Genomic DNA, 144,179 nt, shown 5'->3' on the forward strand with positions numbered 1-144,179 from the left:
AAAAATCAGTTTATACAAATGCAAGTGCAGTTTGACAAGTTTATACACTCATTAAATATAGACATTGTTTGATTTGTACTGGCGAGCAGCTAAGATATATTTCAGCTGTACCAGCAGGGACATTGAAATAATCATTTCACTATTTGAGCTTAGTGCTATAATGCTTTAAATTAGGGATGCACCGATACCGATACCGATACCAGTATCGGTATGGGGCCCGATACCAAGCTCATGTACTCGTAAAAATACCCCCGATACCAAAGACCGATACCTCACGTGACGTAACTGACAGAATTTTCCGTGTACAGAGACACTGGCGGCAGCAGCAGAAACAATGTCAGCCTCAGAGGTGTGGAAATACTTCAAATTAATGATGACAACACACACATTGCGAACTGCATGCTTTCAATCACAATTCGTTATTGATTAGTGAAGGCGGGATAGGCAGAATCGCGCTGAATGACACAGACCAGAAGCGCTCCCTCTCGCGCGCTCTCCCTCTCTCTCTTTCTTGCGCACGATCCCAGTTCTCTCAGACAGCGCGCGATCAGTTCTCCTCGCGCCTGAATGGTCATATACACACATAGTTGTCAAAATGTCCATCGTGTGGAGTATCTCACGTAAATACAGTCGGTTATGGCTTAAGTGGACGAAACATTTGGGTGAAAACAGGATATGTGTCAGTATCCATGGATTCTGTCTTAAAGGGACCGTAGCCTATATTTGTCATTAATGTTAATAAAACAAAAGATGTTAAATAAATGTATACATGGTAAATAAACCTACTGTATCTGAAAAACAAGTTTATTTAATTTGTATCTATATAGTATTTGTTGTATTGTTTGTAATTTGTTTGTAAATTTGTTTTTATATAACAACAATTATATATATTGTTAATTATGCCCTTTGAAGGTTATTGGACACTGTGAAATTTTTGTTCTTTAAGTTTGTGACAAGCACATAAAAATTATTACTTTTTCAATTGGAGCAATAATAAAGAAGCTGTCCTACATTCATTAGTCTCACTGTGTTGTGCTTGGAAAACTGCAACATCACCAAAAAAAAAAAAAAAGAGAGAGAAATTAATAAATGTATAGGCATCGGTATTGGTATCGGCGAGTACTAGAAAAAGTATCGATACTCGTACTCGGTCCTTAAAAAATGGTATCGGTGCATCCCTACTGTAAATAGTTTTTCCAAAACAAATGCTTCATAAAAAGAATTATAATTCTAAATGAGATGAGTACGGTTTCCCATGATGCTTTGCAGACCTTGATAATAATAAGGCCGTTCATATCAAATGCTTGTCCTTTTATGATCCCCTCGTGCTAATCCATATAGTCCATTTAAAATTCCAAAGCCAACACTTTGAAGTTGACCTCCTCGATCTTGGAGGTGTTGGAAGCTTGCATGCACAGGCCTGTAACCGAGTATCATTTCTTTTGCTCTGCAGGAAAAACAGGTGCTACAGAGGCTAAACACAATATGGCGGGCAGTTACTGGGCAAGAGAGAAGACTTCATTGCCACAATGATTGTCATCTGTTTTGATATGTCACTGAGGACACACCTGTAAATTCAACAGAACAGATGGGAGAACAAAACAAGTAGAAATTAAAGCTGCAAGCAGCGATGAAAGGGCCCTCACACCCAGATCCACCACCACCCGTTGGCTTTAGGAAAACAGTGAATAGTGGGTGACATGCATGTAAGCGAGTAAATACAGGAGAAATATGGCAAAGTCATTTCGACGTGCCACACTTTCTGCTGCCAACAGGTGGCGCTTTGACTATTATTGAATATTGCCATTTAGATGTCTTCAGGCCAGGACTATTATCAAACATGAAGTTTGGAGCAGATCGGACATTGTTTGCCTGAGTAACTTCCTGTTTCGTGGCGTTAATCGCATACATTTGCACTTAGCCAAGTGTTGCATGATTTAACGTGTTTCTAGCATGTTTGATACTTCATGGCATATACAAATTTGTTTCTGGGAGTGAATTACAGTGCAAAGCATGCCATTTCCTGTTGCCAGCAGGTGGCGCTATATGACTAACTGAATATTGGCATATAGATGTCTTTAGGCCAGGACTCTTATCACACATGTGAAGTTTGGGGCAGAACGGACATTGTATGCCTGAGTTACAACAGCTTCCTCCTTCATGGGGAAAAATCAGATTTTGTCAGGCTGCCACGGACACGCCCTTTAGCGAAAACTTTGCAATTTAACATCACTAAGGCCTTATGATTAGACTGACCAAATATGATGTTGATCTGGTTAAATCTCTATGAAGAGTTAATCACAGTGTAAAACATATAATTTCCTGTTTTCCACAGGTGGCGCTATGACTGTAACTGAATATTGCCATGTAAACGTGAAGTTTGGGGCAGATCGGGCATTGTATGCCTGAGTTACAACAACTTCCTGTTTCATGGCAAAACATTGAATTTTGTCAGGCCACCACGGACACGCCCTTCAGCGAAAACTTTTAACGTTGCAAAGGCCTTTAGATTAGACTGACCAAACATGATGTTGATCTGATAAAATCTCTAGGAGGAGTTTGATAAAGTACAATGTCTGGAAATGGCAAAAACTGCAAACATTTTGCAGAGAAAATTCAAAATATCTCACTTCCTGTTGGGTTTTCAGATTTTGCACCCAGGGACTTTTTTGTAGGTATTGGGCTGTTACACGTGTCTACCAAATTTCATACCTGTACGTGAAACGTAGCGCGAAGGGCGTTTAATTGAAATTTTGTAGGTGGCGCTATCAAGCCATTTTGCCACACCTAATTCTGAAACCCATATCAGATGTAAATTTTCACCACTTCTGACACGTGTACAAAGTTTCATGAGTTTTCGAGCATGTTTAGGCCCTCAAAAATGCGATTTATTTTGGAGAAGAAAAATAATTGACTGAACAATTACAAAAGGGTCCTCACACCATCGGTGCTTGGGCCCTAAATATGCTTCAGTGTTTGTTTATTATTAGTAGTATTGGTAGCACTTTATTTTACAGTCTTGTTCCTCAAGTACATACTATGTACTATAGTAATTGCAATAACTGAACTAACCCTGAACCTACCCCTAAACCTAACTTTAACCCATGTAGTTACCTTATATTACCCAGTACTTTCATAGGGAAGTACACTGTAAGTACAAGTGCACGTACTGTAAAATAAAGTGCAACCGTAGTATTATTATATGGTTTCCTTATGGTCACCTTTAACATTAACCATAAACACCTCCAAATTGTTCATGGTTTCATAGCACATGGTGTATATAGCGCATATATTCACATGGAACATTACTTGATACTTTTATGGTGCTTTTGCTTTTTTTTTTAAGCTTGACAGTTTCAGTCCCTGTTTATTATAGCTGCATGGAAAACAGCATGCAAAATAGTTGCAGTTTAGCTGAACTACCAAACCGTGAACTATACAAAACAGTGTTCAAATGATATGATTTTCATTAAGCAAGCCATGAAAGCCCATATTTTCCATGGGTAAAGCAAAATGCGGCTCCAAGAAATCTCTCTTCACAGTTTCATCTGGTTGGACTAAAACCAGAAGAACAGAAGAAGCCTATAATCTCGTTCCAGAACTCCTTGTTGGCATAATATCGATTGCCATAATATTCTGTGTTACATAACTGCTTGACATCCACCATTTTATTGTGGTGATATTTTTCTCTACATCTCTATACTGTGTGAAATGCCTTTCACCCCATACATTACTTTTTGTGGTGTTGCATAATCGTAGCTGTATCTTAAGTTACCATTTTGGATCATACCAATGTCCTCTTTCCAAAAATCTCTTAAGTCTGACAAAAGACGCCTCTGAGACAGAGAATAACACTAAATCTTGTCAGATGCATGAAGAACTGTTCCAGTTTGTCCCTAACATGCATCTTTATTATGCATTGATATCATACTGTTTCTCTCAAGCAAATTCTCAAAGTAAATGTAGACAAGCAAACATTTAATTATTCAGCAAAACCACAAGCCAATCAACAGTTCATGTGCTCTGAAGCCAATACTTTCACAGACACAGACCCATTTTGTGCATTTGTGAGTGAAGACGCATAACAAAACACAATGGGACCTTGTGTATTTCTGTGTTGGCTATCACACCAACCTGATGTAACAGTTAACAGATGGTCAGAAATGCTATAAAAGCCACAGTCATGAAAACACTGGCGAAGGAAGACTGTAGCAAATCAAAATGTGCTGGGAAAACAAAGCTGGCAAAAAAAGCTCTCTTCCTCCCAAAATGCTTTGTCCATTGAGGTGTTGTAAAATATCTCTGCTGGTCATTGTTAAAGACAGTATTGAATCACACAGATGTAATAGCTATCATATGTGTCAGACAGCTGAACTATATTCTGAGTGGTAAAGAGGAAGTGAAATCAATTGGTTTTGACCTCTGCTGAGTCAGAGGCTGTGTAAATAACCCATTCAGGTTTTATAATATAGGGTATTAGTTAAACCAATAAGTCCTTTGGCTTAAAGATTCAGTAAAAGCTGTGAAATTGGCGGCTCAGAGTGAGTCTCCATTTGTAAATTTTGTGTGCACCCACTAATATTTTAGCACTAGATCAGACTCAATATATTTTTGGGCTGTCACCACAACTGTCAAAACCACATGAACATCCATGAACTTAATCAAACACTATCTGTTTGTATAGTAAAAAGAATTTGCCTAATGTGATAATATACGATCATCTGTTTATATATACAAAGTAGGTGTCAGTGAGGGAGTATTCCCTTTCCATCTTAAATAAAGAGAGCTGATGCGCTTCATATGTCTAGTTCACACCCAGCACACTCCCTTAAATGTGGGAGGCTAAAGAGGTTAAAAATGAGGAGAAAACTGGGCTAAACTTTAAGGGGTGGTTCACTGGTTTTTTTCTAGGCTTGATTGTGTTTATGGGGCGCAGTTTAACATTGGTTAGCTGGCCCTGTGTATTGTGATTCGCTGTCCGGAATACGTTGTCACGATTCACGTTGTCCGGAAACGCCACGCCCCTTACCATTACGGGCAAACGTTGCATGCGCTTCAGTCAAAGTCCAGTCTTTGCTTCGGTGGAAATGTAAATAATGGCGTCAATATTGCCGTATCAATTTGAGCCAGAATCAGACACAGACAGCAGTAATGATGAAGAGGGTCAAGCAGAACCTCTGCAAGCACGGCTTTTAATGGACATTTATGAATGTTAAGTATTTTTGTTTGTATTTGTGTCAGTGTCTAGATGATGCTGCTGCTCCATAGTGTTCTGATTAAAGCTTTACTGTAGCTGAATTCATGACTGAGTATTAGCATTTTTGTAAAGATATTGTTTCATTTATAGCATGAACTAGCATGTGGGTAAACACAACATAAAAGCCGTAATGAAACAATGCTGTACACTGATAACAGAAACGCCAACAAACACCAACAGAAGTTCGCAGGTGTGATTACATAGAAGTTTGTTGGTGTTTGTAGGCGTTTGTCGGAGAAGTATGAAATAGAATTTAGCTAACTGGCTAGCGAAGCCGCGTTGGTCTTTGTTTACATCCCAGAAACTATATAACTTTATAAAAAAATAAAACATACTTACAGGTTGCGGCCCATAAACAGCAGCTTCCGCTTTTAAAGTGGGAACCGCTCAATCTTTCAGTAATAGCCTTTGTGCAAATCCAGCATTGAACTCGTGTAGATTCTGGAAGCTGTCTTTCGTAAAATGTGCAGCACAGACAGCTAAATTAGCTTTATAATTGCCAGGAACAGAATTAAACATACATTTTAAACATTGTTCCCAAAGTCCAGCGTCCCTATGAAGAAGACTTGTATGCGCGCGACATGGCCTCACCCACTTTTTTGCGTGTTCCCGGGGGCAGTGTTTATGTTAAAGGGTTAGTTCACCCAAAAATGAAAATTCTGTCATTTATTACTCACGCTCAAGCCGTTCCACACCTGTAAGACCTTCGTTAATCTTCGGAACGCAAATTGAGATATTTTTATTTAAATCCGATGGCTCCGTAAGGCCTACATAGGGAGCAATGACATTTCCTCTCTCAAGATCCATTAATGTACTAAAAACATATTTAAATCAGTTCATGTGAGTACAGTGGTTCAATATTAATATTATAAAGCGACGAAAATATTTTTGGTGAGCCAAAAAAAAAAAAAAAATAACGAATTATTTAGTGATGGCCGATTTCAAAACACTGCTTCAGGAAGCTTCGGAGCATAATGAATCAGCGTGTCGAATCCGCAGTTCGGATCATGATTCGAATCATGATTCGACGCTCTGATTTCATTACGCTCCGAATCTTCCTGAAGCAGTGTTTTGAAATCGGCCATCACTAAATAAGTCATTATTTTGTTTTTTTTGGCGCACTAAAAATATGCTTTATACGCTTTATAATATTAATATTGAACCACTGTACTCACATTAACTGATTTAAATATGTTTTAGTACCTTTATGGATCTTGAGAGAGGAAATGTCATTGCTCCCTATGTAGGCCTCACGGAGCCATCGGATTTAAACAAAAATATCTTAATTTGTGTTCCGAAGATCAACGAAGGTCTTACGGGTGTAAAACGGCACGAGGGTGAGTAATTAATGATTTTCATTTTTGGGTGAACTAACCCTTTAATTGCAGGGTTTATGATGTCACCAACCCGGGAAGAAGCTCGTTGTAGTCCAAACCGGTCGTTTTTGTAGGCATTAAACTGCCGTAACTTTAAAAGACAATATCTCTGTTCAAATTCAGCCCATTTAAAGAATTATGCATACGTTTTGTTCACACTTTCGGCATATGTTTTCAGAGAAGGCAAATGTTTATTAACATACCGCAGTCTATTTGAAAGCTACTACAGATACTGTTTTAACTTTGGTCTTGCTGTTTATATATGTCAGCTGTATGGATGGGTTTGGCAGACTTTCCATTTGACAAAAGAGAATTTGCAGGAACAAATTTGCTGCTTTTGTTAAGGCTGTTAATGTTTTTCAAGTTTAAGTCTTGAATCGATTCCTACTGCATATTCTTTCCACATGTTAAGGACAAGACAGACACAATTGATCCTAATAATATTCGTTTCATCAGTTGTTTCATTTTTAAATTCATGGTGAAACGTAAAATAGATTTGGTCATCTCTTACAAACCACAGAATAACCATTGCACACATTGTCATAATGCTGCTGTCAACAAGTATCTCACAATTTGCGCATCCATTCTTTTGCTTTGGGTATAGTCAATTCAGTATAAGCTCATCAGCTGACCTTTTAATCATGAACAAACAAATAACACTTTTTTGGAGTTTTCGCTTTCGATTAAATGTATCTGTTGAAAATTAAGGACCACACATCATGGTTTGATTTGATTTACTCCTCCAAACACACATGGCTAAATATTTACTTTGCAAAAGTAAACATAGAAGTAGGAGGATTTGGCACAACCATTGAGCTGCTTTGCATAATTTTTATTTCCTCTTTTTTATTTTTAATTTCCTTAATTTACTGGTCTAGTGTCAAGATGAATGTCGCAGAATTCTAATGAGAAGAAAAGTGAAGTTAATAATAAGAATAAATAATGCACTTCATGGCTGGCACTGTTATTTCTTGTTTTTTGAGTTGTTCAGTCATGACATCAATTCATCATGATTTCTCTCAGAAATTTCCTATGTAGGTGGGAGGGAGTGTATAAACGGTAAGTAACTGGATTAATATTATGTTATACTTTCAGGTCAAATGTTTAGAAATGGCAGGTCCAACAGCTATTGCCAACCATGACATGATGCAAGACTATCTATATCTATAGTCAAATAATCGCTGCACCACTCTTTCATGAGACCAAAACATTTTCATTTTATCTTGTTACAGATCTTTTTTTCTTTTCTTTCTTTTTTTTTTTCTTCTCTTTTGCATTGAATTGCATTGCATTTCAAGCGTCCTGGTAAAAAGTGTGCAACAATATTTTACTGTAAATTGTTAGACATTTAATTTAGGCAATTCAATTTAAACAAGCATTTTTTTCTGTTCATTTTACACTGCATTTCTACATTGTCTAAATTTCTATATTAAAATTTCAACGATGACATATTGTTGGTCAAATATCTGTTTTTTAACATCACACCATGCCTGTGGTTAGCCAGTGGCGTGCAGTGGTGTTCTGAAATGAGACAAGTCCTGTCTTGTTTTCTATAAATCAAATGTAAATTCATGTCCCAGTTACACTTAATGTTGTCCTGGTTAAGTAAACATTACATCAAAAAAGCTAAACCAAAACAATTCTATTTTGTATTCATTAACTATAGTATGCAATGAATGCTCTTTTATTAAAACCAAGTATAAATCTCATCAAGTTAGTGTTTTTAAGCATTTATACATTTATTCCAAAATAATAACTAAATAACTAAACAATTTAAACAATATATTTTATTTGTGAACTGATGTTCAGCTGTTCTTTTTGATAGTTAACATATTTTCATCAGTCATCAAGCTCGGTAAACACTGATAACAGACATGAAAATGTAGGCCTATACCTTTAATTTCACCAAGCTGATTGCTCACTAAAAAAAAAACCTCACAGTCATCATGTTTTCAAGCCATTTAAAGAAATAGTTCACTTTCAAATAAAAATTTCCTGATAATTTACTCACCCCCATGTCATCCAAGATGTCCATGTCCTGCTTTCTTCAGTCCAAAAGAAATTAAGGTTTTTTCAACCAAACGGTTGAAGGTCAAAATTACAGTTTCAGTGCAGCTTCAAAGGGCTTTAAACGATACCAGACGAGGAATAAGGGTCTTATCTAGCGAAACGATCGGTCATTTTCTAAAAAAAAAAAAAAGAAAATGTATATGCTTTATAGGCACAAATGATCGCATCACAAGTGCTTCCACCAGAACGCGATTCCGTATTCTTCAAAAAGCTTACGCTAAATGTCCTACGCCTTCCCTATTCAACTTACGGAAAAAACGGAACTGGCGCCACGTTCGTTACGTAAGTTGAATAGGGAAGGCGTAGGACATACAGCGTAAGCTTTTTGAAGAATACGGAATCGCGTTCTGGTGGAAGCACTTGTGATGCGATCATTTGTGCCTATAAAGCATATACATTTTGATTTTTTTTAGAAAATGACCGATCGTTTCGCTAGATAAGACCCTTATTCCTCGTCGGGATTTATCGCATGAACCAATCTTAACCAATCATAGCCTGATGGAGGCATCTCAGGTGACTTTCGCTATATAGTCTTTGCCACCGCAGGCTTCTAATGTTTGTTGTTTTATATTTGTAATATGGATTATTTTCTCCTTCAAATTTTTGAGGAGGCGCCTCTCTTGTCTCCTCAGAGATAACTTGAAGACACTTTCATATTTTGTTCCGCAATATAAAACAGTTAAAAATGTATTCAAAAGTGAATTCTGAAGCTGCTGTGTTTTTCTTAAATAATGTTAATAATAACAATAAGATCTTACTATGTGTACACATAATCTCAAAAAGCGCGCCTGTTCCTTTAACTTAGGGGCGTGGCTAACTGTCAGCGTTAATTTGATTGACAGGAGAATGCCGGAGAGAAATTTGACCCGCGCAGCCTGTAGTATCCACGCTGCATCGCACACTCTCGTGTCACACCCCCAGACTGTGTCTGAGCACATAAAGCTGCTTTACATCATTTGACTTGAATAGTTCACCGTATGCACGTGTGACGAGACAGTTTGGTTATGACTTAAAATGACACGTTTGTCATTTGGAATAAAAATATAGTCATAACGTTTGTTAACATACGAGTAACAACGTTTTGAATGCAGATACTTCAGATGACGCGAACTGGATATTGCCGTCTTTGATGTTTGATTTTTTCTTTCTACCCAAAACGAAAGGAAACCATTTCACTGACCTGCAACATTTGACAGTAGCTGAACCTTCCCATCCTGGACTAAATCGAATTACAGGTAAGTGTTAGAATAGAATAGAATAAAAACTTGGCAACAAAATTTGCCCTGGTTATTAGTTACTTCAACATGTAAGCACCTATCAGGCACATCACTACAGTGGTTGTTAATGCCAAGTTACCACAGTATGGTTGTTGTAAAAATCACTAGAAAAGTTTAAAAGATTATCATGGTAAATCAAACTTTGATAATATTTTGATAATATTTTTGCATCACAGTTAGATTATTTATTATAAAATACTATTCAAAGATATAAAGCTTTTGTTGTTTAATAATAAACAGATAAACTATACTATATAACTATATAAGAATTTAAAGAGATACTTATAATAAAAAACAATAGGTCCACATATTATGTTCTAAATTACAAAATATAAATTGAAACCACCAGTTTACAGTCAGCTGCATTACTTTATCAATATTTCATCTCTGCTATTAATGGTTGTCCGTTTGTCTTCTTTTTGTATGACACATGCTAATTGTTTTGAGTGTGTGTTATTATATTGCATACTTGGACAGTTTATGTGCATCATCCATTATTTGGGAAAGGGGGAAATGGGTTTGTTTTAAATGAATGATGAATGAGTGATTGATGTGTGACCATTCATTTTGCCAGTCAGATCTTACATTTAGTGCCATACCATGTGTTACACATTTCTTTGACGAATCTAAAATCTTTTCAACCACAACTTGTGTTTGGGTTTGTACATTGTGTAAGACTATCCAGTTACATTTGGCTGCGTGAAGCATGCTTTTGGAATAATAACAGTTCAACCTTTTGCCTTTTCAGTAGCTTACTATATTTCATTTGGAAAGTTTGGTCAGCCCATTTTTTTAAATAATTTGTCAAACATACTACAGAAAGATCTGAGACATAAGATATATTTCACGGCATTCTCATAAGACTAAAATAGAGAAGACCTTCAACTGATGAGTTCCCTTGTGAAATCAACAGATGCAGTGATGACAGCAAGATGATACACAAGTCCACACAAAATGAGGGAGGGCCCAGCATTGGACCCTGTGTATTAAAGACTCAGCATTAATGAAAAACTTAAAAAGGTTTCTTATATATATATATATATATATATATATATATATATATATATATATATATATATATATATAGTCAAACCTAAATTTATTCAGACACCTTGAACATTCCATTCATTTTTACAGTTTATTCACTATAGTTTAAAAAAAAAATGGTAATAAAATATGACAAGAGTTTCTGTGTCAGAAAGAAAAAAATAATCTTAATTATGTCAGGTAACACTTAAGCAAAACATGGTCAGGTCAAAGTGTCTGAATAATTTTTGGTCCCAAATTTTTATCAATTTTACTGGTAGTCCACTGTATGAAGAATGTTTAGGTATAATATGTCACAGTTTATTTTGCTATCCATATAAATGAACTATAGTGTCCTGCACCTACTAGAAAAAAATAAATAAATTATATCTAGTATCTGAATAATTTTTGGTTTGACTGGCCAGTGACTTAAGAAAATTTACCAGCCAAAAATACTTTTTACCAGCCATGACACCAAAATTTTAGATTGTGCCTTGGTGTTTGGTTAACATTAAAAACGCAGACAGTAGCAGGATTATTAGGATGCTGTCACTTTAAGACCAAATGCACACAAGGATCATGCGTTTTGTGTTTGCGTTCACTTAAGACATAACTGACTATGTTTACTAGGATACTCGCCGAGTGAATTTGTCCATTGAAGCGCAGGAAGGCATGAAAGAGATCAACTTCGCGCGCTGCCTGAGAGGTGTGGCTTTCGTATTGCGCGTGTCAGATGTTAAACTTCCCACACAGAAAGGGTTTGCCAGTTTCCCCGGTAAAAATCGTGTTCCGGGGGGTAAAATCCGTGTTTTTAGCGGGGTTCCCCTGGTGAAAATCGCATTCCAGGGCCTAAATATCATGTTATTTGGGATTGCTTCAACCCAAGGACATGAAAAACAGTGGCAACAGTGTAAAAGTAGCCCAATTCCGCGGGAAAACCACGGACTTGGCAACACTAAACACACAGCGCGTGAGTAACAAATTCCCTTTCCTTGTTCCAGCACTTGAATATTTACATTGGAAAGTCTGAAACTTTTGTGATGATGAAGCAGTGACCCGTCAACTGTACAGAGCGTAGTTCACGTTTGTTCACATTCATGTTGTCACAACATGTCAATTTTTACTCGCATTTTGCGATTGGCGAGTGTTAATTTAGGCCCTGTATAAATATATGTATACATATATACACACACACACATCACATACCCTCATATCTTCTTTGAAAAGTTTAGCAGAATGTTCACGCTGCTCTTTTCTTTTGAATGGTGAGGTAACTTTTTACAACCAAGTCATTCCTGACACAAAGCTATCATTGGACTTTACAAAACATAAAATAGAGTGCTCAAATTGATGAACTACTGTTATGATACTTTAATGGTGCTTTTTGACATTTTTGGAGCTTGGCAGCCTCTAGGTTGCTTTCTTTGTATGGAAAACAGTGTGAACATTTTGACCTACAGAAGAACGAAAACCATGTCGACATTATGATGGCAAGTAAATGATGACAAGATTTTTGGAGCAACTATCCATTTGAGCTTTGAGAAGCCACAACTCATTGCAAGCAAAAAGTATAGAGCCTCTCAAGTTCAAATAATCTCATGCAACAGACCTGTATTTCATTTATTAATAGAGTTGCTGAAGAGATTGATTCGAAACTCCACAATCAATCAATTGTTTACCTCAAAAGCTGTAGGCTCCAAAAGTCATGCATCTGCAAACTTCAAAGAGGTTTTTCCCCACATATGTGAGAGTCTCTGGAAGAATGTGGCAGTTGCTGTGGCTGTTGATAAGTAGCTCTTTTGCTTCATTGGATGCAGATAACAAATGGGATTTTGGTGCTGCTGGTGTCGCTTCTGTGGTCTCACTGATAGAGCGGCTGATTGAGTGTTGGGAGCATATTGTGGTCGTGTCGGGTTGCACCATTGTTTAAATCAACTTTTCCCTCTTAATCGAACAGGTGATATGGTCCAAGTGCAGCTGTCACTGTTGGGAGGCATCTAGATGTGTGTGCATATATGTGGTTGTAATGACAGCACAAGGGTATGACCATCAGAGATGTTTGACACAAACATTTTTAGCCATCAAATCCTTTTGATTAGGCTGGACCACACTCCACTCCCAGATAGATGAGTAGACACGTAGATACTTTATTGATCTTCTCAGGAAAATTGAGGATAAGCTAAATGAGGATTGAGAAACAGCTGCTCTATGATACTATGCTTTGAAATTAATCCCACAAACTTTCTTAACCCCTGCGAAGATGCCTTCATTATCATAAATGTGTCATGATCAGACTCCTTCACCCTCATTCCAGGTGAAAAAAGTACACTTCTACATTTTTTAAATACAGAGATAGTATATTAAAAGCACATTGTAGTTCATATTTCATGGTGTCTCAAAATAGCACAGTTGAGTACACTTAGACGTTCTTGAGATTATCTTAAGCGCTAAAGAAGAATTTTTAGTATATAAGTACAAAATTAGTGCACGAAAATAGAGCACTTTAAGTACATTATAGAAATGTACTTTTTTTCACCTGGGATGAGTCAATTAGATAGACCCTATTTGCAGAAGGGAAGCATAATGTTTACAGATGAAAGTGTCAGGTGACATGTTATTTTATTGTGATCTCTATTTTAAGCATCTGAAACTAACTTTACTAATATCTACAGACAGGTGCTGAGAGTGAGAAACTGTTCCTGTTGGGCTGTTGAACACCAAATGTATTAGTTGACATGCTTCACTACTAGTCAAAAGTTTAAGGTTGTTTTTTTTTTTTTTTTATGTTTTTAAAAGAAGTCTCTTATGCTCACCAAAGTGGCATTTATTTGATTAAAAATACAGTAAAAACAGTAATATTGTGAAATGTTATTACAATTTAAAATAACTGTTTTTTTCTATTTTTCTGTTTTAAAATTTAATTTATTCCTGTGATGGCAAAGCTGAATTTTTGGTAGCCATTACTTCAGTCTTCAGTGTCACATCAAGAAACATTTCTTTTTATTATCAATGTTGAAAACTTTTCTTGTTTTTTGCTGCTTTATATTTTTGTGGAAACCGGGATACACTACCATTCAAATGTAAGATTTAAAAAAATAAATTAATACTATATATACAAATAAATTATTTCTGAAGGATCATGTGACACTGAAGACTGGAGTAATGATGCTGAAAATTCAGCTTTACCATCACAGGAATAAATTATTAGACTTTAAAATGTATTGAAATAGAAAGTAGTTATTTCAAAATGTAATAATATCTCACAAAATTACTGTTTTTACTGTGTTTTTGATCAAATAAATGCAGACTTGTTGAGCATAAGAGATGTCTTTCAAAAACATTAAAAAAAATAAAGCTATATGAATACTTTTGACATTCATTTAATGGTTAAACTTTGGAGTATGTTCCCATTGTTCTTCAATATAAAGTAGAAGTAAAATAGTTTAGAAACTTTGCACAGTAAGCCAAATGTCTGGATGTCTGGAGGCTGCAGGAAATTATGAACTGTTTGCCAAAACCAACAAGCAGTCAAAGGAATAAAAAAAGAGGCTTTAGGTTAATTTTGGTCTGTGTTTACTAAAACAGCAGCACAGATTTACTCAGACTAGCTTGCTGTACACAAAGATACCACAATGAATTGTAGCTTAAGCATTCAGTCTGCAATTTCCTGTGCACAAAGCTTTTGATGATCCTCAAAAAAGAAAAGCTCACAGATAACTTTTGGGAGTGCCGGACTGAATTGCATGTCATACATAGGATTACTGTTAAAAAAAAAAGTAAATCTCGACGCTTGTTTATTTGCTAGCAGAGCCAAGAAAAAGTCTAAGATGTCATGGAACGCAAAAAGGGCCATTCACACCAAGAACACATACTATAATTATAACCATAAAGTTTTAAAAAATCACTCCAACTCTAAGAGAATTGTGCAATCCACACCACAGCTTTAACAATAACAACATAAAGTAAATGATATTGTCAGTTGGAATCATTTCCATTGTGAATTTTTTCCAGCTGATGAACAATAAAAACATTGACAGCCAATCAGAGTCCAGCTGGCTTTAAAGAGCTTGAGCGGTTAAAGCAGCAAATGATGTAAGCTCATCATTCACTTAGAGAATGTTATCATCCATTGCTATTATCATTATAGTTATCCTTCTTGGTGTGAACTGACCTTTTTTATGCATCTGTTTGAAATCCTTATGTCAACAGTCCTAATGGATCAGTTAACTGGCAACTATTTGTTTGCAATGCGTCACTGGCTGCTTTCTGTGCCACGACACAGTAAATGAATAGTTTATGCTGTCATACTTAGTTATGAGTGCAAAGTTGGCAAACAAATTTAGACTGGATTTGAATCTATGTTTAGTAACTTTAATTAATAGTACTACCTTAACATTCAAACAGTTCCTTCTTTTATTGTTGTTGTTCCAACACAGATTTGTCTTAATGTGCATTTGTGCGTCCATGATTAAGGTCATGACAGGTATGATGACATGGAGTCAAGCTCCAGCTTATAATATGGATATTTGCAGCCATCTCAGTATACACAAAAGCTCTCTCTTTATCTCTGGTGCAAGTCTATTTTGAGCCACAGTGTTGTCTCTCTTTGATCACCAGTGTTCCCTATGGTAAAAAACCAAAGTGTGTGTCCAGCTAACCAGTTGAGGGCATTTGTGGAGGGTAAAGATGACAGACAATAGACAGAATCACCTTTCAACACCTCTTTAAATACATTGGGGATAACATTAAAGAGCCAGTAAATCACTCTCGCCTTCATGCTAATGTGGCGTCACTTTACATCCGTCCTGCCAAACCTGTAGCGTTTCCTCACACTTGTCCATGTCAGTATACTCAATGCATATGGTGTGTATTTAAATCTCTTTGACTTGAAGAATGTCAGGTTAATTAAAGTTGAAGTGTGTATATTTTTTCAGTGTTGATTGTTGAAATACTTTCTCCTATCCCATAAGTAAGTTTTTTGTTAGTCGATTGCCCCAGTCATTGTTTTCGCCATTCCCTTTGGTACAGAAATTACATAAACTGTTTTAGCGCTCTAAAATACTTGATTCTTATTGGTCAATTGCGACATTCAGCATTTTGTGCAACAGTGCCCGACCGTCCATTCTTTCAGAGGCCTTGGTTTTGGAATTGTTTTTCCTATTTCATTTTTCCCATAGGGATTTTTAAAAAGTCTATAAGCCATGATTCCAACCAACCATTATTTGAAAACCAGAAAAAAAACACAAAGGTACAAGAGTGTGTACTTAAAGTCGGCTTGAAAAGGAAGTTTCGATATAATATTGCAATATAATTGTTGTGTTGTTCATCTTGTTGCTAGACAAGCAACTTTTGCATGTTGTAATGACTATTTATTTCTGGGTGGAAGATTTAAGATAATATATGGGTAGGATGATTGATTCAGATCAGTAATGTCCAAGTATTTCTTTATTTATTTGATGAGTAGCTGTGCAATAAGCAGGATAATGTACAGTTAGCCAGTATTATTGCGAAATAAACCGAACTGACTGTAAATTATTCTTAACAATAATGACTGAGTATTGTTGATTGACACAAACTTCAAGACTGACGTTTGCTCCTTATTCCTCAATTAATTCCTGCTGTTCCTTTAAACAAACCTTTAGTGCTTTTGCCTGACAAACTGTGATTTAGAGATATGGAAACTTTAATACTGCCCAGCCAAGCCTTAATATCCCGGAGAGAAACCTTTCAGTGTAGATGGATGAGTGGTGATTTACATACAATTTTTAAAGTTCAGCCCTTGTAACACTATATAAACACTATTTTTCCTAGCTTTTTTGCTAAAAGAATAATTGATTTAAAAAATAAAAAGTGCCCTTTATATTAGTAGTTTTCATTACATTGCTGGTCTGAATACTTTTCGTTTTGTTACAGGCACACATGAGAGAGACCACAAACGACAATGTCTAAGAGACAGAAATCCGAGTCCAGGTCTCGCTCTCGGTCGGCCTCCAGATCAAGATCCCATTCTTATTCCCGCTCCCGCTCCAGCTCCAGATCTAGGTCAAGAAAGCGCAGATATAAGTAAGTGTCCATTATGATAATTAAATAGCGTCTACTGGTTTTGTTCATCATAATGGCATGCAAAATATACTGTAAATTAAAAAATGACTTTACTGTACAGTACAAAGCTGGTATGTGCAGATGTGGGATGAAGAGGAGTTGGTTTCAATCTTTAGTTTCAGTTTTGAGTCCGATTTTGTACTTTCGAGTTGCAGTCATCACTATCATTGACGTGTTGTGTATTTAAATACATAACAGAATGAATAGGAAAGAAGGGACATTTTGTCATTTAATTTAGGAAAAACTAATGAAATTATCACTTAAAAACTGATCAGCTGTAATCATTTCCATTTTACTGGCTATTGAGTCATTCGTGCTGATTCATTTAGGCTCTTTTTCACTCTTACAATCAGGCCCAGATGGACAATTCTACATAAATTAACCCAGAAAATGTGGGGAAAAAGTTCAGATTCCATCTGTTTCTGCTTTCAATCTTGTGCTTGATGAACAATGATCTTTAACTACTCATTCTGACCATACTACAATGCACAAATCTGTGTCTTGACAGATGTGCTTAAGGATTGAATTGGTTGAAAAACTGTTATCTTCTCACTTTGTACGTAAACACACAATGGAACTTCATTGGAAACACTCACCATGTGACTCATGCTCAGTTTCCCATCCATGACTCATTTTAAATTAAAATCAATGTCAGTGCCAATGTCAGCCTTCTAACCGCAGCTGCCAGGCCAAAGTTATGTAAGGTACACCTCTGTACATAAATAAAAGTACCCTGTATTTTATAATGCCTTTACTCTGGCTTCCACTCTTGTTGAAAAGGGGCTGCTCAGTCACTGTGATTTTACTCTCCATGCATTCGTCAGCATTGCATAAAGTCTGATATTTGGGAAGGGCTGTGGCTTTGGAAAGGCTCACCACACTTTCTTATTTCTCAAGCTAAAATTGTACTTCCCTGCACATTCTGTTAGGAGTGCTGGTTTTGTGCTTACAGCACAGTAGAGGCCCTTAGGTAGCCAAATGTAAAAGGTCCCTGCCAAAAAAACTGCTGCACTGTTTTAGACAAAAACGGATACATACAGTACTTGTGGTACTCTGGTTTTTTTGTTTTAATATTTTTGAGGATACATAATTCTACCCCCCCCCACCCCCCACCCCAGCCAACCAAGCATGGATCCTTTTTCCTGTGTGGTTGACAGTGTACTTTAAGCCTAGTCTGAGAGAAGTACAATGTTGATTTTTCATGCAAATGGAATCCATAAAGGGCAAAATCTGATGTCCCTTATTTGCAAGGGAAATCTTGTGAGCCTGGCCTCTCATTGCTGACCACAGTTTCAGAGCAGAGATGCCACAACTGGAAAAAGCTTGACGCACGCATGTCATGCGAACGAAACATAGCTGCATGGTTCTGAATGAAGTCAAAGTGTCCAAATAAAACTCAAGGGCATCTGGTCATGAGAGTCGGGATGTGAAATTCCATTAATAAAAAAAAAGAAATGTGGGTTTTCAAGCTTTAAAAATCACTATAAAAGTCATCAATATGAATTTTGCACTATATTTTTCTAGTCATATAATAGGTTTGTGTGACAAACAGACCAAAATTTCAGTGAGAGTCTTGTGAGATGCTGCCTTTGACCGGATCATTGAGTCAGTGAGTTGACATGAGAACTGAATCAGTCTGATTCATAAATGTATCATTCAGACCAGTTTTGAGAACCGTTTCCACATACTCACTGAAAAGATCTGACTCAAAATTTTCAGAAATTTTCACAAATCAGATATATCTTCTTGTCTTACGAACATCAAGGAGAGCTATAGGATATCAAGATAATAATGACTTAAATTTGGTTTGTTTCTCACACAAAGCTATCGTATGACTTCAGAAGATTTGACGCTCAGTGCAAACGATTTATGGGTCAATAACATATTTTCGACAGGCCAATTTTAAAATACAAAAAATAACAATATCTGTTGCAATTGTTCGAACATTAAGAATGTTGTGTACACAAAATTCATATTAAAATGTTCAATTAAGTGATTTTAGTGTGTTTTTATCTAGATGAATTGGCCATAACCTTAAAAAAATGTCATGTGGTGCGACCGTGATTTATCATAAAATTAATTCATTTCCTTAACATGCTTAACATTTTTTAACATAGTTCTCAGTAATTAAAGTGTTTGGAAACAAAGTATTTGCAGTTCATTTGAGATTCTGTAAAGAATGACCTTATATTTTTGTTTTATAACAGAGTTGCCTTCTTAAATGTAGTTAACAGACTTATTTTTCCTGTAAATCGCATAAAACTGATAAAAATGTTTTAAAAATACCATTCACTTAAGCATACTGTATCAGTGATTCATATTTCAGCCACAGAAATTAGATATTTTATTTTTTTAATTTAATACTGCTATTGGTATTTTTGGTTGTACCACATGATATTAGGGGGCACCACATGATACTGTATTTTCAAATTCACTCAAAATTTACAGGCACAGAATTGGCCACCTAAACAAAACAAGCTAGCTTCCCACAAAAGGTCACTATGAAATTTGTAATAAAAGTATATATTTGCAGAAATAACTTAATATTTATTGTTTTTTTGAGGTCATACCACATGATATCCAAATACCAGCCATTAAAAAGGTTATTTTTTTCCCAACTTAAGACAGAGTTACAAACCTGCTTGCTGCTTCCATGGGTTCTTCGCAAATTGGTATATAATGCAACTTACTGTCTTTGAATGGATTTCAACATGAAAGTCCCAAAGTGGTCATTTTTTGATGGTCGCACCACATGATATTTCATAAAATGGACATCATCGGACAACGTTTGTTTGCATATTATGATGGAAATATAAATACAAATGCTTTGCAATTTTGTACAGGATTACAAAACACGTTGGAAATCATGCCAAATAGTGCAGAAAATGAATTTGAATAAATTTAGAGTAATTTCCAAGACATTTCCAAAACAGAAGTTATGGCCGGACGGTCGCACCACATGATATTTTGACACTTTAAGTAACAGAAAATTACAAATTACAGTAAAAATGAGTACATGCACGGGCGAGGTACTACATATATATGGTATCTTTTTATGCATTTAAACCAAATTTTAACTGGAAAAAAAAATGCAACTGGACAGAAAATTTAGGCGTCACATCATTGACCCTTATATGGACCACGTTTATGCTGCTTTTGTGCCCTTTTTGAAGATTAAATGCCTCCATTCATTGTAATAACAGTGAAAAGTGCAACCAGTACAATTCAGATGTCTGCTTTTGTATTTCTCAGAAGAAAGAAAATAATATGGGTTTGAAACAGCATTAGAGTGACTAAATAATTATAGAATTTTCATTTAAACTTCAGTTAAACTAGTGGATAAATAGCTTTTCAAATGAGGGAGCTGTTGTAATTGTTACCTTCAGTTAGAGTCTACTGTCTGTGCAGAGCTAATGTGTTGTAACTGGCAGGCTGAGAACCTCCTCTTTGCTTCGTAGAAACAGAGTAGAAATCTTTCCCATATGACCCATGTGACTGACTCTTTCCATCCGCGCTCACTTGAGGAGATGCAAAGTCCCTCTTGCTCACTGTGAGAGTATCATGTTGCTCTGTGCACTACCTTCTTACTCTGTATTCCAATGAAAAAACGCACCAGGTGAGTAGAAAACCAGCCGAAACTGTAGATAAAAGTAGATTGGTGTTACTGTCATTTTGTTTGGAGTTTTTTGTTGGATTGTAAATTGGCTGCAGGGTGCTTTAGTTGGATAATCATTTGCGAGGCTTTGTTTCACTTTCCAAATGATGAAGAATTCCACTGTACTAGAATGGCAGGTTTTAATGCAATGCTAGACATAATTGCATGATTTCTATGATTTTATTGTCTAATACAGTTGCCGTGTGCATAAAATTCATTTTCCAATGACATTATATTCAAAATTCCTTAGAACGGAGTGAAATGCACTGAATGAAGCGCTTGCATGTGCAAGTTGTTTAGTTGATTATCAGTGTTTGTGATATGTTGAGACATGTTAAAAGGGACTGGCTTACAAAGAGACTAGAACTACTTAGATGTGTTCATAAATAGAAAAACAGGGCCACCGTGTGGCTAAAGTTGACCTTGCACCAAGAGCTTTCTTCAGAATTCTTTGACATACTGTTACACAAATTATTGATCTTAAATAGTTGATAGTTTTAATTTTATGGCTCTATTGATTGTCATTTTAGCTTTGGCTTTTTTTGTGAGGAAGAGACCCTTTGAAGTCATTATTTCGTGTTAGAATTATGACAGGTTGGACATTATTAACATCAAACTTTATTCATTCTCATGTGTCTCATAACCAAATATCTTGACATCATAACCAAATTACATTTGAATGACATTTGATTTGAGATCCACAGCGGAGGTGAAGATTACTAGTGAATCATCTTTGGTCTGTTGTTCCTCACGCAGAGGTATAAGACAATATAAGTTATTTTATGGACTATGTTTAGATTTTATGTGCTTTTTGCCCTCTTTGGAGTTTTAAAGCCCATGATCACCATGACCTCTAGTTGTATGAAAAAAATCTATGTAAAAATGTATTTAAAATTTGTTTTATTGTGTTCCTTGAATAATAGGCAAGGCAAGTTTATTTATATAGTACATTTCATACACAGTGGTATTTCAAAGTGCTTTACATAGAAAAGTAATTAAAATAATCATAAAATAATCACAACATATGCATAAGAAATAAAAATATCATGCCTGACTACCCGAATCACTAAATTCAGGGCCAATAATTGCATATGTGATGTCTCTTTGTGTCATTTTCTATATCCCAAGGAGTTTTGTTGGCTCAATCCTTCCTCTTGTTGTCTTCAAGCTCTAGGTCTCGCTCTCGGTCAAGATCCCATTCCCCGCCCCACAACCGTGAACGGAACCACACACGGGAGTACCAGAACCAACGGGAGTTTCGAGGCAACCACAGAGGCTTCCGGAGGCCATATTACTTCCGGGGCAGAGGTCAGGGCTTTTTCCGTGGACGCTTTCAGCGTGGTGGAAGGGGTGGATATAATAATAACTACCGTCACAAAAACTGGCAAAATTTCCGGCAGTACCCTCAGCAGCAACAGAAGCAGTACCACTCCAACAGCCCCAAGAGGGGCCGTTCACGCTCTCCCAAGAAGCAGTTGAGCAGCCCGCAGTCCCGCAGCCATTCCCGCCGCTCTGACAGGTCATCCTCAGGGAGATCGCCACAGTCGCACCATTCTTCCTCTTCCACCTCTGGGTCTGCCAAACGCAGTTGCAAAGATGTAAGAGAGGACGTCTCAGTGCCCGAAGAAATTCAAGGAGGGGGAGATGGGGCTCTGGCAGAGCAGGTGGGAGGTTCTTCTTTGGCCGAAGGGAATGCTGATGGAGACAGGACTTTGGAGAGCTCTCAGGTTTTGACAAACAGTGACACTAGTCCTAAAAGGACAAGTCCAAAGGTTTGCTCCTCTGTCACTAATGATGAACCGATTGACTCTGCAACCAACGAGACAAGTCCTGCTCATAAGAATTCAAATGCTCCGAATAAAGGTGCCACCACCTGGCAGAATGTTACAACTGCACCTTCAAACAACAGCCCCATAAAGAAAAGCCTTAGCCCAGTTTTCAATGGTTTTGGGCTCTTTACAAATATTGACCAACAAACAGAGGATACAGTTTCTATCTCCGCTGCATTTTTGAAGTAAGTCTTTTAATGAAAAAGAATTATGATGTTCATTTATCCATTTTTACACTACTTGTCAAAAGTGCTGTCAGATTGATTAATCGCGATTAATCACATCTAACATAAAAGTTTGTTAACATAATATATGTGTGTATATAAATTATTATATTTATATATATTATATATATGTGTGTCTGTGTGTATGTACATACACACACATACACAGACATATATATATATATATATATATACATATATATATATATATATATATATATACATATTATGTAAACACAAACTTTTATGTTAGATGCAATTAATCGATTTGACAGTACTACAATGTTTTTGAAAGGAGTCTCTTATGCTCACCAAGGCTTCATTAATTTGATCAAAAATACAGTAAAACAGTAATATTGTGAAATATTACAATTTAAAAGAACTGTTTTCTATTTGAATATACTTTCAAATGTAATTTATTATTTTTATGGCAAAGTTGAAGTCTTCAATGTCACATCAAAATCATAATAATATGCTGATTTTGTGCTCAAGAATATTTATATAATTATCAATGTTGAAAACATTTTTGTGGAAACTGTGATACACTACCATTCAAAAGTTAGAAAGAAAGAAAGATTAAAAAAAAGAGAAAAGAAATGAATACTTTTATTCAGCAAGGATGCATTAAATCAATCAAAATTGACAGTAAAGACATTCATAATGTCTTTATGAAAGATTTATATTTCAAATAAATGCTGTTCCTTTGAAATTTGTATTCAACAAAGAAAAAATGTACAACAGTTTCCACAAAAATATTAAGTAGCAAAAACTGTTTTCAACATTGATAATAATGAGAAACATTATTAATAATTGATAAAATTGAGCAACAATTCCGCATATTAAAATGATTTCTGATGGATCTTGTAACCCTGAAGACTGGAGTAATGATGCTGATAATTCAGCTTTGCCATCACAGGAATTAATTACATTTTAAAATATATAATAAGAAAATAGTTATTTTAAATTCTAATAATATTTCACAATATTACTGTTTTATTTGTAGTTTTGGTTAAATAAATGCAGCCTTGACTTCTTTCAAAAACATAAATGAATCTTAATTATTCCAAACTTGACTGGTAGTGTATATTATTTTACTTGTTTGTCCTTTAGGTCTGGGTATTGTTCTCAAGCCTTTCAAGCTACAGGTGCTGGTCATATAATTAGAATATCATCAAAAAGTTGATTTATTTCACTAATTCCATTCAAAAAGTGAAACTTGTATATTATATTCATTCATTACACACAGACTGATATATTTCAAATGTTTATTTCTTTTAATTTTGATGATTATATCTGACAACTAAGGAAAATCCCAAATTCAGTATCTCAGAAAATTAGAATATTGTGAAAAGGTTCAATACTGAAGACACCTGGTGCCACACTCTAATCAGCTAATTAACTCAAAACACCTGCAAAGGCCTTTAAATGGTCTCTCAGTCTAGTTCTGTAGGCTACACAATCATGGGGAAGACTGCTGACTTGACAGTTGTCCAAAAGACGACCACTGACACCTTGCACAAGGAGGGCAAGACACAAAAGGTCATTGCAAAAGAGGCTGGCTGTTCACAGAGCTCTGTGTCCAAGCACATTAATAGAGAGGCAAAGGGAAGGAAAAGATGTGGTAGAAAAAAGTGTACAAGCAATAGGGATAACCGCACCCTGGAGAGGATTGTGAAACAAAACCCATTCAAAAATGTGTGGGAGGTTCACAAAGAGTGGACTGCAGCTGGAGTCAGTGCTTCAAGAACCACTACACACAGACGTATGCAAGACATGGGTTTCAGCTGTCGCATTCCTTGTGTCAAGCCACTCTTGAACAACAGACAGCGTCAGAAGCGTCTCGCCTGGGCTAAAGACAAAAAGGACTGGACTGCTGCTGAGTGGTCCAAAGTTATGTTCTCTGATGAAAGTAAATTTTGCATTTCCTTTGGAAATCAGGGTCCCAGAGTCTGGAGGAAGAGAGGAGAGGCACACAATCCACGTTGCTTGAGGTCCAGTGTAAAGTTTCCACAGTCAGTGATGGTTTGGGGTGCCATGTCATCTGCTGGTGTTGGTCCACTGTGTTTTCTGAGGTCTAAGATCAACGCAGCCATATACCAGGAAGTTTTAGAGCACTTCATGCTTCCTGCTGCTGACCGACTTTATGGAGATGCAGATTTCATTTTCCAACAGGACTTGGCACCTGCACACAGTGCCAAAGCTACCAGTACCTGGTTTATGGACCATGGTATCCCTGTTCTAAATTGGCCAGCAAACTCGCCTGACCTTAACCCCATAGAAAATTTACGGGGTATTGTGAAGAGGAAGATGCGATATGCCAGACCCAACAATCAGAGCAACCTGGGCTCTTATAACACCTGAGCAGTGCCACAGACTGATCGACTCCATGCCACGCCACATTGCTGCAGTAATTCAGGCAAAAGGAGCCCCAACTAAGTATTGAGTGCTGTACATGCTCATACTTTTTATGTCCATACTTTTCAGTTGGCCAAGATTTCTAAAAATCCTTTCTTTGTATTGGTCTTAAGTAATATTCTAATTTTCTGAGAGACTGAATTTGGGATTTTCCTTAGTTGTCAGTTATAATCATCAAAATTAAAAGAAATAAACATTTGAAATATATCAGTCTGTGTGTAATGAATGAATATAATATACAAGTTTCACTTTTTGAATGGAATTAGTGAAATAAATCAACTTTTTGATGATATTCTAATTATATGACCAGCACCTGTATATTGATGACAGATGTTTATAATATTGATGGACTATATGCATTTGAATATTGCTTTCTATTTTCTTTTTCTTTTTTTACCTTTATTTTAGTCAGTATAAGAGTGGAAGTAACACAATAACTCCTGTGTGCGTGCCAGACAAAAAGTAAGATTGCACATTTGGTTTGCAGTCTGCCCTTCAAATGCCTCAAAAGATCTGTTGGAAGAAAGAGCCAACACATGAAGAGCTAGATAAGCCTTGTTTACAATTGTCAGCTCACAGTCTGTAATTTAGATGTGCTAAAAAGGTCTAAAAGGTTTATATTTGCACTTTGCAAATGGAAGAAGTAAAATATATTCCCAGCTGCACACAAACTTGTTTACCTGTTTCAGAGTGGAAGCCATTCATTTGTGCACGGTAAAATGAACCCAATCCATTACAGTTCATGCATAGCTCTGTCAAATTGACATGAAGCAGCAGTCCTTGGTCACGTCAAAATGACAACAGATGCATCTGAGCCCATTATTGTAAATAATAATGAACTGCAAATCTCTTTCTCTCATTGATTAGATTCCTGGAGGAGCAAAACGTTAAAAAACAGGCCTCTGCATGGGAGAACAACACACACAAAAGGAAAAGTAACGGAGAATTAGTATGTGATAAAGAAAATGGAGGAGTCATTGAAAAGGGCATTGAGTTGTCTCCCACTGTAGATCATGACAATGCAGGAGAGAAGGAGAAATGCAAATCTGCAAAGAGTGGTGATGGTAACAAGTTATCCATAAGCACCCCTAAAATGGGTCCACGAAACGGCCCAACATTTCTGTGCGAGGATGGTGAGGACGATGATGAAGAAAGGGAGATCTCTGATAGGGTGAGGGATATGGAAAACAATCCCTCCAAAAGCAAAAGCAAAGTCACGCTGTCCGCTCAAGAAATGTTCGAGAAGCGAATCAGGAGGATGCAGGACATGGCATGGGATGATGAGCTGGAAGCTCTCCTGCTCTGTCATAAACAGGAAAGAGCAGCGAATATCTTAGCTGCTCTCTCTAAGAGAGACCAGCTGAGTAGCATGCTTAAGGATCCCTCCCCTGAAAAGCTCTCAAATGTGAAGCGAAAGGAGAAAACTGCACTAAGTTCCTTATCTAAACCCACACTGCTGCCCAGGAGAAGTTCTGAAAGCCGTGAGCAAGAGATGTTTGTGGTTATGAACGAGGAATCCCCACCAAGAGCTTCCATGAAAAGAGGAAGTGAATTCGGTGTAAGGATGGATTCTCTCAGTGATGACCTCGCAAGGTAAATGATTTTCATGAACTTGCATCTTCACAAAACATTGCATTGTTGTGCATATGACTATTTCTGGCTATCACATATTAAATATATATTTCATTTTGTCTTTTGTCACCATTTGACAGAACATCTGTTTTGACCAACGAAAGAAGGAATCTTCTGGATTTTGTGCATCTTGATAAAAAGGACTGGGAGTTTCAATCTGTCCTTCAGCATCTTCAGGCTCAGCAAACACCTAGAAGCCCATCTGAGCTGTTTGCCCAACACATAGTCTCAATTGTCCATCACATTAAAGGTGACTGAAACCTCTCGGTCTTGTACAGCTAAGGTTGTGAGAGGGTCGTTACACTGGCCTTAATATTTGTATTGTTCCATCACCCCTCTGTAAAATTACAAAAATGATAGGACCATAATTTAATTTCTGCAGACATTTTTTTTGTCTAGATATCTTTGAATTTTATTCATTAATATTTATTTATTTAATCTAGCAATTCATAAGGGGACAAATGTGTTAAAATAATTTATATCTTAGTGTACGTTTACATGACAACAATGTACTAAAAACAGAAATGTTTTTACTTTGTGTTTTTGAAAAGTTCTGCGCACAGACAACAGCGTTGTCAAAAGAACCCCCGTTCACACTGATCCGCAAAAACGACTAAAAACACTGTATTCTGCTGCCAGGCCAGTAGTTGGCGATGTCACTTTGTAAAGAAACACTACATTTTTTTTCTACACTTTGCTGGAGAAGCATTAATAAACTCAGTATTTTTAGCAGCACAAACACAGTCCTGTAGTCCGACATTGTTGTTATGGTTATCAAGTACTCGCGCATACCTATAAACTGAACGCGTATGCGCATGACACCACCATGCGCATGACACCACCACCATTCACATTTTTTGTAGTTTACACGAAGATGATAACAGCATCGTTTTCAAAAACTTGCACATTAAAACCCATTTTTAACCTGTGCCCCAAAACTGCATTGTCGTGTAAATGAATGGCCAAAAGGCACGAAAACGTTTCCGTTTTTAGTTTAAAACAGTGATGTGTAAACACTCCCTTAAATCTTTTTACTTTTTTTTTTGTATTTGTGTTCTATATTATCAAGATTTTATTACTTATTTCACTTGATAAAATGCTTAATTTATTTTTTATACTATTTTTTTTTTTTTGTCCACAGCTCAATATTTTCCTTCTTCTGGATTGACCCTAAATGACCGCTTTGCCATGTACCAGAGAAGAGCTGCTGAGAAAGAATTCATTAAGCAGAGAAAGAGTCCAGAGATACACAGGTATAAAAATTTAGGGACAACTTCCCACGCTGGTTTCTCATGCACATATGAGCAATTTATTTGTTTTGGTAATTTCTAAGACTCTTATGAAAGAAGGATCAAAATATATCAAAATCTTCCTCTCTTTACCTCTTTTTTTTTTCACAGGAGAATTGATGTTTCTCCCAGTGCTTTTAAGAGGCACTCTCTTCTGTTTGATGAGATGAAAAGCACCATGGAAAACAGCTTCAAGGTGACCAAAAATTTTGAAATATGACGTGTTTTGGAAAAGAATGCTGCGCGAGTGATGCGGCCAGAGCATTCTTAGGCTTCCTTCTCTCCCTAAACTCTTGTTTCTGATGAGAGAGGCATAAAGTCCAAAAAGTGAGATGCAAAAAGAGGTGCATTCAGGTTGTTGTGTTGTAAATGCCCCCTCAACGTTTGATGGTAACCTTTTACAAGCCTTCCTAAGGCAGTTGAGGCAAGAAATCTGAGGTCAGAAATGGAAGTGACCAGTTGTTCCCATGTCAAATCCATTCAAAGGACACTAAACAAAAGTCATAGTAAGTATTTCTCTTCAAAGCCTGCAAAGAACAAGTGAGGTGTTTAGGCCAAGTAAAAACAACATACTTTCATGAGCACCAATGAAAGTATTTCTGCTGTGGTCCTATAATGTTGTCTTTTGTACTATTTTGTTGTACTTTTTTGAGCAAGTGAGAGGAAATCAAAACGTTATTATGCAGCCTGTTGCCATTTCTGAGAAATACTGCTTAATAAGCCTGTTTAAAGACTTTAAGAAGCCAAAATGCTACATAAAATTATATTAGAGAAGGCCTCTTCCTCTCATCCATTTGCATGATTGTTTCAAGTCAGCTGTTGCCGTGTTTTTCGTTTTGGTCCCGCCCCATACAATGCTGCATGAAGCTAATAGATCACACCGCTAACCCTCATCTGGCCACAACATCTCTCTTTCTCCTCACGGCAGGTCGATGGTAAAAAATCTAAAGGTGATTCAATGGACCTTCGGCTGGATATTGAGCGCAGAAAGAAATACTCGAGTGGAGAGAGAGAGCACAGAGAGGAAGAGTACGGAGGAAGAGTATCGGGGGAACCTCCCGAATCAAGAAAGGAAACATCCACAGAGAAAACCTCAAAGAACCACAAAAAAACAAAGTAAGCTGCATGGGAAAAGATGCTCCATAGACATGTCAGAGTGATCGCGAATAGAGAGGTTCAGTTGTGATTTTATAAAACTAATAAGCTATCAATTATATTTTTGTTTGGGCTTGTTGTAACCCCTCAAGTGAAAAATGGCCTTGGTGATAACTTTTTAGCTTTGTCAGCCATTAAACAATTTGCAAAATCAGATCAAATTTACTTGCTTTAGCATTCAAAGAATCTGGTTGAGTCATTTAAAGATTAAACAAAATGAAACCATCAAGAGGTCCAAAATCTTGAGCCTCTTAGTAAGCCTTCAGAATAATTTTCTAAAAAGGCCTGAAGATGCGTTCACACTGTCAGCAGTCTGCAGCAACAAGAAGTCAATCATTTTCAATGAGAGTTGGTGATGTGAGGTGACATGAGTGACAGAAAGCATTGGGCGGAGCGAATGTTGAGCAACTGAACATGCTCATGAGATGAACTACCAATGAGAGCAGAGCTCAAATGATTGACCCTCTGATACAGTTGTGTACAGTATTCAAGTAGGAATGCCTGCTTGTGGCCAATAGAACAGCAACTTGGTCACCTTCAGCTGTTACATCATCACTGTCAGTGTGAACGCACCTTTATGTCTTTCTGGTCAGTTGGATATTTTGAATATGCTGAATAAATGCTGTCAAGAGCTTGAAAATGTCCTGATTTCCTTTGACTTCAGGTACAAGTAAAGATTAATTTTTGGTTAGTGGACAAGGAAATTACCTGAAAAAGTCATGATGAACATGTTCAAAAAACATGATGAAGGACAACAAAAGTTATATCTAGTCGATTTTTGAGACCTCTTTACATTGATCAACAATGTCTGAATGAAATGTTTTTTCATTCCTAAGGAAAAGCAAGAAGAAACGGGAGCGTTCTCAGTCATCTTCCTCATCTTCCTCTGTTTGCCATGAAGAAGAGGCTGAGATCAAGCCAGAAGGCTTATCCAGAGACCAGATGGGGTTTAGGGAGTATGGAGAGCCTGCGGAGAGAGGAAGGGCACGAGGAGGCTTTGTAAGTTGGGTGGTATTGAAGAACTGAAGATAGATATTTGTTTATTGCTTTAATAGTTACGGTTACCATTTGCTATTTTTTAGCAGCTTAGCATCCGTGGTAGAAGTTGGAACCGAGGAAATTTCCATGGAAACAGCAACGGTGATTCACAGATGAACATGTCAGCAAAGAATGAAGACTGGGTTCAAGAATACACTCCCAAGAGCAAGAAATACTTCCTAGTATGTTGTGATCTTTGTAAACACCCATTCTGCATCACCTTTCTAATGCAGTTTCTCAACAACCCCCTACCCCCAAAAAAAAAAAACTACACACACAAAAAAGATTAATATATATGCATCCTATCTGATACATTCAGTCTGTACATGTAATATTATGACAACGTACAATCAAACATAACACGGGTGATTATGCTTAAACTGAGTAATCTTTCCTTAGATGTTTGTGTTCATTATGTACTAAGTCTCCAACAAGGTATACAACTATATATGTTATATAATAAGCCCTTCTTTTGTCTTTGCAGCACAGTGAAAGAGATGGTGAAGGTGAGAGAAAGCTGATGAACACACGGGGATGTGGCCGCGGTAATATTGTTCGCACAAAGGGACGTTTCATCCTCCGGAGGGCCACAAATACCAACACCACCAATAATACGAGTCCTAAATGGGCCCATGATAAATTCCAGGCCACTGATGATGAGGGCGAACAGCAAGGAGATGATGTAGAACAGGACCAGTGAGAATGAAGCAGTAAAGACTTTGACAGGACCTTTGAGAACAAGGAGATCATGCTTTAAACCCTGGGATAAGACTTGCCGGCCTTCACACTGTCATGAATGGATATAATATCTGCATCCAAATCTTTTTTTATTGTATTGCTTTTTTATTTCCTATTTTCTTGATGGTTGTGTCAGCTTGGTGGTGATTTTGTTGTTTTTTGTACATGCAAATTAGCACACCTTCATAGAAAAACATATATTATGGAGTTTAAATGAAATTTTTATAGGAGCATGTTCATCTAATCATGACAGTCACTGATAAAACTGTTCCAACTTCACACTTATTTTCTATCCCTAAATCTCTGAAAGAATTGGCGCTCAAGCGCCTCTATTGAGAATCCTGTCTCTTTTTTTGCACAAGACTTTTGAAACATGCAAACATAAAATACACAGAATATATTATGCAAGTTTTGAAGTAGTGATAGACCAATATATAGGCTAGATACTTGGCCATTTTGAGGCTATTATTATAACCATATCAACTTAATTAATGGAAGTTTTTCAAATTCTACTGACAGCTTTGTCTATGGACAGTAAGAAATTTCATTTTTTGTGTGTGTGAATTGTGATTTAATGTTACAAATACAGTACAGCTCATTATATCGTCCGATGACCATATATACCTGTCATCGGACACTCTAATTTCTAGATGTTGATATCGGCTATCAAAAAACCTGTTTTAGTCGATCACTAGTTTGGTATGTGCCTAAAGCCGGGTGCACACTGTAAGATTTATAATAGTCCTTTACGACTGTTGCTTCTCAGACTGTTTGAATATGTTCCCTGCTGTAAGCCATGTCAAACTGTAGGATCCTAGTTGTCATAAATGTCAGACTGTACAGCAATCAAGACGCGTTAAAAATGGACGCACACAAGAAGACTCATCCAGAGTTTTACCTCATCAATCCGTGACACATTCAATGACGTGAGCTGCGTTTACATGCGGGATATAAATGGGGGGCTAGCAAACAAAAACAATTTTTAGCATTGCTCATGGCTTCTTTTGAAAAGAAAACGGGGAAAAAAATGAAGACGATGTGTGTGGAGCAAGTGGTGGTTCGTGGTGGTTGTTTTCTCACTAATTGCCTCATCAGGTTTGGCGCTTCTTTTGTTTTTTGATTTGAACCTTGTCGTAGGAGAAGTCATACTACATGACTGTGCTTCAAAACGTTTGACACTGCCAGAATTTCATCTGAGGTAAAATTTGTTGGTGAACATGTCAAAATAACAATTAAAGACTTCAGATTTTGACCTAGGATCTGAGGAATCATTTAGGATTCACAAAATTTGTGTCCGACTGCCAAAATCGTACAGTGTGAACCCGACTTAAGATGTGCCATAGTGCCTATAGAACTATAGCTGGTTATGTTCTCTGTTTTTGCCTTAAGAAAGGACATTATTGCTGTTAAAAAAAAAAATATAGATGTACATATTGACATTTTGTGGGCTTAAATGAAACTCTTTGAGACCCTTGTGTGTCTGCCTATAGAAACAAAGATCATAATTTAATGACTTATATGAATGACCCAGTCTCTCTATGGGACCAAACTACAGCAGGTAAACATGTGAATTCCCAGTGAATGACATGTGGGGAAAAAAAGACTTACATTTATCCAACTGCTAGTCAAAGTTGTCAACTTTAAAACTGGACACACAGCATACAAAAAAGTTAAAAATACATGTACTTACAAATGTTTTGAAGACTGTTAGCAAATCTTTGATTTCTCGAGGTGCAAGGTTTTGACAATATGTGTGTGCATATTTTATTATGGGTTTTCTAATGTGTCTTGTCTTCAAATTGTATGCCTTTTTTCTATTGGCTAAGCACCTTCTTTAGATGGAGTAATCAATTTGGCATTTAGATATTTTAATAAAAAGGTTTATGTTGTGGGGAATTTGTTTTTGAAGAGTTAAAAATATGGGGGGACATGAATAATTTACATTCATACTTAACATTAGATCTTAGTTGTCTGGGTTCTGATTTGCACTGTGTCTGATATATACATTTGACATGCATTTATATACTCACAATCAGAAAGAATAAAAAAAAGAAACAATTTTGCATTTGAGTGTTTTTTTGTGTCAAGATGAAACTAGAAGTAGTGTTGGTAAATTGTCATATTGTGAACTACACCTATTTGAATGGTCTCTTAAAAAATGCTTTATTATGTGTAAACTGGCCTGACAGGCTCCTAAATAAAAGCACTACATTCTCGGTACAATCATATATCTGCTATCTATTCAATAAAAGTGCAATAAAAAAAAATGTCAACACACTTATTATAAAGATTACACATATGAAATCAGTTATATTTAAACATCAGGTTTTTCCTTGAATTCCTTCCAAGTGACAACATCTACTGTAATTTTTGCTGTGACACATGACACCAGGAAGCTCATACCAACACAAACCTGTCTCACCTGTTAGACTCTCTGTCTTTCTCTCTCTCTCAGGGTATAACGTGTCTTGACTAGGTGGGAATTTTTTTCTTTTCAACAATGCTAATGTTTGACTAGAAAGGAGGAGGTCCGAAAAAGCCTTCGTAGTCTTTGGATTGAGTAATTCACAGGGATTCCATGACACTTTGAGAACTGAACCGAATCTATATTGTCTGATTTGGTGCTCTGAGCACAGCTTTAAAGGAGCCATGGGTGAGTTTTTAAGCCTTGCTTCAAAATAATGGCGTGTTATGATTTGGCAAGTTGTAGTGTTTCTGATATTTGGGTTATGTATACACCTACATTCATGGGAAATGTAATATAAGTGTAATATAATTTTGATAAGATTGCGGTGTTACAAATAAGTGGCAGATGGTTTAAAATGAGCTGCTTTTCGTAGTATATGTTTAATATTTTAATATTATTAAAATATTATGGATGTATGTACTTATGTATGTACAACATAAGTATGTATTTTCATATTACCCTGTAATATATTAAGAAAAAAAATATATATTTCAGACATTAAGTCTTAATCGACCCTCCATATTTGGTAAATAAACTTGAGATGGCAGTTTATGTCATCAAATGTGCAGACACTAATCTCATTTTAACACTGTTTTATGAGTTTACCATAAACTACCTGTCATTGAGACTTTTAGATCATTCAATAAAAGGGTGAATCATGCAATCAATGGGTTTCTTACTGGAAATCAAATGTATGCAATTCCGCTGTGAATCATGCGCAGTGCTCTTTGTACTGATGTACATTCTTGAGTTCAAGTCACTCACGTTCAACTCACATACCTGTAGACCTGTTGAAACACATTGCTCATGGCTGTTATGCACTTGAGAGGCACATAAATCTTACCACTTCTATCTCTTTGGCATGTTTTTTCATGCCTTTCACATAATTAGATGCATTTATCTGTAGGGTAAGTATTTCATAAAAAAAAAGGTTTACTGGTGATTTACAAAGTGCAACTGAGTAACGTCTTATCTGGCCCTGATGAAACCTGCATTGATTTCAAGGGAAAATCTGTGGAATGGATGTTAAAACATGTTTTAGATACTTTATGGGTAGCTGAAAACATAATTTACAAGCTGAAATATTTAATAAAACACTCCAATTTACTAACCCCGAATGGGTTTACCTTTCTTTTGTCCATTCTAGAGGTGCTTGTGCTTCTAGACTTTGAGGCGACGATGCCAGATGAGTTAACAGTGTGTGTAGGGGATGTGGTAAAGAACGTCTCAAAGGCCAAAGAAGAAGGATGGCTGGAGGGAGATCTGAGAGGAAAAAGAGGCATATTCCCTGGCAACTTCGCCAAGGTCTGGATCTGTTAGAGCACTCTATTGCCATGTTTACATCTTGACATGGCTCCCCTAGTTCCTATACTGGTCATTTTCAAAATGGCTCTTCTCTACCCACAGGAAGTGCCGGTTTACTTAATAGGGGACAGCAACAGAGAGCCAAGAAGCATGAGGACATGTAAGTCTACATTATAAGTTAAGATAAACAGAAAAAACTACCATGGTGGTATTTATGAATTAATTGTATGAATGAATTTTTAAAAAAGTGAACAAATCAATCATTTGCACGTCAAGTCCCATTTTGAAGCGCGTGACTTTTGCTGCGTTCACGCCATGTCGTAATGACCATACCTTATTTCTAGCCGGTGTGCATCCTATGCTCTCCAACCGCTCTCGCGGTACTTTGTCATATGCATCTCGGACAAGCCTACTACTGATCAAAAGCACGATGGGAAACAACTTGCTGACGACACAGCTTAATGCTTATTGGTTTAAACAACCGTGATGTACTGTTCTCTTATAAATGTTTGATTTTGAAGCTGTGATATCATGTTTTAATGTGTATAAATTGTGTGAATATTCCCAAACTCCCATACAGTGCCATCTCTCTATATGACAGGGGTCTCCAAAATCGGTCCTGGAGGGCCACTGTCCTGCAGAGTTTAGCTCCAACTTGCCTCAAAACACCTGCCTGGAAGTTTCTAGTAATTAGACCTTTATTAGCTGGTTTAGGTGTGTTTGATTGGGGTTGGAGCTAAACTCTACAGGACAGTGGCCCTCTAGGACCGAGTTCGGAGACCCCTGTTCTATGGGATATGTGATAGTTGTCATAAAAAAAATGTTAAAATATGTCTGTATTAAAGTAAAAATTGAGGGAAAACACGTACGTCTTTTGGATGGGATTAAATAAATAAATACTTTGGGTGTACCTATTGTTCATCACGTTTATTTTCATATAAGCAAGAACTTAAATTACTTCCGTATGACATCAAAGTACCGCGAGAGAGATTCAAAAGGAGTCGTATGCTCTCAAATCGCTCTCGCGGTACTTTGATGTCATACTCCGATCGGTCTACGCGGCCAAGTCCGCGGCATTGGGCTACTTTTAGACTGTTGCCGCGGGTTGTTTTTCATGTCCGCGGGTTGAAGCGACCCCAAATAACATGATATTTTGCCCGTGGAATGCGAATTTTACGAGGGGAACCCCGCCAAAAACGCGAATTTTATCCCCTCAAACGCGATTTTCACCACGGGACCCTCCTGAAACGCGACTGGACTGGTTTTGGGCTAGTTTTGTGTGAAAACCTGGCGCTGATGCACCTCCTGGAGTAACCTGCAGAAGGTGGGAGAATCTGAACGAATCTTTTTAATGAACATCAACCTGGATAAATCAACTCCCCCAACAGGAATAGAGACGTTCCCTCAAAATATCCAGATCTGTTATAGATAAATGATCGATAAATAAGTTTTAAGTAGCAGATTCAAAAACTTTTACATCCGAATCTTAATCCACAAGCATAAGTGTCTGAAGTTGTCCAAAGCATTTCAACATGGCAGACTAAAATAAGTAGGCTAATGAAAGGTTTGTGCTTCCACATCCGGTCTCAAATTATCCCCACCAAAATCCATAGGCTAGGACTGCCCTATATCCGCCATAAAACAGTGCTTGTCATAAAAGTGAAGTACTTGTAAAAGTGAAAGCTAGAAGTGCTTTTTGCAGTCTAGTTCAGTTCAGTTTGTTCTCACATCTGAACGTGTTGACATGTTCCATATGTTTTCCGCTTACTTCAATGCTCCAGCGAAGAAACCAAAGGTACAGACGAGGAAATGCGAGGTGGCTTTTCCCTACGCTGCCGTGCATGAGGACGAGCTGGAGCTGGTTGTCGGGGAGACCATCGAGATTGTCAGAGAAGTATAACCCCGCATTTCTATAAAAGCAAAACTTTAATGATGCTAAATTGATTTTACGTGGATGGTTTCGTATAGTATGTTTACCTACACACTTGCTGAAGTGGTAGTCTTACCATCTTTGTGAACGTTAAAGGAATATTTCACCAAAATAATAATAAACAATTTAGTCACCCTCAAGTCTTTTCAAATGTGTATTATTTTTCTTGAGGTAGAATGTTCACACTGCTCCCATCCATAAATATATAGGGAGAATTCTGGTTAATTTGAACACTTTTTCCAAGTCATCTCAATGGCATGACATACATGAAAGGACATAAATGAAACGTTACTTCATTGATTTGTATGCAAACACAGTTAGCTGTCATTACTGCAAAATAATAAACCCTGACAAGGTGATCAGAGCACCTACATACAAAAATATTGCATCATCCTGAAAGTGTTTGTTTTTTGATAATGGATGTCTTACAGTACATTTTGCTTTTTACACAACTACTTAACAAACAAGTAAATATATGTGAAATCAATGAAATATTGATTTCAGTTGAAATTACATTACTGTTAAAATGTTTGGAGTCAGTACAATTTTTTTTTTCTTTTTTCATTATATATTCCATTATATATTTGTCTAATATATATATATATATATATATATATATATAAATAGTTGGAAATGTTTATGCTTCCAAACATTTTTATATTTGAAACAATGTCATGTTTCTTTTTTTAATACAAATTCATCTGTTTTGTCTGGCAGATTGAAGATGGGTGGTGGATGGGGAAAAAAAATAACCAAATAGGAGCCTTCCCATCAAATTTTGTAAAGGAAATTTTTGTCCCTTCAAAAGGTAAGCTTGTACACTAAAACTGGAGCTGTAAGGATTTGTATTTCTTTCACATAATGAGCATCATTTTTGGGACAAAGACACAGAAAACTGTTACTTGGCCACCCTATTTCTGTGACAAACCAGTATTTGGATCTTGCAGTATAGGCTCAAGAAGTCTTTTTGTGGACCAAAAAAATCCACACATGCTTCCTGAAGAGTGTTTTTTTTATTATTATTGGTTTTGGTTGGATTTTTGGTTAGCCTAAGCCAAGGTTTGACTAATGTCTCCTATTTTATTCTTGTCGCCCAGCATCACAATGTTTTCTTAATTTTTACTGGCACAGCACTGGTCTTCATGTTGATAAATGGTAATGGCAGAGTCCAAGGTTTATCAGTAGCCTAGAACAATGACTAAATGCTGAAAATATCTTATAACTGCAGGAAGCAATTAAACAGTTGAGTAATCGCAAACATCTGCTAAGCTATTGGTTCTAAACATTGTAGTGTCCTGAAAAGGGGATATAGTGGAGGGCAGTGTATAGGCCGGTGTTTCATTCCACTTTTCCATTGCTGTTCTATGTAAACATGCGCTAGACAAATGTGTTTGACCCTTGCGCTCACATCTTGCATCTTTTGCAGCATCTTGCGCATGTAACTGCGTTCTAAAAACATGGCACTCAAGTTAAAAGAAGTTCGACTTTTAAAAAACATTCCACTGTTCACACAAAACCTGTTCTGTGTGAATGGTCCCTATGTTCGCTACTGTCTTTCTGAACCCTGTTAATGTTCTGCAGATGGCAAGATAACTGAAGCCAAAGCCAGGCCTAAACTCTCTGAAGCTGTCTTCAATAAAGAGGTGAATATTATTATATTATATTATATTATATACTTTTTTTACTAATTTTTATTTATTTACTTTTTATTATTTACAGGGAAAAGTACAACAGAGAACAAGTTTACGAAGAAAAACATCAGGTGGTGAGAAGTCTAAAAACATGCCATACCATACAGTTGACGTTTGTTAAATAATTAAATGTTGTTTAGCTGGTTCTTGAGGTTGTACTCTTCAACTTGAAGAGAACTGAGTAACACAATTCCTGTTTTAGACAGTGACAAAGAAAACACATAGAGTCTTAAGACAATGCTAATGCAGTCATCAGTGAATGAAAAGATCTATTCTTAAAGGACTTCCCTAAGCGCTTCATACCAAAAGGGCGGTACTTTGAACATGTGCTTTCATATTCACCCACCAAACCTGCCAGAACAAATCCTTTAAGGAAAACTTGCTAATAGGTTTATTACAATGCCAGTACATTTGAGTTAACTGAAAACATATTTATTTCCTCCACAGTAAAAGAATGTTGTCGGGTGATGTTCGACTACACGGCTGTTTCCGAAGACGAGTTGAACCTGAAGAAGGGAGACGTCATAACAGTTATCAACAAGGTGTGTCATTGGTCACTGACTGACTACTTTCTGTTTATATGGCACACAGTATATTTTCTAAAGAAAAACAATGTTACCTCACCGGATTTGTATGTAAAGGATAATGTACAGTCAGCTGGTCATGGCAGCAAAATAATAAACCCTGACAAGGTGATCAGTATGCCAAAACAAAGTGTAAATTGTATCATTCTGAAGGGGTGCATTTTGACCGCATGTGACCACATGACTGTACAATATCTCACTTATTACATGACTATTTCCAAAGAAAATACAAACATGAAATTGTTGGAGTTAAAATTACACTACCGTTCAAAAGTTTGGGGTCAGTCAGATTTTTTTTTTTTATGTTTTGAAAAGTCACTTATGTTCACCAAGGCTACATTTATTAGATCAAAAACACAGTAAAAACAGTAATATTGTGAAATATTTTTACAATTTAAAATATTTGGATATATTTTAAAATGTAATTTATTCCTGTGATGGCAAAGCTGAATTTTCAGCAGCCATACTCCAGTTTTCAGTGTCACATGATCCTTCAGAAATCGTTCTAACTTGGTGCTGCTTAATATTTTTGTATTTTATTTATATTTTATATATATTTTATATAATATCTTGTTTAACCCAAACTTTTCTAGGTAGTGTATATGAAACAAAAATAGAGTGGTGTGATATCATATGTGTTTTCATAACTGACAACGTCCTCATTTGTTTGTTTATACCCCGTATACAAGTTAGTATATTTTCCTGGGCAGTGAGTAAGCTTTGTGTTTTTATTTTCTTTTTCTTTTCCCTGAAGTCCACTGAGGACGATGGCTGGTGGGAGGGGGAACTGAACGGACACAGGGGCATTTTTCCTGATAACTTCGTCATGGTGATCCCAGCGGATGCTCTTCATGTGAGTGTGGGACAGAGAAATGTTCTCATGATTGGCCCATTTGTGTGCTGTTAGAGAATGGGAGTCTCCCTTTTGTAAACACTGCCCTAATGCTCTGGCTCAGAAAACCGATTTAAGGCCAAGTACATTCATTCTAGTTTACAAATAGCTTAATTTGTTTTAAGGTGGAACAGACTGGAGGTTATAAATCTGTTTTTTTAATGCCTTGATCCTGTCCGTGATGACACAAGACAGCTAACTGTGGTCTATACATGGCTGTATTTTCTTCCTGTTACTTTGGGCTTATTAAAAGAGATTGACTCAGAGGTTTCCATTAGAGGAGAGGAACACTAAAAACGGTGACTTGATTCTTCCTACATGAAAAGAGTGTGAGCTTTATCCTGCTCAAAAGGACTAATTCATATTTGGTTGACAATTTCTCGTTTTTGACGCAGACTGGGAATGCAGGCCAGACACCGGTGAGAAGTGGCTCTCAGAACCGTGCAGGTAAGACATCAGCATCTGTCATAGCAGCAGGGCTGGTTCAACAAGTCAGATTATATCAAACGTGCAGTAGCTGGGAATGTTGTTAGAAATAGTTGCATTAGAAGACTATAGGGGTGTGTGAGCTGGTTTGATTAGATGAAAGACATAGTGGCATATGTCAGGCCGTCTTTAAGCACTTGTTATTGTCATATTTTTAAAAGATTGAATCGAAAGGTTGTTGGTTGTATCCTGCATGGGGAGGCTTTTTGTTATGTGATTATATTATTTTTTTGTCCATCTTTATTATGGTATCGGTAAATCAATATACAAAAGTCCATTCTAGGGCTGGGCGATTTTTTTCCGATTTTTTCAATTAATTCTAATTTAATGTTTTGCCTCGATTTTATTATTTTTGAAATCGAGAAATCGCGATTTTGAATAAAAATGTTAACAAGCTTTACAATTAGACATGTTGACAATACAGCAATGATAACCATTAGGAGAAGAAAATGATCCGACCACATGATGGCGCCGGCGCGCCTGATTAACCGCTCTCTTGTGACGCTCTATGAACGTAGAACACATCACTGTTCTTAAGCGGCTGTTCATTCAGAAATGCGTTATTGCGTTATAAAAATGAGATGCAGGCAGTGGAATGAGGAAAAAAGGCAAAGTTATTAAACGCGAGTTGAACTTTTTTTTTTTTAACTTGACCGCCGTGTTTTTAGAATGCCGTTTCATGGGTGAGACGCTGCAAAAGACGCGAGACACGAGTACGCCAAACATAAAAAAAAACAATAGGACAAATAGCGCAGTGAAATGCAAAAACCTGTAAAGGACTACTACTGTATGTTTGATATTTCATGTTTACATGATGGTGACAGGCTAAAAGCTACTGTTGTTTTCTGTTTTTACAAAGCATTTGCTGTTAATAATAGCCTATTACTCTTGTTATTTATTTCAGGCATATTTTCTGCAAAGATATTTAACAAATTGTTTTACATTTACACCATGTTGATCACTTCATGTGTGGTGCACTTGTAATGGAACTTGTTTTAAAACCAGATTGTTCATAAAGAAAATGCTACTTGAATCATATTGTAGTTTTTTAAGTTGACTAGTTAAACAGTAAAATAAAAAATCGAAATCGTGAATCGGTCTATCGTTCTGAAAAAAAAAATCAAGATTTAATTTTTTTGCCATATCGCCCAGCCCTATTCCATTCAAAGTTATACATTATACAGTTGTAAATGGGTCATTGACGAATAAGGTTTTTAAAAGTGTAAAAAAAACTAATGGAGATATAATTAATATTGAAGTTTTATTAGGCGTTAACAATGAGATTGTGTGTATTTATAATGAATTAACACTGCTTTTGTCATTTTTAACAAGATGGACAAATTTGTTACCCAAAAAAGTCATTCAGTTTAACCAAAATTTTGGTTTTACCGAATGACACTTTTGGTTTTACCGATTGACAATATTTTCAAACAATGCTAACAGGCTGATATCTAGTTAGCTAGCTAGTTAGAGTGCTAGCTAGCTAGCAAAAGTACAATCAAACATATTTCGTACAAGTTTTTAAAATATTACATTTTCCATGTTTTATAGCGGTTGTACCAAATGACCTGATGTTTCCAGATATGCGTATAAGCAAGCGAAAACATGAATTTTTCAAATAGTTGAGAGAGTTAGTAACTATGTAGCAAAATATGATTAAAACCTTTTGGATTCAATAAAAGTGATCTAGTTGTACTACCTTACATACTTTGGATGTCATATCTTTGTTTTTTATTATTATTAAGGCCTTTGGACAAAAAAATGACCCATCACGTCATTGACCCATATGCTAAGCTTAAAAAACAGGATCTGATTGTATAAAATTTGAATTTTTATATACTGTGTACTCTTTATAACAACTCGGATGTCTTCACCAAATAAGTATATATTTTATCAAAGGACAAAAATATTTTAATGCCAGTTAAGCTGGAATTCATCATTGGAAAATATACACAATGACTCTTGACCACAGTAAACCACAGTAATTACATACTTCCCTTATTTGAAATGAGAAACAATCTGTATTAGACGTCGCTAAGAATCTTATTAACTAGAGGAAGTTCAAGTTTAGTTTTTTACTTTTATTACTATTATTATTTTCACATCATGCACAAATAAAGACAACTAAAAGATGTTTTTTCTTCTACAAAGTTTTATAATTGTTCTATGAACTTTATACAGTGTTCAACAGCTCTTACTATTATGCTATATGATTTTGTTTTTATTCAGCTTGACTTTTCTTAGGAATTAACAAGTTAGCTTATGCTTGGTAGCTCACAGAAACTATCTGATGAAAACTACGAACTGTAAAATGCAGTTTCTGCACCTGTTATTGACAACTCGCATCTAGGACAGGAAGTAGGCTTTTTTGCTTATCTTACATTTTGTTTCGCATTCAAGCGCAAAACTCTCTGCCTTTTTCCTTTAGACTGATCACATGTTTTGCTGAGGAATTGTCTCTGTGACTGTTAAAGTGGTGTTAAAAGCCTGGAAACGTAGTGCAAAAATCTCTGTTCTTTGCCGATTATTTTTTTTTGTCTGACATACACATAACACATTACCACAAACCGCTCTAAGAAACACTGATGCAGCTGTGTGGGGCTGTGACAGGAAGTCATAGTAGGCCATGAAGAGATGTCATGTGAGCAGACTCTAGAAGGCAAGGGCAGTGGAGCACCTCTTTGCTCTCTATATATATACACCTTCATTTCCATATGAGCATAGGATTGTGAAGTTGGAAAACTGACAAATCTGACATGGTATGTATAGATTGTATTTATTCTTCAGTATTTTTTTCTTGGATTTTATTCTTCTCCACATGCATTTGTAGTTGATATCATTTATCCCTTGTTTTATGACTTCATGCAATTAGAAAAGGCATAGAATGGTGTTTTTTGAAGATTTGGCTTCAAAAGAAAAGATCTTGTCATAGTGCTCCTAATGGGAGGTGAAACAATGTTCTGTATGAGAGAGGATGTTTACTCAAAATAATTACATGTGATATTTATGGCTCTGGCCAGATCTGTGCATGCGTTTGATTTAGTCTTAGATTGGACTTTAATGTCTTGTTTGATTTTGACTGCACAAGACTAATTCTGAATGAGCAGAGATCTGGGCCGTTTTGTTTTGGAAGGACACAGTTTAATTACTGTTAATGCTATTCAGGGAACTCATGAGAATTATTATTTTTTTGTGTGTGTGTGTGTGTGTGTACGTGTGTGTAGCCACAGGAAACAACAGGCTCCGTTGCTCATTTGTCAGGAAAAGTTACATGTTCCCATGCCACTGAGACCTCCAGCATGTGTCCTGTTTAGTTGCAAGAATGCTTCAAAGTGATGTTTATTTTGTGCTGTTATTTTAAAAGTGTGTAAAGAGCAAAGTATGAAAGAGCAAAAATTGCTTCAAGGGTTCTGGTTGGCCTTCTCTGGCACTCTTTGGACAAGCAATAGCAGTCCATCCAGCAAGATGTCCTCTCGTGTGGGGTATGTTATTAAAAAGGCTTTATTAAAATAGGCCTGATACATTAAAAACCACAACCTAAGCAATGCTTCATCAGGGTAAGTATTTAATCATTTAATCTAACATCCCCCCCCCCCCCCTATAAAGCCTTTTTAATATTATACCCCACGCAAGTGCCTTGGGCTGTTTTATTTATGGGAGGGCCATCATTCAGCTTGCAATAGCATTGAGAAGAGGCAACAATGACTGTTACATTTGTTTGTTGCATTGACAGAAACAAATAAATCTTTTATCTTCTTATATCTCAGGGAATCCGATGCCAGTGATGGACCAGAACAGCTCTGATACAAATCCAAAGACGGAGACTAAAAGTAATCTGAACACACCTATAAATAACCTTTTTAAAGTATAACATCCTGTCTTAATGATTATATTCTGGAGTAATTTTACATCTAAGGGAGTGTTCACACTTGGCAGGTTTGGTTCGATTAAAACAAACTCTGGTGTGATTGTTATAGTGCGGTTCGTTTGAATAACTGTGAACGCTGCCATCCGAACCCTGGCGCGCACCAAACAAGCAGACCGAGACCCTGAAAAGGTAGGTCTGTGGTTCGGTTTGACAGAAATATGAACAAATCACGAACCAAAGACATAAAAAAGAACCAAAAACGGGATGTGATGTCACAAGATGCGACCCTAAAAAGGACAGAATGCTCAAGCATACCTGGTTCTTCTTGTCATAGTCATGATGTTGCCCATTACGGTTTGGTACAGGCATCAGAACCTTGTCTTCTTGCAGCAGATTTTCGTTTGTGCGCAACAGGGGAATTCCTAGTGCTAGAGGTTATAAATCTTAGAAAAAAAAAAATGAGCGCATTTAGCCTAGCACGCATCAATTTTTTTGGGATGTTCAGTAAGTTCGGTCGCAAAATATACGTCATAAAAGCCATTTTTTTGTTTTGTATCTTTAGGTTCGGTGTTAAAAATGACAGCGTGAACACAAAGCGAACCAGGGCTAAATTTATCTTTTTCATTTTTGGTCCGGACCGAAAGAACCAAGAGAACTGAACTACAAATGTGAATGCACCCTAAAACGTTTTATTAAATATTTATTTATATTACATATGTCTAACATTTATTACTTAAATAAATATTTTGAACTCATTATTAATAAGCACTGCTGTCTAAGCAAATTCACCCAATATGATGGTATTTATCTCTTGTCTTTGCACACAGGTGAGAAACCAGACACTAAAGACTTTCGAAGTGACCCGCCTGGTAAAATCAAGTTGCCTGGTCTACACAAACCACTTGTTCCACCACCACCCGTCAAAGAGAAGCCCATAAAACTACCACCAAAGTAAGTGATGCCATAGCAAATCATGTTAGAGTATTCAACCTTCTGTGATGCTTTTAATGAAACTCTAATAACAAGTAACACCAAATATATAAGAAATCTGAAACAAATGTTTTTCACTGTTTCATGATAAATAAAATCCCCTTCCATCAGTCAGAGTTATTTCCTGAGGGAGTCAAAGGGAATGAATTCCCCCACATTAGATAATCATTTAGCATTATGTGTTAATCTAAAGGGCCTGTGAATGTTCAGTCTTGTAAAGAGCGATGGAAATTTTATGAGTTGCTGAGGGACTAAACAAACTCAAACTGCCTGTTTCCTGTTTTTCTGAGTGAGCATATAAAAAACAGAAACTGCCATGTGCTCAAAGCAGAGCTTACAGAAAGAACTGTCATTCTGACAGAATTGCAAGTACAAACTAAAACATTACAATCAATTAACAGTTAATCTAATATATTTTCCAAAACAAATCAAAGCAATTGCTTTGTTTGAAAAAGCTTTAAGACACATTAGACACAAATTTATAGCATAGTCACCATGTTACAGATGCTGATGTTATTTTGATTTTAGTGCAGAGAAAATGAGTGTTTGCTGCTGGTTTTGTACCTGTGTATTTTAAGTACTTAGAAGCTCATGAGATGTATTTTAATATATGTGTGTCATATGCATAATGCATATTTTCCCCCTCTTAGAAATGTTGAAGAGCCACAACTTGTCTCACCGAAACAACAGCCCCCTGCCTCACCAGTACAGAAAGAGGTTAAAGACAATAAGGACGTTAAAGATAAGACCCCTGACCAGTTTGACGGTGTAGACGTGTCCTCAGAGAAACTGAGCCATCCCACGGCCAACAGAGCCAAACCTCCACAGAGAAGACCTCCAACAGCCCTCGCCACTGCCATACAAGTGAGCTTAACACACAGGCACAGACGTGACACTCATAAACGCTTCAGGATTTGAGTTGATTGGCTTTTAGTTTAAGAAATGACTTGCAACAAAACTGACTGCTTTGAATTTAATGAATCAAGCTTAAAAATGTTTAAAAAAATTGTGGTTTTCAAGACGCAGCACTCAATCACAGCATGTCTGGGGAGAATGATGATCAAAATGAGGAAAATCAAAAATTAGGGCTGTCAATCAATTAAAATAATTAATCATGATTATATAATAATTCGTTTTAAATAACGAGTTAAAATATTCAGTCTAATGTCTTGATAAATAATCCAAATAACATCTGTTTTTCATAAAGGTTCCAGATGAAACTGACCACAATGAAACTTCAGAAGAGAAAGATGGCTTACCACAAAATATTCCAGAGGTTTGGATAACTCTTTATTATAACTTTCATTAATTACATTATATAATGCTTCACAGATCAGATTACCTCATGTAGCTCAAATATATTAAAGTGTAATTCATATAGGCCTATGGTTTTATATTTAAATGTACATGAACCATTGATCTGTCAAGCATTATATCATGTTATATCAGGGTCTAATAATGAAAGTTGTTCTAAAGTGTTACCAAAGGTTGAAAAATTAATGATATTACATTATGGAATTATTTCTGTCTATAAAACATCTCCTTAAACATCTGATATATACCAGTTTGAGGTTGGTAAGATTTTTAATGTTTTTGAAAGAAGTCTCTTAAGCTCACCAAGGCTGCATTTATTTGATCAAAAATACAATAAAACAGTAATATTGTGAAATATTATTACAATTTAAAATAACTGTTTTCTATTTTAATATATTTTATAATGTAATTTATTCCTGTGATGGAAAAGCTGAATTTTCAGCATCATTACTCCAGTCTTCAGTGTCACATGATCCTTCAGAAATCATTCTAATATGCTGTTTTGGTGCTCAAGAAACATTTCATATATTTATCAATGTCAATGCTGCTTATTTTGTGTAAACAGTAGATTCTTTGATGAATGGAAAGTTTAAAAGAACAGCATTTATTTGAAATTGAATTTTTTTTTTGGTCACTTTTGATTAATTTAATGCCTTGCTGAAAAAAAGTATCTATTTCTTTCAACAACAGCAACAACAACAACAAGTACTGACCCCAAACTTTTGAACTGTAGTCTACAACATTTGTCCTAGGATTTAAAGACCTCCTCCTCCCTCAGTTGCTCAGTTGCTGGTATTTTTTTCACAGGTTACAGAACCTCAGTCAGCTCCTCCTGCCAAGACAGAACAGGTAACTAAGAGCACTTCACCACCCAAGACACAGACTGAAAGCAAAGCTGTGGTTCAGGAGGGGACGGCATCACTGGCCTCTGTGCTGACAGAACTCAAAGATCTCCGCATGTCACTGGATCTCCTCAAAGCACAGCATGAGTGAGTATAAACCCCTGACTACACCTGAATGATCATATCACACATTTCTTTTATTGCAACATTCCTGTTTCCTGAACAGGAGAGACATAAAAGAACTTAAAGATGAACTGAAGGTCGAAACGGAAAAACGGATGAGATTACAGGTGAGTGGTGAGATTTAAGTCTATTCTGTGGAGATAAAAAAAGTGTCATATTTAAAACAAACTTGTAAAAGAGGAAAAAATAGTGTTGTTGTTTTTTTTTTTGTTTGTTTTTTTTTACATCAGAGTTTCTCATTCAATTATACTGTATCGATGCTGTTTCGGTTAAAAAAAATAAATAAATAAATCCAGTTAAATAAATACTATATTGCACATTAAATCTAGTTGCCAATGGCACATAAGGCCTAAAATCAGAAGAGTACTAACTACACTTCCACATTCAGAGCAACCCATAAAGGCACATTGCGTGTTAAGTACCGTCTTCATCCTCAAGAGAGCAGCAGTGAGTTAAAAATACAACCTATACAACCTGTTCAACCTGATAGAACCTCCAAACATCTACATGCAGTACTGAGTAGTAACTGATCACATGTAATCTTATGTAATCAGATTCCAAAAATTAAGTACTTTGTTCACATGACATGCAGGTAAACAAATGTTTTTTTTAAATAGTTTTTAGTAAATATTTTTATTTTAAAGTTTTATTTTATTTATTTTATGACTTAATTACTTAATAGCTTTTTATTAAACTCACAAACCTCCTGCAGTTCCTTGACGAACCCTGTCTGGGGAAACCCTGACATATAATGTCAAATTTAATTAACTTCATGTTGCTGTTGATAACAAAGAATGGAATATATTTTCTTTTTCTCTCTCTCTGTCTCTCTCTCTCTCCCATATATATATATATATATATATATATATATTCAGACATTTTTGATATTTTTGTTATATTTTTACTAGTGGGTGCAGGACACTATAGTTCATTTATGTAAGTCAGGATAGCAAAATAAAGTAAACTGACATATTATACCCAAAAGTTCTTCATACAGTGGACTACCAGTAAAACTAATAAAAATTTGGAACCAAAAATTATTCAGTCACTTTGACCTGACCATGTTTTGCTTAAGTGTTATCTGACATAATTAAGATTATTTTTTTCTGACACAGTTTATCTCTGAGATCTTGTCATATTTTATTGCCATTTTTTTAAACTAGTGAATAAACTGTATTAATGAATGAAATATCCAAGGTGTTGACTGTATATCAATGTGATAAACGAGTTAGGTCATAAGTAATCTAAAATTAATAAATCAAAAAGTAGTCAGAATATTTTTGTCATGTAATTTGGAATCAGTAACCAACTACAATTTTTTTTTTTTTTTTTTTTTTTTTTTAGTAATCTACCCAGCACTGTCTGCATCACATAACAGTTGTCATAAAGGATACCTATGTTATCCATAAACAACCTTAAAAATAGCCAAATATACAGTACTGTGCAAAAGTCTTAGGCACATTAACAATTTTTTTGGTGAAAATACTTTAAGCCAGTTATTTTTATCTTTTTGCTGTAGTGTGTCAGTATGAAATATCAGTTTACATTTCCAAACATTCATTTTGCCAGTAATTGTAAATAATCCAGTGAGATTGTTTGAAACCTACCTGCAAAGCTACCTGAAAAACTGTGTGCAAGTGTACCTGGACAAAAGCTGTTTTAAACGCAAAGGGTGGTCACACCAAATATTGATTTGATTTAGTTAAAAGAAGTTAATTAATAAATAAAATCTATTTATTAAGCAGTATTTTTGAAAGCTTCCTCACTTTACAGCATTTTTACACTAGTGCCTAAACGTTTTCACAGTACTGTAGCTTTGCAGGTCAGTTTCTTCAAGCGTCTTGGAGACATTGCCACAGTTGTTCTGGATTTAGTTTGTCTCAGTTTCATCTGTTTCTTCATGAAATCCCAGATGGACTCGATGTTGGTGAGATCAGATCTCCATGTGGAGAATACCGGCTGTTCTCAGACTCCTTGTGTATTCAAAAATCTCACTGGATTATTACAATTAATGGCAAAAGAAATGTTTGGAAATTTAAACTATTTCCTACTAATAAACTACAGCAAATGATATAAATAACTGGCTTGAAACCATTTTTTCCCCCTGAAAATACTAACGTGCCTAAGACTTCTGCACAGTACTGTATATCTGACAGTTTAAAAAATGCTAAACTTTAAAAATTGACTTTAACTATCTCTTCTTCCCTGATGCAGATTTTTACTTGTAGATTTTACACTGCCAAATTTAAATATAGTCTCACCTTAATGTTAGTTAAATGCTTGCTTAATGCAAAGTACAACTTATTAAACAATATTTTAATATTTATAGGATGAAGTGGAGGCTCTGAGGAAAAAATAGTGTCCATTGAACACCAGGAGTATTTCACAGTCCTCATGCTTCTCTGGGACATGGACATAAAGACTACAGAAAGACAATGATGGAGTGTTGAGGGAATGTAAAAGTTTGCAGACAGATATGGAAATCCAGCACTTGCGACTTGTTGAATAGTTCCTGGTTCAGTGGACCAGAAGGCTCAGAAAGCAGATCTACAAAAAGACGTTTCGTTGTTCATATTCTACTCTTCAGCTCATATGGTTGTTTGAGTCCTCTCCACTCGATTCTTAAAACATATATATGTGCATTTTGAAATGTGTAAATATCAAATATTAAATATCTAAATTCAGGGTTAAACTAGGTCATATTTTAAGGTGTTAACACACTTTCTATTAATAATATATTTCTGTTTTGTGGTATTCTGTAGAAAATAAAGTTTTTGTTCCAAACCTGATTTACCCAGAGACTTTAATGATAAACATGAGTTTGTTTTTTAAATGCAACTACACAAGTTTTATCTGTGTTAAGACTGTGAAACAAGATGGCTTTATTTTGTGAGTGAAAGATATCAATGACATACAAATATAGAACTGGTATCTAAATGCAAGCAACAAGTAATCGAATATTTATTGATTTATTTTATTTATTTTTTATTTTTTTCCCCATAACCCCAGTGGCCTGATTGAAATGAAATCTTTTAAAATGAGTTCCTTTGTGAATGGCATGCTTTGTCACTAACAGAATCTGAAAGTCCATTTTCCCTTTGTGGAGATATGGCATGAGACTGAGATGGATTTAGTGTCCATTCAGACGGAAAACCGCATCTGGAAACCATGTGGAATACATTAGATCTTCATAGTCAGACTAATCATTGGAAATGGACTATTTTGTAATGACATACAGACTAATTCCAAATAATAGAAATACTGTATGTTTGTAGGTTCAATTGCAGCAATTGACATATTACCATCAATCAAGAGATACTCACATTCTTTCCTTTTTTGGGCTTTTCCTTAATGTCTTGTGGGTTCTATACAAATTAGGTATCATATTAGCAGTTCACAAGTTTAAATATCTTCATAAAATTTTTATATCAGTATGTACTTCATAAATGTAAACAATGACAGAAGTCGTTTTATTAGAAAAATTCTAGCATCTGGTTCTGAGTTATCGTTACACTTTGGTTTAATTGTTTGGGTTTCATTTTTGATGATTGTAAAGCTCAATATTTAAATCAAAATAAACTGGAACTGGAAATTAAACAATAATACAATTACATCCACTTGGTGAGCAAATATGTAACTTGAACGTGAAAGACAAGATGCCCATAAAAATGTTAATTTTGGTCTATTTAGCACTATGTTGCACATTTTTTATGACATAAAAACGCTAATCGTACACTGTAAAATTATTTTCATGATTTGTTATCACGAAATTTTTTCTTTTGTCAAATCAACATAGATAATTAATGTGGTTCAGATAACATATTTTAAGTTTCTGTTGATTAAATCAATCAACTTCATTGTATTGACTCAAATTTTAAGGCAACCAGGTAACTTTTTTAAGTTAAACCAACAATTATTTTTTACAGTGTATAGAAGACTGATGGTAATGCCAAAACAACCCTAAAATATATTGTAAAATGCATATGAAGGTCTGAATTTTTAGGTGCATAATTATGCCATTTGATATTTGTTACCCATATATACTTATCTGGCCTATATGAGAGTTTTATGGTAGATGACTGATTGGAAAATTAACCCTTGATTGTTGCTGATTGCTATAACCCTGTTACTTGAGATCCTGAGAGCATGACACGTTGAGCAAGATGTTTTTGGCTATATTTAGGAATGTACAAAGTTGACTTTAGCGATTGTTTTAATTTATTGATATTGGTCAGTATTGTATGTTTTATTTGTTTATGCTCATTTCCCTATCCTTTTTTTGTTTAACTTTTACGTTTTACCAACATCCAATAACGCTCCTCATTAAACTTAAAAACATTCAAGGTACACCATGTAACTTTTGGCCCTCTTGTGATTAAAAAACAAAATTGTGCTTTGGCTCTGCTTGACTGTGTGGATGTGGGTCAAATACTTATGAAAACATTCACTTATAGGCTTAAGAGATATAACCAGCTTAGATAGAAAGGATCTCAAGCTGAGCTGAAGATGTTACTGCAGCAATATCCATTAATAGACATGGTATTGCCTTAAATTCCAGTCCAGCACACCAACCATAATGAAATGACCTTTCACTACTCACCTGTTGAGTAATAAAAACTCCATCTCTGCATCTCTTTTACAACATTTCAAATCCCTCAGTTCTCACAATCTCTGAAAAGCCAAGCCAATGTTGATTCTTGTTTTATTACAAGAATTTTATTTTACTCTTGTTTTATTTATTGCTTTTTTTAATGGGTGATTTCCCGGAGGTCCGAGATTTAGCATGATCTGAGTCAACCTTTCTTGCTCATTGTGACAACCAACCTTAACCTATGCCACTCCCACCCCATACAAGTAACTTGAGTAACTTTTCTCTATGACGAGACATGCACAGGTATATACACAATTCCTCGAAAAAACCATCCCTTCAGCTCTAAAATATAAACACTTATAAGTCAAAAATACATTTTAGAAGAAGGATTGCTGTATTGATTTTGAACAAAAAACAAAGAACATAGTATACCTTTAACAATGTAATATTTAGCAAATATCAAAGTAAACATCCAGTTTTCATATGGCACATTATGTTGTGATGCCTATTTCACTTTGTAGCATCTAAAACTATTGATTGTAGTTTTTAGTGTTTTATTTTTAATTTATTTAGACAAAATAGCATAAATCATGAAAATATTGTTGGATTTTAATATCTGTGCATCCCTAGTTATATTGCTATGTGGCTTTATAATCTATGAGGTAATGCTTGATGTGACTTACATGTTGTCATGACCCCATTACATTTTTTTTTAATTACAAATATAGCAGAAAACAAACAATAAATGGCATGGTGCAAAAGTGCATTTGCTTTCTGTGAGCTTCTAATTATCACCTACAATTCACAAATACTTTTTAAAACATCAACTCAAACGTCAAAGTCAGAATGACTCTTCAATAAGCACCATGACTTGAGGACAGATAGCAACTTGGCCAGTCCAAATGTTGCATACAGAACAACTGTACCCATGTCTGTAGGATTACAATAACATCAGTCCGATGTATAAAAAAAAGTAATGGAAACAGCGTTCATTAACAGTCTTCCAAAGTACTGCACTCAACCAGTGAAATGGCTTGTGTTTATGTCCAGGAGTCTCACGCTCCTTTAGTAGTAGTGCACTCTTCCAATAGTGCCCGTCCCTGTTCCCAGGATATCCGGTTGTCCGTTTCTCCAGATTTCCCTTATGATCCTTTCCCTTTCCTCCAATCGTTGTGCCCGCTCCAGCTCCTCGGCTGAGGTGAACACGTTCCTGCTCAGAGTCCCATCTGGCGTGATGAGGTGGTTGCTCATGGGGATCTCTGTAGTGCTGTGCCGGACGGAGGACTCCAGGCCTCCTGTATCTTCCTCCTCCTCATCTTCATCGCTCTCCTCGTCTTCCTCCTCCTCACTGTAATCTTTTAACTGTTTTTTCTCTGGTGTGGAGGGCGCTGTAGTGGTACGAGGTTTGCAGGAAATCCTGATGACCAGGAGGCAGAGAGTGAGCACCAGGCCAAAACAGACGCCAATGACGAAGTAAAGCCCGAAACTCTCTGGATTTGCTGGATAGAGGTGGAAGCAAGTCTGGTTTAGTTATTGGAGCATCTCCATATCAGTTTGCTGTTCTTTAAACCTGAGTTGCATATTAAAAATTTTAAACATTGGAAAAGCACCGACCTTTAATGTGAGCATAAGCAGCAATAGTGTTGCTCAAGAAATCCATCTCCTTCCTTTTCACATTCATCCTGGCTTTGTCCTGTGTTTCCAAACCTACCGGATAAAAAAAATTGAAAATAATATTGTTAAACGCGCTTGCTATTCTGGGGTGCATTTCCCTTACAATGACGTAACTCGCTGCTTCACTACCATAGTACACTGTAAAAAGTAATACGATATATCTACTCCATAAAATTTTGGCAACAGATTACAAGCAATATTATTAATTAAATTCAACAAATAGAATTAAGTTAGAATTAATCAAATGAATTCCTTAAATGTCAACCATTTAAAACAAGTAACATTTAAGTGAAATTTAAACAAAAATATCTGAATAACAGACAGACGTCAAAGTTGAATTAAGAATTATAATAGCTTATTTTTTATTGCCAACATTGAAGACACCTGATGAAAACAAGCAGAATCACTGAAGGAAAGAGAAACACAAGAATTAACAGAGGTTTAGATGTTGATGTTGACTTTATTGAAAATGTCTGGTCACCATTATGGTGATCGGTGTTTCATTTAGTTGGCCAGTTTCACTCTTTGCTTTTTATGTCAGTTTGTGGTTTTTGTAATGGTGTTTGCTAATTTTACACAATATTGCGTGTAATCTGTTGCACAATTTTATTGAGTAGATAGAGCGTATTACTTTTTACAGTGTATGATGCATATAAATCAACTAGCTAGTCACAACTGTTTCCCGAAACCGTATTGTCGCAAACCTGTCATTCAGCCACTTTGGTGAATGATGTCACGCAGGTGGTGGAGTAATAACTTCTTTAAATGAATCTGTTTGAGATCAAATTATTGCTAGATTTCTTTGCTATATATTACTGACATGACATCTGAGGACTAATTCTCATTTTTCTCAGTTATTTTGCTTTATTTCAATATTCAATCATAGGCTTGTTCTTACATACTAGAGCATGTACATACATTGTGCACTTCAAAAACGGTGCTTAAAATCTCTTGACAAACTAAAATATGTAAATGACAGTATATATTCAAAATAAAAGATATACTGTACATTGTACTTAATGTCAGCTTGCTTATTTTGCTCAAGATAATGATTTATTAAGCCCAGATATCATAAAAACAAGAAATTATGCTTCTAACCACAGCTCGAGAGCTGTCATTCCAACCACACAAGTTTTCGATGCATTTTGCAAATGTTCGTTCGACTATGATTTCGGGAAACACCAAATCGTTGAACTATGTTACTAACGACGGAACTTGCGATGTAAGTTGGCAGTATTTGGCAGGTAAAAAAAAAAGAAGAAAAAAAAAGACGAGACATTAAAAAAAATTGTTCTGATTTTTTTATAGGTAAAATTAGCTGTAAATATTCATATTATAAAATTGCAGCAAGTTTATAAAAAAAAAAAAAAAAAAAAAGCTTCTGTGTTCCAAAAGTAAAAGTATCTGAATAGTCAAACTAAGCATTTTATCCAATCACATAGCTACAATTCCCTGGCACTATGAGACCTATATATATATATGTATTCAGTAAAAATGTCTAAACACCTTTAAAGTCTACAGTCCATCCCTGTGAGCCCCTTTTGTGAGTTTGAAAGGTCAGTATTGCCAGCAGCTAGTGGGGCCCATTTCCTTCTCCATTTAATGGAGTGTAGCCAGTAGCCAGACTCTTTTGTATCTGAATAAAGGACATGATACAATTCTCTTCCCCCGTCCATCCGAGTGCATCTGCAGCCTTTTCCTTTCATGCAGTGTATGCGTCCATAGTGTATTTCCTCTCTGACTCTTTTCCTTTCTAACTGTGAACTCCCAAGGAAGACTCATATTTTCCAAGGGTCAACAAACACAGCCACACCCTGTACAGTATGAGGGCAAGAGTTTAAGGACGTTATTTTTACAACTTCAAACAAAATATCCTCCTTATGACAGTTATGCGCCTGGTTCCCATCTCAATCAATCCTGCATAGCAGGCGCCACAGAAAACGCAAAGATCTGGGGTCATGTGCACCTACCGGATCTTACCACACTTCCTGTGCCCCTCCTGCTCCTTTTTTTTTTTAATCCCATCCACTACAGTCATACAGAGCTTCCTGCTGACTTTGGCTTTTCTCACTCACTATTGTTCTCTGTCTGTGACATCACTGCTGTACACATGCTGTTTGAGTATACACACTCAGATTTAAATACACATATAACTAAGAATTACTCATAACTTTAACAGTTTGGTCTGAAGATGATTAACTTTTCAAGCTCAGTAAAGGACAATAAAGCATGCCATGTGATAGCTTTGTGTGATGAACAATCCATATTTAAGTTGTTGTTCATTAAAAAAAATTTAGATATCTTTGAAACACTTCCCTTTTTGTTCCACAAAAGAAAGTCATACAGGGAATGACAATAAGTTTCATATAAAACAGATAGAACTAGCCTAAATAGAAATGCAGTACCATATAAAGCAGTCAGTTCCTCCTCATGGTGCACTGTTGTTTCAGATGGATCAAACTTCTCACTCTGGTTCTGACCGTGTTCTCTGAATATCTTGGGCCTTCGTCTATACAATGACAAAAGAAAACACACACACAGATGTCAGACCATATCACATCTAAAATCACTGAGGCTTTTGCAAAGCAAACAAATGACAGGCGAAAGATTGCGCTGTGCACACAGGAAGTCAGCTTGAGATCGAACAGCCTAAAACAGATTCAGATTTCACCAATGAAAACGCAATAAATCATATCTGAGATACATGATGAATGAGTCAAACCTAGCAGGAGTGAATTGAGTTAGAAAAATAAATCATAGTGTGAACTGCCTGAACAGAAGCATCATGAATAACGTTTCGATATTAATCTCCGTGTTCGTTCTTGACAGCTTTTTTCATACGCTACAAAATTATTTAGTTGGTGCTACTTATAAAGCTATGTTTCTAGACATTTAGCCCAAGCTTTGAAATATTTCACAGGCAGATGCTGTGAAAAATTTGCTAAGCAGGAGGTTTCTTTCAGAGGGAAAGTTTGAGTTGGTTTAGTAAAGCCCCTTTTGTTTGCAGTGCCGATTTGGATCTTGCTGACTCTAGGAAGCTCTTAACGCGTAGAAACCATAACCAGTAGAATTAAGATAAAAAACTTAGTTATGTACATCTAGATGGAGTAAACAGAAGGTGTATGTACAGATGTACTGTATATACAACTGTATAAATATAAATAAAATCTATATTTAGATAAGTATTCTATTGCCTGTGTGGCATAAAATTTACCCTTCGCTTACAGTCGTATCTAAGTGGAATCTAATGGCAGCCGGAGACATGTTTAAAGACTATCTAAACACCCATTAACCTGATGTGTTGTTTTGTTTGTGTTTTGTTTTTCCCCTGAGGAGGAAATTATTTGCAGGCCTCTTGCCCTGCAATCCTGTCACTGCAACACCAGCGGTTTTCTGTCTCTGACCTCATGTTCTGCTCTAAAACAGATGTTGCATTTAAACTTGACAAAGCAAAGGGGAAAATACCAATGTATGTTCTGACATCTGGGGACATTAATAAGGCTCAGGGAACATTATTTATTGGTTTAAGCGAACTATAGAAACATGGTTGAAGTGAAAATGTGCAGTTGTTCTTTTATGAGCTCTTTCTACCTGATCTGACCCTTAAAAATAATTAAGGTGAAGCCTCATGTAGTCAGGTTCCTTGAGTCTCATTAAATAATATTTTGACTTGGATAAAACCTGTTATTTATATAGTACCATAAAGTACAACAGTTCAAAAGTTTGTGGTCGGTAAGATGTCTCCAAGGCTATTTATTTGATTTAAAAAAACAAAAAAAACATTGCATTTATTCCTGTGACGTCAAAGCTGAATTTTCAGCATCATTACTCCAGTCTTCAGTGTCACATGATCCTTCAGAAATCATTCTAATATGCTGATTTGGATCTGAAGAAACATTTCTTATTATTATCATCAATATTGAAAACAGTTGTGCTGCTCAATATTTTTGCTGAAATCATATTTTTTTTCAGAATTCTTTGATAAAAAGAACAGCATTTATGCGAAATAGAAAACTTTTGTAACATTAACAATGTATTTACTGTCACTTTTGATCAGTATAATGCATCCTTGCTGGATAAAAGTATTATATGCTTTTTTTTTTAAAAGGGGTCATGACATGAAAATGAAATTCGCCTTGATCTTTGACATATAAGAGATCTTTGTACCATTAAAACATCCTGCAAATTTCATAGCTTAAAATATCCTCCTCGTTATAAACAAAGCATTTATTTGATCAAGCTCCAAAAACAGCTTGTTTTGATATTGAGTGACCTGTGACATCACATGGGCAAAGACATTTGCAAATGTATTGGATCTGACAGCAGCTGCATCACAACCCATAAGTAAAAGATTTCATAATGATTTGTCTGTAAATGACGAATTTATATGGATCTTTTTTTTTTTCAAAACACTTACTCACGTGCAATAGGGAGTGGCCATTGATACTGTTTTCTATGCAGTTACGTTAGCCAAACATAGTCTTAAAGGAGCCGGCCACTTAAAACAGATATTCCAAACAGAGGGTCAGAATGAAGGTTGAAAATTGTTTTTCCGCATATGTATTTGCTTGTTTGTTTGTTGTGTGTGCAAAAAAACCTCCATTAACATTATAAGTAAACCTCAAGGAACATTTTTTTTATTTTATTTTTTTGTTAAATATCCATGTCATGACCCCTTTAATTCTAACTGATGTAAAGTTTGGCATCTACCCTAACTAAAGTCCATTGCTCAGGCTGAAACTTGCTGTGCAGTTTGGAAAAGCACACAGATCATATATAATTTTAAGAGAGAGAGGGAAAAAATGCTGTGGAATTCCAGATATGATTATATGAAATATGATTTAAAAACTAAATTTTAGCACTTCACTTAATATTGTTTCAATAAAGAAAGTGCAAACGAATGCCAATACAAACACTGCCTATATGACAAAACCTGGGAAAAGGCCAGAAATTCTAATTTTAAACTAAACGTTGTTCGTTTAAAGAAATGGGAAAGACGGAGGAAGTCAAGACACTGTCATATCTGGAGATAATTCTCGTCTTTTCCGCAATAAGAAGACCACAATAGCATTTCCTTCCCTTAAATCAGTCTCCATCCGACAGGAAAAATTGTGACCTAGTGCAAATACCTAAACAACACCCCCTGATTTGTTTCTCTGTTTTTCACATTAAGTTGTCTGTCCAAATAAAGAGTGTAAGTGGATGATTTGTGGGGGACAAAGTGACAGGACAAAGAGCGATTCCTCTTTCTGCTAATCGTTGAACAGAAGCTTCAGTCTTGACCATGAGGGAAACATCAGTCACAAACAACCTGACTGAACGACTCCCTCATTGTAAAGCACTCAAAAATATCATCACAAAGCATGAATGGAATTTACTCCGTGACATTAAAGGCTATAATTGAATCCTCCAATATCAAAAGAAAAACATCTCTCGAGCAGCCAGTGCAGTCTTTTCGTTCATATGACACACCGCCAGCCAAAACAAGCAGATGGATATTTTTGATACTTAGAAATGTTTTTTCAGCCACTGGAATTTCCTGGCATAGTGGTTGAGCCGCTTGTGGCCTTCTTGGCAAAGGGCTTGGTGACTGATACAGAACTTTAAATCTAAATTTAATTGTATTTCTTTGTCTCGCTAAACTATTCCCAATCTGTGGACAGCCTAGAGGAGGGAATGTCAATATACAAAATATCTTAATGACTATTTTATGCTGTCAGCCTCAGTATAAAACAACTTTATCTTGACTGGCGTTGCTTCAAGGAGCATCTGTGCTTTTAAAATGAAAAGTTCACTCCAAAAAGAAGAAAGAAAATGTTTCCCTCTTATCCCATAAACAGCTATGTTAGAAAAAGGAGTGAGGGGGGTCTAATGTGTCCCTGAAAGGACATTTGAAACATTGCTTTTATCATCATTTTTGCGCTTGGCAGAACGCTACAACCCCAACGTCCTCATCTTGAATTTTTCCATAAACAGCCGTCCAAAAGCATTGTAAAACTGCTGACTGTTCAATCTCTAAGTTAGCATGAAGCCACTCGGGTCTCATTTTCTCCCATCAGCCAGATTCACCTGAACACCAACCATGTCCAAAATTGTCTCAACAAATCAAAGATAGCAGCTCAATGTAACTTCCAAAACCTCAGAGATTAGGGTAACTGTCCAACCAGTAAACTTGGACACATTTCTACCGGCTGTGTGGCCTGTTAAACTGCTCAGGAGGGTGGCATGGTAAAAGCATTCGCTATGTGAAATAGCTTGAGCTCCTTTACAGGCTTGGATCTCACCATCACATTTCCAAAACAGTGTAATAGAGTGTCTTTCTTTCTTGTTTCTCTTGACAGAGAATCTAGCAGATTAAACTGTGTAACTCATTTGGACCGTGTTTCCTGCCAGTAGCTCCTACCGAGGGGGATATTTAATTTGGAGCCAAGTCAGACATGTGGTTGCCATCAGATTCTTGACCCCTGCATCAAATGTGGAGTTGACCCTACAGACACATGCCAGCCGAGAAAGAGGAGACTAAATGAACACCACACAAGCGCCTATGTTGAATTTCCTCAAGTGCACAAATCTCTTCACAAACCTCACTGTACAGTGGTCATTTTTTCCTCATTAAAAAGTTTTACCTCTCTAGATTAATAGTTCTTCTGATAAATAGGCAAAAGAAAAAAAAAAAAAAGTACACTCCAGTCATATCAATGGCCAAATATAATACATACACTACTGTTCAAAAATGTGTGGTCAAAAAGTTGTTTTTTTTTACGAAATTAAAACTTTTATTCAACAAGGATGCAAAATCTGCAGCATTATAATGCTACAAAAGATTTCTATTTCAAATAAGTGCTGTTCTTTTGAACTTTGTTTCTTCAAAGAACCCTGAAAAAAAAAGTATCACCGTCTCCACAAAAAATTAAGCAGCTTTAGAAATGTTTCTTGAGCATCAAATCAGTATATTATAATAATTATATATAAGACCAGTAGTATAGTACTATAAATAAATTAACAATTAAACGAATTGTATTATAGCATAGAGTGGGTCAAACATGTTCTGAGATCACATGACCAGCCCAATACTACTTGGATAAAGTTTGTGAGGTTCTCTTTTCAGTTCTCAATTATTGTAGAGCATTTTTAACAGTTTTTAAACCAAAAAGTAAAGTAATAATGAATTAATTTCAAGGAAATGAATTTAGCCTAATGCTAATTTTTACACAAGAAGCAATTTTATGACATGGCAGTTCCATTATAACACTTACAAACTGAATTCAGGGTGATTGGGACACTTTTTTGCCATTGAGATGAATTGGAAAAAGTGTCCCAATCAGCCTGAATTCACCCTAGATAATATTCTAAAGTACATACTTCCTCATCACCAGTACTGAACTGGAGCAGTCCAAAGCTTCAATAATGCAGCCAAAAGTTAAAAATCCCTTCATCAGATCATTCTCATGTTGGGTGTTTGGTACCATTCAATGATCTTAATATAATAGAGGGAGTTATTTGCCAACCCGTGGTGTCAGTGGGGGTTTTGCGGCTGATGGCTGTGCTCTTGGGTGTTAATGTGGACCAGATGTGTGTGTCAATTGAGCCAAAGATCCTCAATAGTTTTCTATGCAAATGCAGAGTAGAAAAACACTTCTTTTAATAATGTGTGTTTCATGTACCCTGATCTTCAGCCTCTATCCACATCAACAGGGTCAATATGGAAATTGAGAATTGTTGTGTGAGAACACAACACAATCTCTACCCTTTCCTTAAACCGTAAAATAAAAGCAATTAAGACTTGTTTTATTTTTAAAACCCTTAGGAGACCCATTATGAAAATGAGAGCGAGAGTTATTTGGATTTAATTAATCACGTGCATCTGCAGCCTTGTTTCTGCTTGCTTGGGTTCAGTGTGAAAGCACAGAAAGTGTGTGGGTGATGGGCCGATTAACCCTCAGGTGATCCCAGTTCCAAAGCTCCACAAATAGCGCAATGATCTCATCTGTAGATCGATCTGAGCCTGAAGGCCTTTGCAGATCCCCAGAAACATGCTGGATCTATTACACAGGCCCTCTGATTACTGTACGACACAAAACATGTGGTCCATCTTTCCCATGGGTGGGTGGGCATTGTTAACCCCATCCTGCCCATAGAGATTTATCAAAGCATCTAGCAGAAGTACTCAAGTTAAGATTTATTACTAAAAGTTTTGAAGAGCATACAGAGAACTAATGATGTTAAACTTTATACACACCCATGTTAAGTCTCATTTCACTGGCTTTACTAATTCCATTTAACTGTATTATTGCTCTATAAAATGAGATTGACACTCTAAGCATTTTTGTAAATCAAGCCAATGGCATTAACTGGACAAATACATACCACTCAGATGAGATTTTGAGCTATATTATCTGGGGTTTGCTGTATTATTTGGATTTAGGGATTTATTCTCTCAATCAAAATCCACAAGCTCATAAATACAGAGATGGGGGAGAGAAAGAATTTTTGGGAGGTGTTTAAAAGCACAGACTGACATAGTCATTAAACATTTCAAACCCTCAGAGCAAAAGGAGTTTCAGTGTAAATATTCCTCTGAATCCATCAAACTCAGATAAGGCATAGTGGAGCCCTTCCCTAGTCTGTCTTTAGATCAGAGCTGACACATTTGAGGGCTAAGTGTGAAGAAACTACTTTATGTATGAAAATTTTGTTCATTTCAGAGTGTCCGAGACGAATTCATACTGCAAATATGCATTTGAATGCCATTGAAGATTGTGGCCAAATTACATTGACATCAAATCACAACACAATCTCTCAGTGCCATATTTGATTTAGGAGTGGAAGGGAAGATAATAGTAAATATAAAAATAACAAATGTTATAGTGATGTGATGGTACATTTTGGTCACAAAGCTTAAGTCTTAAGAAGGCTTGCAATAATATATAATATAATATAATATAATATAATATAATATAATATAATATAATATAATATAATTGGTTGAATAGGACAAACTTAAATTAGTTCAGTCAAAATACATTTTATAAGTATTTAGCACTTTCTTTTTCTTTCAAGTTCACAAAACTGATATATTTGAAGTAAACTGAACTGTTTCATTGTTTTGAGTTTTATGAACTTTTTCTTTTAATTTAGACGAACTTAAGTTTAACTGAAACTGGCTGGGATTTCTATTTCCCATCATGCTTAGCCCATGGCACTCAAAAGGGAGAGTAAATGCTAAAATTAAGTGTTATATAATGTTTTTTTGTTTTTCCGCATCACAAGAACTGGGAACGATTTTAGTTCTAGGAACTCCTGTTGGGGGGAACTAAGCTCCTACTTCAGAGTAGGGTCTAAACCAGCACTATAGGAACTATCAATGCCATAAGTGTATGATGATTGGTCAAACGCATTGGTCTAACACCGGCACCCGGCATTTTTAAAAAGCAGTGTAAACATATTTACTTCACAAACATGGAAAACAGCGGCATTTACCTGTCGTCTGCAGGGTTGTGCTCTCTTCTCCGCCTCGATGATATAAAATACTGAAAGTTGTCATTGGAGATTTCATCTCTTAGCCCCACTTTTTCTTTCAGTCGCAAAAATTATGCGTTTACATTCTATCTCTGTTACCACGAAACCCACGACACACAACAAACACAGCTCCGATCACAGCATCCTCCATCCACCGTTTTTTTAGCGTTTGTAAATGTTGCCCTTAAAGACGCCGTTGTCAGCTGCTTTAGAGTTCCTATTCCCGGTGCGAATGCAACCAGGAACATGGCCCGGGGGAGAAATTAGTTCTCGAGGGAATTATCCTAGTGGCTAGTTCTTATAACTGAGTTCTAACTGAGAACAATTCCGTGCGAAAGCCCCTTATTTGGGTTTTTGGATTATGAATTAGTGTACTCAAACATTTAAAGTTAAGAACAATTAAAATGTATGAGAACAAAATAAAAATCTGCCAGTTCTGCTTACTTAAACTTTTAATTTCTTAACTTAAAAATTGAGGCAACTGATTGCCTTAAATATTTTCAGTTTTGCCAACTTATTCGGGTTTACAGTCAGTCTATCTTTCCATCTCAGAAATGCGGATACAACAGGACGTACAAATGCAGTTAGAGCAGGGACTGACCTCTGACCTCCCTCCAAATCTACAGACCGTTAACTCAAGAAGATAAGATGGCTCACTGAACAACAGTAGAGAGAGTTTGCGGAGGAGAGCAGATGCTCAGAGCAGGGATGAACGGATTTGAACACAAGTCAGCCATTTCTAAACAAAAAGCAGCTGCGAGTTTTGCACATCTCTCTATCGGGATATAAATCAAACTAACATTGCATGCCAAAACAAACAAAGACTTTAATAACTGGGTTTTCAGAGGTGCAAGGTTTTGAATGGATTTTCATGTCAAAGGTATATTTAAATGGTTTATTTTATAACTCAAAATGTGTGGCATGCAAACACAGGGGCTTTTAACTACTCACTTGGCTCTTGTACAGGAAACCCCTTTATGTTTGAAGAAACACATCAGCCATGCATGAAGCACTCACCTCAACTGCCTGGTCACGTTACATTATTATTGACCTTCCCGCAGATAAGCACACAATGAGTCTGGGTGTTTATTTTTATAATGATAAAACATTAACCAATTTACAGCTGCAGCTCTAGCCCCAACGTAACTCAATCAAGGATGTTTCTGTTTAGGTCTAGGACTTGAACTCTCATGCAGGGAAACATCCATAGACACACTGTTGATGAGTGCAAAATCTAAAATAACTTCCATCTGCAATGGAATCTCTGATTGGAGGATTCATAAATCATAACCTTACAGGACATGATTCATGAGCATATGAGTCAACAAATTCATACAGATGTGATGTGTGCCGGAGTTCTATATTTACAACACTCCGCATCACATTCATACAAATGTTCATGTAAAATAAATAAAGTAAGAAAGAAAGAAACAAAATAAATAATGCTATGTAAATTTAGTTAAATAATAGTTATCTTCATTTTCTTTTTCAGAGAAAAAAAAGTCTAAATATATATATAAATATAAAATTTCTATTCATAAATTTTCTAAAAAAGCAAAATTGCTTCCAATATAATAGAGAATAATTCATTTATTCTTACTTTTTTTTATTATAATCCTACAAAGTGAGGTTTATGCTTAAAACAAGAATAACGATACAAAAATAAACTTAATTTAAGACGTTTTCTAAAATATTTTTTGGAGTATTTTACTTCTCAAGTAAATATATCGTTTTAAGGATGTTTACATATTTTTGCTGAAAACAAGACTAAAATGATAATTAACTCTTTTTTTTTTTTTTTTTTTTGCAGTGAAGAACATCAGAGAACAATTTCTCATCTCTTCCTACAGTGCAACAGGTTTACAAAAGTTATACCAAGTAATATCACTAAATATGGTATGCCAAAAAGTCAGAAACTCACCACATAAAAATCTCAAAGTTGTTCTCCTACAGCATCACACACTTCATCAGACTTCTTGGGAAGTTTAGTCCAGAGCTGATGGCATCAATACGTTACACAGCCCAAACTGAGAAGAGCCTTCACAGTCCTGTCCAATGACCGCTCAGTAGTACGTACGTTTGCCTTGGGTTGAGTTTGCATTACAAGCTGCTGTGTGTTCGCTCCCTTTCAGCCGTTCGCTACGAGCAGCAGGAAAAGCTGTCACACAGTCCTCACACGCAGAAGAGAGAAAGACATGGAAAGAGAGTGAGAGAGGGAGGAAAAGGGGAAAAAAAAAGATGTCCAGCCTTAAATGGGCAGGGTTTGGGGAAGGAAAAAAAAGGAGGGAGAAAGGGTCTTTCCCCTGTTGTTAAGGAAACAGCCATGAAAAGCCAACTCTAGACCAATTAACTAAGATTTTCCACACTGAATAAAACATAACAGAACAGAAGAATGAAAGAGCCTTTGAGAGAATCGCTGACTGAACAGGGAGTGTTTGCTTCAGTGTTGGGGAAGTTACTTTGAATCTGTAGCTTGCCAAGCTACAAGCTAATCATAATTGAAAACAGTTCACAGTACAGAACTACACTGAATCTGCTGTTCTGAAAAAGTGTCACTGTCAGTTAAAACCAAAATCTAAACTTAGTGTGTTACTTTATGTTTTACTAATTGGTTTGGTTTTAAATACTTGGATTTATATATTGCTAGCAAAACACAAGAGTGAGTAAAAGCCCTTCTAGGAGCAATGAGCATGTCGCTCAAACTAATAAATAACTATTAAATGAGATAAGAAAATCTGATCAAAGATAACATGTTTATGATGTATACACTACCGTTCAAAAGTCTGGGGTCAGAAGTATATGAATAATCGAATAGTTGAAAATGAATCGTTTTATTCAGCAAGGATGCATTAAAATGACCAAAAGTGACAGTAAAAACATTTATAATGTTACAAAAGATTTTATTTCAAATAAATGCTTTATATTAATCAAAGGATCCTTAAAAATATATCACAGTTTTCACAAAAATATTAAGCAGCACAACTGCTTTCAACACTGACAATATGAAATGTTTCTTGAGCACCAAATCAGCATATTAGAACGATTTCTGAAGGATCATGTGACACTGAAGACTGGAGCAATGGACGTGATTTCACAAAGTACAGCATGTTCCTGGACCCTGGAACATCATTCCAATCAACCAATCAGATTTTAGGGACAAGTTTACAGTTTATGTCAAGTTTAGGCTTATAACCAGGGTTAGGTGCTTCTACATCATTTATTCACCTATCATTTCCCTCTGATTATGGGATAAGTTGGTTAGGTTTAGGGCTAGGGATAGGACTATGTTTTCTGACAGAAATGTAGTTCCAGGATCAATTGAATTTACTTGGCAAAATCACGGTGACTGTTGTGGTACCTGAGTCTGGACAAGACTGGACTCGGACTCAAACCCGAGTCCAAGACAATATTTTTAGGAGCATTTGGACTGACTCAAATGAGCTGGTCTCGACTATTCATAGAAAAATGGTCTCGAATTTAGACTTTAGACGGTCCGAGTCAAGTCTTGTCCTGATTCGATTACTACAACATTGACTTCAAGCACCACTCCCATTTTCTTCAGAAATCTACTTATTGTTATCTGCCAGACACACATTTAATGTAATAGAGAACATGAATGATGTTTGTCCAATTCAATTACTTTTACCTCTCCCTCCCCTATTAAAGAAGATCCAGTGTTTTTTACCAGAGCTTTCTGTCCCCTATGACGTTCCTGCCTGTATCTCCACACAGCTGGCAGATCTCCACCTGTCCCATGGGCTGATTTACACTCCAGCGGCTCTTCAAAGCCAGTAGGGAGCATGGGGGAGCAAAATTGGACACAGACCAGTAGGAGGCAAAGGCTGTCTAGGTTGGACCTGTCCTACATAAACCCAGCGCTCCCTCTTAACACAGAGGAGTAAATTACAAGAACATCCAAAGCTTAGCGAACAAGTAGGACGATCAATGGCATATTTGTCAAAAGCAGACAATTAGGTTTGAAGATGCACAAACGTGTTCATGTGAGAAAGTTGTAACGGGTTGTGGAGACAGGCGGATATTACAGGCAAGATCGTGCTTGTCTGCTGAGACCATAACCGAGGTGAAATGAGGTGATAAAGCTCACCAGGTGTGTTAGCTTATGAATGTGCATGAAAGTCTTACTTCAGTTAACCCTATTGAGATGCGGGACGGAGATCTATACAGGTTCTGTCTGTCTGTCTGAAAAGTTCAGGGTTGGTAAGATTTTTTTTTTAAAATGTTTTTGAAAGAATTTTCAGAAAGATTCTTATGCTCACCAAGGCTGCATTTATTTGATCAAAAACAGTAAAATAGTGATGTGAAATATTATTAAAATTTAAAAGAACTGCTTTCTATTTTAAAATGTAATTTTGTGATGGCAAATCTGAATTTTCAGCATCATTACTCCAGTCTTCAGTGTCACATGATCCTTCAGAAATCGTTCTAATATGCTGATTTGGTGCTCAAGAAACATTTCATATTATTGTAAATGTTGAAAGCAGTTGTGCTGTTATATATTTTTTGTGGAAACATCATACATTTTTTTCAGTATTCTCTGATTAAAAAAAAAAGTTCAAAAGAACAGCACTTATTTGAAATAGAAATGTTTTGTAACATTGTAATTGTCTTTACTGCCACTTTTGATCAATATAATGTGTCCTTGCTGACCCCAAACTTTTAAATGGTATACTTTCAAATTTTATATGGCTACAGAGTGAACTAGCTGAAGACATGCAAATTTAACCAATTGAACCCAATATAATTGACTAATGCTGTGAGCTGTGGGAGTTCGTACACATCTTCGCCACTATACTGTCTCCCTTTACTGTACGTCTTTAATTGAGAGCAATTTCCAGTAGAGAAGTCACTAGTTTTCCAGCCAACCACTGATCTGATAATTGCTTGACATAATTGCAGCTGCAAAGAATAAGTACGCTATTTCAAATGCTGCAACAGGAGCAAGATAGTGAATTGCCTAATTCTATTGCATAAAAAGATACCATGTGCTGAGACGAATGCCAAATATTCCTGGAGAGGGTTCAACACAGCTCTGTTGAATCAAGAAAAAGATGAGAATTATAAAATCTGCAGACCAGTATTGCTATTTTTTTTTCCATCTTATCTATTCATTTGTTAAAAATACAATACAATCATATAATTACTTTGAGGAAATCTTTGATGAGTATATGTTTAATTTTTTGTATTAAAAATTAAATTACCTTCCAGGTAATTAAAAAAAACAAGTTATTAAAAAAGTTATAAAAATTATTAAGATTAACTGTAATCAAGGTGTAAGAAATATATTGAAAAAATGCTTTTTACTTGGTTACATGACTACATTTTTTTTTTTTTTTTTTTTAAACCATATGAAACCATATTTCAATTTCTTTCATTTTCAGCTAAACAAAATTGTGACTGTCCTAGAACAGCCATTTTCTTGCATAGTGGCATCACACCACTAAAGTCTTTGAAAATAAGAATTGGGATAGGAAAATAATGTTTTGATGCATAAATATGTGCTGGAGAATTCCTAGAACCTCTTAAATTCAAATGAACCTCATTAATGCCCAAGGACTGATCACATTTCCCTGCAGGTAAAGCCTCCACCCACTTATATAGGGATGAAACAAACAAATAGGCTACATAAGATATTCCCACCACTGTTCCTATGAGAAACTGCCACACCTATTCATCAGCAGTTCTTGTTTATAGCAGAAGTGATCAAACTCATTGCCCTCAACAAATATGAGATGAAAGAAAAGATGGTGCTACAGCGAGACTGAAACTATGAAACTGTTTAACACTCCATTCTGACCTTCTGTTTTCTGATGTTTTTGATAAGTGCAAAGAGCACGGAGGGTTCTGGCACGCCCGTTGGCTCAGTCCTGTCGGGGGACGCAAGCAGAACGAGGTCTGTTTGGTATTAGATGGGAGGGTTAAGACAGGAAATGGCTCGGGGGAGACTGACGTGGTCCCTCTGTGGTCGGCACCAGTCCCGGAACCCCAAGCCTGGACCAGTACAAGGCCTCAGTGTTCCTCCCCGTGCTAAAAGAGGGGGAAGAAGGGTGTACAAGGTTTAAATCAGAGTGAGTGGGACTAAAAGGCTGGGAGGGGTGATGGGCTGGGCGGATTATATAAACAGTTCAACACCCCAGCAGCCAAGCATCGTTGAGTCCTCGGGCCAAGTCCCACGGCTTCTGAAAGTTCTCGGGTACTTTCACAACCCTCCTTGAGTTCCTTCCTTTCTGATTGTGGCGATATTATGAAAGTATGAAGGACTTCAGAATATTAAGGCTCTTATTATTTGATGCTAGGGAATTTGAGTTTAACACAAGGAGTAGTGCATTATGGGTATAAGAAAAAAAAAAAGTGCTACAATTAAGAAATAGATTTTGAATATTATTTTGAAGAAAATATGAGTGCTGATTTACTGTGGAAAACTGCTATGATGCTAGGGTGTTGCTATGCAGTTACTGGGATGTTCTGGGAACATCAAGATGATATTCTGGTTGAAAAAGAAAATAAAAAAATTAATTTTTAAATAATTATTATAAAATAAACCCCACCATAGTCCTCATTCACTTGGTGCCATAAGAAAAATAAAACAAGACCAAAGACAAAACAAAAAAAACAAAATGAACATATTATTGCTTTATATACTGTATACAAGTTTAGGATGCTTTGAGCTATCATTAGATTTGGGTAAGATTATTATTTAGCAAGGATACATTAAATTAATCAAAAGTGACAGTAAAGGCAAAAAAGTCTATTTCAAATAATCATTATTTTAAACATTTTATCTTTCATCAAACACAAAAATAAGTAGCACAAGTGTTTTCAACATTGTTTGACTGAAAGATCATGTGACACTGAAGACTGGAATAATGATGCTGAAAAAACAGCTTTGCCATCACAGGAATAAATAACATTTTGAAATGTATGACAATAGAGTTATTTGAAATTGTAATAATATTTCTAAATATTACAGTTTTTAAATAACTGCAGCCTTGCGAGAGACTTTTAAAAAACATTTTAAAAATTTTACCAACCCCAAACTTTTGAACGGTAACGTACAAAAGTCACACATTTTGATTCATCGTTTCAAGTCCGTAATACAAACAGTGCAGGGTTTGAATTCAGAAAGAATTCAGATCCATAACCATAAATATAAGCAATATTAAAGGGATAGTACACCAAAAAATGTTTTTTTTTATTTGTGGAAGAATGTTTGTAGATATTTAGAAGAATGTTTGTAACCAAGCAGATCTCACCCCCTATTGACTGCCATAGGATTATATTTCCTACTATGGTAGTCAATGGGGGGCGAGATCTGCTTGGTTACAAACATTCTTCCAAATATCTTCCTTTGTGTTCAGCAGAACAAAGAAATTCATACAGGTTTGGAACAACTTGAGGGTGAGTAAATGATGACAATTCTCATTTTTGGGTGAACTATCCCTTTAATAGTGATATGAACTTCAGGCCAACTTTTGTGTTCAAGCTGTTGAACATTTTCAAATGTTGATCAACAAAGACAGAACTTTTAAAATAATAAATAACACTAACTCACGAATGATCCTTCACCACAAAATACAAACCACATGCACAAGATCAACATCATTTACAATCTAGATAAGGCAATGTTCCCTTAAGAGTGCTTAAATGCCAATTACACTGCCCCAAGATGTTTTCATAAGGTTACATTTTGGCAGTGTGATAAAACACATGACCTGACAGATCCACAAAACACACATAGACACATTAAAAACGCAATGGAAATTGTTGTGCAAGGAGACTGTGTGTGTAGTTAGCCAGTTCTCCAGTCAGCCTTGGGGATCCAGCTGTAGTTCAGCCCCTGTGGAATGCTGGGGCTGCCATTATCAGCACTTAATGGGGCTCTGGTGTCACAAACTCACAAGGCTAAACCAGTAATTATGCCAGCAGTGAAGGAAAGGCAGTCGATGGTGTATTGACAGACTGCAGTCTTTAGAAGTGAATCATCAACAACCACAGTTTTACACCTGATGCTTCACACTAAGCTTAAATGCTTGAACAAAATGTTTATTGTTTCTATTCTTTTTGTGTGACGTGACAGGGGACACTAAAGATCTCAACTATGATTCTTCTGTTGGTAATAAATGTTGACAATATATTTATTTTGCTAGTCTCAAGAGACAGAGGGCTGATACTTAAGTTAGCTTCGGGCAGCCAGCCATGTGACTCCATCCACATCTAGACCAACTTTCTCTTGAGAAGATCTTGTGAGAAGCCAGAGGGTAGTGACATGAGGACTGCTAACAAAGCTGTCTTTCTGTCTAACAACTTCTCGTGATATTTTTGACACATCCTTGATTTATTTAAGAAGATCTGAAATATGATACTAGAATAGGTTATATACCTATCGGCTTTACATTTACACCAATTTTCTGTTTTTTTCTTGATAATACCAGCTCTAAAATATATATATATGACCCTGGTCCACAAAACCAGTCATAAGAGTACATTTTTTGAAAATGAGGCTTATTTATTTAGTTTTCAGATGATGTATAAGCTTTCCGTTGATGTATGGTTTGTTAGGATAGGACAATATTGAGCCAAGATACAACTATTTGAAAATCTGGAATCTGAGGGTGCAAAAAAATCAAAATATTGAGAAAATCGCCTTTAAAGTTGTCCAAATGAAGTCCAAATGAAGCAATGCATATTACTTTTTTACATTTTTTATATATTTATGGTAGGAAATGTACAAAATATCTTCATGGAACATGATCTTTACTTAATATCCTAATGATTTTTGGCATAAAAGAAAAATCGATAATTTTGACCCATACAATGTATTGTTGGCTATTGCTACAAATATACCCGTGCGACTTATGACTGGTTTTGGTTATAAAAGCTGCCTTTTGTATTCCATTGCCATTAGTTTCAGTGCAAACACAGCTCTTTATTATGTAAATTAACACTATTTTACAGTGATAATATTGCTTATTTGGCACTATTACCATCAGCAGAAAGTAGCAGAATTTAATTTAAAAAATACATTTGTAGACATTTTCTATTGATCATGGCAGCAGTTATTCATCAAATAATGATCATGTATATACAGATTGGGAAATGCAAAACTGTATTAAACAGATTTTGTGCTGTTATCTGATTTGTATGATTCCTCTGGAGAAAGAGTTAATGCAAATGAATGGCACTATCAATGGACTCAGCTCAATCCTTAATAAAATATTTTTGGCACGCTCAAGCATGTGTTTCTCTTGAAAGTGCCACAGCTTTTGCATTAGTTACCTGGTCTAACCTTGCATTAAAATGTTATGCCTTAAGGCAAAATGAATAGTTTCAGCCATGCAAACAACACATAATAAGTGGGTAAAATTCAATAAAGGTCCTCAATCTGAAACATGTGGAGAAACTAGTCAACATAACTATGCCTATCTTCACCAGAAGGCCATATTTGCATCAAGAAAAATGAAAGACCACTAACAACAAACAAGATGTTCATTCAGCGCTCACTAGCAGGCCTCAGGGCAGATTTCGTTGTTGTGTAGGACCGGAGACGCTTCCTCATTCCCTAAGAGTTGACCTGTCTGTGATACGGCACTGTTAGAAAGAGGTATAGGACTCAAAATGAACCTTCCCAAAAATGCCACAGCTGGGAGTCACTAAGTCTCTACTCAGAAGGAATCACCGTCTGTGGGCGCCTTGTGGTGTTCTGAGCTGTAATTTGGTTGAAGAGTAAACAAGTTAGTCTGCCAGTAAGAAACCAGTGCAAGTCAGTTTGAAATCTCTGGTTATTTCTGGTTCTTGTGGAATAAAACCCAAACTCTACCTAAAGGAAGTGATTTTCATCTGTGTTAACATAGTCGTCCCACAGGAACAACTGCTGCACTGAGTTCTAGGCTAATGTTCCTGTTTATCAGCTACTACCTTTATCAGGGCAGCCATTCTGCAGAAACTCATTACAATTTGTTGTATTGTTGCAGTTTTATAGCAGCATAATAGGTTGCATTATGAGGACCATTCTCAGGAAACAGTGCCATTTGTGTCTGAAATTCTCAGGGAAAAAATGGGGAGGGTTGAAGGTAAGTGTAATGGACTTCACTAGCAAATCAAAGCTTTGCCAAAAAAAAAAAAAAAAACTTAACGGGTAACGGGTGATGTGGCTGCAATAAAGCACATAATGAAGGAGTCACCCTCATGTCATCCCGAACCCGTAAGACTGTCGTTTGTCTTTGGAACTTAAGATATTTTTGATGAAATCCGAGGGTATCTGATCCACACAGAGGCAGCAACAACATTGCACCTTTTGAGGTCCAGAAAGGTATTAAAGTCATCGATTAAAATAGTCAATGTGACTACAGTGGTTCAACCTTAATATTATGAAGCGATGAGAATACTTTTTGTGCGCAAAAACAAAACAAAAACAACAACTTTATTCAACAAATTCATCTGTTCCCTGTCATATTGCTACGCTATTTTTGTTGCAGAGCTTCAGTGTTTATGTCCAAACGGACATCCTGCTGACGCAGGAGCCGGCCAATACTGATCCGCTGTTCGGACATGAACACTGAAGTTCTGCAACGAAAATAGCGTAGCTATAGTAGTCACGTTGATTATTTTAATCTTTAATACCTTTCTGGACCTCAAAAGTTGCAATGATTTTGCTGCCTATGTGGTTCAGAAACCCTCGGATTTCATCAAAAATATCTTAATTTGTGTTCCGAAGACAAACGAAGGTCTTGCGGGTTTGGGAGGACATGAGGATGAGTACTTAATGACAGAAATTTAATTTTTGGGTGAACTAACCCTTTAATAATCATCCAACAAGAACACACAGGAGATTTCAGGAGTAATAGTATAACAAACGCATAAAGCAAAGACGTAAACAAGATCGAACAAAGAACTGATGAACAGAAGGCTTAAATACACAGACTGAGCAATCAACAGAAAAACAAACAGGTGAGTATATTAGAAACTATGGAAACTGGGGGCCGTTTACATGACACCATTTTCAACTAAAAACGGACTATGCATTTTGGACGTTCATTTACATGACAACTGTGGTTTGGCGGCCTGAAACACAAACTTTTGTAAACGGGTTTCAAAGTGCAAGTTTCTGAAAATGATACCATTTTCGTCTCTGTGTAAACTACAAAAACGTGAATCTGTGAAAACTGACGGCAGTAAACTATTCGCTAACTACTGGCCTGGCAGCATAATACAGCGTTTTTAGTCATTTTCGCAGATCCGTGTGAACAGGGATCGTTTTGACAACATTGTCATCTGTACAATGAAAAAACCTTTTTCTTTTTTTTTTTTTTTTTTACATCGTTGATGTGTAAACATGCCCTAATAAGCACAGGGAACTCAGGCAAACCAGAACAGGGAAAACAGAACCCTCATAGAATTACATGTTGCACCTTGATTATTAGGCTTCTTTTTTAGAATATTTAGCTTAAGGCTGATGTAAGTACTGATATTAGATAGAAGATACTGATAAAGAAAAACTTACTGTTAGAACCATGTGGTCAAAAAGATGTCTGTAAAATCAAACTATCATTTTTAAATGTAAATTAACATTTTTAAATGTTGAAGATAATGTAACAGGGTTGAACAAAACAAAATAAAATTGAATCTTCCACCAAAGCCATGATATCCTATTTAAATTTCACTAAAAAGTACATTTAAAAAAATTTAAATTTGATTTATTGTTACATTTTTGATGCCTGGAAATAATTGGCACAAACATTTAAAATTGAATTAACGATTAATGTAAAAGTTCTTGCACATTAGAAGCAAAAAGAATCTAAAAATGTTCTGTATTTTTTCTTATAAGTATATCATTAGTAATTTATAAGGACGCAAAGGGATCCTTTTCCTGAAAATGAATAAATAATGACAGAATTGTAATTTTAAGGTGAACTATACCTTTAACAGGGCTTTGTTGTGAATAAAACCCCAAATCTTGACTATTTATGCCCCCATGGGACCTAGCCTGGCTAGCAGATGTCAAATTCTCATCCCAGATCACCCTCAACCTCCATGCTCTGCTGCTCTGTTGCTTTGCTTCCTGGTTTCCACTCTCCTCCCAAAGGATGCCTGTCCTCACAGACATCCTCACTGTAAAAACACACAATCCTTTCCTTTGTGCTATAGCGCGCTGTATGTACAAGGAGGTAGACTTACTGTCTGACTCCTGTCACCCAAAGAGTGTTCTTACAGATGTTGAATGTAATTATATACCTGGCAGGTTCTATTCTCTTTTATTAATTCTCATTTCCCTTGACGTGAGAAGACATATTCTTGGAGCACGAAAAGCATGACGAGTTTATAAATGAGAGATGTCGCTAATACTCCCCACATCAAATTAAAGGCGTATTCCTAGTTAAGTACAAGTTAAGCTCAACTGACAGCATTTCTGGCATAATGTTGATAACCACAAAAAAAAAAAAAAAACGTTAAAAAAAAACGTAAGGGAATAGGGCGAATTCATAAACATTAAAATATTCACTCTTTCAATAGTGCATTTACAATAGTACACAAACAATAACAGTGTTAACATGATTTTAGTGTGAAAACCAGTGTTGCCAATTTAGCAACTTTGTCACTAGATTAGCGACTTTTTTCAAAAAGCGACTAGCGACAATTCTAGCGACTTTTTGGACTGCTGGTTAACGTGTAGTCAGTTTATGTTATTATAATAAAATACAGTATATGAGCATGGATTCGAAGAGAAAACAAATGTAAAGTGCAGACAGTTGGCGCATTACTTCATCTAGTGACATTTAAGGACTTTAAGCAGGCTTCAGCTAATTTCCATTGAAAATAGTTGGCAATACTGATGACAACATACCATACCCAAACCTCTAAAATGACCAAAAAAAAAAAAAAAGACAAGAACAACTTCACAACTCAGTTAATACACACATTTTAACAGAATAATTAATGTAAGGACTTTTTTTTTTATATAAAATTGGTCCCTTTTACTTACATTGTAAGTGCCTCACTGTAACCTTGAATCTTCTTTTTTTTCTTTCTTTTTTAAGAAAATTAGTTAAAATCATTTGGTAATCAACATTCTTTTCTGAGAAGCACTGACCTGTAGCTCAGCATAAACTATAAAGCCTGTGCAATCAGAAAGTCACTTATTTTGTGGCAAGTGACATTGCTTAAATAAGCAAATGCAGGAAATTACAGCTTCAAAAAGAAAGAACAGAAGGCGTTTTAAGCTAAATCCTGTGCATGTGGCATGTTTAGTCTCGAGCAGCACTATAAAAGAGAAGCAGCGCTGCAGATTTATGGGTCATCGAGGGCAGGCAGGGGGCAGTCAGTGTGTGAACGATGTTCTTTTGGGATATTACAGGGGTGTGCTGATGGGGCGAGTCAAGAGGAGCCAGGATGGCAGCTTTACTGTAGGTTAGCGTTAGGTTAGCACTGCTCGTGCTGCCTGAGGGCCAAACAAGCCCCACCTCTGACACAAAACAGACTGATGGGATATTCCACTATCCGCTCTAGGGCATGTAGCCAGAACTCAATCAATAGACGAACTGGAAGCTACGGTCCACACAGAAACAGGCACATTTGTAGATGCACATTTGAATAATCTGCACAGTAACTCCCTGCTACACATAACAGGAACGTGTGTCATGATGCAGTCAGACCCAATGCTATGTCCTCAACTTCCTTTACAACTGACTCAACATTCATTAAAAAAACACTCTGAGCTGGACCACAGCACTCTGGGACTGCTGTAACCACACAGTAAACCTACAGCCATTAGCCCCTGCCAGTTAATTACTGTATCTTGTGGTAAAGTTCTCTCGGGAGTCTCTCTATAATTAAAACCGAAGTTATCTTCTCTCATAAAGGCCTGTTTCATTTTATTTATCTAATTCCGCATCAAAAGAAAACCCTACAAATGAGTCGCAGATGAAAGTTTCTGTTTTTTTCTAGTACTGTAATTTCACAAAATTCAAAAAAAAAAAAAAAAAAAAGTTTAAATTCAAAATCTTTCATCAATATGTAATAATCCGCTTTACCTTTGAAACTTATTTTATCCTGTTTTTCAACCTAGGGCTGGACGATTATTCGAAAAGAAATTGAAACCAAAATTCAGAACCACTAACTGATGTAATTTTCCCATGTCCCATGTATTTAATCCTGTTAATACTTTCCCCTTAAAAACATACTACCGCGTGTGTAGTCATATGACTCCACCCCGTCCACTAGCTGCTTCCGAAATCGCGTACTGTTGATTAGGTACTACATTTAAATTTAAATTTACTTCACGACCATTGAAAAAGCATGTTCTATATAGTATCGATGCGTGTAATATGAATGAATTCAGACATACTACATCCGCCATGTTGTTACTGTCACATGACCTACGAGCGTCAGTTACGTCCCTTCAACTCCATTCACAAATCCTCTCCCGTGGCCTCATGGGATAGTAAAGTGTCCATCATATGCGCACTTCAGAATCTCACCAGAAGTAGTATGTCATCCGGGTACATTTCACCTACTGTTTTTCTAATACTATGAATTCGGACATACTACTCTGTTTGCATACTGTTTTTCACGTACTATATAGTAGAGAAGAATTCGATTTCGGACGCAGCGACTGTCAGCGGCACGGAAGCAGACAGTACGCGAGTGGCGAGCACCGTTCGCTCTCATTAATGCATTCAAATAAATGTACTGGTACTGTGCTAATTTACCTGTATCTGTTTTACAACGAGCAGAAATCTGTAAGAAATGTTACAAACCATAGATAAAATAACTGCAGAAAGTGAGCTATGTCAGATCACTCTTTCAATAGGAAAAAATATCCCACCTTTAATAGTTAAGAATATTTATAGTAAAAACCTTGTCAGTGAACTATGAGGGCAAAAAAAAAAAAAAACCCAAACAAACAAAATAATCGTTCATTAATTCATTAATCGAGGTAAAATGTTCAATTAATCGAGATTTTGATTTTAGGCCATATCGTCCAGCCCTATTTCAACCCTTCCTCTCCATGTTCCTATAATATAAATGTCCTTTTTTAAAATCAAATAATTTCCCAATGGATAAAATCAAATCCCACCCTGCATTTGTTTCACCCTATATCCTGTGTTTCACTCTGAAATGTCACATTATCGAAAAATACAGTGGCTTACAAACACAATGTCAGGCTGCTTTTACAATGATTAACCTTTTTGTGTTACTACACTATAACTCTAAATGAATTTCCTGAGTGATACTATGCAAATCATAGTGGTTAGAATGCGTATGTAGTCTGTGATTACCTGAACACACCTAGACTTTCGTGTTTCTTTTGAAAGGGTGCCATTTGCCTGCACATCTGTCTATGAAGAAAACATCAGTCAAACCCACTATCTCCTTTCACACTGCTTTCTCACAGGTGAGGACACCTTAAACATCACTTTAGTCTCTATATAGACTAATCATTATTCCCCCCTCCATCTGAAAAAATAACTACTTAGCAAGAACAAACATGCAGAGCTGACTTATTCAGAGCTTCTGTTTTAGACTGAAATGTTCATTTTAAGCACGTCACCTTTAGAAAAACACATCTGAAGAAAGAGAGAATGTTTTCAAAAATAAATAAAAAATCTTACCGACCACAAAGTTTTGAACAATGTGAAAATTCTTATTTTGAAGGGCCCTTTCATCACAAATAAAAGTGATATTCAGACAAGCCTGCCTAATATGATTACAAGACATGTTGTACATGGTCATAATGGAGCTGTATTGTTTTAAGTAAAGAAACACTCAGTGACAGTGGAATGCAGAAATATGGTCAGTGGAATTCTGCAGCCGTGTTAACTTATCTTCTTGGCTTGTAATCTGCGTTTACTGTGACAGGCTGTTTACATTGCTATCTTACAGGGAAAAATACCTTCAACATACCATTTATCAACCATGAGCCCTTCTTGGGATTTTCAGTCACCATATGCTGTTGCTTTCTATGGTCATGAACAAGAGATGCTATAATGGGGCATTTCAACTCATACTGACTGAACAGTCAAAAATAATCCAATCCTGTCACTGTACAATTTAACAAAAATACTTTTATGGTTCCAAACCTGGAATTCTCCAAAGGACTGTGACAGACATGTCTTCGTTCACAGCTCATTCCAGTTGCACAGCTGTGGTTCAGAGGTTAGATGTATCACACAGGTCAGTGATGGATAGCAGTACTCTTTACACACTGTGGAATGAAGCAGATGGTTCAGCTCACATGCTGCACAGAGCAGCCTCATCCAATCACCATGACTATGTTTTCCGTGAAACTAGCTCTATTGTGCATTTAAAACCCGTCAGATGGCCCAAATGGAATCTGAGGACTTTTAATCGCATTTTCTGACTGATTTTGTGGAGAAAATCTGTGGAATTCTGCAGAATGGATTTAAAAAGAGTAAGAATATGTTGAAAGGAGTACTCTAGATTTATTTGGTAGCTGAAAGCATAATTGCATAATAATTGTATTATAGACAAACACGCATGGGCAGGGAGATTTGGAATTTGATGAATGATGGGCATTCCAGTTCTTATGAGCGTCTTTTGCGCCCATCACTAATTTCAAAATGATTGGTCTGGTTGGGAATGGAATCGAAAAACAAGCTCATTTGTTTGAATTGTCCCTGCAAAGTCATTAGATTGCGGGTTTTGCGTTATTTAAAATGGATAGATTTCATAAGCAAGTGAACAAGTAATATAAAATGCTATGAAATGCATTTTTAAAGCAATGATAAATGCTTAAGGGATTAATTCACTTCTGAATTAAAATTTCCTGATAATTTACTCACCCCCATGTCATCCAAGATGTTCATGTCTTTCTTTCTTTAGTCGAAAAGAAATTAAAGTTTTTGATGAAAACATTCCAGGATTTTTCTCCATATAGTGGACTTCAGTGGGGTACAACAGGTTGAAGGTCCAAATTGCAGTTTCAATGCAGCTTCAAAGGGCTCTACACAATCCCAGAAGAGGAATAAGGGTCTTATTTAGTGAAATGATCGGTCATTTTCTAAAAAAAAAAAAATATGTAGGCGAAAGTACCAATCCAGTGTCTACAAAGCGAATGTGCAAAGATTAAGTCAAGCGGCCTTTACAAAAAAGGTAAAAAAAAAACAATGTTGGACATTTTTGAAGTTGAAGGAAGTCCACTGAAGTCCACTATATGGAGAAAAATCCTGGAATGTTTTCCTCAAAAACCTTAATTTCATTTCGATTGAAGAAAGAAAGACATGAACATCTTGGATGACATGGGGGTGAGTAAATTATCAGGAAATTTTAATTCTGAAGTGAACTAATCATTTCAGGTTAGTCAAAACTGTGAATTAAACTTAAAGTACAGTTTCAAATAAATTTTAATCAAAGAGACATTTTTGGAACTTCTGATTCAAGATCAATTCAATCGAAGTGTGTAGCACTAGTACCGGTATATTACAGGGATTATGTTCATCCAGACTTCCAGATGGGTGTGTGGCCCATTTATGAGTTCAAGTGTAAACACAGCTGATGGAAAAGAGGAAAAAAGGACACTTCCTTCCACCTGTCTGGGATCTATTGACTCAGAACCAGCTATAAACAACATGAAGGGAAACCACATGCAGCAGACATCAACATACATGGTTCAGATGAAACAAACAACCAAACTTCCTCAATCCTCTTCTTTTAATACTATTCCTAAAATCTTCCTAAAATGTCCTAAAAAAAGTCAACATAAAATTAGAATTGAATGTTTGTTTTCTTAATAGATATTTCTGGTCTCATTGTGAACTATTTCTGGGTCCTGCTGGTCTAATACACTATGAATCCACTGATTTAAACAGTTTCAGGATTTTGAAATACTCCCCTTGCAGCTAAAATACCCACAAGATGAAGGCAAATGAGGAAGCTAATTTAACAGAAGTACCACTTTCATCCTTTACAGTTCTTTTTACAGCAAAGCTTTTCAGCACCAAAGCCCAGGCTGTGCAATACAAGTTCAAGGCCGGAGCCAAGTGACAAAACCATTCCAACAGAGGAGAAGGTGAAATAATTGTGACTCTGGCTAATGCTAAGAGTTCGCTGCCTCCCTTTTAGAAAGGTCATGTGTTTCCATTCCTTCTCCCAAAAGTATCATTGGTTCTCTCTTTGCAAATTTCTTCATCGTGCAATGAGAAATTGTTTGCGTATTCGCTCCAGCTTAATATAAATCACATATTCATTCTTGTGATAGCTGAACTTTCCACTGTATTGAATTCTTTGGCATTTTAATCCAAACAAAATATTTCGAAAGTGCTTTGCGGTTCTGCACACTCCAAAAAAAATCCACCCTATTTTGGTATCTGAACTGTATTAACACAGCAAAAGATGCTATCGGGTTAATTTTACGGACTCCTGAAACAGTTCCTCTATCCTTGTTATTTCAGACTTCTTAATCTGAACCATGCAAAGCTTCCATAAAACCCTGCAGAAATACTGTTGCCATCACATATTTCAAATACATGCATTATGACAGGAAATTAAGGTCTTTTACAAATGAATGCAGCTTCTGGCCTTTAAAAATATGGAAATAAACACCCTTCACAGAGGATATTAACAAAATCACACTTTCATTCAGAACTTCAATAACCAACATATTCATCAACAGGAATATTATGTTTGTATATGAAATACACAGCAGACCCTGCTGTCCGAAAGAAACATACCTTTTTCTTCAGAGTAGGTATCTCCAAAATCTTCATCCTTGCAAAAGCACATGGCACAGTCAATAATCTGGCAAAATAGAGAGGTTTATTCATATCCAAAAGAAACTAATGAGTTACATTTCTTTAGCAACAACCCCATAAATGATATACAGGCAATATACAACCATTCCAGAAAAACAAGTTGGCCTATAATTAGGTGAGACTGGGGTAAGATATGTCAGCAGGTAATCTAGCAAACTGCATATAATTTGTGTCACATGACCATATATTTAGAAAGACTGCATGATTGCTAGATTCTCGTGATAAAACTGCTACGTTTTTTATGCTAAAAATTGTTTTGCATGGCAAAGTAAATTTTCTACATGGCAAGTAAAATGAGATTTATTTGTCATATCAGTATGATATAATTCATATTTATTTGGCATTTATTCAGTTCTAAAAATACATACCATTCACACACATGGCTAAAGAATAACCATGAAATATTAAACGAAGCATTTTCCTCAGATGCTGTGAGGTAAATTGTCAAAACTTTGCTTCGCTTTAAACTGTGATGCTTTGGGGAAAAGCATCACACAGATGATAAAAATACAAATGATACTAATACAAATACTATTCATTTTACAAAATGTTAAAAATAGTTTAAACATTAGGCTCAATCTTTTCCTGATTTCTGAAAATGTTAATTTTGTGCTGCAACATAAAATTTTTTCTTCTCATTTATGAGAAATTATAAATTGTTCAACTTTTGCATTTTTCCTCTCCTTGACGTGACACAGCTTTTGTGTCGTCAAACTGCTTTTGTAGAATTCATGTTTCTATGGCTGTAATTAAAGATGCATTCTTCTATTTTCAGTTGAAATCACAAATCTGGAAATCTGGAAAATCGTTGCCTACACTCAGGAAAAAAATGGTACAAAAGCTGTATGGGACGGCGCCCTTTAAAAAGGTTCTAATATGTAGTATTTAGGTATGTACACTTTTGGTACAAATATGTACCTTTGAATTACTAATTACGCACTCTTGAGCGTGTAGAAGCTTACCTCACTCCTGTTACTTGTTTTTTTCCAATTTTCTAGATGCGCAAACACACACACACACATACACACACACACACACACACACACACACACAAACACACAGACACAAAAGTTATTGGGGTCAACTGAAACCTTTTTTTTAAAAAAAAAAAAAAAAAAAAAAGGTCCCAGGGTCCAAAACCTCATTACACAGACATGTTTCCAATGACTCAAAAGCATGACGATGACCCCAGAGGTAACGTGAATATGACTGCACACTTTGAAGCTCTCTGGGTGCTCAAGGGACACTTGTGAAATCCTATTGTGTTATGGTTACTGCTATTTCATCATAGGAACTGGATTTCACTTCTATTGATTTCACAGGATTTCAGAACGATTGCCTAATACCCCAAAGACGTGATTTGACTTCACTTTGAGATGGGACAAGGATTACAGTTTAATGTAGGCGAGCATACAAAAAAAAGATTTTGTGACAGCCGTGAATTAGAAGGCAGAATGTGGTATAGACATCCACCCGTCAATTCTGTAATGTATTGTTAACTTCTCACAGGAGTTATTTTTTACAGCCCATAATATTATGCAGTAAAATCCCATCCAAGCCCTTTCAGCAGATGGTGGTTTATGGTGTTTCACATATCTCACCCAGAAAAGAGTTCTAGCTTCTCCCACACACTCTAACATTACACAAATATGCTGCTATTGAGTATATATACAACCTTTGGGGAAAAAACTTGGACTGAACTCACCAACAGAAGCAGATATGAGCGCTTTTCCTTTCATTCACTGTTTCAACTCCCCTATATATATACTTCATGCACATATATTTCAGGTTTCTTTTTGCATGCTATGACAAGCATCACTATTATTGCTCATAGTTGTGCTAGAAATATGTATGACACCACAAATCTCGTTGCTACTACTTTTATAATCAAACTTACATTTTTTTTTTCTGATGAACAATAAAATTTGCACAAAAACCCCCAACAAAATACATTTATTTATATTAAAGGAGCATCTGAGCCATACTAACTCAAATAATCACCTAGCAACCACCCAGAACACCCTAGCAACCACTTAGCAATGCCCTGGAAACCACACAGAGCACACAATTCATTCAAAACACCTTAGCATCCACATAGCTACCATCTAAAACACTTAAAATAACATTACAACAACTTTTCAAACACCTTAACACCTACATAGCAACCCCCTGGCAAAACCCCAGAATACATTAGCAACTCCTTGGCAAACACTTAGAACTCCTTTTCAACTTTAAAATCACCTTAACAACCACAAGCAATACCCTGGCAACCACACAGAACATCCAAGCAACAGGCCATGTGTCCACTAAAGCATTTTTAGCCAGCGCTTTTCACCAGAGCACTTCGGTGGCACAGTGTTTTGTTGTTGTTGTTTTTTTTCAGTTGAGACACTGTATGTGCTATGACACAGAATATCCGCGGAACTGTTACTAATATCTGATTTTGCAAATAGTTCGTTTCTTTATAAAATTATGTCGACACAATGTAACGTACTTGCTCTGCCACTAGTTTTGGATGAAGACATGTGCTTGTTGTTGTCATTTGTTATCGTTGTTACAAGCAGAATGTGGCAGTTAGTCAGTGTTGTATTTGTCCCGCCTCTCGTCCACTGTGATTGGACGGCTGGGTAAAAAGTGACAGTGATGAGTGCTGCGTTTTACTCAAGGTTGAACATTCTTCAACCCTCAGCGACCGGTAAAAAACACCAAACGCTAAGTGCCTCGTCATGCTGCTGGCGTTTTAAAAATGTGGTGCTCCCATTAAAACCAATTGCAAAAATACACTAGCCTCAGGAACACTCGGTTATTCAAAACACCTTAGCAATCACATAGCAACACCCTGGCACCCACCAGAACATCTTTCCAAATTTTTCCCTTTTTAACTTTCAAATCCACTAGCAATAGCCTGGCAACTACCCAAAACACTTTTAGCAACCACATAACTCCTTCCTTGGGAACAACCAACATGTAATTTAATGTTTTTTTATTATTATTATTATTATTCTGCAGGGATTTGTTTCTACAGGCTCAATAGACATCAGTTCTATGTGCCAGACCACCGGAATGGACCCTAAATTTATCTCCACAGTGGTTGGCAAAAAGCAGGTCACAATGGCATCTCTGGTCATAAACTATGACAAAAGAAGCCATTGGTACTCCACCCTGGTTTCATGGTGGTGAGGCTGGGAGAGGGACAATTGCACCCTTCAAGGCAGTTTGTCAGTCAACATGGTTTGGCCAAAACCAGACAGCTCCCGTCACTATTTAGCGTTTCCCACATAAGCCCATGATGAGCATGTAGCAGTATCTGAAAGGCCGGAGAGGAAAAGCTTAGTAAAAATAGCTGTTTACCACAAAGCTTCATAAGTTGCCATTCCTCTCTAGGCTGGTGTATATGTCACCAAGCACTCCCTCTCTTTCTCTCCTGTGCAAAAAGCATTCCAGAAAAGTGGGAGTCACTTTATAATAGGCTACATGAGGGGCAACAAACAATCAAACAGAAACAGAAACAACTTAGTCAAAATGAGAGCAATATTCACCACATTGTGCTTTAGAACAGGAAGCTTTACTCATAAAGACTGGAAGGGTTGTTTGATAAGTCAGAGCAGTGCCAATACTGGAAGCGGTGCTGAGTAACTCTTTCAGAGGAAACACACACATACACAGTTTTCTTTGTCAGCGTCCGATGTCCTATAAAGATGGGCTTTACTAAGATTATGAGGTTCTCTGAAGTTTAGCTCTCTGATTATAGCATGTTAAGGAAGGCTTCTCCAGCCACCCACACCAAAGCTTGCTTTAAGATACAGAGGAAACTTAAATAATGACCCCCTCATCTCTCAGGAGAGACTGAGGAGAACAGGAAGCACATGGAAAAGCAGAGGACTGGAAATTCTAAAGGCTTACCAGGGCGTTCATTGCCACACAGCAAGACTTGATTTCCATCTGAGCTTGTTCATATTTTAGCAATGCTTCACCATTTTTGTATAATTTACTGCAGTTTGTCCCCAAACAATAAGACATCCTTGGTAACCCGTAGAACAAATGGAGGATTAAAAAGAAAGAAAAATCATGTTTCATTTCAACCCAGTTTCCTGGGTTTACCAAATGTGTTTTCTTTCCCCTAAAGAAGACAAGATCTTCAGTCATTCATCGGTTTAAATCAACAGTTGTCTTTGCACAGGAGCCAAAGGCACTGACAACAACAGACTTTCAGTTGCCAGGGTATAAAATGACACGGGTGTGGCGGAACATTGTTTTCAACACACCTCATGGCTACAACATTGTTGCACACCAATGATTGCCTGCCTTCAGTTTGAAAGGAATGTCGATGCTGTGTTTTGCCAAAGTTTGTTTCGACTCCCAGCGGTGAGAGGATTGATCCAACATGGAGCTCTAGATGCCTTTCCTTATGTTTTTTTTTTTTCTCCAGTTCTCTTGGAAGCTGAACTTGTGCTTCCTCTGAGTCTCTCCATAGAGATGTGCCTGCCCTGTATAAGGGAGGACAGCTGTTATAGTCGTAATCACTCTCTCTCTCAGCATACGTACATTCACATACACACACTTTTGGCCACTTTGTAACCTCTAAAGGATTTCAATGAGTTATGTTCAGAGAGAGCGAGAGAGTTGCTGTTTTCCTGTTAAACAGGAAAAATGACCAGGTAACCACTGTATAGTATTAATATTCAATCTGGACATTTGGATAAAGATCTAACCCTAAATATAAATGTTCAGCATTACCTGTCCTGCACAATTTGAGCTGTGGACATGAACAACCGAAAAACACGTGGTCTATTATTGTATGCTATTAGTTTTTGAAATAATCAGATGTTCCCTTGTGGACAATAAAACAGATGGAAATTATCAGATTCACACTAAAGGAGTGATCCCAGCCTATATATAAAGGGACCATAATATCATGGAATCTTGGGGATTTGATCAGTAAGCAACCAAACCACTATGAACAGCAACCACATAGCAATGCCCTGGCAACCACCCAAATTTTCTTTGGAAAAAAAAAAAAAAGACCAATCAGTGCTTAACTGTGTTAATATATATATATATATATATATATATATATATATATATATTTACAGTGCTGCTTGAAAGTTTGTGAACCACTTGCAGAATCTGTGAAAATGTGAATAATTTTAACAAAATAAGAGGGATCATACAAAATGTATGTCATTTTTTATTTAGTACTGTCCAGAGTAAGATATTTTACATAAACAATGTTTACATAAAGTCCACAAGACAAAAAAAAAAAAATAGCTGAATTTATAAATATGACCCAATTCAAAAGTTTATGAACCCTTGATTCTTAATACTGTGTGTGGTTACCTGGATGATCTACGACTGTTTTTATGTTTTGTGATGGTTGTTCATGAGTCGCTTGTTTGTCCTGAGCAGTTAAATTGCCCAAAATTCTTCAAAAAATCCTCCAGGACCCAAAAATTCTTCAGTGTTCCAGCATCTTTTGCATATTTGAACCATTTCCAGCAGTGACTGTATGATTTTAAGATCCATCTTTTCACACTGAGGACAATTGAGGGACTCAAACACAACTATTAAAAAAGGTTCAAACACTCACTGATGCTCCAGAAGAAAACACGATGCATTAAGAGCCGGGGGGTGAAAACCTTTTGAAATTGAAGATCAAGGAAAATTGTTCTTAATTTGTCTTCTGGCAAACATTTAAGTGTCTTCTGTTGCTTCCGAAGGGCAGTAATAAATGAAAAAAAAGAGAGATATTTAAACAAAATAAGAAAAATTTGGACATCTTTATCCTGTTCTAAAGTTTTCACCCCTGACTTTTAATGCATCGTGTTTCCTTCTGAACAGTAAGCAGTGAATGTTGGACCATATGTAAAAAATTTTTATGTAAAATATCTTACTTAGGACAGTACTAAATAAAAAATAATATGCATATTGTATGATCCCTCTTGTTTTGTTAAAATTATTCACATTTTCACAGATTCTGCAATTGGTTCACAAACTTTCAAGCAGCACTATATATATATAATCTTTGTCTTTTTATATAGCATTCTTTATAAAATTATATTTTAGTAGTGGCCAAAAGTGATGAGGGATTGGTTTGGATATTTGTTTTTAATGACTCTAAGTTTGATTAAACCATCAAAATATGAGGAAAACATTTTCTATTTTTAAATATTTTAAATATGAGGGAAGAACAAAACTTGGTTAAGGAATTTATCTGACAAAATTATTTGGCAAAAACAGCTATGTGTATTATTTTTCTATGCAAAAAATCATAGAAAAACAAAAACCTCACAGGAAGAAGCATACATAATCCAGTTATTAATATTTTGTTGGTTCTCTCTTGTTTTTGTATGCTTTCATAATTTATTTGCATGACAGCCTGGCCAAAAATTATGTCCGCACAATTTGTCATGTTTCATTTTATCATCACAAATAAAACAATTGACTCCAAGCACAACTATGCAATATGCTTACAATAATTTGAATAAAGGGTAAAGATGTCAATTTTCCTAGGCCAGACATCACTTTATATACAGTATATACAGTGCACAGCACTGTATATACTGCACAGCATAAATGAGTACACCCCCTCTGAACAAATACAAAATATGTATTTTCTTTATAATCACTAATACAATTCATGGAAAGATGGCAAAACTAAAATGTATTAAACATATACATAATAAAGTGAGAAATATGTCAATAATAGTCATAAAATAAGTAAATTAGCCAATTGTATAATATGTATAATATTCTAGTACAAATGTATAATATTCTACCACTTAGTATGCCCTCCATAATTTTGAATATACTGCTCTGACCCTTCTTGGCATGGAGTGTACAAGTTCATGACAAATTGTCACATCTGTCCTGTTTAACTCCTGGATGATGAGGTCCTTAAATGCCCTGATCTTTAATGGGGAGTGTTGCTCAACTCGTCTCTACAGAATCCCCCACAGGTGTCAAGAGTGTCAAGATTGAGTGCAATACATGTCCACAGAAGGTTTTTCACCTTGGGAGAATGCATATCCTCATTGTCATGTTGAAAAAATGCCTAACAATGCAGGGAATGAGGAAAGGGTAACATCTTCTGTTTCAAGTTTGTGTATTAAATTACACAGTGGTGTGGGAATTCATGACAGCATTGACACCTTCAGCACTCATACATCCCTATATAAGAGCTTTACTACCACCGAACTTTACTGTGGGAACCATGCACTTCTCACTGTACTCCTCCTCTAGCAACACCATAACATTTTGGATGCTGTTAGATCCAAAATGATTGATTTGGTCTCATGAGACCAGAGTATTGATTCCCAGAATCTATATTTTGTAAATATGGGCTTTGGAAATGGCTAACTGACTTTATTGTGCTTTGGCTACAGTAGGTAGTTCCAGTGAGAACAACAACCATGCATGTCATTTCTGCAGGCTGCATCTTACTCTGTGAGATAAACAGTCACTCTTTTCATATCTTTTGCTGGCTCTGAGACACTCGCTTGGTATTTCTCCTGCTATTTGTCTAGCAAAAAAATTTCCTCATCTCTAAATGAAAGCTTAAAATGAAGGCCTGATTATTTCAGGGGCCTTGTCACACGTCCATTGTTTTTAAATTTCTGTGTTAATTTTGCTATATTTTCACACTTAAAACAATGATTTGGTAATCATCTTGTACCACTGTCCTCTTTTGTGCTAAGAAATAAGTCTCCTGACAGTTCTCTCCCAAGTTCTTCCATTGTTGTCAGCATTAAGTCTAAGAATGATTCAGTGGGCTAAATAACACTTTTAATTGTCAAGAAATTACTTCTCTTTAAATGCTTTGGTTCAACATACTTACCTGTTGATCAAACATTGCCTTAAACTTACATCAGAAAATTTTTATTTCGTTTTATTTAGTAACTTTTAGGAGGGTGTACTCATTTTTGCTACACAACATTTTATCACCTTGATAAGAAAATCTTATTTTCCTGAATAATTTTGACATGCTTCTTTGGTAATTGATTAAGCAGACTTGCTGGAACATTATATCTCTAAAGACCCCTAACATGTCTTCTAAGTAATTGAGTAATTGCTGACTTTCAGAAGTTTCATGATTAATAATACGATTGTGAATATAATTCATGAATATAATCATGTTTAATGCATTAAAAATACTCATAAACAGCATCTTTTGAGCAGTTAGGTGTTTCTGAGATTACCCAGAACAGGGAGAAATTTTTTGAAAATTCCCAGTGAGTCCTTAAACAAAACAAAAAATGACTGGCCATCCACTCTGACACACATACATATGCAGTCATATAGGCATCCCTGTCCATCTCTCAGCTCTGGCACCCCTCAGTGTTGACAGAGGAGACAAGGGCTCCCATTGAAGAGGTCACTCTTTCTCCAAAACCAGATGTTCACAGTAAGCAGGCAAGTGCAGAAAGACAGCCTCACTCTCAGCCTGTTTTCAATTTCTCAAATATACAGACACACATGAAATAAGCAGACATGGTAAGAAAAAACTTAGGAGAAGGCTTTCGAGGCCTATATATTTCATAGATGAGGTTAAAGTTAAGTTTGGATTCCTCAGCTTAATAAAGAAACAAACATGTAAGAAGCTTGTGGGCCGTGAGGCTCTGGTAGATACATACACATATACAAACAGGCTCAGTCCTTACAGGGTGGCAGATAAGTCAGTGTCAAAGCTTTTGGGAAAGCAGTGAGAGCGGTCATATCTCATACGCTCAAGGTCAAGGATACAAAGGCCCCTGAGACGGAGACACAGCAGGTTACTCAGCACGTCCTCCACTACAGCAGAAGGGTTTAATTGACAGAGTCTGGATCTCATCCAGTGGATAATGGAATCAATGGGGCTCTCAGGTCGGATGGAGGATACTGCCCCAGAATGGGGTACTGAGAAGAGACAAGAATGGAATGGACAACAAAGATGATCCTCTCTGGAGGATCACGACAGAGACTTCAATTACAGCTTGGCGACCTTCCTGATTCAACAGAGCAAGAAAACTATAATTTGAGGCGAACGTTCTCGTTTACACTTAAAAAGTGGGGATTAGGGACTGTGAGTGATAACTGTGCATCATCATGTCATCATATGCGATTAATTGGGTACAAGAATGGTCTGATAGAAATCAGTAAGACCCTCCGACTCAAGAGACAACATACTAGTTCAGCTGTCACCGAGACAGACAGATATTCAGGGAGTTACACAACACAAAACTTTACTGCTGCTCAGAGGGGGAAACAAATGTATCCTGTCATGAATCCCCTGCATCCTGTCAAAGCCAAAGCTACGTGTTCAAGAAAAATGAAAGCACACGTGATAGACCAAATAGAGAGTTCCCCTAAAGATGAATTACATTTACTCACCCTCAAGCTGTTCCTTACCTGTAACTGTAAAACATTTTGAAAGACATTTTGAAGATTTATCATGCTGACAGTCAAGGATCAACAGTAACATTAGCCTTTATATAGAGAGAGTTTCTTAAGTAAAAAAACAACACTTATTCAAACAACCAGTTTTGTTTTGTTTTGTTTTGTTTTTTACCCTTGGAAACAAGTAGAGACAGTCCAAACTGCATGCGGCATGTCCGGGCACTTCATTCACAGCGGGGTGGAGTTATGAGGTTTGACCGACAGCTTGAGGATCCAATGGAGATACATGGTTTAGTCACAAGCTCTTTTTAATATGTTTCATTGGTTAAATTTTAGCAAAACCCACAGGAAGACATAAAGGGTGACCAATAGTAATGATTTATAGCAATTAATTAAAATAACAATTTAAATTAAATAAATTAAAAATACTAAAGGAAAAATTAATGAAAATAAATGTAACCAAATGAAATTAAAAAAATGTAATTATAAATAAATATGTAAAGAAAATGTAAATTATTAAATCATAATGAAAATAAATGTAATTACATTATAATAAAACAAACAAAAATAAATAAATGAAAATTAAAGTAACCAAATAAAAATAAAAACAATGAAATAAAATATTTTAAATTTGAATATATTTTAATAATAATTTAACCAAATTAAAGGCACAATATGTAAGATTTTTTGGATTAAAATATCCAAAAACCACTAGAACAGTGGTATGTATTTTGTTGTCTTGTGTACTTACGTTATCCCAGATGTTTCCAAGAATGTTTAAATCCAGAGAAATAAGCGATATTAACCAGGACACGGACCATATCTGTGTGTCGTTTATCAATGACATCATTCCTTGTTTTCTTGATTATATTAATATGATATTCTAATATCGATCTAGCTTACGGCAGTGCGCAACAACGGTCTCATAGCAGCTGCTGAGCGAATGCACAGTGTGACATTATAACATAATTTTCAACACATTCAAATGTATCTAATATAATAAAACAGTGCTGCTTTACCCCACATATGCATGACCGGAAGAAGCGAAAGCGGCGACTGTGGCATAATAAAAGTTCCGCTGACCGCTGCTCTCGAGACGCGTGTCGCGCTCGTCTCTCATTAGCAATCTCTCCAGCGACCTTATTCAGGTCCCACAGCACTCGGCCCTGTTCTGCATCATACTACAGTAACGTTAATAATCTCATCCATAAACATGAAGTCACATCAGATTCTGAGGTGAAGACGACATCTCACATGATTCGGCGCTCAATCTCGGCGTCATCAAGCTACGCCTTTGTTTTGAATAGGCGACCTCTAGCGGTGAAAATTTATATTGCGCCTTTAAATAATAAAAACACATGTAAAATATATTAATATATAATTATAAACACATCTAAACAAGCAAATGAATGAACATATAAAATAATGATTTATAAATAAAAATAAGCAAAAATATTTTTAGGAAATTACTTTAAAATAAATGAAAACATTTTAATGTAACTAAATAAAAATACAAATAAAATAAAACATTAACCACTGCTAACTGATCTTTATAAAAGGAGATAGGAAACTTTTATGTCTGCAGAACACAAGAGCTTCACAACCCACACCAAAGCATTCACTATAAATGTCTCCAATTTAAAGCCAGTGTCTTGAGTTAGCCAGCAATGTTCTCTGTCTTTAATGTGGGCATTGCTGTGAGGTGTAGCGGTTCACACATTGAATGAAGCTGATTCTGAGTCGTAAAACTAGTACTGAACACCAGGGTTGCAGTAACATCATTCATCAAACACTTCAAATTAGCTACATTAACCCGAGGCAGACAGAGCTGTTACAAGAGTCTTATAAAGGAGCCGGACCAACACAGATCATATTCTGAGCAGTTTCACAGGAAATCAGATCATCAATAAAGGATGTTCAAAAAATGTGCTCTGGAAAGCTTGCATGTAAACTCCCATGTGTTGTTTTGAGCACACTAGGGACAGGCACAGCAAAATGAAAACAAACAGCTGAAGAATTTGCTTTGTGAGCACAGTTTTGTTCAACAGCTCATATGGATGCCTTGTGTTCATTGTGAATGTTTCTTGCTGTTTAAAAATCGCTCATTGAAACAGGAGGACGTGTGTGTTGAATATATTAGGGGAGTGATTGCTATCAAAATATGCTTTCAACAGATAAGAGACTTGTAAACTATTAGGCTATAGTTGGTTTTGCAATTCTTCTGGGAGATGTACTTTCATGTGCTGAACTGATATGGTTTGCTTCAAACTAGTACTATGTGTCCAAGTCTTTGACTAATAAAGTTTGGTCCACATTAAAGCTTATTCTGGCACACAGGAGAGCAAGGTGAACAGTGACCAGCGACCTAAGAGCTCCAACATCTACACAAACATTCAGATGATTAATGAGCACAAACACAAAATGCTTGAATCAAAGTCTTTTGTAAAAGAAGAAACACAGACTGATGAAAAGAACATTCAAGATAAAGATTAGTCTTTAAAACGCACACTTATACACACACAATTATATCTTAAAGGTTAGTCTGGATGATATTACAACAAACACTTTAGAACTGCTCTCAATAATCACATCACCCAAACAAATCAAATTCAGTCAAGACAGCCATGCATGCAATTTCATAGGTCTACCACAAGAGGGCAGAACTGCATCGAAAATGCAGTTGTGAGCTTTTTGCTCTCAGACTGTCAAAAAACATGCTGAGAACTTCACCTGAAATAAGATATTGAGAAGGAATTAAAATGAATAAAAACTAAAAGTGATTATTTCAATGGAACAAAGTCTAATACTGTTATTACTAAAGAGATGCATTGTATACAAAAAAAAAAAAAAATAATTAAATGCACACCAAAAAAATTAATTAAAAATAAAAAACTATTACACTTCAACTACAGAGAGACAAAGATTTCCATATCAAATTTTATTGCTGACATGCATGTAGAGATTTGATGAAGTACAAAAATATGTCTTTTATACAAATTTGTTTTTCATCTCTGTACAATTACCCAGTTTTTTTTTTCTTTGACACCATTCTAACCAAGCAGCTTACAACATCAAACGTTCAGGCTTTTGACAAGTTTCATCATGTTTTGTTTAACATCAGATTTAGATTTTCCAGTTTTAGTAAAAGATGCAAAAAAAGTAACAACTCTAAAGAGAAATCTCCCAATTTATGAAACATCTGCACAAAGTGGCCAAAAAAAGAAAAGAAATTCAAAGTCAAATTTAATGTTCAGTATCTTCCCTTGCACTGTCTTTGTGTTTTTGTAGTTATCATTTGCAAAACACCCACATCCACTCCAATTTCTGCTGCATCTTGTGGCACGTCTTGCTAATTAGAATCATGCACTAATTGCTTTTAAACTGTATACAGAGCTCAACAAAGTACACTTCTCATGCTGCAGACAGAATTTGGACATCACAAAACTGTCTATGCAAGGGGGGGCACTGTTTGCAGTCACTTAGGTAGGGGGCATATTAAACAGAAATATTTACTAATTTCTTTAATCTAGGATTTTAGTACAGACTAAACATCCACATCAACAGCAGTCATATTGCAACCATACCGATTTGCTATGATATAATGGCTTTTGTGAGAACTCAATGTGGACCTAGGATATAGCCTTGAGGCACTCCTTTTTGTATCTAAGGAAAGGACTTTGATTTGTTCACAAATAGTTCCTCTCCTTATACTCACACATATTATCCACTACAATACTGCTTTATAACCAAATATATTCACATTGAGGTGGGAAAAACTAATGCTTTCAAAAGGTGGCTTGTGTGGAAACATTGGTGCGATTCTTCAAAATAATAATACCCTGTACTGGGGTTTTGCACTACTGACGCCCATTCGTCATTACGATGTCTTTCACACTGGCCAGAGTGCGGTATCATCCTTACCTCGCAAGATAAACTCTACATCGATTCTACATGTCATGCTAATGTGCACATTGACTTAAAATAGAGCTATGCAAAGTCAGTCTCCTAATTAGTGTAGCTTAATATACCGACAGGATTGTTGCAATAATTATTCAAGAATTTAAAAAAAAAAAAAGAAAAAAAGAAGAAGGAAAGAGTCAATAAAACAAAACCTTCACTGAAGATAGAAGGAAAAAAAACGTGAGAGATCACAGCAATGCTTTCGAGTGATATATGATCTCTACATTTACTATGGCAGATTAATTAAAACAGCAAATAAATTAAAAGGAAAACAGAAAGGTAAGAAAGTACTACCAGGCTGTATGTCTTTGAGAGAGGAAATTAAAGTGGAGATTAAAAAGGACGAGCCAAGCTGCTAGTCATGAGCTCAGCGACCTACAGTACTGAATGACCTTTTCATCTATAATGACATGAGTGGAGCCAGACATAAAGGCATTGCAAACTAAGCCACAGGTCCATGCAAGCCAACCGCCTAGTATACTAAGATATATTCTAGCATCAAAAGTACATATTCACTGCTCATTGTTGAATTGAGAATCTGTCGATAATCTAAGGCAAGATATCCCACAGTTATGCTTTATACAAATGGGGTAGCTTAAATGGGATTGGAAAAGTCAAATGAGATTAAGAATCTGTTTCCTTGCAATATTCTCACAAAAGAAACAGATTAAGAGGAGTGAGTTTGATGGCATTTCCTTCCTGATGAGCTTGAAATATTTAATAACCATACATGGAAATGAGGGATAGGTGAGGGAATAAAATTAAAAAACAAAACTGTCCCCTATGCAACGGGTTTCTTTGTATCACTGTGGCCAAAAACGTTCCCTAGCGGCCAATCCTCGATCCCTGAGCTGCAGCTGAAATCTGTGTGGGGAACGAAAGCACCGGAGATAGAGGACATGGCAGAAGATGCACTTTGATGGCTTGGCATGCTATCAGAGGGTGAGCGCTCTAGACTGAGGGACACAAAAGGAAAGGAGGGCTTAAGGGCTGTGCTTACGGGGCTTATCTTGGCTTAGACTTCCGCATGACTGCCGGCTCAGCCGCCCTGCTTCCTGACAGTTTCATCCCATCACCAGCTGTCCCATACCTCATCTTTTTCCAAGCACAGCCCCGCAACAAGTCCCTATGTGATACACACCAAAATCCATGATAGTACCACCCAGCTCAGCTTTCGAGAGTCCGTTGCAGTGGCATATCACATGATTAAATATACATTTCTGTTTACGATTGGGCGAATGCACAGGAAATGGTAGCCTTGAGCTTTCTGCTGCCTTCTGATTGGACGAAAGCAAGAGGGGAGAGTAACGTACCATATCAGCTGGTTTGGATGCCAAGTTAAGCTTTTGGTTGTACGCATCTAGACACAGATGCTAGCTGCCAACAGAAACCCAATCAAATAGAGAAACGAGAAACATGCGCTGCTATGATTTCAGTAATATGAGGTTATTAGCTTTCTAACTTGTGATACTTAACATCTTCAATGGCAAAAAAGAGAATAATCTTACTTAAAATGCTACCGTTTTTTTGTAGGAGAGGATGGAAAAAAGCTTATTTAGATTGAGGAAAATCACTGGTTTTGACACAGAATAGTTACACAACCACAATGCTAATGCTCTTGAGCCTGTGCTTGTCTCCCCCTCAACATAAGGAGTCCTGCTTTCATTAGAACGGAGAGCATTGTTAAAAACTGACCAAGAAAGAAGGAAATAGAGAGATAGAAAAATGGTAAGAGGTAGATTTGCAGTCATAGATACAGATGGGAGCGGAACAGACAAACTGGTTGAGGGGAACAGAACGAAAGGGTTGATCGTGTGATCCGAGGCGTTTCTGTAGAAAGTGCTGGGGGAGAGGTGGGTGGGGAGGGGTGGTTGTGTGTGATCTGCTACATGATTCTGTTGGGGTATTGCTGAAAATGTGTGTGTGTGTGTGTGTGTGTGTGTGTGTGTGTGTGTGTGTGTGTGTGTGTGTGTGTGTGTGTGTGTGTGTGTGTGTGTGTCAGATTTGGGCAAGGATTGGCATGGTGGAGGTGGTGTTGGAGTCTCATTAGACCTGTGTGCCACCCATAGGCAGAGTCTGTGTCCTGTGTCGATGAATGGAGCAACAGAGCACTGAGCTGTTCCTTGGCCCTTGTTTGTGTCTGCCAGACTCGCGCTGTGTGCTCAGAAACGCGCACACATACACTCTCACACGCAAACGTACATACAAGTGTGCGCCTAGTTCCGAGGCTCGCTCCATTCCCGGTGACCCTCGCCCGTGGACAGAAAGGCGGTGCTACTTCCGGAGGAAGCGCTGGGCCAGTATTGCGGCATCCAGAGGACTAATGGGCTGAGCGTCGTGGCCGAGGCGCCTCACCGGAGGGACGTTACCGAAATGCCTCTTGCTGAGGAAGTTCTTGGTCTCGTGGATAGTGTTCTTCTCTTCTGCCAACAAGAGCTGTTGCCTCATGTAGTTCTCAAATTCGTACTGAGACGACTCTTCTGTTACTTTCGCCTGAGGATATAATAAGAGCCAGTAAGAACCTCATCACAGTAATGCTGTTTAAAGAGTTTCTATTATTATCATCAATTCCAGCTTAAGCACAGACAACTGCAAGCAAGCCACTGGTTGGCTGAAACACTGCCACTTTCAAAACATTGTCAGGTTGGCAGGATTCTCAAGCAGAGCAAACCAAGGAATGGTGTGAGTTTAGGGTGAAACTATCAGTTTGTCTGACCATTGGAAGAGTTTGTGTTCACTAAACCTGTTTGAAAATATGTATTTTACCATTTCATTCACTGCTACCAGAGGCACTATACATTTTGGCCCTTATTTATAAGACACAAGTAAAATCAGTTCATAAATAAATTATAATTAATATGTAATTATAATATATAATCAGTTAGATTTTTTTAGATTGTTTTATTAATAATAATATATTTTATTTTAAATAATTTTAAGTCAACCTGTGGCACTTTTGTTTCATAAAAAAGGCCCTTCACCCTTAAACTTCAATACACTTGTAACTCCCACGAGTGGTACTGACCTCCTGAAGATGTTCGGGGTGGTTAAGCTGATCGTCTATGTCTGGCACCACTTGTAGAGGGCCACTCAGCGAGGACACAGATTGCCTGTTTAAAGAAAAAAATAAATAAATCTTTCAATGACAAATGGGAATTTTCAGATGTATAGCCAAGGGACCTTTAAATGCATCATTGAAAACTGCACTGGATTGCAAAAATGTGGTGAGACAACATTGCTGACCCAAGATGACATCACTCCATCACATGAATTCCTAAGAAGTTATGTGAACTCTGAAAAGAACTCTTGGCTAAAAATAAAGCTGAGATCAGATGAGACGCACCAGGATGCAATGATGGCGCTCAGAGACTCGAGCACCTCGGTGGCAGTGAGTCTCTGCTGGGGGTCGAGCACCAGAAGCTTCCTGATCAAACACACCGTACTTTCTGATACCCGCCCATCCCTGCACAAACAAAACAGGCACAAAGACTCATAAGCATTTCCATTACCATTTCACAGCTTTCATTTAAAGGAATAGTTCACCAAAAAAAAAACATAAATAAATAAGTTCAAAGTTCCAAACCTGCATGACTTCCTTCTATGGAACGCAAACAAATTTTTAACAATGTATTGGTGATTTCAAGGGTGCAAAAGCACCATAAAAAGTATCAAAAATTTGATACACTCATTATTGAGAGTAGTGTTGTCAAAAGTACAGACTTCAATACCAAGACGCTTTGAGTGCAGTTGAGCGGTTTTGTAAACGCCTCTGATTGGCCATTGTGTTCAGGTGCTCATCAGATATGTCTGTGATTGGCTACAATGATCAATGCCGGGAGCGTTTGAAAGCACACGGAAGTGTTTGAATATCAAAGCGGGAGTGTTTGAAAGCAGGCATCTATCAGCGGACCGGACGATTTACCTGTGTAAGCTCTCGGTAAAGAGCATCATTGATGTGCATTTACAACAAGTTTTTGAAGCGTTGATCATTGTAGCCAAACACATACAAATATGTTGAGCGCATGAACACAATGGCCAATCAGAAGTTTTTACGAATCCGCTCAACAGTGCTCAGAGTCACATTTTTTAAAATTTCAGTACCGACTTGGTATCGAAGTCGGTACTTTTGACAACACTAATTGAGTAAACTATTCTTTTAAACAAGGGCCAACACAATATTTGCTAATTAACATGTTTAAACACATTTGATTCATATCAAAGCACAGAGATAATGGAGAGACTCACTCAGGGATGGAGTACTCTGCTGCTTTGATCTTGCGGAAGAGCTCTTGAGGTATACTGTCATAGAACGGGAACTGGCCATAGAGCATGGTGAACAGCACCACACCGAGCGCCCACATATCACTGGGTTTACCGCGGTATGGCCGACCTACATGGAAACACAAAGTAAAATTTCAGCAGGCAGCTCTACAACAGTTTGCTTATTCAGTCAGACTGGACCTTTCTCTTGGAACAGTAACAAATGCTACACAAGTACATAGATACGAATGCAAAAATATTTGTGCAGTATCAAATTTCATGACTCATTTAACTGAAAGGAACTTGTTCATCAGGTAATGAGCTAACTTAAGAACATTAAATCATAACATAGCATTCTTTTTTCTTTTCTTTTTTAATAAAGCACAGCATATATATACACATCTTTATAGTCCCCCAAAACCTATTCACACTCACCATGCTGGTTTGTTTACCACCATAAATGGGCAACAGAACAAAACAACATCCATGAACAGTACAAATGAGTCATGGGAGCTTGTTTTAAAAGAGGGGTTAATTGGGTACGTTTCTGTTTGGTAAACAGCTTGATTTGCATGCTATATTTTTCTGTAAGGTACACATTCTCTCTTTCTACTTTGACCCTACACATGAGAAAGCGAAAGAGAGGTAAAGGAGAGAGAGTGAGCGATGGAAAAACAGTGAGAGGAAGAGAGAGAGAGAGAGAGAGAGAGAGAGGGAGAGAGAGCAGGAAGAGTAGTTCCTCTCTGCATGACTCATTGTGATGACTCACTGAGGCAGCTCTCCCTTTGTTCTGCTGTCATATTTGGCTGATTTACTCCTGGTTTCTTTGTCATTTTACTGTGAATGGAGACCACAAACAAGAGCTCGACTGCACCTCTATTTAACATGCATGCTCGGAATGCACCATCTAACCAGAGCCTACATCCACAGAGATCTCGGAAAAACCCCGAAAACACATGAAAGACAGTTTTGGAAAGGTCGTGTTGTCGGATATTTTTGCTAGTGCATCAACGAAACGAAAAAGATTTGAAAGCAGAGATTTTCAACTTTTCATACAAATAGCACACTGCACACGCAGTTCATGGGACATAAATGTACATAGTACACTAATTTTGGATAAAATAGTAATTTTAAACATTTGACATTTCAGAATTGAATGAATTATACGTGTACTTAAATTATAAATGTCTGATGCAGTCTTTGAATTAGGCAAAAAACTAAGTATCTCAGGAGGCAACCCTCCTTTTGGAATAGACAAAAGCCTTAATGCACAGGTTTTTGAAACTATATGAATGCGTTTACATACTTTATAAATTGTTTCATTGCAAATTTGTTATGCAATGTAAAGAACCAAAGAGATTAATATAATTACATTTCATTTTAATTGTACTTGATACATTTTATTGTGGGAAGGACAACGAGATATTCAGCTGAAATGTTAGCTTCTAGTTTAAGCTTTTTTGGCTTGAAAGTAACTTTCAATATTTGACTTGCTGAAGACTCCTGAATATTTTATATTATAAGCTAAATATAAAATATAAGCGAAACTATTGACAGCATCTGTAACACACCGATTTTTTTTTTTTTTTTTTAACCTCCAAAAACAATATTGACTAGCCACTTTTAAGATTGTGAAAAACAATACAAATGTGCTGACAGTTATGTACTTACAATGAAGCTGAACGGTGCAAACGCACAATGCTCTATAAATATCCACCATAAGTATTTCTGTACACGTGTTTTTAGAAACTAAAAAAGTCCAAATATTTCCTCTTTTGACTACATAAATGTACCTATACCTATAAACATACATATACCTCATTTGGCTACATAAATGTTTGACACACAAGATAAACAGTGAGTCCCACGTACTGGAATTATATCACTTGAGTGAACTTCAGTTCCGCACAGAAAGAGAGATTGTTTGGAAAGATAAACCTTGTGATATGACCGCTGTTAATTTTATCCATTGCGCTGCTGAGATCTGCCCGAGGCCATGACAACAAGCTTAAGGAAGAGTTTTGGTATCGAGTCGTTGATGAGCCAACAGGTCACGTCTTGCGGCACACAACACAAATAATGACTTCAATAAATGTAACTATTGCTCATCTACGCTGACGGTTTGTGACTGCTGTCCTGATTAGGGCCGTGTAGGTGGTTGGGTTTATGAGTTTTGATTACACTGGTGACATGGAGGGTGAGTCATGTGAGTCACACACATAAACACACACACACGCTCACGCAGAGAAGCTAGATTCTCACCACTTAGGACATCTGGGCTGATGTAGGCTGGACTGCCTCGCTGGTCCTTTAACAGATCTTCCTCACTCACCAAATGCTTGCCAAGGCAAAAGTTTGTGATGGTGATCCGATGGGTCCTGCAACACACAAACACAACATACCGATGACGTCAAAAAACAACCATGAATTCCCGCATCAAGTTGCTCTGTTTATTAACAAGACTTCTTGTGAAGTCTATGATATGTGTCTATGTAAACAAGTCCAGGTCATAATTTACCACAAAATCAAAAGGGAAAAAAGACAAAATGATATTAAGTTTCACTGCACCGTAACATTTTCATTACATGACAACTTCTTTTGTATTAAAGAAAAGGCATAAATTCTCTATGCTAAAATAAAATAAAATAAAAAATTGAATTTTGTATTGCAATCTGATTCAAACATATTTAAGTTTTTAGATTCACACTCAAAGAATCACCCCAAATTCCTGTATTCAATTCATTTCTGCTGTCTGGATTAGAGTGGAATACACACATATACATAAAAACGCACACATTTTTACACTATATACCCTTATCAAAATAAAACACTAACTGTTGTTAGGTGAGTCGTGTTTGTATCTGTGCATACATGCCTCTGATATTTCTGTCTATGTCATTAAATCTAATCTGTGGCAGGGAGCCATTCTGCCTTTCCAGAAAGCAGAACCCAACATGACAGAACACACCGTGACTGCACTTGACAAACAAGTGAGTCACCTGTGGCTTCTCACAAGCTCAGGGATGACTAATCTTTGTACCTCAGAAAGGAAAGAACAGCACTTTTTCAGTGACAGGCATGCAATGAAAACAAGCACACCAACATACACAGAAACTCTTTCATGCAAAAAATGCATTCACATTTACAATGAGGAAAACTAACGCATCAGCTGACGGAGCTCAACTGAGGGCCCTCCAATGTGAGAATTCACACAGTCAACAGCTGTAATCTCCCTTCAATCAAAAAAACAAAAAAAACAAACAAACTCTGAAAAAAAACATCTACATCTCTCAGCCACATCCTCTTTTCCCATGCTTCCCCAGTTACGCTCTCACTTTCACACCCTGAAAGTGACTGTCACACTTACGCCTAACAGTTACAAACAGGCTCGTTTCAGAAGCTTTGTTTTTCCCAGAAGAATTTCTTACTGGTTTAAGGCTGATTACTATCTTCATTTAAAAAGGAGGGTCATCATTAAATTAGATTATAAGTGAAAACAAATTAGTCACAATGGACTATGTGGAAAAAAACGCTATCCATTCTTCACAGCATCTGTACCAGTTAGTTTTTAAATTCAGTATATGTTTAATGGTGTATAATTAGTCAATTTAAATAAATCAAATAAATCAAATGCAACAGTATTTTTATAAACTGGATCCACTAAGATCCAGATAGATCACACTCGTCGACATGTGCGTTTTAAAGCATTTGAATACATAAAATAGTTTTGCGTTGCATGGAGATGACTACGTCATTTTTGCACGGCAATTTCTCGTGGTGTCAATATTTTTTTTTAAATGACCTGCTCCTAAATGTCGCAAATTGGTCGTTCTTTACATGCGGCATTTCCTGCTAGTTTTAATCTTCATAATAGTTTAGCCTAAATGGAAGCTTTTATCTGGTTTCATCATGACTGTTTTAACTGCTTTGATTCCCAGAAGAAAAAAACTCAGCAAGTGTTTCTCCTCAGGACATTCTTATTGCTCATTCTCCTCTTCCTGCTCAAGTGAAGAGACCAGAAGCCTCCCGGTTTCTCAGTGCTACTAAAATTAGCCCCTGTTGATGGGAAAAGTTAAATGGTTTAAGCGCAAGAGGAAGTCTCGATGTTGAAATCCGGTCAGAACTGCCTCTACTGGGTGAGGTTAATGTGGGATTTTGATGCAATTGTTTGGTATTGGAGTTCCTTTGCTTGGGCAATCTGTGCTGTAAGAGGAACAAAGCTAATAGTGAAAGCAAATGTGCAGATCAGGCAATTTGTTCATTTTTATAGAGTCTTGATGGTGACAGCCATATGGTGCTCCCTGAAGAGCGGAGTGTGTAAGCTGTGAAGGAGGGAAAAAGAGGTATGAAATGATGGCAACAAATGCTTGTGGAATGTGAGAGAAGCTTCTGCACTACATGGCAGTTATTGACAAGATGCTGATGATAAACAAAGCCTTCCCAGGTTGATTCTGGAGAGATGCAGAAAGCTCCACAGATATTATATGTCAGAACCAGATTCAACAGTCATTTTTGAAGGCACAAGTATCATGTCATGGACCATTTATGACTAATACTGAGTACTTTCCATTCCACCCAAATCCAACAGTCTGCCGGCTGGGCAGGGTCACACAGACAGTAGGATCAGAAGGGTATTTGGAGAGTGAAAAAGCGAGAGAGGGGGGAGAGAGAGAGGTCTGCCAGCGTTACATGAGTGTGACTCAGCTCTGAGCTATGAATCCTTTGGCAGAGGGCTGTATTATCTCCAGCTGGGACACAGTGTTCTGCTCTCTTGCTGAACTGAAGCAGACAGACCAGACTGCTCGGTTTCATCACCATAGGGTCCAGTGACGAGTGTGCATACGTGTGGATGTTTTATTTTGCCGTTCAGCAATGCAATACTGGTCTTTTTAATTGACACCCATGGAAAAGGCTTAAATGCTTGACTCAACAATGGCACATGCAAGATATTAAGACGAGAAAAAAAAAAGGAAATAAAAAAAAGCACCAATGCATAAATGAAAACTCACGTGTTACTCAATGTTCATATTTCATAACTCTCCAACTCTTCTGAGAATATTTATAATTGCATCTTGGTAGTTAAAAAAAAAAAAAAAAAAAAAAAAAAAGCTTGCATCTTGGTAGATTTAAAAAAGCAATTTATTTTGGTGTTGATAAGGGTTTTTTTTTTTACAACGTAAAAGTCTTTATGGTCACTTTTGATCAATTTAATGCATCCTTGCTTATTTCTTAAAAAAAAAAAAAAAACTTTTGAAAGGTAGTATAAGGGTGTACTCACGCTAGGCACGGTTGCCTTGTACCGTGCCCTGGCCGGAGAATGCTTGCGTAATTTATGATGCAACTTTTTGTTTTGAAAAAAAAAAACGGAAGAAAAGCACTTGCGCTAATAGACCGCCTAATAGATTTTTCATTTATGCTGCGCAGCGATTATCACTTGATTGTGCTGCACGTATCAGAAGAATATTATGGACGCAGCTCACATTGATGGAGGAATTTGCAGCTTTACTCGCCAACTACAATTCCTGTTTATCAATAGAGTGAGAACCAGACCTGTTATAAACCTAAATATACTTGATTTAGTTAAATTAAATTTAAAAGTGCACTGTCCAAGTAGTTATAGAAGAGGTTTGCTGTCGTAATGACGACAATAGCGCACACAAAAGTAGTAGCTGTTCTGTGCTCCAGCATTGTTAGCAATTACACTATATGCACACCGAGCCCAACTGAACCATTTCAAGAGGGCCAGGGACGGTTAAATGAACCGTCGGAGTGATCACACTAGTCAAACGAACCAGACTTTGGGGCTAAACACGCTCGGGCACAGTTCAGATCGCCTAGTGTGAGTACACCTTAAGTTGGAAGTATTTTTAGATAATAAAACAGAGGGCTTTGTTTCCTGTGGGCTTGAAGCGGTTAATGGCGAAAAAATGCTGCATAATGCATACCATCAATTCAACCAACCAGGACACAAGAAGTACAGTTGCCTGTAAAGAGACAAGGAAGAGGAGAAAATGAAAGAAACCAGCCCTAGTCCTCCTCTCTCTACAAATGCCACTGAGCTTATATGGTGTGACGGGTTTCGTAATTAGACAAGCTGGGCACTTATGTGACCGAGCTACAATATGCGAGAACTCAGTGGCGAGCAGCACATGCTGGCAAATGTGACAGGCAGAACTGAGGATTTTCAATTAGTCAGTAACTCTCTTGTTCCTCAGGACATTTGAAATGGCAGAGACAACAGAACTGTGTTTAGAAGCCTTCCCTTTCCACACACACAGCAGAAACACACATGCACGCAGCACATATGGTGTTTGGAGAGGGTCTTTATGGATGAGGGATTGGGAATTCCGCTAAACCTATCTGATTCACAATGCTTGCCGACCTCAGATGCCTTCAAGCCAGCATGTGCGGTTTTACCCCCCTTCCCTGGCTCCATCACCCTCTCCTTTTTTCCAGGGAATGAACCAGGGGCACGTTCCATGCCTGTTCGTTTTAACTGGGATAGATTCCCACTGCTCCCTCCCCTCCCTCTTCAGCCTGTGGGGATGAATCACACTCTCACTAAGAGCTCAAGAGGAGACGGGTCAATGAGGCCAGACGGTGCTCCATGAAACCCCAACAGAGAGCTGAGCGCACAGAAAACTCCACTAGCACAGCAGGTAAAAGGAAGAGGAAAGACGTCTTACCGTTTATTAAGCACCATGTTTCCAAGCTTCAAGTCTCTATGCACGATGTTCTTCTACAATGGTAAGAACAGTATACAGTTACAATATATACCTGAAGATGTGAGCTACACTTTGGTGAGCATGCAAACTGACAATCACCATAGCAGTATATTACAGAAAAATCAACGTAAAATGGCATGTGTAATCATTTTACTTCTGCAATATGACAAGCTTCCCAAAAAACAAACTAACATTTAAAAAAAAATAAAAAATAGAGTTAAAAAATAAAAATAAAATAAAGAGAATCCAATGTGACTGGCATTGCAATCAAGTTATAACTAGTGCTGTCAATCAATTAAAAATTTTTTTTACCAATTAATCGCAGTTTTTTTTTTCTGTAATTAATCATTATTAATCGCATAGTCTTAAAAAAAAAAAAAAAAAAAAAAAAACTTAATTTAGGTGAACTTAAAACAATCTTCACACAAACCCATTATAATAAATGTAATTTACCTGTGGCCTTCCTACCTGTCTAACAGGAAACAAAGAAATTATTGAAGTTGTCAAACACGTTACACGTTAAAGCTACAATTTTCTCTGTTACCTTTGTTATTTGATCAACATTAATGACATCACAGCAACTGGTTTATTAGGCTGCTGTGACTTTAAGACCTGCCGATGCTGAACATGATGCGGATCTGACACGCATCTCATTTTCTCACAACCCTTTAAGTTCATTTAAGACGTTATTTAACTCATTTAAGAGTGCTCTTATGAGGATACTCAACAAAATGGGCATGCATTAACGCACCAATTTTGACAGCACTAGTTATAACTGATACTGAAACTAAATATCATTTTTGCTAATTGAAAAAAACTGAAAAAAAAAAAAAAAAAAAATCAGATGAAAAACTTGAAACGAAAAATAGAAATGTTGTCAATTTTGATTTCGTATTGGCTTTAAAACCATTTCACCATGGCAGCTCACCTTATGTAACGCCTCCACTACTCTCACTACATCATAGAAGATAACGATGGCCTCGCGCTCGCTCAATCGCTTCTCTTTGATGACATAATGCTGCAGGTTGATGAGGTCGGCAGTCTTGTCGCTGAAGTCGTGGGCACAGAGGCAGTCGAGCACCAGACAGATTCGTCTCTTCATCTTCCGCACTTTGTTGGCCTCCATGTCCTCGACAATCTCACAGGAACGGTCCTGAGACGGAGAAAGAGATAATGCGTTAGAAAAGTTTTGCACAGACAATAATTGCAGGGACAGCATAAAAGACTTTACCTCGGCCAACCCAGCAGTGCATTTAACAGTGTCTAACAAAGAAAACGGATACATAACCACACCATTAAGCTTTTGAATGGAGCGGAGAAGAAAATATAGTGTTTCAAGTACAAGACGACGCTAATGGACTGGTGGTACAAAAAAGAAAAGCAGTGATTCTCCTGTATGACTCGCCATGTGCAACAGCTTGAATGATGAAAGCCCTCCTTTGGTCACCTGAGACCGGGGTCAAACGAGGGCCACAAATCGATCGGCAGTGTGGTTTGTGTTTTCAATGACCGCGCCTCCGAACACAAGAGGCGATCCATAATTAACTGGCCCACTCTAGAGACAAGCTATAATAAACCAATCAATACTGCAAGCTTCAATGAATGGCCCTGACAGCACAGTACGGCTTGTTCTGCAGACAATTTCCACCGGGGAAGAAAGGAGAGGTCTATGATATAGTTAAAAGCCGACGCAAGAGAGGGAGGGAAGAAAAAAAAAAAAAGCATCTCAAAGAGAAAGTAAGTGGTGAGTCACTGCGAGCACTTTGTGATGAAAATGAAAACAACTGAAGGAACAAATTAAGCTGTGAGACTGAGGACGTAGAGAAGGGGAGGGAATCTTTAAGTGTCTCAAATCGATTCAATTTTGATTCAAAGAGCCACAGCCAGATTCCAAAACAAGTTGATGCATTTCAAATTTCAAAAAACAAATCTTTGTTGAGTCAAGGCAGACTGTGTACTCTTATCCAACAATAGAAATAGAACAAAAAAAAAAAAAAAAGATATAAAATAGAAGACATGGTTTAGCTCTGAAAAAATGAAATGCACCATTAGAGCAAAACAGTTAATTTTGTGATTAATCAGCACGTTTTCTGTGGATGAATGATAAATTTTTAATTGTGTGATTCATTTTGTCCTGCGTAAATGTAGGGTTGGGCCGAGATAGACGATGCCATCGTCCATCGCCGATGGCTGACAGACATCATGATGTTGAGCGGGCATCGTGATGTTTCCCTGTAGACAACGTCTGATGCCAATTTGGTAGACATCGCTCAACCCTATGTAAATGCATGATGCTAAATTTAACAATGATTAATATATAATTAATAAATAATATTAATGTGGCTCCAAGCAGAACCATTTGAGAAAGAATCATGATGCATCAGTGAATCACTTTTTCCCCACCCCTGATGTACAAGACAGCAAACAATTCCAGCAGCTGCACAAATAATGTATCTTGATAAACATTAAAAAACTGTAATGACACATTCTACACATGAGCTACTCCTAATTGTCTTACCTGGAAGAGGCCGTGATGGTGTACCACTCCTTCTTGGTTGGAGAGCAGTGACAGTAAAGAATACTCTGTATGCAGGAGCATTTTGCCTTGCCTTTCTTCTTGTGTCTCTCCAGCCGTGTCCCCACGTTCTTCCAGGGTCAGAATCTACAACAAAGGTCGAAGGTAAGAAGACACCATGCCACTAGATCCTGTTCTAAATCTTCCTGGGGGTCTCTTATCTTCAATGTGATGGAATACTAAGCTATCAACGATCTTGAGGCAATACAGAGGGTCCATTAAAGGCTTTATCTACAGAGTAGACAAAGATAAGTCCCTCCCATGTCCTTCAACACATCTGGACAACGATCTGAGAGACACTAGACTCAGGGGCAAGGAAGAGTAGGGTCAAAAGATCAGACTCCAGGTTGACAAGCACCTTTCATTCAAGCCCCTCCAGTAACAGGCTGGTCCATAAACAAAAAGGTTTGATGGTCATCTCTGAACCAGAGCCGGTCATGAATTGGACAGGGTTGTAGAGATTTGTTGAGGCAGGTCAAAGGTTCATGCAACAGTTGGACACACAGGGGCTTTTGTGTTCAGAAGCAGTCTCACTTCCCTGGTCAGGACATGTTTGAATCACATGGGAGGGTTTTTGTGAGGTGATACAGAATGAGACAGTTTACATCTAGTATTAAAAGCCATTTTTGTTGAGCCAATCCCCCATAACATATGTAAACAGGGATGAAAAAAAAATTTTTTGAAGATTTTTTTCACCTCATTAATCAAGATCTTCTTCTCTTATATTAAGCAAAGCAATAAATTGATAAAAAGTGGCAACAAAGACGTAAAATACAAATAAATGCTGTTTGAGCTTTCTATTCATCAAAATGTCCTGAAAAGTTTATTTCCACAAAAACAATAAGCTACGGTTTTTAACATTGATAATAAGAAATGTTCATTGAGCACCAAATCACCATATCAGAATGATTTCTGAAGGATCATGTGACACCGGAGTAAGGGCTGCTAAAAATTGCGCCATTACAGTAATAAATTAGATTCTCAAAACAAATTAAAACACAAAAGAGTTTTTAAAATGTGCTTATATTTCATAATATTACAGTTTTCACTGTATTTTTGATCAAATAAATGCATCCAAGGAAGAAAAAAAAAAAAATCTTACGGACACTAAACTTTTGAACTTGAATCAGAAAATCTGTATCGATACCCTGCGCTAATGTTTTTTGACCGTATCCCTCAAGAACTTTCTCCACTTAATGCAATCCGATCACAAATAGTCACAAGAGATGAATTTGGGACCAGATATAAATGGTGCTCTGTCACACCTGACCACTTGATGTTAATACCATGTAAACAAGGCCTAAAAGAGTACTCACTTTTAGCTGGTAGAAATCATCCGTCCCATCTTTTCTGGCTAGACACTGCACTATACTCTGCACAGGAGAGTTTCCCAGCCGTGGGCCTGTAGAGATAGGGAGGGATAGAGAAAAGGAGTGTGAACAGACGCAAAAGGTACAGTCAGTGCAGAGCACAGCACAGCAATTTCCCTTGAAGCTAATCATAAACACTCTTATCACAGCGCCCTGCACTACCACGTCACACTGCTATTTCCAACTGTGACGGGTGCATTTCAAAGGCAAGACTGCAGTGTGATAGTGACATACAGGGAAAGTCCTGGGGATTCAGAAGTGAAGCAGTCAATCCAAAACATTCCTGCAATTCTTTTCAAACAGAGGCCTCTGAACGTAGTCCTTCGCTTGCTTGCACAGAAACACAAAAAGACAGGGCTGGGCTAGCGTTGAAGATTCACCCTTGGTGGCTTACCTAAAACAAAGGGACCGGCTCTCTTAGCATTGTTGCCAGATATCCCAGGACAAAGGAGCTTGCTGGGTCTGCCGGATGATTCTCCAGCCCCTCGTTCCGAAGCACGGCGTTTGGACATTCTGCAGATCTGAAAAAGCCAAAAACATTGAGACGGTGTCAATACAATAAAATCGATAAAACAACCTGACATGCAACCGTGGCTTCTCGACTATAAACAAAACTCAAGCGCACCCAAACAATGTAACCCTAGGACAATCATTCATTGCATTCTTGCCTTGAGGGACAATAGCCAATCCAGTGAGGTCTTTCAGTACAGTGCCCAAAAAGTGTGAGTTATAAAGAGGGCAAATAACAGGTGGGGGAAGGAAATCTAGCAAAAGTCATGCCCTCCCCGACACCTCAAAACAGTCTGACGCCATTAACAGCTCTGCCCTTGTGTGAATGACAACCCATCAGATCCACATGCATTTGCATGAGCAAAAATTAGCAGCAGGTGTGAACTGTTGATGTGACTTCCGTGATAGACAATAGAAGCCCATTCACAAATGGTGCCGCAGACCCATCCTCAAGCTTAAATTAACTAAAATAACCCAGAATCTTGAACTCATGTTTTCCCCCTTTCACTATTTGTAATCCTTCCGTTCCTTAATCTGCATGGGTTTATCTGCAAATCTCTGTGACGTAATCAGCATTTTACAAGATTTTCATACTGACCGGTCTGTAACAGGGAACGTTTCGAAAGCAGAAATGTTCAGATATCACAATGAAGTGCAATAATTATGGCCAAATATTTATGTTAAAGACTTATTTATTTCATAAGAGGCCTGCTTGTTTTGTTGGATAAAGGGTTCTTGTATAATCTGACAATTGTATCTGTGGTTCTACAGAAAAGCAAGTGGTGCTACAGACGGATTTAGTGTGATTCACACAAGCCCTGAGGTTTGCACTGGTAGCAATTTGTCAGAAATATGAAATGCTGCTGTTTGACACCAATGGTAACGTGACACACGCAGCCTCCAGACATCATATCACGATGCGAACACGGGGTGGGGGAGCGCATTTAGCATCGCGGGCAGTTCTGCGCCCCTTGAGCTCTTCAAAATCAATCTCAACTCTGTTTAAATTAAGGGACAATACAGAGACTGGGCATGAAATCCCAGTAATAAAATATCGATCAATGTGCTTTAATAGCGAATACATGCAAAAAGGCACCCGAATTTAGAATTCAAAGTTACACCAGACAGTTGTAAGTCACATTTAAGCTATAAGCTTAGTTGAATTGTAATTTTGAATGAAACAGACATTCAAATGTAATTCTGCAACAGATCACACAGCTTGTCTCGAGGACGTAGGAGGGGGTACAGTTGGCTGTAATCGCAGATCATTTTACACGTTTGCAGCTTTTTGTCTTTCTGAACCCAGACTGTTGACAATGTGACAGACGGGGGTGAGAGACGTGATTGCTTTCTCATCAACCCTTTTAATATGCATTATTGGAGATCTGACATCTTAAAAACACTAAGACTGTGTTTGGCACAGCCAAGACTGAAAATCTGACCTGCAACCGGAAAGAAAAAGAATTAATCTATGGGTTGGTATTAAACCATCTGCAATCATTTTAGGCCATGCCAAACATGAATGCGCTGCCACTAAGATGCACATATGCATACAAAGACACAATATTGAATCCATTTCAACGCTAGTAAATTAAATTCTCAGGAAGTATGTCTTTTACTCACCCTCATGTTGTTTCAAACCTGGATGACGTTCTTCTGTGGAACAAAAAAAAGGAGACACTAGACAGTCTCAGCCAGTTTTCACTTTCATTGAATGGAAAAAACGTAATGAAAATGAATGGTGACCGAGGTTGTCAGTGTATAATATTCAGCTTAACATCTCCTTTTGTGTTCCACTGAAGAAATAAAAAAATCATATGCGTTTGGAACAACATGAGGTGAGTAAACAATGACTGAATCTTTTTTTTTAGGTGAACTATGCCTTTAACAACAACATGCTGATGATGATGAAACCATGCTATATGAAAGATTACTCATACTGCATTGCATTGAAAGGATAGAGTATGGTCATCTTATGGCATTATGCACACATCACAGTCATTGGAGAAGTGAAATATCATCCCTGCATGACTTAAACGCTCTGATCCACAGTGTAGCAGAACATTTTAATATTTTATTAGATCTAAATATACTAGCTGTCACTGCATGCAAACTTGAGAACCTGGCAACCTTCGAGCACCGGCTGGCAGCTTGATGCAACCCGTATCAGATGCGCGTTTTCTTTGATATATGGATGTCTAAGATTTGTGGTGTGTAAAAACAAGTGACTAATGTTTCCATTTATAGTTAAACAACAGCAGAGGGAATAGAGACAGGAGCACTGCAGTGTGATCACAACAGAGTACACGGCGTACACTGACGAACGCTGTCAAGCAGCTACTAAAAAAACCCAACAATAATCACTAGTATAAATGACTTAAATAAGTGTGTATAAGAAAACAAAGCTCGTGCACTTATTAAAAGAACGAGCCTATTTGACTCGTCTTAGCATTTGCAAGCGAAACTTAAATAGAAAGCTTATTTTCTATTTGTATTCTTGCTTGTATAGTCTATACCTCAACATATTTAAACGGACGACAATTTGACCGTTGCAAAAGCTTGTTAGTCTGAATTTCAAGAGAGAGATAAACACCACAAAGCCAGTGAGTTCACCGTGTCCCTTTAACAGACTGAAAATCTCCTCAGCCGACCGACGGGCCATTTAACAACTTACCAAAACCGCCGAGGGAATCCTCTGTCGTAGACTAATTCTCACTCATTTCTGGCCGATTAAATGTTCAGCAGGGACGCACCGACATTTACACTCCACCACGAAGCGGTTTGTTTCAAGCGAACTGGAGAAATTTCACGATTACCGACAGAGGTTTTGAGGGAAAAGCCTTCTTAGGACAACTGATCACATCTTTCCATAGCAGCACCACCTGACAACGGAAATGACGCACATGCTGTGAGTGACAGAGCGTCGCGGCCAATAGAAAATGTTCTTTGGAGTTCCCGCCCCCTTACGTGTGTTCTTGAGATTGGCATTCTTCGCTTGGTTTGGAATGATATAAACGTAAACGAGCAGTAGAGTACTACTGCATAACTCCAGTCAAGTTTTGATAAATGTGCAGTTTTGTGGAATAAAATAATAATTTGATGTATTACGATGGAAATCCGTCGCCATACAAGGAATGAAGTAATTAAAACTCACTCAGAAGCAGTACTAACGAAATAGACACATTTATTCTTGAGTACTGGAACAAAACAAGTTACAAAACTGTCAATGTTTATGCATGTAAGACATTATTTTGGATTAATATGAACACAGAGTTTTTACAGACCGTTTTTGTGCAAACTCTTCCATTCCTCCTCATGTTTGTATTTATTTGCACGTTTGTTTTTATTTGTATTCACTTATATTTACAAAAAATAAACATAATTATCAGACATAGCAGTAATGCTTCTTTAAAATATGCATGTGTAGACCTGTTAATATCTAAATTGAATTATATGAACTGCAGACAGGTGGTTTTAAAGGTTATAAAGGTCATACCATTATTTTGCTGAAGTAAAGAATATCAATAAAATATAATGTTGCGTTTGTGTTAAGAACATTCTAGTGGTTATCTTTGATAAATTTTAAAGTAGAAATGTCACTTTAAGAAACTGCAGATAAAGCTGTGGGACATATGTCAAGAATCAGTGCCAGGTGAAATAAACATGGCACATGGATTACACCAAAGCTAAAGGGTAAATTAATAGATAAATAATGATATACCTCAGTTCACGTGAGTACAGCAAACCTCCGGGGGTTTCTTGCATGCACAAGACCCTCAAGATCGTATCCAATTTTAGATCCCCCAAAACTAACCAGCTTCACCCACAACAGCAAGTTTCAATTTGGTGGGCTGGTGCAGCACTGCATGTCAAACAGAGAGTGTTTTTAAAGGGCAGTAACTGATTTAAGGCTGTGCTGTCTTCCTGTCTTGACTCAGCATGGCCTTTGCCTTAAACCACATGAAACACTTTTATAAGCCTGTGGCTAAACATTGGCCAACCCACGGTGTGTGGGGTGGAAACTGTGAATCATACTTTACTAGTGCCCATGTCTGATAAAGAAACAGTGGTATTGAAAAAGATTGCAAGGACAATTTCACAAGGACACGAACCTTACCATAATGTCTGGACTTAGCGTGATTACCTGTAGTTCTTTACTTTCCTTCAAATAACCATCTCTTGTTATACTGGAATAACAAAACATTTAATAGAATATGGTTATTTGTGTCATTTTAAAAATATTACTCTGCACAATAACAAATTCTGAGGCAAAATTTAATGGTGCTTTGTGTGTGTGCTTTATGTGTGTGTGTGCAATTTTATAACATGGAGGGATTATGTGAACCTTGTACCAGTTTCCCAAAAGTATGATTCTTATGCGTTTTATTTTCACAATATTTCCAAGAAATTTTGAATCGCTCGCTTTTATATCTCAAAAGTTAGTGTACTGAGATCTGAGACTTCTCCAAATGATTCCTTCAAATGATTTTCATTTGTTAAATGATTCTTTCAAATGATTCGCATTTGTCTTACTTTATTCATATTTGTTTGACTAGAATGCACCCATGTCAATACATATGAAAGCCATTGTTTTTTTTATTTATTTATGAATTAAATACAGATTAATTTCATTTGTTTTATTACTTTATTATTATTATTATTATTTTGCAATTATATGTGGTGGAATGATTTAAAGGGATAGTTGTCACAAAAATAAAAATTGTCATCATTTAGTCATCCTCATGTTGTTCCATGAGTTTCTTTTGTCTGTTGAACACAAAATAAGATATTTTAAAGAATGTTCATAACCAGACAGTTGACGGTATCCTACTATGGAAGTCAATGGCTACCGTCAACTGCTAGATTACCAACATTCTTTACAGTATCTTCTTAAACAGAAGAAAGAAACTCATACAAGTTTGGAACAACATGAGGGTAAGTGATAAAAAAAATCATCATTTTTGGGTGAACTTTCCCTTTAAATGAATAAATGTTGTTATTACAAACCCGATTCCAAAAAAGTTGGGACACTGTACAAATTGTGAATAAAAAAGGAATGCAATGATGTGGAAGTTTCAAATTTCAATATTTTATTCAGAATACAACATAGATGACATGTCAAATGTTTAAACTGAGAAAATGTAACAGTTTAAGGGAAAAATAAGTTGATTTTAAATTTCATGGCATCAACACATCTCAAAAAAAGTTGGGACAAGGCCATGTTTACCACTGTGTGGCATCCCCTCTTCTTTTTATAACAGTCTGCAAACGTCTGGGGACTGAGGAGACAAGTTGCTCAAGTTTAGGAATAGGAATGTTGTCCCATTCTTGTCTAATACAGGCTTCTAATTGTTCAACTGTCTTAGGTCTTCTTTGTCGCATCTTCCTCTATATGATGCGCCAAATGTTTTCTATGGGTGAAAGATCTGGACTGCAGGCTGGCCATTTCAGTACTCGGATCCTTCTTCTACGCAGCCATGATGTTGTAATTGATGCAGTATGTGGTCTGGCATTGTCATGTTGGAAAATGCAAGGTCTTCCCTGAAAGAGATGAATATATATTCCCTGAAACTTGGATATACCTTTCAGCATTGATGGTGCCTTTCCAGATGTGTAAGCTGCCCATGCCACACGCACTCATGCAACCCCATACCATCAGAGATGCAGGCTTCTGAACTGAGCGCTGATAACAACTTGGGTTGTCCTTGTCCTCTTTAGTCTGGATGACATGGCGTCCCAGTTTTCCAAAAAGAACTTTAAATTTTGATTCGTCTGACCACAGAACAGTTTTCCACTTTGCCACAGTCCATTTTAAATGAGCCTTGGCCCAGAGAAAATGCCTTCGCTTCTGGATCATGTTTAGATATGGCTTCTTTTTTGACCTATAGAGATTTAGCCGGCAACGGCGAATGGCACGGTGGATTGTGTTCACCGACAATGTTTTCTGGAAGTGTTCCTGAGCCCATGTTGTGATTTCCATTACAGTAGCATTCCTGTATGTGATGCAGTGCCGTCTAAGGGCCCGAAGATCACGGGCATCCAGTATGGTTTTCCGGCCTTGACCCTTACGCACAGAGATTGTTCCAGATTCTCTGAATCTTTGGATGATATTATGCACTGTAGATGATGATAACTTCAAACTCTTTGCAATTTTTCTCTGAGAAACTCCTTTCTGATATTGCTCCACTATTTTTCGCCGCAGCATTGGGGGAATTGGTGATCCTCTGCCCATCTTGACTTCTGAGAGACACTGCCACTCTGAGAGGCTCTTTTTATACCCAATCATGTTGCCAATTGACCTAATAAGTTGCAAATTGGTCCTCCAGCTGTTCCTTATATGTACATTTAACTTTTTCCGGCCTCTTATTGCTACCTGTCCCAACTTTTTTGGAATGTGTAGCTCTCATGAAATCCAAAATGAGCCAATATTTGGCATGACATTTCAAAATGTCTCACTTTCAACATTTGATATGTTATCTATATTCTATTGTGAATAAAATATAAGTTTATGAGATTTGTAAATTATTGCATTCCTTTTTTATTCACAATTTGTACAGTGTCTCAACTTTTTTGGAATTGGGTTTGTAATAATATCATGCTGTAATGTACTGGAGATGCAGTGTCCCACAAATACTGCAGTGCAGAGTCACACCATGTCAAAATATTTTGCGTTGTGGGAGTTAAAAAAGCACAGGTAATGAAAATCAGACGCTCTTTCCCATGGAGGAACAAATGTGACAGCCATTCATTCATAACTGTGTGGGTGAGAGACGTCTCCCACGACTATTCAAATGAACACAGGGGTTTTCAGTATTGCTAGTCTGGAAAAGTCATAACAGATCAAGTGCTTAAACAGCATGTGCCAGAGAGACTTGGAGAATTAAGGGGAAAATGCAACAACAGGAGCTTCTTTTCATAAAATGTTACATTTTCTTCACATAAAACCACTAATTACAAAGTTCTGTGCTGGTCGTTCAAAATGTTTAAAACTGTGGTGTATTAAACTGCACAAGCTAACACTGAAGTGACAACTCTAGGTAATAATGTGAAAAGCATTATATTCGTGATAACTATAGCGATCTTTTTCTGTTTACAATGCTGTCAACAACGCTGCATTATTCTATTGCGCCATCTAGTGTTCACAAAGAAGCCCTAACGTAATCGACTTGGTGTGACTAACTTTTAATTCATGATCTTAGTTTCACTTTTTTACTTTTTATGTTCACCTCACAAGAAAATAGTATTTTTGCTTTGTTGAAATTAATATGTTGTGTAAAAATATCAATCAATATATAAAATAGAAACCTTTGGTATGTTGACCAGTCATTATTTGCAAAAAGATCTATTTTATTTCACATTCAAATCTATTTCAATACAATGAAACCGTAAACAGACAAAAATGAACATTCATATACAGTACATTAACTTCAATAAATAAGCTCTATTATGCTTATGAAAAATAGAAACTATTTCATCCACCATACATATTGCATTGCTTTCTTTCAATGGAAGGTGGTTTCACATATACATTGTCATGTAACATAATGCAACAATTGCACACTCTAAGACATTTTATTTGAATTTCTTGACATTGAAATACCTGACTTTGTTGCACTCCCTTTGAATAAAGGCAAAAACAAGCAAACACCAATTGTCGTGGGGCTTCCTGTAAACCAGTTTTGGGATCTGTGCTAAATATTTACCACAAGTGCACTTCGGTTTCCTCCATTACCCTGTTTTAAGCAGCGCTTGTTGTGTGGATACATATCCCGCACCTCTCTGTTGCACATCAAACGGATTTAAATGAATTCCATGTGCACGGATTGAACTAAGACAGTCTATAAAAGGAGTTTCATTCAGTCCACTGATCTAAATGTCACAGAAGTATCTGTGGCGTCAAAGCCCTCACTGCCGGCAGACGCTACTGTGAAGACTGATATCAAACCATTTGCTGAAATATGTGATGACATGGACTCTGTCACCTCAGTAGGTCCAAACTAACTTCACCGAATGAATATGGAAAAGTGAATATGGTCCCACAGCAAGACACATATTACATTTCTACACCTGCTGTTTGCATTTCTTGCATTCAGTGGGTGGCAGGAGACAAAAATTGCATGAAATTCTCAAAGAAAGAATTTCTCGTTGAGCTTAGCTGTTGTTCTGAATATATATGGTTGTCACTGCAGCTCCAGACAAAAGGCCTCTTTGCTGAGTAAGACATTGTAGCACTTTATCCTGCTTAACAGCTCAATCACTCTCCTCAGTCAAAGGGAACACCAAGTTTAAGTCACAGTCCATCCATCATGGCCAGGAGGTCATCACCCTTGCTGCTGGAACTGGGGGAAGGTTCTCCCGTCTCTCCAAACTCTCCCATGATCTTAGCCAGCTCAGCATTGGTCTGTTTGTCCTGAATTGAACCAGCCAGAGGTATATTGTTACTCCCATGGTCCTCTTTGGCAGTTTAAAGTTAAGACTCAAAACCTTTAGCCTGTCAAAAACCAATTAGACTAGCTGAGAGCTTTGTCTCAGTGTGGGTGGATCACTGGTAATCAGGCATTACAATGTTTTCTGAGGCCAAGGATCAAATAGCATTTTGCTGAAACAACCTAAGTGTATTACTTTACAAGCGTACAAACATTAAGCATTACCTTTGTTGCCTGGATATTAATAACTTCATAAGAAAGCTCATCTGGTCTTGATATCAAAGCTTCCCTGTGGGGATAAGCTGTATTTCAATTTTTGTATGAAATCTCATGCAAAAAACAAACAACATCCATTTCACTGACATGCCAAGCTGCACTTTCATGTTTGAAAATACGAAATCTGTCAAGAACATGGCAGGGTCACATTTTACCCCACAATAAAAAGTAATCAATTATATTTGTATATCCCTTTTTTTATACATATGTACATATATACACACAGACATTTACAAGTTTAAAAGTTTGGGGTCAGTAAAATCTCATGCTCACCAAAGCTACATTTATTTGATCAAAAACACTAATTATTAATAAACTGTAATTATTTTTACAATTTAAAATAACTTGTTTTCATTTTAATATATTTTAAAAGGTGTTTTATCAAAATGTGATGTCAAAGCTGAATTCTCAGCATCATTACTTCAGTCTTCAGTGTCACATGATCCTTCAGAAATCATTCTAATACGCTGATTTGGTGCTCAAGAAACACTTCTTATTATCAATGTTAAAAACATTTGTGCTGCTTAATATTTTTGTGGAAACCATGATACATTTCCCCCCAAGATTCTTTGATGAATAGGAAGTTCAAAAGAACAGCATTTACTTGAAATAGAAATCGTTTGTAAAATTATAAATGTCTTTACTGTCACTTTTGACCATGTGTCCTTGCTGAAAAAAAATACAAATTTCTTTAATAAAAATGTACTGACCCCAAACTATATATTTTTCAATAAAGAGTGTCTAATGAGAATCATTATTGAGAAGAAGAATAATTAAAAGCAAGTAAAATGCCTAGACATATTAAACTAATAGCATGATTTTGTTTTTATTTTGGGGTAAAATACCAACTAGACATGTTTCATTAAGATGCAGCTTTAAATCTATTAGTGACAGTCTAGTCAAACTCCATTTTGACTATAACTCAAATAAAACTCACTCTTCCTCCTCGTCAGTGGCGAAGAGATTAACACGGAAACCGGAGTCAGTGCCGGCTGGTTTCTGCACCTCCAGACCTCCCATTAGTCTAGCAAGCAGGTTTAACTCTTCTTTTGCCAAAGGATTCGGAGTAGTGTTGACCTTCAGGATTGTATGAATTTAGTCAAATATGCATGCTAATTACATTACACATTTTCCTGAATTTTTTTTTACCATTAGTTTTCATGATGCTTTTAATGAACCAACATTCTAAAATATTTTGAATAAGGTTTCAATATATGAAGAGGTTATTTAAAGTGTCCCTATTATGCTTTTTCAGATATTACCTTTCATGTAGTGTGTATTATAGCTGTTTGTGAATGTAAAAGGTCTGCAAAGTTTCAAAGATCAAAGTGCACAATAATTGGAGTTATTGTCTCCCAAAAGAAAGAACTGATTCTAAACCGTCTGAAACGAGTCGTCAGTAATTCCAGTCTTACTTCCTGCACAAATACATAGGTTTGTAGCAAATTTGCAAAATGCCTGCCTATGGTCTTCACTGGCTGCCCGCAAACAACGTCTACTTTGACCCGTCCGCAAACACACTAGTTGTAGCTGAGACTGGAAGAGTTTGGTTTGTGTTGTCGACATATTGAGAAGACGCTGTTTTTCTGATACGGTAAAACCAACGGCATCGTTGTTTGTATCACTGTGTAAACAAGTGCTAAGGAAGCCTCTGGAGCTGAAATTTAGATATGGTAATGGCCGTTTAATTTCCAACAAGCGCTGTAAGTGGTAGACCAATCACATGGTCTACAGACTGGGCCATCTGACCAATCAGAGCAGAGTAATCTCTCAAAAAGGTGGGGTTAGAGAGAGAATCGTTTCAGGCACTGTGAGAAAAGAGGTGATGATGCAATGTATATTATGAGAAAAATAAAGTGTTTTTTGACCTTAGATGCATGTAAACCTATTGCAGGAGACCTCCAAAACAAAATAAGGAACCTTTAAGATAGCATAATAGGGGCACTTTAAAAAGAATATGTAAACAAAAAAGTATAATTAATTTTTAATCTTACCTTGGTGTGCTGTGAGGAGTTTTTGGAGGTTCCAGACATGTGTGTCTCAACAGGGCGGCTCACACTGTACCTGAAAAAACAAACAGACAATTGTACAGCTAATGCTCCAGTGAAAGGCTACTTGTCTCAGGTTTACAGCTAAATTATTCACAAATCAATTAGAGATGACGCTTTGCTACAGATAAAACAGATAAAACATGATGAATTACACCCCTGTATCTGAAGATCCACAGGAGGTGTGAGTCATATGATTCCACTATTGAATATTAGTAGGAATGAGTATTATTAGAAAGTGGTTGATGCTCACATGTTTGTGCCCAGTTTGATGACTCGATCACCATACATTTCAAAAGATCCCTCACGGAAAGCGGCATTGTAATTGCCACCATCGCGGAACTGCATCCTTCTCACCTCCTCACCACTACAGCTAAACATCCTAGGAATTAAACACAGTGATGAAAAAATAATGAATAAATCATTTTAAAGAGCATTTGTTATTAGAAATTATCTAATACTAATAGAAAACTTTAATAATTATTTTATACATGCTGTTTTATGACCTTATATTAATTGAGACGTAATGCAAAATTAAAAAAAAAAAAAAACTTTAAAAGTTAATTTCTCTCATCACAGATGAGATGAGTAACAGCACATGGTGGTTAAAAGAAATGGTGACCAGTTTCAATAACTGGTCATATTATACATATTATGAATTCATAAAGCTAAAATTTTGATGTTGATAAAAAAATAGTTCATGGACATCATGTTATATGTCAGCTATCCCTAAGCACTATTAGAATAAGTGCTTTCAGTCACAGTCTAAACACAAACCCTGCTATACTTAGAAAAGCTCTCTTATATGCCCAAGTCTCTTGTTAATGCAATTATCTATAAACCCTCACTGTCAGACTCTGTCTGGTGATTTCAGAGCAAACATATGCACAACTTCAGCAATAAATTTAGAGGCTATTTATTTATAATGTTCAAATCAAATCAAATCCTGCCATTCTCAGCCGTTTTAGATGCTTTGGTCACATCAATACTGGAAAATATGTGTTTTTTGTTAGGGGCGCTGCATTAACCCTTTTCAGCTAACCTCATGAGTCCTGGGGTGTGCGTCCCATACGGAACAGGGCCTGATGTGGGGAGGACGAATCGTCCGTTGGAGTTCTGTACTTTGTCTTTCAGGAAAATTGATACCTAAAAAACAAGATTCATATCATGTTTAAATATTTTGGCTTTGTCAAAATTATTATTTTCTGCACCTTTATAAACATGACCATTGGTTAATTCTCAGATTGGGTTTTCCTGAATATTCTGTATTCATTTACATAAATCAAAATAGAGAAAAGACTTACTCTTATATGCATATCTTGAAAGAAGATGAGGAGTGTTTGTCTAATTAGTTGAAACTCTCCACCAGATAACGGGGTATATATCTAAGAGTTACAAGCAAAAGAATAAGACAATGACAGCAAAATAATTGCACAATCATAATAATAGTAACAACATTATATATTATTATTATATACCTAACAATGGAAAAAAATATTATTATAATATTAAATTAACAGTTATTAACAATGAAAAAATTATTTATTACATTCAATAATTTGAAAAAAAATCTTAAAATGTATCATTCTGAGCAGTAGTGCCTTTACACAGAGATTGAAGAGACTGTACTACCTCTATGAGTTGTTTGTTTGTTTCATCCACTTGGCTGAGGATGCTGGGAGTGTCTTTCACAAAGTCCCTGATGGCATCCATATGGTTGAAGGACACAAGGAGGATATCTTTAGGGCGAGGACACAGCAGGACTTGATACTTGAATGCCATCGTCATCAAGTCATAGAGCTGTGCATGGGAAAAGCAAAATAAAGGAGCCATTACATATTTCATCATATTACACACCAGAGGGAGCCATTTATCATTATTGCGCTTATTAAAACATACTAATAATTATACATAAAAGAGATTATTATTAAATATAAAAGAGAATTTTAAAGTAAAGATCAACATAAAATAATACAGGTGAACAGAACTAAAAAAAAACTGTTCATAAGAACTGATTTGTTTACTAAGAATACAGAGAGTTTTGTAGAAAGTTCTCTCTAGGAAAATATGCAAGAATTACACCAATAAAAATAAAGCAAACAATCTGTTCTCAGAATGACAATGCATCCTTGACTTTAGATTTCACCTTGTCCATACTAGCTTGGTTGAGTCTCATGATGGAGGCGTGAGCCAGTCGGTCAAACACCGTCCTGAGGGCCTTCTTGGAGTACAGCTCTTGTGGCTTGAACAGCTCCTCCAGGAACTTCTTATTGAACATGGTGGTAATGATATCATTCATAACTACCACAACACAAACACAAAGACAGTGAGGCAATGAGTCAAAAGCAATTCTGTGCAAATATGAAGCTGAAAACACAATGCAGTCTGTACTGTAGAAAGCTATTTTGCCAAGAAAGATAGATAAACAAAAATAATAGGCTATAAATCAATATTGGCAGATGTTTTCACAGAGAAGCAAGCTGAAAATTGTCATCACATGTTGAATGAGGAAAACACAAATGCTGGGAACATATACTGCCACATGGAGGACTTCATTTATATCTCAGTACTAAAAATAACTGTATTTGCTTCCTGAATCTTTGGGGTTCTTTAATTTTACAATGGTGTATTTCTCACGCGAAAACATTCAAAATGTGAAATTACAATTAAAGTAGCACAAAACCCCCATCTCCCTCTACACAGCAAGTGCCTATGAGAGCTGGCATGTGCACACGCACACTACTTTGCTCTATGGCCAGCGGCAAAGCAAGCAGAATGTTAACAATACCTCTTTTTCTGTCCTCCTCTAGCCAATCTGCTACAGTGGCTACAAAGATTGCAAATCAAAAAGGACATATTTAAAATGATCCTTTAAGGAAGTTAACTAAATAGCAGGTTCGGCATCAGCTACATGTATATACATCACATCTACAAGCTACAAGAAACTTATTCACACTGTTTTGTGACCTCTGTGGCCCACTTTGATACCAAAGGCCAATGTCGGCACAACTACAAAGTTCATTAACAATATTTCAGAATGCAAATAAGAGAGGAAACCCTGACACAGGAACGTACATTAGACAGGAAACCATGATACAGGCAAGCTCTTGAGCAAATGTAATTAAGCCACAGTGTTGCATGCAACAGAAGTAACGGTGAACAAACGCATAGTCCAACTGACATCTCATTTTTTATAAGCTTAAAACATACAAACTTCATCATCTCCATTATCAAAACTTCTTGTGAACATTTTTGATTTTTAGATATTAATATATAGCGAGAAGCAAAAAATATGTATAGTATATTTTGATTAATATTATTTTATTAATTTAATACACATTATTTTTTTGTAAAATGTTTTGTCAGAAAAGTGTAATATTTGTTTTCTAATGCAATGACGATCACATTTTTGGGGAGGCCACTGCATTTTTCCATTTTTGATTAAAATGTCTGTAAAGGCACAATATGTAAATTTTCGCCGTTAGAGGTTGCCTATTCAAAACAAAGGCGTAGCTTGATGACGTCAAGATTGAGCATAGAATCATGGGAGATGTCGTCTTCAGAATCTGACGGGCAGAAAACATGTTCATGGATGAGATCATTACTGTAGTATGTACTGTAGTACTGTTACTGTATTATGAAGCAGAACAGGGCCGAGTGCTGTGGGAGCTGAACGAGGCCGCTGGAGCGATTGCTAACCCCTTATTTACACTGCACGCTTCTGTAGCGCGTTACCGTGCGTTCACACCGCCGGCGAGCTCCGGCGAAAGCGGCGCAGCTAGTCTTGGACGGTAAGAGCGTCGAGGAGAGTTGAAGTCAGGTCAACTTTATGGTAATGAGCTATGACGCGGTTCAGCGGCAACCAATCGGAATGTAGAGGTCCTCGCTTGAGAGGATTCAGATTGGTTGCCACAACTTGTCATTTACTTTGACCCTCCTGCCAGCGGCGGACTGAACGCACAGTACAGCGTTGTTGGCAGGGCAGCCAAGGCGAATTTTGACGCTCTCGCCAGCGGCGGTGTGAACGCACAGTTATGGCTCCGGCGCGGCCACCGGAGTCGATCGCGGCCACTCTAGTCAATGCTTGTGTTTACAACAGCCACGTCATGGTGTGTTTCAGATAGGTAAAGATAGGTGCTAAGTCTATTTTTGACGGATGCCGCGTCCAAGCCGCGCAGCTCAAATAAATAAAGTCAAACAAAATAAAGTCAAAATAATCACCCTGTGTAGACTCCTGCTCATATTTCACATCACTAGGAGGCCAGAAATTGACGACAAGGGATTCAAAGTTGAAAAACTTTAAAACCTTTTATCCTTGTTAAGGTTATCCTTTTAAGTATAATAACTTCGCATGTAGGCTACAGCAAAATAAAGTATGGCATAGCAATAAACACAGTTAAACTGGACAAAATATAACCATTTAGCCGTGAAAAACACACACAAAAAAACAAGTAAAACAACGTCGGACAGGCAAATTACGTGGTCTCGTGAATCCAGCCACTTCGCTTCTGAAATGCTCCTGGTGTGAGCATTAAAGGATGGAACAAAACCGTAATATGCTGCAGACATGTGCAGTGTAAATAAGGGGTAAAGAGAGACGAGCGCGACACACGGCTCGAGAGCAGCGGAACTTTTATTATGCCACAGCCCGCTTCTTCCGGTCAAGTGTATGTGGGGTAACGAAATGCTGTTTTATCATATTAGATACATTTGTGTGTTGAAAATTATGTTATAATGTTACTCTGTGCATCCGCTCGGTGGCTGCTATGAGACACTTGTTACACACTGCAGTAAGCTAGATCGATATTAGAATATCATATTAATATAATCAAGAAAATGAGATTCAAACAATAAGACTAAACGTGTTGAGCTATATAACAATGATTAGTTTTCTGTCTATAAATGTATCCAAACAGTTGTTCCCTTGTCTAATAAAAGATAGCCTATAATATATTAAAGCGTCTTTGGTGTTTCCATGGTTTCTACAAAATAAAACCGGAAATCGAGGGTAACACAGGTATGATGTCATTGATAGGCGACGCACAGACACGGTCCGTGTCCTGGTTAAAATTGCTTATTTCTCTAGATTTAAACATTCTTGGAAACATCTGGGATAATGTAAGTACACAAATCAACAAAAAAATATAACATTGTTCTAGTGGTTTTTGGATATTTGAATCCAAAAATCTTACATATTGTGCCTTTAAATAATGTCGTCTACAAGGGATGGCATAACAATGCAAAAATTACGTTTCTTGCATGTAACTGAACTGGGATCACTGTATTCAGATACACGGGCTAACTGGCTAATTATGTACAGCAATAGCAGAAGATCAGACAGCTCCTTTCCTTTAGAAAGATCACAAATAATGATAATAAATACAACGTTTATATCATAATCTGGGTCTCCAGAACAGACTTGCTTTATCAACTCCCTGGCATATTAGCTGCCATCTACCTTTCTTCGCTTTATCTGCTGGGATATTCTGAGCCCGCAGGCGCTGATCCAGGATGTACAGCATTTCTCCACCCAGATTAATGAAGAGAAGAGGCAGCGTTCGCGTCGACATCCCCTCTGGAGATGGATCAAGAGCAGCTAGTATCGGTAAGCAATCACTGGTTGTCAATAAAAAGCCGCGATCTGCGATCTGTGTGTCTATATCTGAAGATCCTACAGAATAAATAAGCGTCTGTAAGCCCTCTCTCGGTTGCCAGGTCACCGCCAACAACAGCCAATCAGAGGCGCCCGTACTGCTGCGCGATGATGACGCAATACGTCTTGCTATGAAAAGCAGGTAGTACAGTAAACATTTTTGTACATTTATGTAATTTATGTATTGACGTGAAGGTAGATATATAATTTGTATGGTTGTTTGCTAAGCAAAAAAAGTATTAGAATCAACAGCAAGCGAAAATAAATAAACGTGAAAAGATGGTGTTGTTTTTTTTTTTTTTTATTTCATATGAATAGACGATTCCACTGTCCTGTTTGAGGTGAATATTAAATATGACAAACAGCTCCTGTACAGTACAGTAACATATTAATGCTGCAGTTTGGCACATTTTGAGCATTACAGCAAAATTGTCAGCACATACAATGCAATAATGAATGCTGCAAGTATTACAGTCTTAAATTCACACAAATTCAAGACTTAACTGCAGTAATATAACACACTTTACTTTCATTACTAAGTAAACAGTATTGGTCATCTTTTATTTTCCAAAGAATGTATGTTTACGGATTCTATCATGGATTTAATTCTCCTGCCTTATATTATACTTAGGCGATTTGGACTTAAGGTATGATTATTGATTAATTAATGAATTAATGTTGATTTTGTTGAATTTGAATGCTTTCAAAAATATAAAAGTTTTAAAACTGAAACAGTAAAGGAGTCTAAGTCTCTCCATTCCTGATACGGATTTCTCTGGCCATTCGACATGTTTCAAATAGTCCACAGCAACAGGCCATCAAAGCATCATTGCATATTGTGCCCTGCAGGGAAAAATAAAGAATGGCATTGTGAAATACGTACAAGTGGAGACAATAATAAATGCATGGATAAGAATTCTTAAAATACAATATGGGAAATCTGATTCTCAGTTTTTAGTATACCTGTATTCCATAGGTCAGTCGCATGTGTGTCCTCATTGCAGCCATTCCTCCAGGTACACACGCGAGACATACATTCTCACCATACTTGTTTGCTGTGTAACAGCTGAGAGCTAGTGGACAGATACAGCCAAGAGCACCTAGACAGTGGAGAAAAACAGACAAGATCATGCATTTTATGTTAACAATGTGCCACTGATAAAAGCAGTAAAGTGACTAAACCTGTGTTCTCATTGGCTAAATATTAAACCACAGCTAAAATATACATAAAATCTTTTTGAAGTTCAGGTTGCATATAATTTGGATGGTTTGCTAACTGATCTCAGAACTTACAGACAAGTAGGTCACTGCAGCAAGAACAAAGACCAGTGCTCCATTCTCCAGTCTGCACATTTGTACCATAAGAGCCGGCACCAGGCTGAGTGATGACTGGGTTTGACATGTCTATCAAAATGACGAGCAGTCCAGCAAGGAAGCCGAGAAAATAGCTTGAGATGTTTTCGTCCTAGGTGATTTGTAAAAAGAATGACAAATTTATATCTATCAACTGTTAGACAAAATGTGACCCTGGACCACAAAACCAGTCAGTCAATTAATAAGTCAATAAATAAGCTTTCCATTGATGTATGGTTTGTTAGGACAATATTTGACCAAGATACAACTATTTGAAAATCTGGAATCTGAGGGTGCAAAAAAATAAATAAAAAAAATAAATAAATAAAAAAATAAAAATATTGAGAAAATCGCCTTTAAATTTGTCCAAATGAAGTCCTTAGCAATGCATATCCACTCACAAAAATATTTTTTTTATATATTTATATTAGGAAATTTACAAAATATCTTCATGGAATATTATCTTTACTTACGATCCTAATGATTTTTGGCATAAAAGAAAGATTTATAATTTTAACCCATACAATGTATTGTTGGCTATTGCTACAAATATATCCGTGCAACTTTTGACTGGTTTTGTGGTCCAGGGCCACAAGTAACACTTCCTAATTACTAATTAAACACCATTTTAGAACGAAAAACATTTCATAACATTTTCCATTTTTGGGTGATTTGTGCTATTTAAAAGATAGTTCACCATGCACAAGATGAAAATTCTGTCATTATTTACCCACCCCGTTATTTCTTTTGTGTAACACAGCATGTTTATAATTTTTCCAAACAATGAAAGTCAATACTACTTTAGACCCCATTGACTTTCATTGTATGAGCAAAAACAATTGAAACACTCCTCGAATTATCTTTAAAAGTCTTTAAAAGTTTTTAAACAGACTTTTCTTGTCTATATCCAACCAATATTAAACAAATAAAATAAAATCATTTGGCTGATTATAACGTGATTCAAGAAACTAATAGCTTTGAGTTTAAGGCTATAGAAATCTTTTTGTTACTTTAAATGCGTAGAAATGTTCTATAATATAAAGTAGTAGTCAACGACAAAAAAGTACCTCGTGTTCTTTCGAGCCTCTTGATCAGCTTGCAGCTGAAAAGGAAGTTGTGACACAAACCAACACACCGCGCTTGCTACTCTCGTATGCATCGCTTCCGATTAACGCATTTAAGTTTTACACCAAGCAGATCACAGGGGGAGGTCTGAGTTGTAATAGGAAATGTGACCTACAAGAATTCTTAACAATCAATGGATAATCTCACACGAGTAAAGGATTGATAGTTTGACCTCAGATCATGCACCTGATGCATCATGCATTTCTTGTAAAATTATCAAGTTCAAGGAACTGAGAGCAGCCAAACCATTTGCACTAGCCGCACAACCACAATGCATCAGTCTTTCATATGACAGGTCTTCATCAGCTGCTGATCCAAAACTCCTGAGTGTGTGAAACTAATATGTCATCAAAGTATTTCTATGAAGTTTTTCTGATATAATCATCAGTACTTTGAGGAATGAAAACCAACCAAACAATTTTAAGATCTTTTATTTGGTGCAGCTATAACAGACTTCAGAGAAATTAGCATGTTTTACCATTGAAAAACAAATAATCAATAATACAGATAATCTGATGTGGACCATGATGTTTCGGTTTTATTTTTCTTTGAATGTCACATATGAATCAAAAGAGGGCATATCAGATTGTTCTTCTGAACTTGTCAGCACAAGTTCCTGGCTGGCTGAAGGTCTCTACACGGCAGTTCCCTGTGGTTCTGTAGAGGATGTTGGCTCCTTTTCCTTAGCCTCAGCTGCTCTCTGCTTCTCTCTCTGCTCGGCTTTTTGTTTCTGCACCTCTTTAAAGACCTGAGAGGAAGAAAACAACAGGTCAAACACAAACCCTGAGCCCTACAAATAACATTGGGACATTTTAGTGGGAGCTGAGAAAGTTACCTTATTGCAAAAGGCCTTTTTGGCCAGCCAACGTCGGGTGACCCGCCGATAGTATTCAGGAGGGAACGTGTATGTGATTCCGAGCTCTTGACACACCTTCACGAAGGAATCATAACGGGTCCTTCTCAGAAACTTCAACTTTTTCTTCCTGCTGTCGATGGTCATGAGCATCCATCTTTTGTTGGCTTTATCCTGATGTAAAATGACAAAAGAGGGTTTGATGCTGTTGTACACTAATTTGACTCATTTGCTGTGTCCCAATTCACCTACTTATAATATGCTCTAAAAGTATGTGCTGTTTTTGTGAACTAAAAAGTACAGCAGAAGAGTAGGCAATCTTTGGGACATTCTACTTACATAATTGCGTCTTTAACAGACCGCTCTTTCACTTAGTTAGGTGCATCCTGTCACGTTTTAAACTGCCCTGTCAATCATCATCACAGTTAACATCGCCCACATTCAATTAAATTTAATTTCCCTCCATAGAGAAATGAAGCAGCTGATCTGCCAGTCATGTGTCTTTCATGTGAAGAACTCTCCTCATGTATTTGCATAATGACGCATTTAAAAGTTAATGACCAAACGTATCTTTTCACAATGTTGTGGCAGAAGAAATATAATGTGGATAACATTGAATAAATATCTTTTTGTCAGATTAGATACTGATTATTAATCACTCAAACCCCTTTATCTAAAACTCTCTAATTAACTTCTCGCACAGCAGCCATGTTTGTAGATTTTTTAACACTTTTTATTTGTGTTTGTAGTTCTAATCGAATCCTCGTCCAATGCGCAAAGGGTTGTGGGCAATATTAGCCGTTAGAGTGTACACGGATCTGCATTTCGCATTCTAACTGCGAAAAGTAGACCATCCGGGTATATTTGGAATACTCATTTCAACATACTACGATTTGGGACACTCTAATTCTAATTTCGAATACTATTTAGGATGGATAGTATGCGAATTGGGATGCAGCAATTGTTTTAACATTTTCTTAAAGGGTTAGTTCACCCAAAAATGAAAATTCTGCCATCCTTTACTCCCCCTCATGTTGTTCCAAACCCATAATATTTCCGTTCATCTTTTGGAACACAAATGAAGATATTTTTAAATATTCTCTCTTTTTTTTGTCTATCCACTGAAAGTCCACTTTCACTCTTTAAAGAGTGCAAAAAGTCAGTGTAAAAGTAATCCATATGGAAGTCTTCCAAAGAGACATGATTGCTTCAAATGATGATCAGATTTAATTTAAGTTTTGGTTGCAAGGACTTTCAATGGATAGACAAGTATGATGAGAGAATATTAATAATATCTTCTTTTGTGTTTTGAAATTGAACAAAAGTCTTATGGGTTTTGAACAACATGCAGGTTACTCTAGGTAACCCTTGAGGTGACAGAACTTTCATTTTTGGTAAACTATCCCTTTAAATAACAGAACTAGGAACAGAAAATGATGTAAATGTATTATATAAGTGTGTGATTCTACAGCTTTTCCCACAATTAACTTCCTTATTTCAAGCTTTTTTGCGATAACGTTTAACCCCCGTCAAAAGCTGATCTTTAAGTCTGATCTGAAAGTTAAATGTTTTTAACGTTTTTTAGCAGAGGTATGAAGTAATTTCCTCTCAAGTACACAGTTTAACCACAGGGCAGTTTGTCACATTAACTATGAACATTTTCACTAAAAACAGACAACCAGAAGGAGTCCAAATCATTTTTATCTTTATTTTGAATAATATATAACACGCTTCTTTTTTTGTGAAATGTTATGTTTAAAAAGTGTGCTGTTTTTCCCCTAGTAAATACATTTAGACATTTTTAGTGTGTAATAAGTGTCCAGATACTTTTTGAGCTCACTGTACACTACCTATACGATTATTAATGTTTTTGAAAGAAGCCTTATGCTCAACAAGGGTGCATTTATTTGATGGAAATAAGTAAAAACAGTAATATTGTGAAATATTATTTCAATTAAAAAAAAACTGTTTTCTATTTAGTATATTTTAAAATGTGATTTATTCCTGTGAGGCCAAAGCTGAATTTTCAGCAGCCATTACTCCAGTCTTCAGTATCACATGGTCTTTCAGAAATCATTTGGTGGACAAGAAATCTGTATGATCAATGTTGAAAAGTTGTGCTGCTTAATATTTCTGTGAAAACTGTGATATACTTCTTTCAGGATTTTTTGATAAATAGAAGGTTAAAAAGCATTTATTTGAAATATTCTTTTTATAACAATATAAGTGTTTACTGTCACTTTTGATCAATTGAATGCATCCTTGCTGAATAAAAGTATTAATTTCTTTCGAAATAAACTCATACTCATCCCAAACTTTTGAACGGTAGAGTATATGCTTTCATTACTACTGAACACATGAGCGTATGCACAGGATATCCTGTTTCTCTGTGAGTGTTAATCAAATGGAGTGGGAACAAATGTTCTGACACCTTTACTGAAGGCCAAAAAGAAGTCACGCTATTGAAGCGTTGTGTTTACCTTGGGGTGTTTGTGCAAGTGCTCCTGGAAGTTGCGAATACGCGCTGTCATAATCGCCACTGTAACGCAAACAAGGACATTCTGAATGATTGAGTCATGTTCTGAGATTCCAGTATGGTTAAAGCAGTGGCTTTGTCAAGCCTTTAAAGAAAAAAAAAAAAAGGAGAACTTGCCTTTGACTTCTGTTGAGCTGCGGTCATTCTCATCCCTCTGAACCTTGGCAATAAGCTGTTCCTCTTTCAAACGCAGTTTTTCACTCTGAGGAAATACATTGTGACAGATATTTGAGTTAAAATATAATTTTAACACCCTTTTATTTTTCCTTAATCAGTGAGGGAATAAAATGTAACCACAGGTTAAAAATGTTAGCCCGCTGCACTGAAGTTATTCCTCCCGACTATTTTGAAATATGAAAATATTCAATAAAGAACTAGGAAAGGAAACAAAAACCCATACATGATTTGCAAACTCCAGTGTAAGCAGTTTCTTCACCACATCATCAACCCTGCAAAGATATGACATAATACTGCTACTGTTCTGCATTCACGCACAAAGGAAGTCTGAAGAAATCATGTACTTTTTTATACATACAATTCTATACAATATATAATAAATATAAAATCATAGTTTAACTGAGAGTACAAAAACAAAACCATACGATTGTGCAAGTGGGACAGATGCATATTCATGCTTCAGCATGGATGGATGAAGGTCTTGAAGCTGACTTGGGAATTCTGGGAAGAAAACAAAGCAAAGAGCCAATGAGTCCAATCATACCTGATGTCAAACTGGCAGGCTATGAAACTGACTTGCATAATTTTAAAATCAAGGCCCTTCAGTATTAAGGCCCATTTACACCAAGAACAATAACTATACAGATAACTATAACGATAACTATATTAGTGTCAACACTAACACACAATATCTTTCTGTTTATTATAGGCACGTGCTGCAGTTATGTTGTCTGCCACTTTAAATGCTTGAGCTCTTAGAGCAGGTTGGAATCTGTTTGGCTGTTAGTGTTTTCGTCATTCATCAGCTCAAAAAAAAATTGTTCTGAATCTGAAACAAGCGGCAACCTCCCCTAGTTTCTCTTGAAGCCAATACGGAAGTGACTTAGACTGCAATTCATCGACTGGCCACTAGGGACAGGCTCCAAAAGAGAGGAGAATCTCATTGAACCCATGTTAAAATGCTCAACTTTACAGCAGAAAAAAAAAAAAAAAAAACATGTTTACAGCCTGGTACAAACTGTGGTTTTGGTCTATACAGCTAATTTTGCTTCATGACAACTGTGAGGGGGGTGAATTTTTTTTATAACTCATCCGTTTAAATTATATTTAGCCTTAAAGTTCTGCATAATTAAGGGCGTGGTCACTTGACTGACAGGTGGATTGTCACTGCTGTCACTAGCCGTTTGTCTGCTGTCTGTCACCTCAGCTAATTCCAGCCTTTTTTTGGGATTATTTCATACAATTATCAAATAATATGGCTTGCTGTGCGGTTAATGGTATGAAGTCCCATTTTGATTTTGCATGTTGTCATTTGCACACCCGACACAAATTACAATATTACTGTTGCTGAAGCATCTATATCGTAAAACAGACACCATAGATTGACAGTAAAACTTCATAACTTTCAAATTATATAACTTATCTTTATTAATATTTTAGATAGTATCTATAGATAGCTCCTTAGCCTGAGCTAATTTGGTCACGTCGAGCTAGGCGGGGGCGTGGTTTCAGCAACCACAGAATATAGATATAGAAAGACAGTTCGCTCCTATTATTTATGAATGGGAGAAACTGCAACGCGCAATATGGCGGAACACGTCCCTCCTTCTAAGTAAAAGAGCCAATCACTGATTGATCAAGGCATTGCGTCACTGCAGCTGCCGTTAGAAACTCAGGTTCCCATAGAAACTTTGAGACTCGCGCTTATGACTGCACATGCGCATTGGCTCGTCTAGCCTGAAAAATATGCTTTTTTTTAACGTGATTTGATCATAGGAAACAACATTTACAGGACATTTCATGACAGATTTTTGTTGTTGATTTGAAATATGTTATTTAATTTTGAGTTCGCCAAGCAGTTTCCGAGATTTCAGGATTCCCCCATTCAGATAGGACTTGGTCTTGGATGCCCGAAATAGCTGCCCGGAGGCGTTGCAAACATGGCCGCCGAGTGAACAGACTTTCCTTGAAATGGACTTTGACCTCAGTTCCAACCAAATCCCGCCTCTTTGTACCACTAAACTAAAAATACCACTAAACTACCGCAAAGTAAATAATGTTACATGATTCACTTGAATATTCTCTGCCCATAAATTTAGCAGTCTGACAGAAAAACTCACCAAAAAAAAAAAAAAAAAAAAAAAAAAAAAACACACAAATGCATATGCATTAAGGTTAGGTGCAAAAACGACTGTGTCCATGCCTCTCACTGCGTGTCTTTAGTAAATCCTGACAGTAATTTAATGCCAAAAGAGGGTGTGCTGGTGCAAGCTGTTAGTCAATCTTGGTATATAGTGTCCCAATTGTTTCTTACCTTGTTTCTTTCTAGAGGGCCGTGCATACTGCCTCACTGGTTGGTTTGGAAGGGTTTCATCACCTGAAACAAACCATAAAGTCATATGTACTGCCTAAGTCACTTTAAAATTGCTTACTAAAAAAAATAATAATGCACAACTGCAGAAACTACAGATTTATTTATAAAAACATATGAACCAAGTAGGAGAAGACTGTTTTCAATTGGTGTCTATTGTACCACTGCAGGCCTACTTTAGTAATTGTAATTATTAATGATGCAAACCCCTTTAATAAGGAGACATTTAAAAGTATTTGTAAGTCACAAAGCTTTTCATTCTCCTCTGTATCTCACAACTATTTGAGACACGTCAATGGTGATAAAGTGTCACCAAGGGTGGGGGTGATTTGGTTGGCCACATCCTTCCCGCACACCCACTCAAGGAAAAGACACGTCTGTGAGACTGTCATGATACCTCCTGTCAAAAAAAGAGAGCCATCATCACAGCCAGGTAACTTCAGACAAGTGTTTTTACACTTACTTTTAGCTGTTGCATTGTGTCTGATCATTTAACTTTAGAATGTCAAACACTGGATTCAAACATACTGGGGACAGAGTTTTACATTTATTGAATATTTTAAGCAAATAAATTTGAGTTAAAACTGAAAAAGGTTTCAAAAATAAGTTCTGTCATTTACTCACCCTCATTTCGTTCCAAACCTGGATGACTTTCTTTCTTCATTGGAACACAAAAGAAGGTATTTTGTAGAATGTTGGTAACCAAACCAACATTCTAAGTCAAAAGTCAAAAGTTTTGGTTACCATTGGAAAAAAAGTCATACAGGTTTGGAACAACATGAGGATGAGTATATAACAGAATCTTCATCTTTTGGGTGAACTATTCCATTAAGCATTGTACTGGTTAACTGAAGAAAATTTATAATGTGCCAAAGACGGCTATGCAAGTGACCTAGTTATCTCTGACTACTAAGAAAAATACTTTCAGAAAACTGGTAAGCATTTTGCTGATGCTTAAGACATCTGCTGTTGTAGTATGACTATGCAAATGTGAGTTATTTTGAGTTATAACGTCAACACTTGAGAAAATCCCAAAAGTATGGCTTCACAAAAAAAGCCTAATAAACTTTTCTTTTTAAATAACCAATACACCCACTCTTTCAAAGTTCACAGTCCTTGCGGGAACTAGTAATTCAACACTTTTTCCCCCACACATTATTTTTTTGCTCCAAGAACAAGAAAACATGTGTGAGAACAGAGCTGTAAGTAAAAACGTAAAGGCAGCGACTTGTCTCGTAAAGCTCAGGTCCTGTAGGAAGGTTGCCAGTTTGACAGCAACAAAAAAATGGGCCATGAATGACGTACCCACGTATTCTGAGGGACTGTCCCTGTACTGCAAGTTGCTTTGATAAAAGCATCTGATGAATAACTTACAACTAGCTACTGTTCAAAAGTCTGGGGTTGGTAAGTTTTTACTCATGTAAGAAGTCTCTTATCCTCACCAAGGCTGGATTTATCTGATCAAAAATACAGTAAAAAAAAAAAGGAATAGTGAATAAATATTATTACAATTTAAAATAACTTTTTTATTTTAATGTAGCCTGTTTTGAAATGTAATTTACTCCTGTGATGGCAAGGCTGAATTTTCAGCATTATTACTTCAGTCTTCAGTGTCACATGATCCTTCAGAAATCATTCTAATAAGCTGATTTTGGAGCTCAAGAAACATTTCTTATTATCAATGGAATAGAAAGTTCTAATGAACTAAAAATTACTAACCCCAAACTTTTGAAAAGTAATTTACTTTCTTAATTGTGTAAAAGAGTATCTGGGTGGTGTGGCTCAGTAGTTAAAGACCTAAATTGGTAACATGTTGTGGGTTCAAATCACAGGAAGAGAATAATTAATGAAACATCAATCCTCAGCGACCCGTTTACTCCAGAGGGACTTTCCTTGTAGTAAGAGTACTGTAAGTCACTTTGAATAAGAAAGCAAAGGACAATTAATAGATCAAGATCTATAAATATTATGGCTACTTCATAACCTGTCTGGCATCCCACACAATACATGCTGCCTAAAAGGATGTAAAGTGTATGTAATCTTTTTGAGACAACAACTACCTAAGTCAGCAAATAACACAAGTACTAGCACTAAACCAGGGTTGTAATGGTATATTATTTTCACAGTATGATAACGGTCTCAGAAAATAGGCTATCACGGTTTCGCAGTATTAAACAATCTATTATTACTATTATCATTAATCATCAGTTACAATGACCCTTAAATGAATGAAAACATAGGGTTTTTTAGTTATATTTAGTTTTTTAGGATTAATTACAACAAACTTGAAACCATTTGTTTTGTTTTGTTCATTCAAATTTCAATAAACAAAAAGAATGTCTAATCAATTAAATTTGATTAGATTAACAACTTTTTATTAATAGTAATTTATTAAAACCTTTAAGAATAATAGAGTCCTTATGAAATGTATTTTATTCAGAAAATTTGGTTTGTTTAAATTTTTCTGGATTCTGTGTTTTATGATTTAATACAAATATATTATCAAAAATGGTGATAATAAAATTAATGCTTAAAACTAACAATTTAAGTAATGTTTTAAAATGTAATCAAATGAAAATTTAACAAATTGTATCCTTTTATTTTTTGGCAAAGTGCTGCACAACAAAGGTTTAATAAATTAAAACATGGACAAAAAAAGATATTCCTTAAATAATAATGTTTAATTATTATATAATTAAACATTATTCTTTTAAATAAACTGTATTATTATTGTTGTTAAAATTTTTAAAAAGTACATTTGTACTATTGTACAACAGTAATATATTTCTGTCATAAGTTAAGCCAAACTTTTATTTTGACAGGATGCGGTGAAGACCTTTGAGTTTCAAAGTGTATCGTATGTGTTCATATGGTATACCGCTACAAACCAACACTAAACTAAAACAACACTCCAAGAAGTAGTGGAGAGTGGGGTAAGATGAGCCAGTGGGTAAGTTGACCCACCCCCTGTATCTTGGCAACTGTACCATTTTATTGTCATGTGACCATATATTTTAAAACCACCCATCATTTCTGCCAGACTGTGAAAAGGAGAAGCACATGGGAGGAGTGGAAGTCACTTATTTACTTTAAAAACTGTCTTTGGCTTGTCAAAGTAAAATTTTAACATAACAGATATAATGGCTGTTTCATCAAAGCAAATTTGTCCAGGTCTAAAACAATTTATGATGCATATTGGTGATTTAGCAACGTATAAAACCATGCAAGTCATTTAGCTAAATATTATTCTGAACTGGTAAGCTAGCTAGCTTTTCCTAAAATGTCAGCTATGGGGCAAAGTGAGCCAAATGCTGTGGGGTAAATTGAGCCAATGTTTTAACTTACCCCACCATAAGGCACTGAATTTAAGTTAAATCTGAATTATAAACTGGTGTCATTTTAAAGTAATATTACGCAACTGGTTTAGTTTATCTTTATTTTTATTTTTGAGTTTATTTGATAGGAATAGTGTACAAGTACACCAAATCCTTCTCTGATACAAACCAGAGGATGTTTAATCATATATATCTTTCCACCTGTAGTCCCTAATGGCCTAACATGGTCAACATTGCAGAAAAACTACCATGTCAAGAACCTTTTGACTAAAATGTTTATTAGTTTCAGTGACATTTATTCATTCTTATTTAGTTTTTATTTAATTTTACTCAACAAACTCTCTGTTTAGTCTGTTTATGGGAAGGTTACAACTTTGATGTTCAACATATTGTTTCAGAAATGCAAACAATTAAAGATACTGAAATTTAAACTTCATTTGGTTGGTTTTATGTTGTTTAATTTAGCTTTAAAAAAAGAAATATTTGAAAAATATTTTTACAAAGAATATTTGTAAAAGGAAATTTGATTATTAAATTAATTTTTAAAATAGGTACATTATCTTTAAAATTTCACATGGGTTTGATTCAGATTCAGTGAGATGGTCAGTTTACACCCACCTACTGACTCGGCTCAACTTACCCCTAACCTGGGGTAAATTGAGCCAGAGGAACACTTTTTTATAAGAATGTTAAAGAAACAAAAAGAGCCTAATCTTTTTTTGCGAGATGATTTTTACGACATCCACCTTGTTTTGTTTATCTATTAAAAAAAATTGTAGAATTTGGTGTTTCAGTTACATTGTCAATATTAGAAAATAGAACGTCGTAGTAATTATTTTTTTATATGATAAACATATTCAAAGCATGATTCAAAGGCCATCGAAAGACAACATCTAGCTGATTGAGCAATATCATAATATCCATTAGAACTCATTTGAAATGTGCAATCCCAAAATAATAACGTTATAAAAAAAATAATGTTATATATTTCCATTAAGAAAACTTTCCTGGCTAACCAAAAACAAAATTTAAAAAAGAACGTTTTGGGAACCAAAAATTAACGTTCAGGGAACGTTCTGGCAACCAAAAATTGTTAGCTGGGGAGACGGTGTCATCCGTCACTTGGTCAGTTGCTGGGTGAAGAGGATGACCTCATCCAGAAGTACAAAATAAGTATCAAGAACAGTTACTGTTTTGGGCTGCGTTTCTCAAAAGCATCGTGAGTTGACCGTGGATACCATTGTTGCTAATTGGTGCTACCTTAGCTAAAATGATAGCAAATATGCTATTTACGATGCTTTTGAGAAATGCACCCTTGATGCATTTTGTACCTATGTTTTGTTAAAACCTTAAACAAATCAACATTAGATTTTCAAGATAAAATACATGTTTGTTTTATAGTGTGAGAATGGAGATGTGCAGCAGTATCCTTCTGAACATTTTTGTCTGCAATGAGGAGGATCAGCATTGTTTTGGAGGGCCAGCAAGTCGTGTTTGCAATCTGGCTAAAACCTGTGCGATTCTTCTTGGACTCACACACACAGTTCCTGAGTTTCGGTTCATTTATGAGATGCGTTTACGGTGTACATTTTAGGACTTCCTCACACCTCAGTCATACAACGAAAATCCGTCATGCCTCAGACTAAAAGGCTTCAGTCACTGGACAAAACGGCATCAGGCCTCAGACTGAAACGCTTAAGGTCTCAGGAAAAACAACGTCAGGTGTCAGGTCTCATACAATTAGGCATCAGACGAAACAGCCTCAGACCAAAAGACTTCAGCCGAAAAGGTATCAGATGAAACGGACTCAGACAAAAAGACATCAGACTAAAAGGCATCAAGTTTTTTTTTTTTTTTGTATAGCCTAACTTTCTATTGGCTTTTATCCCATCATAAGTTGTCTTTTTCTTTACTGTTACTATTCCCATATTGATGTAAGGTGTGTGCGCGTGCATGTTAATTATGTAGAATCTATCTGTTGATGGTATTCTTGTAGGCTATTTATGTAATCCCTTGGTGAATAAGAAAAGAAAAGAACAGAACAGAAAAGAACATGCCACATTTTCACATTGTCTGCAGGAAAACAGCAACGGGCTGAATGAAAATATAAAATGTGACTCTTCCATCCAGATAGTGGTATTCTGTTTTTATTGATATTTTTATTTTTTATGCATTCCATTTTTATTCTTATGTATTTGTTTCCTTTTTATGTAAAGCACTTTGAATTACCATTGTGTATGAAATGTGTTAAAGATGCAATATGTAATATTTTTGCAGTAAAATATCCAAAAACCACTAGGCCAGTATTATATATTTTGTTCACTTGAGTACTTACAATATCCCAAATGTTTCCAACTATTTGTAAATTGTGAGAAAATTGCAATTTTAACCAAGGCTCCGGGACGTGTGAGGAGTCGCCTGTCAATTGCGTCATACCTGCGTTACCCTCGGTTTTATTTTGTAGAAACCATGGAAACAACAAAGACGCTTTAACATATTACATGTTTTAATAGACAAGGGAACAACTGTTTGGTTACATTTATAGAAAACTAATTATTGTTATATAGCTCAACACCTTTAGTCTTATTGTTTAAATTTGATTTTCTGCGAGTACCATGCTTTACCATGCCTCAGAGAAAAACACTATTTTGTGAAGTAGCTAACATAGCATAATCAGAAGCAGCTTTATTTTTAGTAACAGTAATACAGAATTTTCTCCATCATACAATACGTTTTAAAATGAATTGCATGTCATTTATCAACAGAATCCATCCAGTATTTAATATGATATTCTAAAATCGTTCTAGCTTACTGCAGTGTGTCTCAAACAAGTGTCTCACAGCAGCCACCGAGCGAACGCACAGAGTAACGTTATAACATCATTTTCAACACACTCAAATGTATCTAATATGGTAAACAGAGCTGCGTTACCTCATACTCATGACCGGAAAACCGTGTGTTGCACAATCGCTCCAGCAGCCTAGTTCAGCTCCCACAACACTCGGTCCTGCCCTGCTTCATACTACAGTAACATTAATAATTGCATCCATGAACATGATTTCTTCCCGAGTCCTATCCCTACTCTTTTGCACCGTCCGTTGAGGTGAAGACCACATGTCCCAAGATTCCACGCTCAAACTTGGCGTCATCAAGCTACGCCTTTGTTTTGAATAGGCCTCTAGCGACTTCTAGCAGACAAAATTTTTACATATTGCACCTTTAAATAAATAAAATTGCCTTGCCTTGCCTAATCGACTCTCTGACAGTAGGTGGCACTGGAACAGCAGAAATAAAACCGTTTCCTTGGTAACCTCTGTACACAAAGCAGCTGTGCTTATAACAACGCATTCAAATAGCTCGAAAGATTTTTTTACCTCTCTTATAAAAATGAACCATGGTTCTACTACAAATAAAACAAAATGGTTATTGTAGTTAACCATGGTAACCACAAATTAACCATGGTTTTGCTACACTATAGTTAATGGTATTTGTAGTAAAATTATTGTTATACAAATAGTAGCCTACCAATCCGACAAAAAACTCATAGTTAACACACTTTTAACCATGGTTAATTTTCGTATGTATTCACGATAGTTTGCAATGCAAGCTAGGTGCATTGTGTTATTTTGCTAACTTTTTATACATGCAAATAAAACTAGTGAATAATACAAATAGGCCGTTTTGTCTGATGCCTTTTTATCTGAGTCCGTTTCGTCTGATGCCTTTTAGTCTGAGGCCGTTTTGTCTGATGCCTTTTTATCTGAGTCCGTTTCGTCTGATGCCTTTTGGTCTGAGGCTGTTTCGTTCGATGCCTATTTGTATGAGACCTGACGTCGTTTTTCCTGAGACCTGAAGCCTTTCAGTCTGAGGCGCGATGCTGTTTTGTCCGATGACTGAAGCCTTTTAGTCCGAGGCATGAAGCCTTTTTGTTGTATGACTGAGGTGTGAGGAAGTCCTAAAATGTACGCCGTACTAGGAAAGGCTTCAGGTTTGGTTCCCAGAATGTTGGTTTTTGGTTCCCAAAACGTTATTTTTTAAATTTTGTTTTTGGTTAGCCAGGAAAGTTTTCTTAATGGAAATATATAACGTTAGTTTTTTTTAAATAACGTTATTATTTTGTGATTGCACATTTCAAATGAATTCTAATGGATATTATGATATAGCTCAATCAGCTAGATGTTGTCTTTCGATGGCCTTTGAATCATGCTTTGAATATGTTTATCATATAAAAAAATAATTACTACGATGTTCTATTTTCTAACATTGACAATGTAACTGAAACACCAAATTCTACAATTTTTTAATAAACAAAAGGTGGATGTCGTAAAAATCATCTCGCAAAAAAAGATTAGGCTCTTTTTTGTTTCTTTAACATAGCAAATACACTCTTTCAAAACAGACCTGCTAAGAGCGGACCACACCAGCGATCGATGCGGTTTGGGAGTCGGCCACTTTAACAAGCAGGCTATCAACTAGGCTACCACATGATATGTTGCACAATTTTTAAACACTATTTCGCTTCTGTTATACTAGGGACAATTTCTCGTTTTGGAAATATTACTTAAAGCTAGTGTTCAGTTATTTTTACTAGCGTGAAAAGTATCTGGGTAAGTTGAATACATAGAATGGGTTAGGTTGGTATTGCTGAACATGAAATCTTAGCAATTACATTAAGATAAAGAGGTGCGACCTTTAATTAATATGTTTAATGTTAGATGAAAATATCCACAAAGTTATAGGCTATTGTACATATCCTATCAATTCATAGGCACTCCTTTGGCTAAAATGATCCGTGCTGAATTGGTCTGGTCTGGTCATTGACGTATTTTCGCGCGTTTTTTACGGCGTTTGTAATCACAACGGCGTATTTTGCGGGGCAAATACTGTTTGAAACGCCGTATTTGACGGCGTTTGACTGTAAACGCGATTAATCTATAGCGTAATTCTGACCCTTTTGGCTTGCGATACGCGCTCATCCGAAGCGCGCGTACATGGAGAGCCGAGTCACAGCGTGGTGCAAATACTCTCGCGCAAATTCTCTTTCAAGTCT

At 36.6% G+C, this 144,179-nt stretch overlaps 7 protein-coding genes across 21 annotated transcripts in view; 3 read left to right on the forward strand and 4 right to left on the reverse strand.

Moving 5' to 3' along the window:
* The first annotated feature begins 9,634 nt into the window (after positions 1–9,634).
* On the forward strand, positions 9,635–33,146 carry thrap3a (thyroid hormone receptor associated protein 3a). 6 transcript variants are annotated; one of them, XM_051865576.1, is made up of 12 exons: positions 9,646–9,938; positions 16,920–17,069; positions 21,932–22,777; positions 25,640–25,693; positions 26,099–26,824; positions 26,944–27,113; positions 28,005–28,116; positions 28,264–28,348; positions 29,081–29,268; positions 30,144–30,306; positions 30,393–30,527; positions 30,830–33,146. In XM_051865576.1, exons 2-12 carry the CDS (start codon positions 16,948–16,950, stop codon positions 31,043–31,045), a joined length of 2,817 nt encoding a protein of 938 aa, XP_051721536.1. In that variant the 5' UTR covers positions 9,646–9,938; positions 16,920–16,947; the 3' UTR covers positions 31,046–33,146. The 6 variants fall into 6 exon arrangements, 5 of the variants coding, with proteins under 5 accessions (XP_051721536.1, XP_051721535.1, XP_051721537.1 ...); XM_051865575.1 differs by having other exon boundaries at positions 9,647–9,938; positions 30,390–30,527; XM_051865577.1 differs by lacking the exon at positions 25,640–25,693 and having other exon boundaries at positions 9,649–9,938; positions 30,390–30,527.
* A 427-nt stretch (positions 33,147–33,573) lies between these two features.
* sh3d21 (SH3 domain containing 21) lies at positions 33,574–65,378 on the forward strand. Of its 4 annotated transcripts, none has more exons than XM_051865270.1 (17): positions 33,574–33,736; positions 34,698–34,855; positions 34,958–35,015; positions 36,637–36,749; positions 37,503–37,593; positions 38,367–38,428; positions 38,505–38,550; positions 38,924–39,018; positions 39,815–39,913; positions 40,348–40,399; positions 44,206–44,268; positions 45,134–45,257; positions 45,947–46,160; positions 46,504–46,572; positions 47,418–47,599; positions 47,679–47,742; positions 65,230–65,378. In XM_051865270.1, the coding sequence occupies exons 1-17, from the start codon at positions 33,733–33,735 to the stop codon at positions 65,230–65,232; spliced, it is 1,497 nt and encodes a 498-aa protein (XP_051721230.1). In that variant the 5' UTR covers positions 33,574–33,732; the 3' UTR covers positions 65,233–65,378. The 4 variants fall into 4 exon arrangements, with proteins under 4 accessions (XP_051721230.1, XP_051721228.1, XP_051721229.1 ...); XM_051865268.1 differs by lacking the exon at positions 65,230–65,378 and adding an exon at positions 49,965–52,028; XM_051865269.1 differs by lacking the exon at positions 65,230–65,378 and adding an exon at positions 49,965–52,028 and having other exon boundaries at positions 38,505–38,547.
* On the reverse strand, positions 52,598–83,352 carry eva1ba (eva-1 homolog Ba (C. elegans)). Of its 5 annotated transcripts, XM_051865277.1 has the most exons (6): positions 83,167–83,352; positions 82,124–82,190; positions 56,306–56,409; positions 55,407–55,714; positions 53,841–53,933; positions 52,598–53,725 (listed from the first exon to the last, which is right to left on the reverse strand). In XM_051865277.1, the coding sequence occupies exons 5-6, from the start codon at positions 53,905–53,907 to the stop codon at positions 53,292–53,294; spliced, it is 501 nt and encodes a 166-aa protein (XP_051721237.1). In that variant the 5' UTR covers positions 53,908–53,933; positions 55,407–55,714; positions 56,306–56,409; positions 82,124–82,190; positions 83,167–83,352; the 3' UTR covers positions 52,598–53,291. The 5 variants fall into 5 exon arrangements, with proteins under 5 accessions (XP_051721237.1, XP_051721236.1, XP_051721235.1 ...); XM_051865276.1 differs by lacking the exon at positions 55,407–55,714 and having other exon boundaries at positions 83,167–83,341; XM_051865275.1 differs by lacking the exons at positions 82,124–82,190; positions 83,167–83,352 and adding an exon at positions 65,341–65,588.
* Positions 83,353–94,499: 11,147 nt separating this feature from the next.
* On the reverse strand, positions 94,500–114,904 carry stk40 (serine/threonine kinase 40). 3 transcript variants are annotated; one of them, XM_051865231.1, is made up of 12 exons: positions 113,651–113,871; positions 112,600–112,632; positions 110,861–110,987; positions 110,413–110,498; positions 109,040–109,183; positions 107,450–107,674; positions 106,483–106,535; positions 102,059–102,174; positions 99,782–99,926; positions 98,880–98,999; positions 98,562–98,646; positions 94,500–98,029 (listed from the first exon to the last, which is right to left on the reverse strand). In XM_051865231.1, exons 2-12 carry the CDS (start codon positions 112,603–112,605, stop codon positions 97,811–97,813), a joined length of 1,326 nt encoding a protein of 441 aa, XP_051721191.1. In that variant the 5' UTR covers positions 112,606–112,632; positions 113,651–113,871; the 3' UTR covers positions 94,500–97,810. The 3 variants fall into 3 exon arrangements, with proteins under 3 accessions (XP_051721191.1, XP_051721193.1, XP_051721192.1); XM_051865233.1 differs by lacking the exons at positions 112,600–112,632; positions 113,651–113,871 and adding an exon at positions 114,698–114,904; XM_051865232.1 differs by lacking the exon at positions 112,600–112,632 and having other exon boundaries at positions 113,651–113,878.
* Positions 114,905–118,302: 3,398 nt separating this feature from the next.
* oscp1b (organic solute carrier partner 1b) lies at positions 118,303–128,110 on the reverse strand. The gene is made up of 10 exons (XM_051865856.1): positions 127,185–128,110; positions 123,873–124,027; positions 123,359–123,526; positions 123,031–123,111; positions 122,769–122,872; positions 121,980–122,108; positions 121,673–121,742; positions 120,616–120,755; positions 119,628–119,691; positions 118,303–119,386 (listed from the first exon to the last, which is right to left on the reverse strand). The coding sequence occupies exons 1-10, from the start codon at positions 127,294–127,296 to the stop codon at positions 119,267–119,269; spliced, it is 1,143 nt and encodes a 380-aa protein (XP_051721816.1). The 5' UTR covers positions 127,297–128,110; the 3' UTR covers positions 118,303–119,266.
* A 2,162-nt stretch (positions 128,111–130,272) lies between these two features.
* Positions 130,273–144,179, reverse strand: part of mrps15 (mitochondrial ribosomal protein S15) — an 18,393-nt gene continuing 4,486 nt past the window's right edge. Inside the window, exons 2-8 of the mRNA XM_051865858.1 lie at positions 135,738–135,800; positions 133,849–133,924; positions 133,647–133,695; positions 133,364–133,448; positions 133,191–133,249; positions 130,693–130,884; positions 130,273–130,605 (exon numbers count right to left, since the gene is read on the reverse strand). Coding sequence (XP_051721818.1) covers positions 130,492–130,605; positions 130,693–130,884; positions 133,191–133,249; positions 133,364–133,448; positions 133,647–133,695; positions 133,849–133,924; positions 135,738–135,800 — 638 coding nt within the window. The 3' untranslated portion in view covers positions 130,273–130,491. The remainder of the gene's footprint in view (positions 130,606–130,692; positions 130,885–133,190; positions 133,250–133,363; positions 133,449–133,646; positions 133,696–133,848; positions 133,925–135,737; positions 135,801–144,179) is intronic.
* Positions 138,650–144,179, forward strand: part of sh3bp5b (SH3-domain binding protein 5b (BTK-associated)) — a 33,199-nt gene continuing 27,669 nt past the window's right edge. The window contains exon 1 of the mRNA XM_051865855.1: positions 138,650–138,744. Within this exon, the coding sequence (XP_051721815.1) occupies positions 138,733–138,744 (12 nt within the window). The 5' untranslated portion in view covers positions 138,650–138,732. The remainder of the gene's footprint in view (positions 138,745–144,179) is intronic.

Source organism: Ctenopharyngodon idella, chromosome 16 (assembly GCF_019924925.1).
Source record: "Ctenopharyngodon idella isolate HZGC_01 chromosome 16, HZGC01, whole genome shotgun sequence".
Classification (NCBI taxonomy): Eukaryota; Metazoa; Chordata; class Actinopteri; order Cypriniformes; family Xenocyprididae; genus Ctenopharyngodon; species Ctenopharyngodon idella.

Bases quoted from the DNA above. Each gene is read 5' to 3' on its own strand.
- thrap3a (XM_051865575.1), top strand. From the start codon at position 16,948: ATGTCTAAGAGACAGAAATCCGAGTCCAGGTCTCGCTCTCGGTCGGCC. The intron at 22,778-25,639 runs GTAAGTCTTTTA...CCTTTATTTTAG, and splicing joins ATCTCCGCTGCATTTTTGAA to TCAGTATAAGAGTGGAAGTA. The intron at 26,825-26,943 runs GTAAATGATTTT...ACCATTTGACAG, and splicing joins CTCAGTGATGACCTCGCAAG to AACATCTGTTTTGACCAACG.
- sh3d21 (XM_051865268.1), top strand. The intron at 38,429-38,504 runs GTGAATATTATT...TATTATTTACAG, and splicing joins AAGCTGTCTTCAATAAAGAG to GGAAAAGTACAACAGAGAAC. The intron at 44,269-45,133 runs GTAATCTGAACA...CTTTGCACACAG, and splicing joins TCCAAAGACGGAGACTAAAA to GTGAGAAACCAGACACTAAA.
- eva1ba (XM_051865272.1), bottom strand. From the start codon at position 79,563: ATGAGCTGTGAACGAAGACATGTCTGTCACAGTCCTTTGGAGAATTCC. The intron at 53,934-56,305 runs GTACTGCATTTC...TTTATCCGGTAG, and splicing joins GGAACTGACTGCTTTATATG to GTTTGGAAACACAGGACAAA. The intron at 53,726-53,840 runs GTCGGTGCTTTT...ACCTCTATCCAG, and splicing joins TGCTTATGCTCACATTAAAG to CAAATCCAGAGAGTTTCGGG.
- stk40 (XM_051865231.1), bottom strand. The intron at 110,499-110,860 runs GTAAGCCACCAA...CTATCTCTACAG, and splicing joins AGCCGGTCCCTTTGTTTTAG to GCCCACGGCTGGGAAACTCT. The intron at 102,175-106,482 runs GTAAGACGTCTT...TGTGTGTTGCAG, and splicing joins AACATGGTGCTTAATAAACG to GACCCATCGGATCACCATCA.
- oscp1b (XM_051865856.1), bottom strand. From the start codon at position 127,296: ATGTCGACGCGAACGCTGCCTCTTCTCTTCATTAATCTGGGTGGAGAA. The intron at 121,743-121,979 runs GTGAGCATCAAC...TTGTTTTTTCAG, and splicing joins ATCAAACTGGGCACAAACAT to GTACAGTGTGAGCCGCCCTG. The intron at 119,692-120,615 runs GTGAGTTTTATT...TTATCCCCACAG, and splicing joins GCCACTGACGAGGAGGAAGA to GGAAGCTTTGATATCAAGAC.